This window comes from Mytilus californianus, unplaced genomic scaffold (genome assembly GCF_021869535.1).
Source record: "Mytilus californianus isolate M0D057914Y unplaced genomic scaffold, xbMytCali1.0.p SCAF_1, whole genome shotgun sequence".
In the NCBI taxonomy this organism is placed as follows: domain Eukaryota; kingdom Metazoa; phylum Mollusca; class Bivalvia; order Mytilida; family Mytilidae; genus Mytilus; species Mytilus californianus.
In genome coordinates, this window is record NW_026262581.1 from 114526005 (window position 1) to 114670183 (window position 144179).

The window sequence follows — 144179 nt, forward strand, 5'->3', positions numbered from 1 at the left end:
CCCCCTTTTACTTTTCGAAATATTGGATCTGTATCCGATTTCCTTATAAGATTATGCAATATTTAGCATTCAAATGCTTCCGCCAATACATGCATCAGTGTTTGTTTACAGATAATGCATTTTTTTCTAGGCAATTGACCAACCAATCCACTGAATGAGTTGCAATGCATGATGGACTACTATGATTTACAATTGTTTATAACTGCATGACATACAACACAATTTTTAACACATTGCCGAAAAAAGAATTCATCTTTATACCTTTTCTTCATTTGTGTTTACATTTATGGTAAAAAATAAAAATCGACATGTTTTACATTTAATATATTTTTCTATAATTTAATGATATTAGCTCTGCACATTTATTGTTATTTCAAGTGAAACTGTCGTGTTTGGTGATTAAAAGAATGTTTAAAACAAATTCCTTTTAAGTTTTGTTGAAAGAAAGTTTAATTTTATGTATCGAAATGTGAAACAAGTGATTATTTAAATCCCTTCTGGAGGGCCTCTGACAGACTGAGTGAGCGTAAAATCATTGTTATTGATAGACGATGACAAACAAGTTAAAGGTAAATGATTCGGTATTATTAAAAACATAATCATTACGGTTGTCCACACTGTTATGGGACTACCTCTAAACTCATCAGAGATACCAGGCTTCAATTATGTACGCCAGATGCGCGTTTCATCTACAAAAGACTAATCAGTAACTTATGCTTGAATAAAAAAAAATTAAAAAGCCAAATAAAGAACGAAGTTGAAGAACATTGAGGACCCAAAATTACGAAAGGTTTTGCCAAATTCAGCTAAGGTAATCTATTCTTGGGGTAGAAAATCCTTAGTACTTTGAAAAAAATTCCTCAAAGTTTTGCAAACAGTTAATTATGACCATTTCTATGATAATTAGTAGCACAAATGTGCTGACTCACATGCATTTGGCTCTGAAAAAAAGTTACCTATATATTTTAATATTAAAGAATATAGGTAATTTTTTTCAGAGACAAGTGGCTGTGTGCCTACCATGCTTACAACTCCTTGGTCTTCTTCCAACCGGAAGTAAAACCCTTGTCGAAGTGGGTGTCTGCTTGACTATTTTGGTAGTAATTTGCAGCCATATCTGGTCAGAATTGGGACGTTAAATCTGATGCCTCATGTGTTCAGGGTGTTACACTCTCTGCAGGTTAAGATTAGAACCCTTGCAACAACTCTTTTAGGGGACAGTAAGTGGCCCATTACAAGTTAAAGTTTCTGTACCTGTCCAATTTACCCTCATTTTCCAGTGGCATTCAAATTTACCGCCAGTCATCCCAGTCAACTCCTATTGCAGGACCTACCTGTTGTATTTAATGTTAATTTGTGCTAATCCAGAACCACCATGCAATATTTGCCACTGGACATAAAACACGCTTAAACTAGATACCCTAATATGATTGTGGCCAAGTTTGGTTAAATTTGGCCCAGTAGTTTCAGAGGAGAAGATTTTTGTAAAAGTTAACGGACGACGACGGACGCCAAGTGATGAGAAAAGCTCACTTGGCCCTTTGGGCCAGGTAAGCTAAAAAAGATATCACTTGTAAAAGTAATTCCTTGAACTTTATATCTGCTGTGTGTCCAAGTTACCCTAGACACTACCTATTACTGTAAAATAAGCATAAGTTATGCTACTAAATTGGAGGTAAGAAATTATGTATAGGTCCATTGACAATTGAAATTTAAGTGCAATTCAATTTTCTGCTTTTATCAGTTGTAAATAAATTTTGCCCATGTCAGATAATGAATTTCAAAAGATCATGAGCACATGAGGAGTTGTCTCTATTTGTTTTTCACAAAATGAATGATCAAAATATTCTTATTTTTTAATTTTAATACAAAACATTTATTACTAGTATGAATCAGAATAATATCTTATTCCGTTTATTTTGTTTCTTTTAGACTGTTTTCTAGATTTTTGGTGGTGTCATTTTCAACCAGTGGATAACAAAATGTCAGTTGTTTAACTTTCTTTGATTTCTGGAAAGCTTCTGGAATTTCCCTCCTAAATTCTTCTACACAATGTCTTGATAGCAAATCTGCTAGTTTATTGGATTCCCTTTGCTTGTGACAGGCTAAAAATTCTATGTTATATTTGTCCACTAATGATTGTAGAATTCTTGTTAACTTTGAATATTTAGAATATACTTTTCTGTTCACATATAATCCTCTGTTTACGATATCTACAGTTGACAGACAATCTGAATAACAGAGCACACGCTTATTGACAAATTTATGTTTCCATGTATAACAGGCTGTGACAAAGGCATACATTTCTGCAAACCTTGAACTGAAGGTTTTAACATGAAAAGACAAGTATTTAGACTGTACTTCCTGCGGCCAAAGTTCTGTAAACCATCGTACCTTATCTTCATGTCTTATCTTCAAGTATGCACCGAATCCATAAAATGAAGCATCTACATGAATTATACAATCTGCATCAAAATTCTCTAAACTCGGTACAAATTCATTAAACAAAACACTTTTCCTTAGACATCTCCTTTGTGGAAATTTTAAGTTATTTTTTCCATCAAGAAAGCAATAACACTGAAAAGAAAATTATCTCATATAACATGTATAAGAACTTCACCTTTTGAAATTAAAATTTTTATGTAATTGTTCCCATTCATTTATATTTCAAAGTTGACAAAGAGCAACCATGTTTAATCCTGCCACATTCTTGGTGTGCCTGTCCCAAGTCAGGAGCCTGTAGTTCAGTGGTTGTCATTGCTTCATGTCTGTCATATTTGTTATTGGTAAACTGTTTTGTTATAAATTAGGCTGTTAGTTTTCTTAATAGAATTGTTTCATATTTTCTAGTCTAGGCCTTTTATAGCTGACTATACGGTATGGGTTTTCTCATTGTTGAAGGCCGTACGGTTGCCTATAATTGCTTACATCCACTTCATTTGAACTTGGGTGGATAGTTGTCTCATTGGCAATCATACCGCATCTCCTTATTTTTATAAAGTAAAAGTAGCTATGACATCATTGAAAAGCCACTTCATAGCTTTTTAATGTTTAAATTTTGGTTGATTTTCACATGGTTTCAGACTTGTTTATAATTCTAAAATGAAACTCTTTTTTAACTTTGAAAACAAAAACATGTAATAATTTCAATATAACAATTGAAGTAGTGCAGGTGCTTGATGTAACAAATGCATTGCAACTTACTTCAATTGTATTTGAACAATACTGGAGATCAAAAAAAAAAAAATGTACATTTTTGTTGGAGTTCCTCATCATTAAATTAAATAAAATTCTAACAAGTAAGTCTCACTACGGCTCAGTATAAAGATATTGACAAATAGTATACCTTCCCCAACTTAAAATGTACATAGAGCATGACATGAAAAATGATTTCTTAATACTGATATTTTCCTCTTTTCAAAGTAAACATTTCTGCCATTTTTTATCCTTCAAGCCTCAGCAAATATTCATAATAAAACCAATATTACTAATGATACCAACATTGATTTTGTTTTTGAAAAATTAAAACATGATATTTTCTTGTTTGAATTGTTTCACATGTTTCATGTTTGGGTCTTTTATAGCTGACTGACTATACAGTATGGGTTTTACTCATTGTTGAAGGCCATACAGTTTCCTATAATTGCTTACATTCACTTTATTTGAACTCAGGCGGATAGTTGTTTCATTGGCAATCATACCACATCTCCTTATTTTCATATGGTTGAAATTTAATGTTTTATCTTTAAATCAACTATGTTACTGTTCAAACGAGCCTTCAAATAATTTGAAGTGATATCAACATACATACATTCACTAAACTAGATTGCACATGCTGAAATCCTTTGCAACTTGACTGATCATGATGAAATTCTATGTTTATATGTTTAAAGTCTTTAAGACTTTGGTCTTACTATAGCCATAGGTATCACATAAACTGAACATTTACCAGAATTGACCAATCATATTATAAAGATTCCTGTAATAGCCTTGTTTTTCATCTGATCAGAACAAAATGACACAATTATATAAAAGACCTTCAACATGCTTTTCCTGCCTGTTTGTTTCAAATTGGTTTTATTGTATTTTGAGGGGATTATGGACAGATGCAGAGTTAACACTATATGACAAATGGTTTCACATTTTTTCATGGCTTAGTATATGGTATGGGCTTTGCTGAAAGCTGTTGATCTCTTTGTATGATAATTTTCAATCTCAAGTGACTTGACGGAGTTTTTTCTCAGTCTAGAATAGTGAGAACATGATGACGTCACAAGTCAATGTCATTGATGTTGCCTAGGGAAATAGTGATAAACAAATTATCTATGGTGTCTCAGAAAAAGCTGTCGCCCTTTTAATGAGATTGTAGCTGAGAAAATCCCTCTCTTTTTCAAAACCACAAATAATCTATGTTGTTATAAATATGTTCACACTTTTATTGCTTGTTAAAATGTTGTACTAACATACCCAATGTGGGGCTTTAGTGAAAAAAAATGTCTTATGTTTTTATGTTTTTATAAGTTTTACCCATGCAACCTATTTTTTTTAGGTACCGGTAATTTAAAATTCCAAGTGGAATATTTTTTTTTCAACATGAACAATGCACATTTCTTTTAATGATGTAACCAACCTTTAGCTGCATGGCTGCTAATAATGCTGCTTCAAACTGACTGTTGTATGGAGAGGTTCCAGTGGCATTCACACATAATATCAGTGGCCATCGAATTTTTATTTCTGTCAACCAGCTGCTACTTCCATCCATTACAATTTGACTAGTACAATAATAAAAGTTTTTTTCTCGTCTGACCTGTGGTCCATCAATTTCTACATACATCTGTTCTATTAGCTCCCAGAGCCTCTCTGGAGTTACACACCCATTGTTATATATGAGACCTAAATACTGGAATACAGAACAGTACAAAAGTTATGAAGTTATATGGAAACACTGTTATGAAATAATATATTTAATTTAAAAAATGTCACTAGGAATTTTATCATAAAGTATTTTTGTTTTTTTGAAATTACAGCTACGTAAACTTAAAAGGGTACTTAAATTTCTTTCTACGTTAATTAGGTTTCTTTTTCAAATAAAATCATAAAACTTTTTTTATCTTTCATTCAAAATAATGCAAATTTCAACATTTAAAAAAATGTACCATTAACTCTGCATAGAAGCAGGATTTATAACAGGAGATCTATTTGTATGATAGTTGGATGATTGCAGGATAAAAAATGTGATAAATAATAAAATGCTCTGCTCGGCGCAGCTTGATACGACCGCAGAGGTCAAACCCTGAACAGTTGGGGCAAGTATGGACACAACATTCAAGCTTGATACAGCACTGAATTTGGATTGTGATTAAATATTTGACACAGCATAGGTTTCTGACACAGAATGAATGTGGTCTAAGAACTTAAAAATTTTTGATTTACCTATTCAAACCATATCATTATTATTTGCTTTTATATATAAATCAGAAATAACCAATTTAAAATGGAAAATTTTAAACAAAAAAAAGGGGGAAAAAAATCCCCCTCCCCAAATTTTTTAAACCCCCTTATGATTCATCACCCCCAAACTCAATCCCAGCCTTCCCTTTGTGATATGGAACCTTGTAGTACAATTTCATAAAGATCCATACACTTACACACAAGTTATTGTCTGGAAACTAGAAAAATGCTTGTTTTTTTACCCTTTTTGGCCCCTAATTCCTAAAATATTCAGGCAAATACCCCCAAAATCAATCCCAGCCTTCCATTTGTGGTATGGTACCTTGCAGTACAATTTCAGAGAGATCCATACACTTGAACACAAGTTATTCTCTGGAAACTAGAAAAATGCTTATTTTGGGCCCCTTATTCATAAACGTTTCGGCCAATTACACCCAAACTCAATTCCAGCTTTTCTTTGTGATATGGAACCTTGTAGTACAATTTCAGAAAGATCCATACACTCACACACAAGTTATTGTCATGAAACTAGAAATGCTTGTTTTTTGCCCCTTTTTTGGCCCCTAATTCCTAAAATTTTGAGGCAATTACCCCCAAAATCAATCCCAGCATTCCCTTTGTGATATGGAACCTTGTGCTACAATGCCAGAGAGATCCATACACTAACACATAAGTTATGTCTGGAAGTTACAAAAATGCTTATTTTTGGCCCCTAATTCCTTAACTGTTGCTACCATAACCCCCAAAAACAATCCCAACCTTCCTTTTGTGGTATTGAACCTTATGGTAAAATTTCATAGAGATCCATTAACTTTAACTAAAGTTAGAGTGCGAAAACCAATGTGTCTTCGGACGATGACAACGACGCCGGACGACGACGACGCCAATGTCATACCAATATACGCCAACATCATACCAATATACGACCACAAAATTTTTTTGCGGTCGTATAAAAATAATGACTGGATTAGTGAAATAAATCTACATGCACAAAGTAGGCACTGCAAGAATTTTTTCACTGTAGGTCGAGACATCCCAATAGACAAAATATTTTTGAAGCTAATGAATTATCAGTAAATATGCTAGTATATAAGCATAATAAGTAGACTTATCAATCAATCTGTCAATAAAATAAAATTTAAAATGATATGGATAAGTTTTTTTTTCAACTACAGCTTGTGGATGTAGTAGATGTTTCTTTATATATGACTACACTGTATACTAAAGTTTAGTCTTTGCAGAGTGGGTTACTGTGGTGGAATAAGTGGAAAGGACAAAATTCCACCTGATGTGCAGACTTATCATATGTAGCCTTTGTATGAGATCTATACCAGGATATATCAACCTCGTACAAAGGCGACAATTGTATTATTATTGTCAAGATGCCAAAAATGGAATTGAAAATATTTTATGTTATGAATCATTATGCATCACAAAGTATTGAGGTTTATAGATATTAATAAACTGCTTCACCGAGTGCAGCTGGATACGACCGCAGAGGTCCAACCCTGAACAGTTTGGGCAAAAATGGACACAATATTCAAGCTTGATACAGGTCTGAATTTGGATTGTAATTAAATATTTGACACATTATAGGTTTCTGACACAGAATAAATGTAGTAAAAAAACTAGAAATTGATTGTATGATTTGAATTTATATTCAATTGAAGATTTCTTGCTGTTGTGCAATACTATTGCACAACAGCAAGAAATCTTCAATTGAATATAAATTCAAATCATTGAATACAATGTGCTGTTGTGCAATACTTAGTAAATCTGTTTTCAGACTATATACAAAGAATTAGCAAAATAAATTGTGACCCCCAATTTTTATTTTGGAAAATTGACAATTTCTTAAATCTTGAGGGAACAAAAATTGACCCCCCCCCCCCTCCAAAAAAAATAATATTAGAAGAGAATTTTCTTTTGAGGAAAAAAAATGCACCCCCCACCCAAAAAAAAATTAATTTTGAAGAAATTTTCTTTTTGTAAAATGTGGTACAAATTAAGAGACATCCATACACTTAAACACAAGTTATTGTCTGAAAACTAGAAAAATGCTTGTTTTAGACCCTTTTTGGCCCCTAATTCCTGAACGGTTTGGGCAATTATTCCCAAAATGAATCCCAACCTTCTACTTGTGGTATTGAACCTTGTGGTACAATTTCAGAGCAATCAAATACTTATACACAAGTTATTGTCCTGAAACTAGAAAAATGCTTGTTTTGGCCCCTTTTTAGCCTCTTTTTGGTCCCTAATTCCTAAACGGCTGGGACCATCAACCCCAAAAACAATCCCAACCTTCCTTTTGTGGTATTGAACCTTTTGATTAAATTTCATAGAGATCCATACACTTAAACTAAAGAAATTGTCCAGAAACCAAATGTCTACGGACAGCGCTGATGACGATACCAATATACGACCGCATTTTGCAGTCATATAAAAATAATTGCAATATCACATTTCTATCTGCTGTTATCAGTTAATCTACCTTTGAAAATACAGATGAACATGTGACTCTTTCTGAACAAATCAAATTAGTTAGAATATACAAAACATATTCTAAACATGCTAACTCACCCAATACATTTCACAAGCTTCAAGGTATGCATTTTCCTTGGCTTTATCAAGGTCTGTGTGTACACCAACACAAGTAAATCTTAAAGGAAATGTTAATTGAAGACAAGCCTTCCACAATCTGCCATTGAACTTTGATGTACAGTGAAAAGATAGTGCTCCTACTCTACGTGATTCCTTCAATGGGTGATATAATCCCTCTATCAGTTTGACAGGCTCAGGAAATTTTATTTTGTAACTTTTCACTGAAATGAGAATTTTGTATGTTGATCATGTACATAATTTTCTTAAAAGTTTTTGTTAACACAATGATATATACAATGTATATGTTTTGTCCTTCAATTCATTGGCTCTTGTTCTCCAGTCTATACGCTCAACCACAGGCCAACCAGCCCAGGCTTGTAAAAATCCTGTTGGGCCGGTAAAAATCATCTCTTCAGGCCAATACAATCTAACCAAATTTTCAGCTTCAGGCCTGTTGATTCAAAAGTTTACCGTGAAGACTGGTTCTCTAGTTAGGGCTTGGGGCAAGGACCCCTTGTGGCTTATTTTATTTTCTGTATTCTAGATATTTTAAATGAACTTGATAAAAATATTTAGAATTATTTCAATTTATTTTCAGTTACTTAATGTGTTCTTGCTATTTTTAACACAATCTTCCTTTGTGGACAGTTAATGTATGCCACCTCTCTACTCTCAATATTACAGTCTTATTTTTAACATGGAAAGTAAGCTAAGAGTAGATGAACAACACATACAAACTACTCCCAATGTTAGATCGAGGTTATAAGCAGAAATAATTAAGACTTTTTTGTAATATAAGAACACAGATAAATGATTAACAACATACATGTATCTTCTTTAATTCATATCATTTTATAAATTTGCAAAACTTAATTCAAAATCAGAGAAAACCTCAAACAGTAAGTGTATAAAAAATGAGAGGCTAAAGATACCAAAGGGATATTCAAACTCATAAATCGAAAACAAACTGACAACGCCTTGGAAAAAAACACAAAAAAAAAACTAAAAGACAAACAACAGTACACAAAACACAACATAGAAAACTAAACAGTCAGAGATTTAACTCTATAGGGTTATCACAGAAAATAACTGGTGTGTGTTATTGCAGATACTTTCATGAGTTATCTACTCTTTATTCCTTAAATTTTCTATATCTGTAATAACATATGTTTGTTATTTGTAAAATAAATCAAAAATATTTTAATTTATAGTGAGCTCTAGGGAATCTTTAGAGACTTTGCAATTTTTAAATTAAATTAATACATTTTTGATTAATCATGGTAAATCAATGAGACAAGGCTTTTAAGGGATAAACTTAGCTGTAATAACAAGGCTTAGTTATTAAAGGAATGTAACTTATTATATGAAACACTTGGGAATTACTTGGAAGCTTGCGCAGAACCTCATTACATGCTCTGGTCATTATTTCTTACAATGAATTAAAATACATTGTAATTAAGCATGATGTATGTCTCAGCAAATGCTTTGGAGTGATATAGAGAAGCTGTGATAACACCCTTTAGTTATTACAGGCATATTTTTTCTGTAATAACATAGGTATACTATGTAAAATTGTCAAACTATGAACTGTTATATCTTTCTATAGTTAACTTCTTAAGTATACATAAAGACAATAGTAATATCAATAGAACTTGCATACATTTTAACTAAACTAATGATGTATATATATATTGTCCCTTTGAAACATGTAACATACATATGTTATCACAGTTCTTTGATTTTTCAGCCCACAATAACAAATGTATGTTATTTTTCTGTAATAACCCTATAGAGTTATATCCCTGACTGCTAAAGAATGAGCTACAAGAACCCCACCAAAAACTGGCGGTGATTTCAGGTGCTCTGGAAGGGTAAGCAGATCCTGCTCCACATGTGTATTACTTTCATGACTTTCCTTGACATCTTATTTGTAATATGCTTTTTAATAACAATTGCATGATACAACAAAACTTCCAAGTTCCAAAATAAAAAGACAATGCCAAAAGCTTTTTGTTTGTTTTGTGCCATGCATAGTCATGATAGTTGCCAACTTTTATCAATGAGAAATCGTGTAATGACTCATAAATCACGTCATTGGTTTTCTTCTTTAAATTGATTCACACCTTGTCATGCCAGGGCCTAATCAGTGCTCTAGGATATTTCACTTATTCAAACTTTCAAAGGAAAGAGAAAAAATTCACTTTCCCAGATTTTATTGAAAATACTTGGAAGGCAAAATCTTTATTGTAGCTGTCCAATATGGGGTGCAAAATAACTATCTTAAAATGCACTAATAATAATTCTCTTATAGTTGCGGGCTGTTTTCTTTTTATTGCATGAAGAGATATCTCTTGTATCACACTGCACGGAGTGTGATACGAAAAAGTGATATGAAAGTCAGCGTTAATTTGATTGGCCTATCCAGCATCATGAGACGATATTACAACAATTCCATTGGCTATTCGTTAGCTCATTGATGACTTTCAAAGGTTAAGACAATGTATATTTCATCCATGGCAATGGACATATTTGATTTCTTCAACATGTTCAATAATATACAAAACACTCACACTTTTCACCTGAAAATCTTCTTTTTGCCAAATTTTATTACACATGTTACATTCTGAAGTGTAAGAAAAGTTTTAAAATGTCCGATTTTAAAGTTTGAAACCAGAACAGGACATATGACGTCATACTTGTATGTGCAAAAGACTAGATCAACTATTCATGGAATTTTAAATTTAACACAACGAGAGTGTTGACCATAAGAGAAATAGGTTTAACAACTTGTGAGAATTGGATATCGCTTGCCGAAGGCTCGTTCATTATTATATTGAAATTAAATTACTCAAGTTGATATCACGCGATATCCAATTCTCGCTAAGTTTACTTCATTCCCGCCAAAATTATCTTCTTAGACATCTTCAGAGACTGTCAATATTAAGACTTTGACAATAAACCATTGACATTCTACACAAGATTTGCCTGTAGAAGACAGAAATGTCTCTTTTGCAGCATGAGGGATAACGCATGTGTGTACAATGTAAACCATAGACAGGTTTTGGATGAGTGGTCAGAATTAATTGATAATGGTTTTCCACTGGACTCAATTTACCTTGATTTTTCCAAGGCATTTGATACCGTGCCTCATCAGCGCTTATTTTTGAAACTTGAAAAACTTGGAATAAAGGGATGCATTTTGGATTGGATAAAAAGTTTTCTATCCAGGCGTAAGCAATGTGTTCGTATAAATAATACAACTTCAGCATGGTCAGATGTTGTGAGTGGTGTACCTCAGGGGAGTATTCTAGGACCAGTTCTTTTTTTAACATTTATAAATGACCTTCCTGATGTAGTAGAGGGCATAGTGAAAATTTTTGCCGATGATTGTAAAGTATATTCTAAAGTCTCGTCAGATAATGAGCGCTGTAAGTTACAGGAAAATTTGGACAGTTTATGTGAATGGTCAAATACGTGGAAATTGAAATTTAATGCTGCTAAATGAAAAGTATTACATATTAATCCTGACAATGATCAACAATATCGTTATACCATGTTGGATGATACAGAAAATTTTATTGTGTTATCTAAGGTGAATGAAGAAAAGGATCTTGGAGTAACTTCCGAGTCAAATTTAAAGTTTGAAAAACATATTAGTACTATTGTTAATAAAGCACAGAGAGTTACATCTCTTATTCATCATTCCTTTGACTACATGAATCAGGGTATGTTTCTTCCTCTTTATAAGTCAATTGTTCGTCCACTGTTGGAATATGCTACATGTGTTTGATCTCCGCACCTTAAAAAAGATATTCGTAAATAGGAATCTGTCCAAAGAAGGGCCACTAAACTCGTAAAGAATATAAATCATTTAAGTTATGAAGATAGATTACGCTCATTGAGATTGCCAACCTTGGAATATCGTAGGGATAGAAATGATATGATACAAGTATATAAAGCGTTGCATGGTATAGATGATATAAACTGGATGAGCTTATTTACTTTAGCACCATCTAATAATACTACATGTAGAGGTCACTCATTAAAACTCTTTAAGAAACAGTGTAAGACGACACATAGACTAAATACTTTTTCAATTAGAGTAGTGGATCAGTGGAATAACCTGTCAGATTAAACAGTGACGGCAAAGACTTTGAATAATTTTAAGTCAGTGTTAAATGGCGAAAATTGGAACCCGTATAAATTTATATGTTCATGTTAATTGTTAAGCTGCACACACCTAAATAAGTTCTATTTTTATTTATAAGTATAATATATATAAATATATTATTATGCGATTATTATGAGAGGAGAAATTGCATTACGACAATCCAAGATGAGGGGTCAGTAGAAGCCTTTGGCTTATTTTAAGGACCCGAAGATAAAGGTATAAAGGTATAAAGGTATGAAGATGTGCAGAACTAGAGGTAGACACTAAGACAGAGAACAATACATATATATATCACCAATATTCCTATTTTCTTACCAGTCTCGGCATCTGGTACACAATGTTTTGTAAGCAGTTTTGCTAAAAGTCTTTCTCGCTCTATCTTGTTGTTCTGTGAATGAATGTGGCATTGCCAAATTCGGTAGGTTTCAATTTTAGAAATCAACGAACGTAAATTTATAGTGCGAAATGCATCTATTTTAAACATATTGATCTAAACTATTTTTGCCACAGTCTATTATGACTTAATTCATGCATTATTTTATCCTTTTATCCGTTGTTATTCGTGGTTTGTTGGTTTGTGTAGAATATCATGTGCAGATGTTTTGAGGGGAATTAAAGTACGGGGAAAGACACGTTCAATAATGTGGCTATTATGTTAAAATGTGAACAACTCCGTAATGTAAGGAATAAGATACTTCTAGAAACAGTTGTTGTACTAGACAGTCTTGGAATCAAATTTAATGAACTTTTGGACAATGAAAAGTTGCAAATAATTCTGGACATCACACCGGTTGCAACATCAAGAAAACTCTCTCCAGCCAGTGTAGCAAAAGTAGAACGCCTAACTAGACCGCGGCTTGATATACCAGCTACATATAGCCCGTTATAAGATAGTATGCGGTTGATAATAATAAGGATAATGACTTTAAAAGGAAAAGCTAACCACTACCATAACAGAAGAAACAATATATTTGCCACAAAACTCATATATACTAGCAGAAGTCCATTACTAGTCGTCTGGTAGTGGACTTCTGATCATGTGACTAGTCAATTTACAGAGTGAAAAATAATGAACCTATTTTACCATATATACGTACTAGTGGTGACATTTTATTAAAGTGTGCGATCTTATATCGAAATTATCTTAAATTATATATAGCCAACAGAATTTTAAGCAATATATGGATTATATAAAGGACTTTTTAGAAGAACCGAATATAACTTTTAGACAATACTTTACTATATATCTTTTAAATCATGAGGAAGAGGCACTCATTCTTCTATCATCTTACCGTGGTACGAAACCAAATGATTTTATGGGATAATGTTATTGATATCTTACAAAAATGAGTTATACTTTTAAAGCATATCTAGCTACGTATACAAAACGGTTAGGGGAACCGAAACCAAATGTGTAACATGTGTATATATGACGTTACGCACGTTATTGCGTCAATACCGTGTAATCAACCAGTCCACACTAATAAACAGCTTTTCTATAAAATCATAACAGTGAAGTTATATAAATTTTTTATCCATAGACTAGACTAGTAAAAACTATTCCGAAAAAAACTACAAACTGTTTTATCATATTTTACAATAGTCTAAAATAAGGACAACATATTGACAAAACGTCCAAAATATGCGTGTCAGACGTAACAGACTATACGCATAATAACTTTAGCAGGGGTGTTTGTGTTCTTCAAAACAGTGTTATATCCGCGAAAATTCGAATGAATGATATGCTTTATATATAAAGTATTACAATATTACTGAATATGCGTTCCTGTAACGACCAACGCTATTTTTTGGCAAAAACAAAAAGTGTCCATTATGGTCAGATTTAGGAAAATGTTAAGTTATCAAAATTTATAGGTTTCAAAATGTAAGATTATATGAAATTTCGTTTGTGTAAATTATGCTCACAAAAGTACATATATAGACCATATCGAAATCGAATTTTTGCAGCACTCACACCACATATAAAAAGGCAACGGCTTCTGGCAAATGTCTTGCAAGATGTCCAATGTCGGATTTCGCCGCTTTTTACAAATAAACTGTCATTTGCGACGTTATTATTGAAAATTGAGATTTGTTGCATGCTAAATATTGCTTTTCCGTGATTGTACTTTAACTCTAGGAAACAGCTACATACTTTTTGATAATTTGCGTAGTCAAAACGACTTCGTTTTCAAAGAAATGAAATGTCTTGCAAGTTTGTCCACTGGACGATTTTCATACGTTTTGAACGTTGTAAATTCGGGACGCTATTTATGGTGGATCAATCTTCTTGATAGTCAGATACTATCAAAAAGACCACAAAGCATAAAAAAAAATCCGATGACTGGGGTTGTTCGTTTAGATGAGGTTCTTTAGTTGTGAAAAAATTGTGTATTACGAGAGGATAAAAAATAATCTTTTTCAAATTTTCAAATTTGAGGAGCGTAAAACTGCGATTTTTTTTATTTCTCTGCAATAAGATTCATATGTATAGAACTTGAAAGTAAAAATAAAATTGGACCTGAAGCGTGGCTATATACCTCTCCATATCATACAAGGCTTGTAAACATATGAGATGAATAGAATTAACCTTTTTTCTGACAATCGTTTTATCTCTTAATCTAATTGTTCCGTTATTAAAGAAAGTACAGTGAATTTTATTAGCAAGACCCGTTTAACTTGTAATTCCCGACAAACATTTTTTAATTAAATCAAAATATATATCTTCTTCCTTTTCGGATCAAAATGGGGAAACATTGCATTTTATTACGTTTTATGTCAATTGGTCTCTGGTAGAGAGTTGTCTCATTGGCACTCATCATACCGTATATATCTTCTTTTCATATAGACTTATGCATTACCCAAATACGATATATTTTGTTGTTTGTTGCGTACGTTACTTTCAGTGGGAAATATTTCATGCATATTCAGTACAACCAAACATTAAGAAGTATCAATAGTGATGTGCAAAACAGAAATTGCAAGCGAAATAAAAAAAATATCCCCAATATAATCATGATAATCATTAATCGCCGTAAAACGTAAAAAAAAATGACGTTACCATTTGAGACGCAAAATCGTGCGTAACGTCATATATAAAGAAAGAAAGGCATTTTATATTTTATAGTGACTGACTTTTAACCATCGTATGATAGGCACAGAAACATTTTAATTATAAAACAAAGGATTTTTAATATAAGTGTGTGTGGGTAGGATTTCACTGTATATATAGAGCACTGCAACATATTGGTGGAGGCATCACTGTACATAGAAATTGCGGATCACAAGTTCTACATACTAGCGTATGGTTCCTCTACAAAGGGGGTTAAAGATACAGAGGTAAGGTAAGGTAAGGTATCTGTATCTGTACATCTAGGCACACCACCTTAATTGGAGTAAAAGCTATTCTCACACCACTATATAGTCACTGAATTCCACCACCAGTATATTTATACTTCAAATAATATGTAGTGCACATTTCATATGAAATACTTATCTAAGTAGTGAGTGTTTCTCAGCTGGGACATACTATATTGACGTTAGTATAATAGTTCTCAGTATTTAAACAATTTTTAAAATAAAATTTACTTTTACAGTCTATGCGATCTAGAAACACTCAATGCGACCTGAGACATAATATATTGTTAGTATAATAGTCCCAGATGCGACCTATTTATATAACGACAGCATTGAAAAGAAACAGAAAAAGAAAAGATATTTGATATTTACCATATTACAACGAAGGAGATTAATTCAAACCTTAGAAAAAAATATTAAAGCAGGAAAGGCACCAGATGAAGACGGAATATCAGCTGAACACTATTAGTATGGGATATCTTCCGAAGCAAGATTCAACGGTCGTCTCTCCGAACTGTTCCGATGTTTTGCGTTTTGATTGTCGAGTTTATCATGGAGCTTCGGTTCTTACTTGGAAGTTGACTATGTTGAAGTTGAATGGATGAGTTAACTCCTTTTATAGTACATGTGTTAAATTTGGATGTCTCAATCTTTCTATAAATTGGGATTCTAACACCAATCCTAAAAAAGGAAAAATATCAGACAAACCTTGCTAGCTACAAGAATTACTGTAACAAAGACATTTTCCGAAATATACTGTAAAGTATAGAATTCAATTTTAGAGTTATTCAGTGGTTGTCGTTTGTTGATGTGGTTCATAAGTGTTTCTCTTTTCTCGTTTTTAACATAGATTAAACCGTTGGTTTTCCTGTTTGAATGGTTTTACACTAGTCATTTTCCGGGCCCTTTATAGCTTGCTGTTCGGTGTGAGCCAAGGCTCCGTGTTGAAGGCCGTACTTTGACCTATAAATGGTTTACTTTTACAAATTGTACTTGGATGGAGAGTTGTCTCATTGGCACTCATACCACATCTTCTTATATCTCTTTATACTGAGTGTCATTAACACCATTTGAAATTTTTTCTAAAAGATGATTTACAGATGGAGTATATATTCCTTGTGTGCAGCATTTCTAACATCAGAAGCAATTGAAGAAAGTAAGAAACTGAAGATATCAATGATCTTTTAATTATTCCCTCAAATTATGAAAAACTGAACCATGAAATCCTATTCCATTATATAAGCTGTACCATTATGGAATAACAGGGGAACTGTGGTTACGTCTAAGAAACCTATATAGAGACATGAGTATTAGGATAAAACATTTGTAAAATGGGAAGGACAATATACAGAAGAGGTTAGTGTACTTCAAGGAATACAATAAGACGCAAAATTATCAACTACCCTTTACAAATGTTACTACAACGTAATACTAGATAGTATTGTAAAAAGTGGCCTTGAAGCAAGTATTGCTGATATACAAGTCCCAGCACTTACATGTGCAGATGATTGCTGTCCTAGCAAATAGCATAGAAAATGCACAAATTATTCTGAATTAAGTACAGTACCACAAAAAAGGGACCTGGTGTAAATCAACCCAAAATAAATCAGAAGCTGTATACCGCAACGTCAAAGGCCTAAATGTAACAGAATTAACATAAAAACGAATGGAAAAGAATGACAGGAACTAAGATTAATGAATACTAGAACTGGAAAATTAAATGCCATAAAAAAAATGGTAAAAGATCAAATATCTATTTCAAGCCAAATGTACATTGAGGGGGGAGCCTCGTAAAAACAAGAAATAACTTAGCACAAGACAGGATGAACATGAACTGCAACACAAAACGCAGGAATCAAATGTGTACAAAAGAGATAATAAATGTTCGCGCGTAGAACTGCAATATCACCGGACAAGGATATAACTTACAAAAGCTATTAAGCTTGTCTCCAAGTATTGTGGGCGTCGACCAAATGGCTGATAGAACTACGAACAAACGATAAATGAGAGTTCAAGGTTTGTTTTATGTTGAATGCCTTACTGTGACTTGGAGACGAAGAACAGCATTAAAAGCACTATGACTTTGCTTTTGAGTTTTATTTGTGTGTACATATAATACAACATTCTTCTGGTACGTTTTGTGTCATTTTACAGCATTTTACAGCGTATCCTTGCTTTTCCATTAGAATGGATGACCCTTAATTAATTTTAACCAAGACACAGTCGTTTCGCTACTCTTATAGACTCTACTTCATCCAATGTGTTGTCTTCAAACAAGGGAGTCGACTACATAGAATTTCCACAGCGTATTATTTCATTACGATAAAAACCGACACTTACAAAGTCCTACATATATACAAGGAAGGCATGAACATTTCTATACTTTTTGGTACGGTATTCATAACATTGTGCCGATTCTTGATTATTTTATAGTATTACCGGATTATCAGTTATTTTTGGTCTACGTTTAGAAAATATATAATCTTTTATAGTCATTGTCTGTAGATGCAACATTTTGTAGGTAGGCATATGCGATATTTAGTACGAATCATTATGCACTAGTTAGAACATTTATATGAGTCGTGTTTCTGCCTTCTTTCTGCTAAGGTTTCACAGTAAGTTTCGAAATAAAAGGAATATTTTTCTTGAAAACTTTTAAGGTAAGAAATTCGCCACCACAGTTGTGCACTATTCTCGAGTGTGTTTTTGTTTTTGTCTGTTGTTAAGAGTGCATGAAGTTGAAGTGGATCCTCTCTTTCAAATCCGCGATTTCGACTGTTGGCGGAAGTCAGTCATACAATTAATGTGACTCTCTTTGAGTCTGGAATACATTTGGTCATTAACAAGGCTTTTAATTAAAGGAATAGTACTATCGATCTACCGTAATTTGTAATTTCAGAAATACGAATGTCGCTTTTTAAAACTCTTAGAAGTCAGGAATACGACTAGATTACTCTCTTAATGTCTAAGATGTTAGGGGTGCAACTGTCGCTTTCGCAACGTATGGGGCATCAGGAATACAGTGGTCGCCATCCAAGAAATACTGCTGTAACTATCGTGGGGACTAAGAATAAATACTGTTTATGAGTTCAGAAATAAGACTGACGCCTCTCTCTTGAGCATCTAGGGTCTATAAAAGAGGCGGAAGATATCGGTGGACATTCCAAAACTCATTTGTCGAAGAGAAACTGACAACAACCATGCAAAAAAAAAAAAGAAGAAAGACTGTACGTTCTTGTTTTAATAAGGTAAAGATCACGACTTACTTTCTTCCGGTCAAAACAAATCCAACATTTGATTTTAGTCACAACGCAAGTCTTAGAAACTACTGATTCTACTATATATAATTTGTTTAAATTTTTGATTCTTAAATGCATGTTTATTGAACAAATGTCGCCTGTAATTTGTTTACAAAAAGTTCACAAAATATATATTAATACACAGTATCTTGCTCAATGTTAAATATATTCCTTTAATACTATGGTGGCCTGCAGCTGTTTTCTGCTCTTTGGTGGGGTTGTTTTCTCTTTGACACATTCCCCATTTCCATTCTCAATTTTATTAAAAGTTATGTATAAACATTACCACATGTATTTGTTTGTACTTAAATACACGTGTTGAATAGATTTACTACTAAGTTAAATGAGTTTCATTGGTTGAATAAGAACTGACCATGATGTTTGAAAAAAATAAGAATTTGAATATATGTTAGTTTATTTGTGTTGTGTACGATATTTTGTTTTTGTAAGGACCAATGGTTGCCCTCTTCTGCCATACTGATATCGAGAACTACTTGAGTTGCGCGGTGTCGTAACTTCACATTGTGCTTGTTTGTAGGCCTTTAGGTCGTTTAATGCGCTCATCATATCTACGAACTTTTCTTCCATACTATTAGACATTTCAATGATAGTTTGTTTTAGTCTATGTCGATCTTCACTAGCTTTTCCCAATTCTATTTTCAAGAGTTCCATCTGTCCTGTCAAATAAGAGATTTGTTCAGACTTTTCTTTGCTCTCAACTTTTAATTCTTCACATTGTTGTTGCAATCGATCAATCTCCTCGCTACGCTCACAAAGTGCAATTTCAATTATTTTATTCATTTTATCCTTATCTTGAAGTTCTTCTTCGATACCTTCCATTCTAACTTGCAATTCTTCATATGATTTTAACTTTTCGTTCAATTCTGTGTTTTGCCTTTTATAGTTCTGAACTTCAATTTTCAGTTCTTGAATTTTCTTGTACTTTTCGTTCAGTTGTTCTCTAACAATTGATTGCTGAGTTTTCAATCTGTCATTTTCCAATTTCAGTTCTTCTAAAGTTTTCTCCTTGACATATTGTTCATAATGTGACTTCTCTTCTCCCTCTTCCTCAATCTAATAAGATAGAAACAATAATAGACATAGCGAAGAAAATATAACGTAACACTCTCAATAGTGAAATCCTGATTGAAATATTTGTCACTGAACGTTAAGCAAACAATAACCAATCAATCAATCCTTACAGAAGATAAGCGTACGGATATCTATGCGTATGCTAATTGTCAACCAAATGCTCAATTGACCTATTTGGGTGCAGATATATATAGGATAAGGACAACAAGGTTGCGACTAAAAAATTATCAACTAAAAGTTATTTATTTTTAACAGCAAAATGCATATTCCTTAAAAATTCATCTCTTTATATACTATGGTTAAGATTAAAGTTGATTGATTACATTAACGGTACCGTTTTTACTACACCTGATTAATGTCGCGTTATTAATGCTCGAGGCCATAATATTTTGAAAGTTCAAAACAAAATGCAAACGTTGAAGAACTGATTAAACCAAATAGGACCAAAATAAAGGAAAACCAGTACAAAGAATCACAACGATGCACGCAGGAGATACATTGCTAAATTTAAAATGATTTCGAAATTTTAATTACAGAGAATTAAAAAAAAAACAATATCCGTATTATCAAGTTTTATATTTCATCAATAAGAGCTGCATGCCGAAACACTCAGTCTTAATTATCATTTAGAAAAATGTAAAATATTCTAGGAAGCATTGATTAATAAAATATGTTGAAAAAGATATTGATATATAGAAAGTTTCTTCAAATTAGGCTGCTAAGGAATTCAAATGTATAGTTATTATACACTACATACCGAGTTGACCGTATACGTTTTTTCTCTGTTCATACCTTGAATGTCTTTTTTATCTAAAGGAAACAAGCAAATACAAATGAAACAAACAAAAGACAGAAAGAAAAAAATACAACCAAAAGCAGTCAGAAAGACAACCATACAATAAAAAAAAAATAAAGACGAAAAGACATCAATACTCATTAAAAAGTTACACAGGCGTAGTAAATAAACACGTCAATGTCAAGAAGTAAATCTGTACAATGCTCATATGCTGTTCGGATCTTGTAATTTGAAAAGCCAGAAAGCAATTGCTGTCAAATAAATAGATCCAAAAGGAAGTTAATTCTATTAGCCTTAGGTTTTTTCTTATAGTTTGAAAATAAGAATATCAAGTGAAAATTGATCAAGATGGTTGTTGCATACTTGTATGTATTTATATACTGTCTATATATTGTGAGCCACTGTCAAGTACATACGGTTAAAGCTGTGATTTCTATACTGTCTATATGTTGTGAGCCACTGTCAAGTACATACGGTTACAGCTGTGATTTCTATACTGTCTATATGTTGTGAGCCACTGTCAAGTACATACGGTTACAGCTGTGAATTCTTATACAATATTCTATGCATATTCATGCAGTTGAGCTCAAATATCTATGTAGAAAGTTAAACAAGAATTATATTATTAAAATGAAATTTTAATTGCTACCTTTAGGAAAATGTAATCCGATAATTTTGTCCACTACATGACTATTCCCTGTAGTTTTCAGTGCACTTAAAAAAGACTGATAAGCCTGCTTTCTGATTATCTTTTCAATCACCGAATGCAGCTGGTTTTCTAAAAGTTGATTTGCAAGAATCTGGGCTCGTTCATCCATTCCAATTATTCCATCCTCTATTAGTTTGTCTAAAATCTTCTCTATCTGTGTCGTGTTTTCTTTAATGAACGATAAACATCGTGTCAGCCTACGGGTTTCGTCAGACATAACAGAATTCCAATGGTGGCAGACAGGCCTACCGATTTCTTGAGTAACAAACCTAACCACAGAGCTTCTGGTTTATTTAGAATCTATTTTATAGTATAGAATACATAAATGCCAAATATCTTTTCATCTTTTAATGAACTTTTCAAACCTAATAAAAGACAGATACGCTAAAGGTGCCATGAAACTTCCAAATATGGCAGATACAGTTTTAATTAATTGCATGCCTTTAGCGAGTATGTTATGATATCAAGGACTGATAATATTCAATAATCAGGGTTATTATGAATACGTTATAGAAGGTATACAAATGTAATAGATATGCTAATTTTAAAGATTGTAATCACCATCAAAATAAGGAAACTTGATACCGATAGTTTAAAATCCATTCCCGTATTATTTGATATTTTATTTCGGTATACCTTTTTTTGTATAGATATAAACATGCACCGAATTTGGCAACGCTACAACTAATGCCCTGGTTACTCTACTACAATATATAATTATTCACATGGAAGCAAATAGGAAGAATTACACAAGGTTCGAACGACAATAAAACATCAATATAAATTAATAATATATTAATATTAGTCTTAGATACATGATTTTTTTAATTAGTTGTTATTGGCTTTGAACTAGCTGTCAGTAACTGCGAGTACTCTCAGATCTGTACTTAGTGTCCTTTTTGTTGTTAGGGATGAGGGATGGATAAATACCCTGCCACGTCTGTGTTTTTGTTTGATTGTTCTGCTTTGTATCGATCTTATGAGTTAAGCCTTTTTCAACTGATTCTTATAGTTTGTTTTTATGCTGTGCTGTTTCACCACTGTCCCAGGTTAGGGGGAGGGTTGAGCGCTCACAAACATGTTTAACCCCGTCACATTTTTTATGTGCCTGTCGCAAGTCGAGAGCCTGTAGTTCAGTGGTCGTCGTTGGTTCATGTCGGTCATATTTGTTTTTCGTAAATTGTTTTGTTATAAATTTGGCCGTTAGTTTTCTCAATTGAATTGTTTCATTTTTTTTTTATGCCGGGGCCTTTATAGCCGACTATAAAGTATGGGGTTTTCTCATTGTTGAAGGCCGTACGGTTGCCTATAATTGAATACATCCACTTCATTTGAACTTTGGTGAATAGTCATACCTCATCTCCTTATTTTTATATAAACTAAACCGAAAAAAACAAACAACCAAAGACTATGCATGCTGATCTTAGCATTAGTGAATCTTGAAGGCTGTATACTGACCTCTAGATTTGTTGGTGTTTTGTGTCGTTTGGTTGCTGTCTCGTAAACATATACCCTATAGGTTTTGCTCAAATCTTTATATAATATACGTATACTACAAGAAAATATGAAATTATTTGTACGAGCATTAGCCACAGGAAGAGAATCAAAACTCCCGGCTTTTTCCTCCTTCGTTGATAGTACAAATTAATTTTACGCCTGTGATATCAAAATCAATTAATCAGTTTAATGTTTAGTTTTATTATTTTTTCAGCCGTTGTCTGTTTTTCATAGAACCAAAATTATCTGTGATGACATTTGTCATTTTGATAAAACTGTTTACTCGATCACAATAGAAGCAACGTACTAGGAGGCGATTTTGATTCACTACAAATACTGCAATACTTTAATAGCTCAAATGTTTTGTAAGGTTAAATGACCGATTGAGGATACAACTATTTTTAAGGGTGTACTATATTGCATGACAAGGGCAAGTGTGTACATTGAACGAAAGTGACATATGCTTTTCGTAGTCCAGTTAAAAGTAATGAAAGGCCACTGATAATCTGAGCATCCAACTGTGTATTTAAGGGTCCATTATCTTGAATGTGTAACCAATTTCTTATGTCAGTGTCAAATACTAGTAATTCAAAAAAACAGAAAAGTTATAATTAAAGCAATCTGGGAAATGTAGTATTTTTTTTTAGAAACGCATTTGATTAAATCATTTTATCTTAATTTTAATAAATATATATCTTCAATAATAATAAAACTATTGGCTTTTTAGCTCACCTGACCCAAAGGGTCAAGTGAGCTTTCCTCATCACTTGGCGTCCGTCGTCCGTCGTCGTCGTCGTCCGTTAACTTTTACAAAAATCTTCTCTGAAACTACTGGGCCAAATAAAACCAAACTTGGCCTAAATCATCCTTAGGGTATCTAGTTTTAATAAAAAGTTTCCGATGACCCCCGCCCAACAACCAAGATGGCCGCCATGGCTAAAAATAGAACATGGGGGTAAAATGCAGTTTTTGGCTTATATCTCTGAAACTAAAGCATTTAGAGCAAATCTGTTAATGGGTAAAAATATTCATCGGGTCAAGATCTAACTGACATGAAATTTTCAGACGCATCAGACAATCCGTTGTTGGGTTGCTGCCTCTGAATTGGTAATTTTAAGGAAATTTTGCAGTTTTTGGTTATTATCTTGAATATTATAATAGATAGAAACAAACTGTAAACAAGAAAAATTGTTCAGCAAAGTAAGATCTACAAATAAGTCAAACACGACCAAAATTGTCAATTGACCCCATAAGGAGTTATTGCCCTTTAAAGTCAATCTTTCACAATTTTTCGTAAATTTTTGTAATCTTTTACAAAAATCTTCTCTGAAACTACTGGGTCAAATTAAACCAAACTTGGCCTAAATCATCTTTAGGGTATCTAGTTAAAAAAAGTATCCGATGAACCCGCCCATCAACCAAGATGGCAGCCATGGCTAAAAATAGAACCTGGGGGGGGGGGGGGGGGGGTGTAAAATGCAGTTTGGCTTATATCTCTGAAATTTAAACATTAAGAGCAAATCTGACATGGAGTGAAAATGTTCATCAGGTCAGGATCTACACTACACGAAATCCCGGATTTGAAGAGGTATGCAAATGTTATGTAAATGTATTCAGAGACCGACATTTACATATATTTACAAACCGCTGCATTTAGTTTATCTTGTCTTTACATGTAGTAAATATCAACATTTCTTGTGCTATACCCTCCTATGGGCGGTTATGAGAGACCGCGGTTTATAAAATATATTAACACCTAAGCAAACCATTTTAAAGTTTAGAATTTGCATATATTTATGACCATCTCAAAACTTTCGCAAACTTGTGAATTTGTATACCTCTGCAAATGGAAATCTTTGTCATGTATTTTTCTATGATGTAAATTTATCCGCAAATGTGTTTCTTTGTCTAGGTAGCAAAGCATCATCATTCAAATAATTTTATAGGGGTTATAAAGTGTAAGGTGCATCTACATTTGCCTGGTATGTAAACCAATTCAAAACGAGAACTTTATAGAGGGGTGTAAAGCATCATTTCCTTTAATCTGCAGAGACCTGTCAAATGTATTGTAAAGGAATATTTTTGTTAGTCTTTATAGTCGGCTGAAATGTATGTCAAATCATAACATATCAAAAGCCTTTGAACATATTCCTAAATGTATGGTTAATACATAGATTTGCAGACAATTTGTTTAATTAATAAATGTGGTCAAATGATAATATCAATGACATGTGTAAATATATTGGGCATATGTAACTTTGAATACATATGCAAAGAAATGATAAAGATATTTCAGACAGCTAGAAATGTATGTGTAAATATATTGGGCATATGTAACTTTGAGTATGTATGCAAAAACATTATAAAGAAAGATATTTAAGACAGCTAGAAATGTATGGTAAATAGTTATATTTGCTTTTAATTTGCTGATATATTTGAAAGGTGCAGATTATATGGACAAATATTGCCATAGCTTTTCCGGTCAAGCTATGATATGACAAATATAGCTGCTTTGGGATTTGTTTTGGCATATTGGTAATATCATGTATTATACATGTATTTTAATAATTTCGTTTTAATAAAAAAAAAATCGGGTCTACAAAATCGGTTATTGATCTCTTCTCTGTTTGATGTACTGCGTGAATTTCTTTACCCATCAAAATCTTCTATTCTCGGGAAGTTATGATGGTTCATTCGCATAGCATAAAACGAGCGTTTCCTTTGAGTATCTCTTTGAAACTTCTGGAATTGCACGAGTCATAATTCACTCTGTTTATAAAACATAGAATTTTTTTTTTTTAAAAGAGACATATACTACAATATGTATTATATGTTACTGCAGAGACATATATACTATATATATATATATGTCTCTGGTTACTGGTAGAAATAATACACATATACAAATTAAGCCTAAACAATACTAGATATGCGACCTCAGTATCAAATTTAAAATCGGTAGCATTCGGAAGGTTATCGAGCGATTTATCAAGTTTTTATAAAAAGTCAAGTTTCTGAAATAGTCTAGAAATATTCCTTCATCGGTAGATTAGTTGCCACATAATATTTGACACAAAACACATCTTGAGAGAATGTTTTTTTTTTAAAGAATCGGCTAGTTTGCACACATATTTAAACGTTAAATCTATTGACGAATATTTGTAATATTTGTTTTCCTTATCCATTAAGTCCAGTCACGAGATGTTGAACTCCGTGTGCTTCATGAAGCGTCCTCTGCAAAAACTTTCTTGTGTGTAGAAAGAAAGTTAAAATTTACAAAGAACCAGTGAGTCACGTGTCATAATTGACACACAATTTACCAATGAAATCAAACAAAATCGATAGATATTATCATTCCATCGACGAGATGTCGCCCATCCTCCGATCAACGGGGTTTATCAGCAGTTAAGTGTGACAATTATCACCTTTTACAGAACGATCTGGTCCGAAAAGATCAATAGAAGACCACCGCTAGTATCAATATCCATCAATATAATAAGGCACACACAATTATCATTTCTTTATGATTTATAAATTGTCTTAAAACAATGCTCCCGTTGTCATTTGATTGTGTTGTTTTTAAATACGCAAAACTAAAATAAGTCATCGCACTATCAGTCATTCGATATCTTATTTACCGCCTATTTTATCCTAACATTTTACAGCTTTCATAATTATGTACTTTGACAGGATTAATCGTTTTTTTTTTTCTATCATGATCAAATAAGTTGGGTTTTTTTTTTGGTTTTTTTTTTGCAATAATTGCATTTAACATATACTTTGCACACATTTCAATTGAAATAACATTGAAACAAGATTGAAGGTTATATAAGTCACAAAATTGATGTGACGAAGTAAATTTGTTTTAACATAATTCAAGAAGATTTGTAAACGACAAATACATATTACACTAATGTTGATAGGGGCTCGTATCATGGAAAAAAATATAAGACAATTGTACCCTGTACAACAAGACGAAGTCTAGACTTATAGTTTTAGCGGAAATGTATATGATTCGTGTTTGAATAATGGAATATCTTGCACTTCTTTCTTATACATATATTTTACGCAAAGTCTTAAAATAACTACATGTATCATTTGTCCTTTAACAGCCGAGTCTAAAACATGTATCATTGTACTTGCTTTCCACACAGGCGGAAAATAAGGAAAGAGGGGCAGCATACATAAACTACCGTTATTGTTAAATCGCACTGATAAGTGTTTAAAACTGTAAATATGTTGAAATATTAAAGAATATTTTCCAATAAAAAAATAAAACAAAAAAAGGTGACAAGCCCCTATGTCTATATATATATATATATATGTCTAGGCACATTTCTGATTTTACAATCTTTAACTCGCATCATGCTTATCGTGACGATTTGTTGAATCTGTTAATATCAATTCCTTTGGTCCCTGGCGGATAAAAGTATTCGTCCCATTGGCTATCATACGACATCTTTTATTTTACATACAATTCCTCCGTTCACGATGTTGTAATACCTATGCAGGTTGAACTTCAATTTAAAGGTTTATCTATTGAAGTTTAAGTTCTTTGGGTAGCGAACGTGACCTTAATAATTTAATTAATTTGTAATTAGTTAATTATGCAAGTTGCAAATCTTTAAGAATCTATCAATACAAATGCCTATATATTCGAATGACTATTCAAAATGTGAGGTTAGTTCATAAATTTATAGTCATTGTAAAAAATGCTTCAAAAATAAAAAATCACATGTGGCTAAACTGTAAAAAGAAATGTTAAAGTGAATTGCTTTTGGCAAGAGACGCACACTCATTCATGATTGTATCTACTAATCAATGCACATAAGTTATGGACTAGTACTGCACCCGTATTAACTAGCATTGGGGGTCGCAGGTCATAGTCCAGTTACTAGCAACAGTGATTTTTTTTTATTGTATTTTTTTGTGTTTGTTTTTTTTTTGTGTTGTTTTTTTTTATTTTGGGGGGGGGGATGGGGGGTGGGGGTAGGGGTGAACTCAGGTTCTAGTTTGTTATGACAACAGTTATGCGCTGGAAAAAACTGCAGTTGCTATTTTCATTAACTAAGATAAAGATTGGGGAACCCCTGACCACTCTTACAATTTTCTGTAAAGTTTTCAGTAAAAAAAGAATGTTGACATATCATATGCTATGAGAATTCAAAGACAATTCAAGTAGATCAAATAAAAATTTACCGAGCGTTCCGAGAAGGGTAAAGATTACTCTAAGGGTTGCAAGCGCAACATGGGTTTAAAGGCTGTCAATCCTTCTAAATTTTCTACTAGATACACTCTTAGCAGATGAGATTAATCTTTAGCACTAAGATTGTGCCAAAACTAATTTATGACAGACTGAGTGCTTCGTTTTTATCAACCAAGTTTCATTAACCATTTACACAAAAAATTAAATGTGAACGTTTACAACACAAAGACAAGAGCACAGAAATGAAAAATGCTACCCAAGACGTAAGAGTAGAGAGGAGACATGCAACAAAGCCAGCGGATGAATACCATGAACGAAATGGTCCACAAAAGTAAAAAGTAACCTAAGACTTGAACTATGTTAAATGAAAGTCATAAAATGAACTACCCAAATATATATCTTGTTCGTTGTAAATAATGATAATCAAACTTAATATGTACGTAACTTTTATTGTAAATCGTGACTTTTTTGTCATGTAATTTCCTGTCCGTTACTTTTTGTCCCTTATTCTTAAAATGCACTAGTAAACTTAACTGTGATTCATGAAATAACGAATAGATATCAATTTCATTTTTAATAATAAGTATAACTAGTTGACAATGTTTCCAACTATACAAAAGACTTTATGAGAGAAAATAATATATTTCAAATCTATTTGTTCCTATGAATTACGGTGCTTCTTTCTTTTAACAGTCATAGGATAAAAGAGGGTCTGGAAAAGGAGGGAGGTGGGTGTTCTTTCAATTCTTAATGTTATTTTTTTTACGCCATTTTATCTCTATTCTATATAAATTTTGCCCATTATTCTCTATTCTTTATATTCTGGATGCCCACTATTCTCTATTCTTAAATTTTGGCCTATTTTCTTTTCCATTCTTTATTTTTTTAGCCCATTATTCTCTATTCTGTAAACTCCATCCACACCCTCATAGAAGATGTCATTCTATTTATCTACGTCTTTTTTATTTGCACTAAATTATTATGATTTTATCTCTTTATGTTAATTTTTTTTTATTTCTTTTTTAAAAGTAGTGTCTTTTTATAACCTAGGTTTGGTTTTACACTAGTAATTTTTTGGGGCCCTTTATAGCTTGCTGTTCGGTGTGAGCCAATGCTCCGTGTTGAAGGCCGTACCTTGACCTATAATGGTTTACTTTTATAAATTGTAACTTGGATGGAGAGTTGTCTCATTGGCACTCATACCACATCTTCCTATATCTATTGTATGTTTAATTTTGCTCCAGATTTTTTTCATTTTCAATGCAGTGTCGTGTTCCCCTGCAAGTGGGCAATTTTTCTTCATAATCCAAAACTGTGTACTTATATATCAAGATAACACGATACCGAATGGCATATCTCCCGATTTCTAAAATTTTTGGCACACTTGTACTTTGAATCGAGTTACATCGGAATATGCAATAAAAAAAATGGGGGTCACCATTTTTTTTTTTTTTTGTAAATTTGATTAGAAAACGTCAATTTTGACGACAAATTTACATTGGGGAAATGCCTTGTTTTAACTTCTTTTTTTTTCAATAGATGGCTTTGTTGTTATATACGGAGAAAGACTAAAAACTAACATAATATCCAGGATTGTATACTGAATCCATGCATCTAAGATGCATGCTTTTTGTATTAGTTGTTATTAGCTTTCAACTAGCTGTCAGTAACTGCGAGTAATCTAAGATCTGTACTTAAAGTCTTTTGGTTGTTGGGATGTATAAGTACCCTTCCACGTCCACTCTGTTTTTGTTATATGTATTCAATTTGTATCCATCTGATGAGTTAAGCCTTTTTTAACTGATTTCTACAGTTTATTCTTATGTTGTACTGTTACACCACTGTCCCAGGTTAAACTGGTCCGCCATTCCATCTTAAGCTTCGCACCGTTAGTGTAGCGATAAGTGAACACAACAGGGGTCCAGTTTATGTCCCAGGTTAGGGGGAGGGTTTGCGCCTTTCTACGAGTTTAACCTCGCCACATTCTGTATGTTCCTGTCCCGAGTCAAGTAGCCTGTAATTCAGGTTGTTGCTATGTAACATATTTTTTTTTCGTTCATTATTTTGTACATAAATTAGGTCGTTAGTTTTCTCGTTTGAATTGTTTTACGTATGTCATTTGGTGGCCTTGTATAGCTGCTTATGCGGTATGGGCTTTGCTCATTGTTGAAGGCAGTACAGTGACCTATAGATGTAAATTTCAGTGTCATTTGGTCTCTTGTGGAGAGTTGTATCATTGGCAATCATACAACATCCTCTTATATTTTTTTTTGAATATAGAAACACATATGTCATCATCCTTGTTTTTTATATATACATTGCTTCAAAGTTGACCGATACGCTTAGAATTTGACAGAAAACGTGTGACGTTACAGAATAACGTAATTTGGTAAACAGTGATATTGAGGTACAATTTGAATTGATTGATTGGTGGTTGCTCAGCGTCAGTTGGCAAATATTTCATGCATTTACAGGACGATACAGTGCAATTTGAATTGTTGTGTCTGAAAAACACATTTGGTGCAGCAGTAAAGAAAGGTTAAACATTCTGTTAGTTGTGAAAATTAAAAAGAAAATCAACATCCTGATACAATACACAATCTAAATATAGCTAGGATACTCTGTATGATGTAAACGTGTGGGTTGTGTGCGAAGTTAGTCGGACAAACCTTGCAAACTGTATGCCAAATTTCACTCAAATACACCAAGTTCAACATTCTGTCGTTCGTGAAAAATTATTAAAGAAAAAATTATCCTGAGAATATATATGCACCCTCAATATAGCTAAAAAATAAATCGGCGCAATATATTTCAAAATGCCAAATTTAGCAACCTGTCATAAAAAAAAAAGAAAAAATTGACAAGATGCGAATCTTTAGTGTATGTACTAACACCAGGTACATCATTTAAAAGTTTAAGCTTAAAAACTGTACATAATCCTACGAAATCAGCCGTATAAACCTATACTAGTATACGAAGTGTGGGACGGACTGTCGAAAGGACACTGGTAAAACAATATGATCCCAGTATTTAGCCAAGGGAACACAATTTATATTAGCATATATAATGATGTTCTATTTTATAAATTATTATAAATCTTTTGGTGACAAAATATCTTTTTGTATAAGCAGTTCATAGTGGGATGGTAATTGGGAGATCTCAAATATAGCAAGCTATCATGTACGTCATTTGGTCTTTGATGAAAAGTTGTTTAATTGGCAATCATATCACATCTCCTTATGTCATAATGGTTTGAGTTTTTTCAAGACTAACAAATACGTACTAGGAGACTTAACTATGTTGCTGTTATAGCTTAAATCTGACTATTGTTGTGAACATGTGATGTTATAATTTGATAGATTTAATACTTACTATACTAAATATACTTATTAACTTTCATATTCAAGAGACCAACGAATCTTTACTAAAACTACTGTAACAGATTAGCAGTAAAAAGATACTTGTCCATCCTGCATTAGTCACGTGTTATCTATATGTCTTTGGTTTTGATTGTCGTTAATTGGCCGGTTGCTGTGTATATCCCACATTTCCATTTATGCAAATAAAGAAATAGCATCCCTTTTAATTTACATAAACACTTGTATACTTGTTAGATAAACTCCTTATAAGACTGTGAATAATCTCGGGCTTTTCCCGACGCCTATGTGACCTATATGCCCCCCCCCCCCCCCAACACACACAAAAAGGCACCTTTGCTAATCGTCTGTGAGTCGTTTTGTCTCCCCACTTTGTGAAAATGTGCGTTTTTTACCAGCTGTACCAGGCCTGTTCATCATTTCTAACTCAAAACACCAAAAACACACCCATCCCCGAAGACCAAAGTGCAAATGAATATGAATCTAAATTAAGTCAAAATGATTTTAAGATGTCGTTGGATGTTTGTCCCCCGCGCGATGCGTTGATGGGGACATAGAAATACCGGGTGTCTGTCCTTCCGTCCGGTCTTGTTAGCTCTCTAACGTATACAGTTCTTTCCAGATTTTTATAAAACTTATATATCAGGTATATATCACCCTTGTTGCTGACAAGTTTCAAAAATCAGTTGCGACACATTGCTTATTGCATTGAGTAAAAACAAAAAGCGACTCAAAGACAAACACCAGTCTACAAGTATACAACATAAACATGAGGATGTCAGAATGTCAGAATTTGACAGTAAACCGGATTTATTTTACATTTATGGCTTGCTATTTTTATTACCGGATTTCCAGTCCCGTTATTGATTTATTGTTGTACTGCGGACGAGCGGGCGGGCTACTCCAGTCGTTTCCGTGCGATGACTTATGAACCTTTCATCCAAAGGTTTTCAAATTTTAATATGTTGTCACTGATGACAAAATGGTAGAATTTGATATTGACGATTGACTTTACATCATTCAGCAACAACATGATTTTGATTTGAAATGAAATGCTAATCTTGATAAATGTTTTAAAAATTTTAAGCCTTCGATTGGAACAAATACATGTACTGGGAATTTTTTGTATATCATAATACCATTAAATAGGATAAAGTCAAGATCGGGAAACCAAAGGGCACCAAGATTTTTTATTGAAATTTTGAATTGGTTTAAATACTTGCATATATCATTAGAATAAAATTGATACAGGAGCAGGAAGATTATTGAAACTGATGTAGTTTTTTCATTTATGTTGGTCATTTTTATTCTTGTTAAAACACGAAATACAGAGATTATACCTGATTCAACAATTAAATTACTTGCTTTGCATCGAATCTATTATATCTGCTATGAGAAGCGGGGAAACGAGAATGGTTTTCATATACAAAAGATAATTGTTTAAAAACAGTTTTACTGTATATAATTTCAAAATATTTTTAGATACAATGTTACAGTAACTGTTCTTATTTGTTCTTTAATTTTCTAGCATGTAAACTTTTAAATTATTTGCGTTTTTCAAAGTATTAACACGTTTTCACGAATACAAACTGCATGTTTAATTACAGAATGATACCGATGTCTTTATCTGGCATATTCTTGGCTTGCGTAATTGGTATATTTGTATATTATCAATCTCTCTACAACGTCTGGATTTTATTATACACAATTAGCGTTATTAGATCAATTTTGGTAATTAACACATACGGTTTTCCTTTTAAGGTACCCTGTAGTGCGAAAAGATGAACCATTTCACAGTCAGGAAAATCCCTTCATTTACATACAAGTGACACATTTACCACATATTAAGGGATAGTTGATTCATGCTCTTTCTTTATTGTATTATTAGACATTTTCAATTGTAAACATAAACCTTTCTGATAAAATACATGTATGTGCATACTCGTGTATTTTCAAATTATAGGATCTAGCAAAACACACACCTTGGCTCAAGTTATATTGAAATAATTAATTTAATATATTCTCTTGTTTAAAATGAAAAAAGATCACAAATAAGCAGAAGCTAAATAACTTTTTCCCAAGTCCACACCAAGATTGGTAGACTTTGCTCATTGTTGAAGGCCGTACGGTGACCTATAGTTGTTAATTTCTGTGTCATTTGGCCTCTTGTGGAGAGTTGTCTCATTGGCAATCATACCACGTCTTCTTTTTTATAATTAAGCTTAGGTTGAGAAAACGTACCGTGTATATCGATTTGATCTTATTTATTCTAGTATAGACAGGTTTTTCCAATTATCTGCCTTAGTGTGTGACGCGACTCCTAGGCGTCGTTGTAGTACGATCGCCATTACAACCGTGAAAAAAAATGTAAACAAGATATACATCTATTTCCCAGACCGCATATAATTAACGTAACCACAAGAATGTGAAGCGTACTTGACCTCGGCAAATTTCAAAATAAATAATAAAGTAATTAGATAAGGAATGGACATTAAAATTAGAAGTGTATTGCAGGCCAGGTGTCGTGTCCTTAAAATATAACTCACGGTATTCAGTGATACGTTAGAACTGGGACATAATATTTACGAATACGAATCCCAAGTTACATTTCGATTTTAATCATTTGGTAATCATAATATTGATTATTATAACACATACATAAATAAAAATAAATTGTCTTGCGGGTCGAATGTGATATATCAGAAAAACCAGGTGCAATTTTATCAAACTCATAGAAATTTCTGTAGTCATGCAAACCTATAATGAGTCAGTCCTAAAATTCAACAATCCTCTAATCCGACGGTCCTAAATTCGACAGCCCGTTTTCTCCGGCGCGCGGTTACTTACATCTTCTGAAAAAAATATACCTATAGACATGTACCGTTTGATGATAAACTTTTTCACAGAAACGATTTTTTGGCTTGTGGTTCGACTCACGTATACTGCTCAAAATTGAGTGACGTTTTCGTATCACTTTTGTCTCCGCATGGATTGTGCTATATGCTATCAGTGCGTCGGGCCATATGTAGACTTAACTTTGCGATTTAATTGGGCCGAAGAAGTGTTGAACTTTCACGGCCCATTTTATCATATAGTTATTATATTACTAAGGTGTTCGATTCCAATTTCTTTTGCAGAAAAATTACTTGACATGAAACTACTAGTATGTATAGTATAACATCATGCTCCGGCCCGTGCTTAAAATAAATGAATGTCATTTAACCACAAAAGACGCAAACGTGTAAATTAAAAGCAATGATTAGAACTATGTTTTAAAAGCGTCATTTAGTTTTTTGCCAACTCCCCCTCCCCACCGCACCCCAAAACAGAGGTCTCGTATATTTTCATCCTGACTCTGTATTAAACTCCTTTATAAGTCCCCGATATATATAATACAGTGAAATACAGAATTACAGTATTACATTAGGGATGTATAATGGACCATCCGACTTAAGTGAATATATACTTTAAGCACACATATTCCTTCATATATGGACCATTAAGACGAGGGTTATAGAGAAATGCCCTTAACAGTAAGTTTTGCTGTGATTTGTCTATGGATGCAGCTGTTTGTAAAACCTTTAAGTTTTTCAGCAAGAACTGGCCCCCAGGAATACAATAGTTTACAAGCCTTAATTTTCGAAATACGAAAGCGCCGTCCCAAATAACCAAACATCAAACTAAGTGTTAACCTCATCAGTACGATCGAGCAACAGCTGATCTGCAATATCGTAGTTGAAAAATAAATTGTGTATTTATTCCACTAAAGTAAAGAAAACTTAGTTACATAAGACAATTATACAATAAGGCGTAACTGTCATTCATAATTATGTCTATATACGCTGACGTGGTTTCCTGATTTTATTCAATTTTGAACTCCTTACTCCTCTGTTAACAATATGTTTGTCTGAGTTAATGTTGTCGGAACGTCTGTCCATTTTGCAGCCTAAAGATAGTCGTCATGTATAAAAAAAAATCGTCTCTTCATACTTGTTTGATTTGCATCCAATTATAACTACATGCATGTATAGCCTCGGGTAGGTTTAATTGTTATTATTTAAAGAAATGTGCAGGAACGGATTTAGGGGTGCCCAGGCCATCTATGAAGCTTCATTCATGTTTAATTCAGACTTTTTACCGCTTCCACTACAAATTGTGTCTTGTTTGGGGACCCGCGGCCCCACTTTTCAAAATCTTGGATCCATCTGATGTGTAGATCTTCTATACAAACAGAGGGCAGATGCACTGTGGTCATCGGATAAATTTTCATAGATAATTTCGTTTGACGACGTATCAACATTTGTCTGACAGTGTAATTTTACTTTCATAAAAAGTTTTATTAAAAAAAAGGATTGTGTGCAGTCGGCACAACTTGTCACGATGATAGTTCACATATTTTATTTATTGATTTTTTTGCACATCTGAAATTTTCTAGAATTATTTGTGTTATTTGAATGTACAACTATTAACTGCACAAGAAATGCCTCCACCTTTTTTTATAACTTTCGGCAGTATCCATAGTGAAATAAATAAGAAAATGAAGGAAATACAAATGTAAACAGAAAATCGATAATGTTTTGATCAATACACGTGCGTTAGTTTTCACGGTTGTAATGGCGGATTGGTCACGTAAGAGGTCAATGGATGCGCCCATGTTTTCTAGGTCACTTATAGATAAACCCGTCTATAGAGTTCATTCCTGAATGACATCGTTGTTTTCATATTTTGAAGTACAAAAGTTAAAGCTGCTTACAATTTAGAACAGTGTTATTATAATAGTGCATTTCTTCCTACACCTGAGATTCATGTAGTATTTGCAACTGGACGTTTACACAAATCAATTCATCAACCCATTTATTATGTGTCTATAAGATGTAAAAAAAACATATCAGTTTACTGTTACAATTCATCGTCTTAGTTAAAGTTTCCGTTCTGATACAAGCATGTCGAATTGTAAACTCTGCTGTAAGGAAAGTTATGAACAGTTTAAAGCATCTGTGTTTTGTTATGCAAGCAAGATCTTAAAAAAAAAATCCCCATTACTGTTTTAAACATTTTCCATGGTTCTGGAGTAAAGTTTTGGAGATTTTCTTATTTATTCAAATAGAAAAAAAATATCATCGGTCCGACATTTAAAAAGCACCCTGCCATTTTTTAATATCATTAATTATATCTTCAATCAGTTCTGTTTTTAATCGGAAAGAACAATATCTACTTCAATTCAAACATTCGCTCGGTAAGACTCTCTGAAACCATCAATACTTGCGCTTTGCTGCAAAAATTACTATATAATATATGGATTTATTTTTTCCGTAAATGTGAAATAATCGACACATCTTACAGCATTTACTAGGGTCTGGATGGGGTCTTTCATATCTGTATTCTATGATAATTTAGGTCATATTTCTCTATTTTTTTATATTTTATGTCCATTGTCATGATTATTTTCTATTCTGTATATATTAGACCCTTTTTATCTAATTTTTTGGGAGTAAATTATTTTCTTTTTCTCTTCTTTTAGCTCTAATCACGACCCTCATTTACGTTTGTTGTGCATGCGAGATATAAACTGCAGTCTCGCAAAGCTATACCTATGTAAAGAAAACTTAACGGTATCAATGTTTCATATAATAACTATGAAGTAAATAAAATGCATTTCTTTACGTACATGAATACATCCGACAAATGTTTGCAAAAATAAGCAAATATTTGTCAGCATTTACTTTGATTGTAAATGTTTTATAAACCGCGGTCTCTCAAAACTTTGCAATCCTGTGTAAAGATATGTTGCAAATATCAATATTTAGCAAAATAACTATAATACTGGAAAGTATTAGTAAATTAAATACATTTCTTTACAAACATGAACGATATCGACAAACGTTTGCAAATATAACACAAACATTTGACAGCATTTACTTCGGCTGTAAATGTTTTATAAACCGCGGTCTCTCAAAACTTTGCATACGTCTGTAAAGATATGTTGCAAATATTGATATTTATCAAAATATTTATGATAATGAAAAGTATTAGTAAATAAAATACACTTCTTTACATACATAAACGATATCGACAAACGTTTCCAAATATAACACAAACATTTGACAGCATTTACATTGGTATAAGTATAAGTAAATAAAATACATTTCTTTACATGCATGAACGATATCAAGAAACGTTTGCAAATATAACACAAACATTTGACAGCATTTACATTGGTTGTAAATGTTTTATAAACCGCGGTCTCTCAAAACTGCCCACACCTCTGTAAAACAGTTATGCAAATTTTAAACTTTGCATACATCTCCTATCCTGGAAAGTGCATGCAAATCTAAGGCCTATGTTTACATATCTTTGGAATATGAATAAAGCTATGGAAATAAAATAATTATCTTTACCATATCTTTGAGGACGTCCTAAATAATGCCAAAGGAATAATACATTTACATATACATTAGTAGGTCCGTAAATATATCTGGCAGAAAAGTAGTTACACTTGTCAAACATTTACATGATTGCCCAAATTGTTGTAAATCTGCCTTTTCTATTGCAGTTTTCAACATTATAGCCGAAAACAAACACCTGCTGTCTTGATTCATTTATAGATCTATTAATTGATATTTTTGCCATTTAAAGTTTCTTTTTTTAGTTTTGAAAATAATAACCAACAACATTGCTATACCACAGCGAAATTTCCCCTGTGCTGTATAAATGAGAAATTAAATTGTGTGTCACAATGTGTCATTTTAGTACGATAGTCAAAATATGGTCAAAGTGCCATAACTCCCTTAAAAATTGTCAAATTAAAATGACGATACAATTGGTCAACTTCACATGATGGCAAACAATGCTAACAAGTATGACAGCTTTGTGTCAAATGTTCTCAGAGAAGTTGCGTTCACAAGGTTGCATTATTACAATAATACAAAAAATAATTAAAGTCCACTAACTCTCGTAAAAAATGTTGGATTAAATTCATCATCTGCCTGTCCAAAGCTATAGGAACCTGTAATCTAGTGGTTGTCACTCACTAGAGTAGGAGTGAGGGATGAACGAAATATCTAAATATACCATCTAAAAGTGGTGTTATTAGGGTTGGGCAAGCTATATCTGGTCTATGACTAAAACTCAAACGATTCACACTTTGTCATGTCTAGACAGTGGAGGAAGAAAACATAACAACAATGGTGGTGTAATATGGTCAACTTCACATGATGTCAAACAATATAACTACCAAGTATGACTGCTTTCTCCAAAACAGTCTCAAAGGAGTTATGTTTAGAAGGTCTTGTTGTTACAATACTACAATAAAATGCTCCGCTGGGGCGCAGCTTGATACGACCGCAGAGGTCGAACCCTGAACAGTTGGGGCAAGTATGGACACAACATTCAAGCTTGATACAGCACTGAATTTGGATTGTAATTAAATATTTGACACAGCATAGGTTTCTGACACAGAATGAATGTGGTCTAAGAACTTAAAAAATTTAAATTTTTTATTTTACCTATTCAAACCATATCATTATTATTTGCTTTTATATATAAATCAGAAATAACCAATTTAAAATAGAAAATTTTTAAAGAAATAAAAAGGAAAAAAAAAATCCCCCCCAAAATTTTTTGAACCCCCTTATGATTCATCACCCCCAAACTCAATCCCAGCCTTCCCTTTGTGGTATGGTACCTTGCAGTACAATTTCAGAGAGATTCATACACTTGAACACAAGTTATTGTCTGGAAACTAGAAAAATGCTTGTTTTTTGGCCCCTTTTTGGCCCCAAATTCCTAAACATTTAGGGCAATTACCCCTAAACTCAAACCCAGCTTTCCCTTTGTGATATGTTACCTTGCAGTACAATTTCATAAAGATCCATACACTTACACACAAGTTATTGTCCTTAAACTAGAAAAATGCTTGTTTTTTTGCCCTTTTATGGCCCCTAATTCCTAAAATTTAGAGGGAATTATCCCCAAAATCAATCCCATCCTTCCCTTTGCGGTATGGTACCTTGCAGTACAATTTCAGAGAGATCCATACACATGAACACAAGTTATTGTCTGGAAACTAGAAAAATGCTTATTTTTGGCCCCTTTTTGGCCCCTTTTTCCTAAACGTTTTGGGCAATTACCCCCAAACTCAATTCCAGTTTTCCCTTTGTGATATGGAACCTTGTAGTACAATTTCATAAAGATCCATACACTTACACACAAGTTATTGTCATGAAACTAGAAAAATGCTTGTTTTTTGCCCCTTTTTGGCCCCTAATTCCTAAAATTTGGAGGCAATTACCCCCAAAATCAATCCCAGCATTCCCTTTGTGATATGGAACCTTGTGCTACAATGCCAGAGAGATCCATACACTAACACACAAATTATGTCTGGAAGTTACAAAAATGATTATTTTTGGCCCCTTTTTGGCCCCTAATTCCTTAACTGTTAGTACCATAACCCCCAAAATCAATCCCCACCTTCTTTTTGTGGTATTAAACCTTATGGTAAAATTTCATAGAGATCCATTCACTTAAACTAAAGTTAGAGTGCGAAAACCAATGTGTCTTCGGACGACGACGACGACGCCGGACGACGACGACGACGACGACGCCAACGTCATACCAATATACGACCGCAAAATTGTTTTGCGGTCGTATAAAAATCGTCAATGTCTCATAATTGCCGTAAAAAAGGTGGTTCACAATACAATACGATCAACTGCACATAATGGCAAACATCAGTATCAAATATAAGAGCTTTCTATCAAATTGTCTCAGAGGAGATGATTCACAAGGTGTTGTTGTCATAATACTCTGAAAAATAGTTTTAAGATCCACAACGTCAGTAGGAATGATCAAAACAAAATGAGGGCACAATATGGTCAACTTTACATGATGGGGAAACAATAGTATTAAGTATGAGATATTCCTGTCAAATGGTCTCAGAAGAAAGTGTCATTGTCACAAAACTTAAACAAATAGTTTTAGTCCAATAACTCCCGTAAAATGTTAGGATCAAACTTACCATGAGAGCTTTCTTTCAAATGGTCTCAGAGGAGTTGCATCCACAAGGTTTAATTGTCACAATACTCCAAAAAATAGTCAAAGTCCCATAACTCTTGTGAAAATGGTCCGATCAAAATGATAGTATAACATAGTCATCTACACATGATGACAATTAATCCTACCAAGTAGAACAGATTTCTGTAAAAAAAATATCATAGGAGTTACGTTCACAAGATTTTATTTTCACAATACTAATAAAGAGTTGCGCCATGAGCGTATGATACGCCTGTCGCTTTTTCAAAGAATAATGTTCCATAACTCCTCAATGTCATATCAGAAATTTATCCAAAAAAATTAAAGGGAGGCTATTTTAATAGATATAAACCAGTCACCAAAGTTTAATGAAAACTGCTCAAAGAACTTTTGAGTTATTGTCCGAAAACTGGAACTTCCCCCTTTTTTATGAATAAAATCCTATAACTCGGAAACGTAGAATCTAAAATTTATAAAATTCAAAGGGGAGCTTACGTCAATAGATATAAACTATTCACCAAAGTTTCACGAAAACTGCTCAAAGCAATTTTTGAGTTATTGTCCGAAAACTAGGAAAAACCCATCTTTTTAATGAAAAAAAACCCATAACTCAGAAACGTAAAATCTAAAAAATTATAAAAAGCTCACGTCAATAGTTAGAAACAATTCACAAATGTTTCATGCAAATTGGTTAAAGTGTTTTCGAGTTATTGTCCGACATGTTGACAACGGACGGACAGAGGGACGGACGGACAACGGTATACCATAATACGTCCCTTAAACGGGTGTATAAAAAAATTCGTAAGGGTTCCGCGGAACCCAATGTCTCGCCTACTTTTGCTGTTAATCGCAGGTTCAACAAAAATGAGGAAACAAATTAATAAAAATATTCCTCTCTATACTATCTTTTGATTGTAGGTAGCTTCTGTCCAAGTTTGGTAAAAATCCAGGATATTTTATGAATCTAATAAATGTTTTAAAAACTTAAACTGCAGACTGTATGTAATGTTAACTGGAAGAAAAACTAAGTCCATTAATAAGTAAAATATGGAAAAATGGAACAAAATTTTAACCAAATTTCCTTCTAGATACTAGCTTTTAATCATAAACAAACTTCTGTCCAAGTTTGGTACACATCCAGGATAGTTTAAGAAAGTTATTAAAATTTCAAAAACTTTAACCACAGAGTGAATGTAATGTTTTCTGGCAGAAAAACTAAGTCCATTTATAAGTAAAATACGGAAAAAATGGAATTTTTATTTTACAAAATTTACTTTTGAATATTATCTTATGAGCATAAACAAGCTTCTGTCCAAGTTTGGTAGAAATCCAGGATAGTTTAAGAAAGTTATTAAAATTTCAAAAACTTTAACCACAGAGTGAATATTTGTGGACGCCGCCGACGACGACAACAACGACGACGACGACGACGGAATGTAGGATCGCTATGTCTCGCTTTTTCGACAAAAGTCGAAGGCTCGACAAAAATGGTCAAAGTCCAATAACTCCTTTTAAAATGGTCAAATCAAAAGGGCAGTACAATAAGGTCAATTACACAAAATTACCAGTTATCCTACAAATTATGAGAACTTAAAACTTAACATATTGTATACAGCTAACTATGGGTGCTTTTTGGTATAATGTTATGTTGGGCTGCAGTCTAATTGATATATACCCCAGATCTCAGTTCTCATACCTATGTTTGTAACTGTCAACCAAAATATATGTTTAGTTATTCTTAAGTTAAAAATCACTTAGGACAAATTACACACACTATTAAAATGATTGTAGAATCAAAAATCTCCTAAAGAACATTTGATGGGACAATATAACTCCTTGCTTTAATTCAAGACCTTTTCAATATGATACAAACTTGGTGGTGATAGCAGATCTTTGGTAGTCACCGTTAAAAGTGTTCACTATTCATCTATACTTTGAACCCCAAAGGTTGGCTAGATAGAATCAAATTCATAACAGTGTAGACGAGACCATTCGTTGGCGCGCTCAATTCTCCAATTGACTGGATCAGATCAAATAACCGTTTGTCTGTTACGCCTATTTAATACGTTGTTTTACAAGGGACATTTAAACGTACGGGGTCACCAAAGGTTTCTTAACGTCTGAAAACAATTAACTCGAGAAAAAAAATACTACAGGCGTATTGACTTGAATCTTTCTGCTAACCACTTTACTTGATGAAAACCCATGCTTGGTTGCAGAACCGTATTCCTGAATTCATGATTACGCACATACCATTCATTTGTTCTGAGAGTGCGTTTTATTTTAATTTAATTTAATTCATTTGTGTGTGGGGGGATTAGTTCGTTTCTTATGAACATACAGGAACAATATTTTTTAATCTCAGTATTATATTTCTTTTTATCTCTAATTCTAAATTGATATGAATTAGTTTTTTCACCTTTTTTTTCCTGGATGATTGAGGACCGCTTAAAAAAGTATGTATCCCTCCGAACATAAATACATTTAATCAGGACGGGCACACTATCATTCATTGGCACACTAACGTTCCCGCTAATATAATTGTTTGATTGCATAATAAGCAATATCTATTGACCAATCCATTGAATGAGTTGCAATGCATGATGGACTACTAAGTACTTTATCGAGAACACGCGTGTTTTTCAGTGATCACCTACAACTTACTTTTTCTTCTTTTGTCTACGTTTAATAAAGCATAAGTTGTATGCTCAGATTAAAATAACAAACGGAGAACTGATGAACTGTTACACCTGGTAATTTGTAGTTTATTAGACAAACAAAACCCTGTAAGTGTTACAACCTATGTTACAATTAATCTGTTTAGTAAGAGGCTTTTGTTTAATTATTCTACTACCAAGTTAGAATATAGCAAAGTGCTCTCGACCAATGAAATTGTAGGATTTGATGCCTCTTAATTGTGAAGAATGAAAGTAAATCATGTTCTTAGTAAGGGATTATCCTATTATGTGGGTTTATTTACAGTTCAAAACAAAGAGTTTCTATAAATGAGTTACAACTGCCCCAAGCACATTTATCAGATTGAAAGGATTTATCACACAGTGATTGAAACTGACTAACAGTTGAATTGTGAAACAAACAAAAAACTCAAAATAAGTTAAAGTTTACTGTGCAGTAAAATTGGTACCGTGAATATTATTATGAAAATATTAATAACTTCAAATTACTAAATAATTAAACAATATCAAAGCATTTGCAAAAAAAGAAAAAAAAAAGCTTTAAAATAAAAAAATACCTTAATATTCAACTTTCCAAAACTTTGATCACCATGCTTCCAGTTCTTCCATTTTCATTCCATCCCGTAAAAGTGTACATGAAGAAAACGTCCGTCAAAAATGTCCGCGTTCGTTTTTTTCCGACAATTTCCGTTATTGATTTCCCGATTTTTACTGCATCATCATAATGATACAACTACTGAACATATAGTTCATTGAACCGAGTATAATACTGATGCTTTTACTGAACATAATAAACAATCCACCGAATATAAAGAAACCGGGACCACAGAAGGAAATACATAATGTACTGCAAATAATATTGAATCTACTGAACATAATGTCGATGGTACTGAACATAATGAAAAATGCACTGAATATAACGTCAGAAGTACCGAACATAATTTAAATACCACTGCATATAATAATGAAACTACTGAACATAATAACCAAAGCACCGAACATAATGTCAAATCTACTGAACATAATGTCAAAACTACTGAACAGAATATGAAAACTACTGAACATAACATAAATACTACTGAACATAATCCATAAAGCACCGAACATATTAAACAATCAACATCAGAAGACAGTCATGGCGTTCCATATTTAAGAATCAGCTTTCAGTACCTGGGGGTACTTTAAGATCGGTACTCTGTGTCTTTCATCATAAAAATGTAATTTGTGTAGGGCTTAATTCAATATTGATTAGTTGAGCTATTTCCAACTGAATTTTACAGGGTTTTCTTTTCTTATATTGTGCTGTTACACCAGAGTGTTGAGCGCTGGTAAACGCGTTTTATCAGGCCAAATTCTATATAGGCTTTCCCAGATGCTTTCAATTGGTTGGTTACTTTCTGTCATTTTTGTGTTAATTTTACTTTTGTAAAAATGTTTATTTTCGTTTGAAAAGTTTACATTTTTAAAGTCAATGCCTTATACACTAGTATCTGATAATACGGTATGAGTATTTGCTTATTGTTGACGACAGCACGAGCCACTGTAGTCGTAATTCACACCATTTGGACTCTGTTTGATAGTTTGACCCCAGGAGTGTAAGGAATAAATCTACACGTCTAATAAAATGACTTTACTCGACATAACCGACCTAACTCAACGTACATCGTCCTATTGCATCGAAGCATGACGGAGGGGAGCATACACTGCATGCATTTTTTGCTCTTTGAACACGAATTTTTTGCTGATATAGACTTAATGTAAAAAATCAACCCCAATTACTTTTTTTAATCTTTAAATATTTTGTTATTAAATTTTTAATGATTTTATTGACAAAAATATTTTAATGGAATAAGTATGCTAGCAACTTGTAATCAAATACACCCATCATTTCTTGTCATTTCACTTGACCCATATTTCAGTTCTTCTCAACATATGAATTTTAAAAACTACCAAGTAAACATTTAGCATGAAAATATTAAAATAATGAAATCCGAAGCGAGAACATTATCTCTTTTTTTTTGTTTTTATAAGTTTAACGTTTAAAAAGTGGATTCCAACACACCAAAATGTAAAAGGTGTACGCGACTAACTTGGAAAAAAAAATTTTTTCTATAATTTAATTCAAGATAATTTGACGTGGGCAGAAATTCATATCATTGATACATTTATCAAAAAGTACTTTTTAGTCTTTAACTATAATAATGCATGGGACGAGGTTTTGATCATGTATGCCTAAACGTGCATTCGCAGATACAGGGATAGAGGGCGTACTCCCCCTTTCGATCGCCAAGTATTTTTGAACATCTCACATTTTCCACGTTTTAAAAATATACAAATGTTTAGTATAACATCGTCCAATATTTTTTCGCGTTGCTTCGCTCGGCAGTATAAATTCAATTATCGGGAACTACGCCCTCTTTCAAATATCTTGAATCCGGCTATAATCCCAAATTGTATAGCACCAAAAAAAAATTAAATGATTGTCGTTTGACTTTGATAAATACGTTTTAAAAACAACAATGTTTGAACATTAGACATCTCGCACGAGATTTAAAAGTTTGATACTACATACTGAATTGGACTTTTTCCTGGATTTAGAGCTCACTTAACACGGAAATGTGATACTGGCGTGTAATCAAATGGACACATATTCTTGTTTCTGATGTTTCTTTTAATATAAATATTCATTTATTTAGTTATATATAATCCCACTAACAAATAACCATGTATCTTTTACTGATAAATCATCATTACATTTTATAGAAACTACATATAATCTGCTATACGGTTATGAACACTAATGGTCCTACAGACACTCTGTACTTTTGACATGACACAAGGTCTTGCTTTTCTAGAGTGTTTATGTACTTTTTTACTTAATTTGTGATATGTACAAAAAAAGAAGATGTAATATGATTACCAATGAGACAACTCTTCACAAGAGACCAAATGACACAGAAATTAACAAATATAGGCCACCGTACGACCTTAAACAATGAGCAAAGCCCATACCGAATAGTCAGCTATAAGAGGCCACAAAATGACAAATGTAAAACAACAAAAACGATAAAACTAACGGCCTAATTAATGTACAAAAAAATGAACGAAAGCACAGCAACACATGATAACCACTGAATTACAGGCTCCTTACTTGGGACAGTCACCGCCATACATAATGTGGCGGAGTAAAACATGTTAACGGGCCCACTTACCTTGGACAGTGGTGTAACAGTACCGAAATAATTGATTAATATTCTAGACTGGATAATTATTCTGTATTTATGAGTTGTAGTTGTTTTTAAGATAGTGTTCAGTAGCTGTGAATACTCTAAGATACTAGTAATTGCTGTTTTTGTGCTTCGTTTTAGTCGGACGAGTCAATCCATTTCTTACTGTTTTAATTATGAGTAGACATGATCATTTGATAAACATACTTCTATGATCTCTATTGGCTTTAACTTGGACATTTATAAAAATTATGTAGCAAAGAGATGCATGCATAAAATAAGTTCTCGACATAAATTGGCTAAAATATCAGATAAGAATTTAGCCTCAAGCTATAAAACTTACAAGCTATAATAAATACGACGAAGATTTAGCATCAAGCTATAATACTTATGATGATGATAAAACTGATGTATGTCTTATATCCAGCGACAAATATTACATATATATTAAGGATGATGAAATGATAGCGATTCGCTGGATCGAATTGTCCAACAAAATAATTGAACCCGTAATCGAGGCTGGCCTGCTACCAGTCAATTCCATATTTAATAAAAACCTGTTTATATAGTTTATGTTTTAAGTGCATATATTATTATTCTAGCAACACTTGTTTTGATATCACTTTATGTTGCATAATTTGTTTGATTTTTCTCCTTGTTTCTTTGTATCAAAAAGCTTAGTTTTTATTGTAAAATGATGTTTCACAGCTTCCATTATCATTGTGACTTACTATTGTACTAATATCCAGTAGGCATGCAATTATTATTCTAAATAGTAAAAAATATTTTTTAACAAGTAAAGATTATCCCGTTTTGATCCAGACTTCCTTACCACTGGCATCTAAGATACATACACTGACAAAATATTGTACCCGCACTCATATTACAATCACCCTGTCTGTCCGTCCGCCAGTCTGTCCGTTCAACAAATATTTTCAATTTTCTCTTCAAAAGCATTAGTATGCTTAGCATGCATTCTTTTTTTTCGATTTATTCCTTACACTCCTGGGGTCAAACTATCAAACAGAGTCCAAATGGTGTGAATTACGACTACAGTGGCTCGAAAGTCAATACGATTTTGACGCTGATGTTAAATACCACTACAGGCTATTGTGGGGACCATCTCAAAAAGCCCAGGTAATCATTCATTATAGTTACCAGTATGGGTTTGTTTGATAATGCTGAGATGTTTTTATACAATTAAATAATAACAATTTACACCGAGGAGGATCCATCAAAACAACACGATCATTATTAATATTATCGTAAAATTGCCTTGGTTTATAGTAGTGATCGAATAATTCTAAGATCGTTGTTCCCCCATTTCTTACTATGTTGTTGAACGACTACAAGGAAAATCTGCAAAATGATCAAAATAAATGAATAAAAAAAACCACTCTAATCAAATCACATCCGAATCCGATTTTTTACTCCACGTCAATCTTTTTTCAAAATTTTCGTTTATTTGAAATTTATTTAAGATATACCTTTCGTAGCATTTATACGGGGTGGATTTTGCTCCTTTTTTTTGGGGGGGGGGGGCATACGGTGACCTATAAATGCAAACATTTGCGTCATTTGGTCTCTGGTAGATAGTTGTCTACTTTGGCAATCATACCACATCTCCTTAATTTAAATCATTTTCTAGATTAAAGAAATGTGTAGCTTAAAATTCTAATAAAAAAAACCTAGAAACTTGTGTACTTGACAATTAAAAAAAATAAAAGAATGAAACAAAAGCTATTTCAATTTGACAATCTTTATCTTTTTATTTAATCTAGAAAGGTCACTCTGGCAATTCAATGTAATGTTGAAAAGGGACAATACCTAATTCAAAAACAAAACAAAAAACGTTGAAATGTGTTAACTAATTATTCTTATTCACATTTTAACTGACATTTTCTTTCTATCAACTTTTGTCAGTTAGTTTTTCGGACAGAAGAGGTTATCGAATTAAGTTTTAAAAGATTACCACATTTAGGCATTATTCAAGCATGTTAAATTTACATTTCTACGAAACAGTCAAAATATATACCAAACCTCTAGCAGACTGTCCCTTTATCAAGAATCATTTATTCCATCTAGTATTAAACTGTGGAATTCGCTCGATTTAAGCATTAGAAATGAACTGTCTTTAAATATGTTTAAATTAAAAATTAAACAGAAATATTATAAAAACAAATCACCCCCTACATATTTCACTATTGGCGATAGATATTTAAATGTTTTGCACGCAAGATTAAGAAACAAATGCAGTGCCCTTAACATGGATCTGTATCACGCAAATATTAAACCTAACGCAATGTGTCAATGTGGTTATTTATATGAAAATGCTCAACATTATTTCCTTTCATGTAAAAATTATACAGCTCAAAGGAATATCTTATTTTTGGAACTTAGAAAAGAAAATATACCTACTGACTTGGAAACTTTAATGTACGGTAATGATATGTTTAATATTAATATAAACACGCTAATTTTTACAAAAGTGCAGAATTATATCAAAGACACCAATCGCTTTTCATAGTGTATAGACATTATGGTTAAATATATAACAATAATAATGTAATTACTTTTGTTGACTTCGAATGAAATTGTTCATTTTTTCCAAAGACATGGATCATCAATTTGATTTTATATATAAAATCCTATCAGTTGACAACAACAATTTAATTTAATTGCTTTAAAATAATAACTTACCTTTTGAGTGAATATTTATATTCCAAATCTAAAACAACCTACTAGGTCTATCATATAAATTTACGGTCAACTCGACTTTTAGAAATCGATGAGCCATGTCGTTTAAATTCTTGTTAATTTCATGTCTCCATATTAATATTGTTTATGATGTTATTATTATGTATTTTATTTTGTTCGGTTATTTATTATTTGTATGTAATGGAGAAGACGTTCTAAGTTGCAAAACTTGTGTCTAATCCTATTGTCAATGTTTTTGGACAATAAAATATGTTTAAACTAATTTACATTTCGGTGAAGGGTCGGAAGTATTTTTTTCTTGGTATCACGGCTTCCTCCACCAACAAAACAGAACATCACGATTAAATTGAAATATTGTTGAAAGTGGCGTTAAACTTTCATATGGAGAAGTTAATTTTATTATCCTTGGGTCAGAAGGATATTTTGAAAATGGAATATTCGTTTTCACCTCTTGCAAAGCCTGCTAAATTATATGTCGGGCAATTTTTTTCTCGATTTCCTTCATTTTGTTCTACCTAATATTCACTATACTCTCCGCTTTCTTAATTGGACGGTATATAGTGATGGTTGGATGCCAGGGTCAATCCGTCCGTTCTAGCTTCCTTCTGTCCATTCATTGCATTCCTACCCAGATATTAGTAGACAATACGAATCACATACGACTCGTGGAAAGTGGTTTTCTTGAACATTAAAACGATGCGCCAGCAAGACAACCTTACATATTCTACTCGTATTATTTAATGTATATATTTGGACTTGTGGCCGTATAATCCGCCATTCCCATTCTTGACACTTACATATATTTTTTTTAAGTTTTGTTTTGCACTCCCAAATAAACAAATACAAATGAATGTATGAAGATCTACGTAAGGCCAATGCACGTCTTATAAAACATTTGATTCGACGTTAACCGTTCGCTTCATATCAATCACACCACAAAGCTAAACTATACTACTCCAGGATACTTTTCAATGCAATTGCATTTTGAGAAAGTCCACACTTAAATCTTGTATCGGTATTGGTATTTAACATCAGCGCAGTATTTAAACCCCTTTCCTAACACGTCTATTGGAAATCTCTAATAGTAGATACGGGTGAGCGACACAGGCTCTTGAAAGCCTCTAGTTTATGAACCAAAGAATCTGCATAAAGTTATAAACACAAAATGTTTTTAATTTAGGATATACAGAAGAGTTTTTTTAAGTCAGACGATATCAAGGGGGTAAATGGAATATATTCGTGGCTATCTGTGACACAAATATTCTATAGTAACGGTCAACCAAAAAATGATTGTATCAGTAAACATTCTAACAATGACCTCAACGTAATCACTAACAACTCTTAGTTAAGTATCTTCTTGCATGGTAAGTAGCAATCCTCTATGAAGGAAATACTAATTGATATGAAACGCGAGCTATAAATATATACGTGCTATATGCAAATGCTGCTTGAATTTTGTAACTTAAAGTGGAGAGTCCACACTAGGAAAATTGAAGTCACGTCTTTTGTCATAAAGTTGAGCTCTCAACTCTAACTGCCAATTCTAGCTGTAATTCAAGATCTCACTGGATCTAATATATCCTTTATTTCAAATTGAAATGAAAACATGGGATCATAATTATGCAAAGTCACCATACTTTTTATTTTTTAAGAGAGGATATCATTTATAGAACTGAACGTTAGATTAAAGGATAGAGGAGGCTCTTATCATTATTATAAAGAAGCCCATGTATGAGGTTTGCTTTATATGAACCAAGGAACAAGCAGACGGAAAAAAACACAGTAAATCCCCATATAGCCGTGTTGTACGGAAAGTTTCTCAAACAATGAAGATTGGTATATGTAAAAAATGCATCATTTGTGGTGCACAACTTCAATAGGAATGCAAACGTTCTGTGAAGTTTCAAAGATCTAGTGGAGTTGCTTATACATGAAAGGGTCTTTCAGAGGACTATTTTCTCAATTATTGATTACATAAAGTAGGTACCCACCCACATGAACAAACATGATGTCTACAGAAAAATCTAGCATTTCGATTGGATCAGTTCCATTGATATGAATTTTCGAGGAACATTTTGCAGTAATAACATTCATTTCAATTGAAATTAAATATCAACTTTCGCTTAGAGTGAACTATTGAATTTAACTGTGTATTTATACATTTTGTACAACAAAGCGAATACTCCTCATATAGATTGGCTCTGCCGGTTGTAGTTTGTGTAAACTGCTTGACATGGACATCTGACTGAGAAAATACGCATTTCACACCGTCAAATAGACGCTCTTCAGCAAGAGAGCTATATTTGGGTGCAGAGTGTCCATGATCTGCTAATTCATGCCACACAGTTAGCCGGACTCCTTTCAGTAAGAGTTGAAGTAACAGTTCACTTACTCGTACAAAAAGCAAACCAGTAATAAACAATATCTAAAAGTACATACCGACAACTAAAAACAAAACAAAACAACTATTTCAAACGTAATGTACATAGGAACAAATTTGTCGGTTTTGCTGGAAAACGAATGGCTTGGCTTAAACTTGAAGAGATATAGTTTAGATTGTACAGGTTGTTTTCACATTTGTAAATCTAGTCTTTCATACATAATCATTCTTTGCGTTTATTTATAAGTGTAGTTTGTTTAAGGTTTTGAATCAGAATGCCAAATTCTCACAACAGTAGAGTTTTATATGGAATTTTGTGGCGTCACAAATATTTATTCTGAGTAATTTGCAAAATCGTAACAAATTGTATATGACTGCTGTGCAGTCTGCACATTTCACACTCCAGACCCTTACGTATTCTGTGTAAATAAATACTAATAATTAACAAATTCAGACTTCTTTCCAATTTGATTCCAACATTATTTTCATTGTTGTCGGCATTTGTCCAGTCCCATTTTAGGCTGTTGAGATCATTCAAACGCGCGTTATACCGATTGATTTGTAAAAAGTAATGACCTTTTTCTACTTTTTCAAGCACACTCAGTGTTACCTTTAACCAGTTCCCTTCAATTACTAGATTATTTGTGTAGATATATAGAGTATACAGTTGTTGCATACGTTATCTTTAAATAAGTTAAGTAATACATGTACTTGACCTCTCATCAGTGTTCTCAAATAATTCAACATTTTTGTGTTTATATTTTGTATCATTACTTTTTTTCATGAAAATTGATTGTTTCAATTATTTTTCTGCATATGTAGCTACCTCGGCCAAGGTAAAATATTTCGCACCCCTCATTTTAATGAAGATTATGTTTGGGGGTTTAATACAGTAAGAAAATTTGTTTTGAATGGAAACTGTTAAGGCCAAAATATTGTCTTACTGGTCATTTTTGCTTAAACAAGTTTCTGTCTATTCATTACAGTTTCAAGATGATAAGCAAAAAGGAAAAAAAAGTGGGCAACATGATTCAGGGATACTTTTCCTTTAAGAAGTCAGTTGAAGATTTCGGTATTTTAACTTATTTGAAGATCTTATGTTACTGATCATTTTTGCTGTTCAAAGTTTCAGTTTATCTAATATATATTATAGTTTTTAAGATATTAGGTAAAAACACTAAAATATGTTTAAAAAACGGCTCGAGTCAACAGACAAGTTTAGCCACGTTGAATCTATTTTTAGATCTAACTTTTGTTATTACAGTTTTTGTCTATCTATTATATATAGTTTCTGCAAATAACACAAAAAGTACATGTGTGTCATTTTAAACCCTTAAAGAGGTCGACAGACAATTTCTGCCATATTTTCTTATTTGTTTATTATTTTGCTTACCATTTTTGTTTCTATTTGCAGTTTTTCTCTACCGATTTGTATGGGTAAAAATCATCATTCAAGGGCAAAAACTCCTACAAATCTTGCCCTGCTGTTCATTTTTGCAATTAACCGTTTCTTTCTATCAACTATGGTTTCTGCAAAAACACAAAAATGGTTTAAAAAAAGTCATTTCCATGCTAGAGTTTTCAATATAATATCCAAAATAGCAAAACATTAGTAAAAATTTATACCAAAAAAAAAAAAATGGTAGCTAATAGAAAAATACGTGAAAATAAAAAAAAAGGCTAGTGTTGGTATTGAATGAGACTAGCAAAAACGTACACCAATTTTGAAGCGCCAAACATTTTGTTTAAAGATGTGCACCTCTGATGAGCCAAAAATTTGGAATTAAACTTTTTTCTTAACCTGAATTTTGGGTTTATATGACTTTTTTTTGCTACAGCCATTTGAAAGTATCCCATTTTTAATGATTTTCCCATTTTTCATCTATTTTTACCCATTTTTGGTCTATTATCATGAAAAAAATCACAGTTCCACAATTTTTTCATACTTTCACTAAAGATGAAGTGGACCAATCAGAATAAATTTAACTTAAAAAACTATAGGTTGGTGTTAATATTGGAAAGTTTTGTAAAATTTTGTTGCTTTTTCGTTTCAAATTGAGAATGATGTAAATTTAGAAAATATGAGATTTTTCTCTTCTTTTTTTTTAGAACAAAATGCATATTATTTCAACTTCTTTGTTATAAATGATTGAAAATTACATATCTCAGAATTTTGAAAAGAAAAAAATTGACATGGGATGTACATATTTTTGGTAAAATCATTTCTTTGTACTATTAGGGGACGACCATTTGATATTCTGGGGGGGGCCAGGAGGATTTGTTTTTGATCGGTTATTTATTTTTGTAAACTAAGAGGACAGATTATCTATTTTCTGCACTGTTGAAGCAAGATTTTTCATTTTCATTAAAGCAAGGGACTGATTATTTATTTTCACAACTATATTTATAATTTTTGAAAACATACAATTTTTAAATTCATTTTTTATTATAAATAATACATGAATAGTCCAATCATTATGTACCATTTAATCAGAATTAATCATCATCATCTGTAGAAATGAATCTTCTGAATTCCCAACTGCATAAACATGTATTGCATACATACAAGATATTAAAGTTTGGCTGTAATTAGTGTCTTTTAAAAGTATTGCAAATCAATTATGCCGAGCGGAGCGAGGCTAAAAAAAATTTGAAGGGTTTTGGAGCCGCTGAAGGCCCCAAGTTGCTATAGAACTAATGATGCAAAATGTGTTTCCCATACCCTTTCTTAATCTGAAAATGAAAGTTCTGTTTTAATCATTTTTTGACAATATTTTGGTCTCAAAGCAACATGTATAGATTCAGTGTAAGACTTAAGTTTTTAGGAACAACATCAAAAGACAAAGATAAAGCAAAATTTAATTCACATAGTTAAGTATGTGGCTGCTGTTTTTTTTTAAACTCTTGATCAAGTTTATAACAAAATTACTAAATTACAAAAGGAATGCAACACTAACAGAATACAGAAGGGCAATCAATGAACAAAAGACAAATAAATAAGAAACATTGATCCCCAAAAGACAGGAGCTACGTCTGAGGGAGAACAGAACTTGCTTCTTGCAAGACACTTGCCGTGAAAGCAATTTGATATGAAGACAAGCTTTTGGTTTTGAAATTTCCTACATGAGGCATTTGCCTGAATGTAGTTACTGCCATATGTAATAAAAGTGAGTTAAGTGTTCCTGAGACAATATACCTCAAGTTAAATGAAACCCATTTTTCAGACATTTCAAGTATTTTAAATAAAATTTATACTTTTATTATTCAAAGATTTGGGAAGTGATTCCCTTTTTTTTTTGAAAAAAAAATTGAATTTTATGAAGAATCTGGTGCAATCTCATGCTCTCAAATAGACCTGCCGAGTTATTTATTTTTAATACATTGCAAGTCAGGTTATTTATTTTCAAACTACCACAGAACAAACCATTTATTTTTGTGATTATCAAGGCTGAGTTATTTATTTTCAAAATCCTCCTGCCCCCCCCCCCCCCCCCAGAATATCAAATGGTCGTCCCCTTACCCATTTTCTCAACATTTTGGCTGATGAGTTTTAAAATGTGAAAATGTTATTACTCAAAAACTACTTATTGCAAGTACACAATTTTTTCACAGAGTTTAGTTTGATTGTAATATGTTTTAAAATCATTAACATTTTCCACTTGTATCACATGTTTGGGAAATAATTCCCGAACGAGATTTCAACGATATTGAAACATCAGAAGAATACATCCTTAAATACACTTAAAATTTTGAAATAACAATCGACCGCCACTGTTAATTTTAAACCACAGATATAACGATGAAAACGGCTAGGTTAAAATATAGCAACAAGCAAATGTTCTAAAAATAGCATTTACCTGTTAAAATATTTTACAATATTTGTGTAGATGTTTTGAGAGTTCTTGCTTTTGACTATCATGTTACGGTTTTTAAACCAGAAAAGTATTGCTGTGTTATGACCGAATAGCCTATTATATGTTCTAATTTCTAATACAACGAAGTCTTATTTTGTAAAACACAAATCATTACTGACACACATCATCATGGCCGATTATAAACTGTACTATTTTCCTATTCGTGGTAGAGCTGAACTGACTCGAATTATGTTTGTCGCTGCTGGAATTAAGTTTGACGACATACGTGTCCCAAGATCTGATTGGCCAGAGAAGAAAAAGAGTAAGTAGATTTGTATTTTGATTTACAATGTACAGATTCTGGGATATGGGACGGAATACAAAATGATGGAGAAAATATAAGAAGGGGAATCAAAAACCACAATTTGAAATCAGATACATTGTACATAAACCCGTGGCAAATTTTTAAAAAGACCAACACCTTCACAATCTACATATAAAACTAAATGCAATGCCACGTTAAAGAACCCTTGCACCATCTTGTTGAAGGGTTCGCCATAAAGAGGCGATCAATCAATAATTTTAACATTGTTAAACTCATTAAGTCAAAATTCTTTTTAAGGCTATAATTAATACGAGGCCATTTGAAATTGGAATGTTCAGTTGATTTCATCTCCTCGATTGCTACCATGTCTTGGTGGTATTTCGAACCATAAGCGGAAGAAGAGCTAGAGTCTAGAAATGTACAAGAAAATGTGAGAGGCTAGCAAATCTTTATTTCATCTAAAACCGTGTAACATGCATTCTCTTTTTATTCTTCAATATTGCCCTTGCTGAATTCTTTCACTGTTTATATTTTAAAGTTACTTCAACATAGATTTTACAATTTCTATAAAAAGCATTCAAAATATCAGTTGCTACAACAATTATGCGAAATATACACATGAACAAAATGTACCCTCTTTCACACTTAAGGTGAATTACTTACATCTGCCACCAACTGCTGTCGCCACTCTCCCTAGATATTAAATATTTTACGAAAATTACAGAAAAAATAATAAATATACACATTGTGTAAAATTCAAGCCATTACACCTTCGGAAAAAATAATGTGTAATCCTTTATTTTATATTGTGGTTGATATTCCCGACATTACCAAAACATGACTGATACTATCACAATATATAGGAACAATAAACGAGTCCTGTAAAGAACCGGCTGTTCCCGGACTTAAGGACACTGACGAGTCTTTTTCGAGTGACCATTCTTGGCATAAGCCACATCTAGTCAATATTTTATTGTTTAGTTTCCGCTTCTTTTTTTTCTTTCTGTATTTGATTTTGAAATATATTTATTATTCAGCCTTTCCTAATGGGAAGTTGCCAATGCTAGACTACAAAGGACAGTATCTTACACAAAGCCTGGCCATTGCACGGTTTATTGCAAAAACTTGTGGTAAGTTACACAGCATTTACCTTTTCTGAATTCGCAATAGTGAAGCAATGTTTAACCTCTCAAACTCGCATTTTAATTTAACTTCTTATCAGTAAAAGTAAGGAGCTTAGGTTATAAATGTTCGCATAAAACAACAACAATACCACAAAACTACCGGAAGTGAATCGTTACCGAACTAAATGTCACAAATAACCAAAGCGTACAAATTACGACCTTAGTTTGAAACTTGTCAGAAGGCGAAAAAAAGAAGAGAGAACTGACGAATACTTATTTTCAATCTGATTAAAATTCAGATCTATCTTAACTCACTTGCTCTCACATGAGCATACGAAATCAGAGATCTATATATCTTAACTAGATTGACAGGAAATAATCTATGCTTAAGAATGGCTCAAAACAGTAATTGAGATAATAACGGCAAATGTTTATTATTATCGGAATGCAAGTTATAACCTTTCGGAAGCAAATTAATTCACTGCAGATGTCTGTCCTTCGATGAAATGTTTTACGTAAACGTGTTAAGTTTGCAATAAAAAGCTTTAGTTACATTAAATTGTTTTAACTCTAAAATATTCCAATTCTACTACGTTTTATTATTTCTCCTTTTTATACGACCGCAAAAAAATTTTGCGGTCGTATATTGGTATGACGTTGGCGTCGTCGTCGTCAGAAGATACATTGGTTTTCGCACTATAACTTTAGTTTAAGTGTATGGATCTTTCTGAAATTGTACTACAAGGTTCCATATCACAAAGGGAAAGCTGGAATTGAGTTTGGGGGTAATTGTCCAAAACATTTAGGAATAAGGGGCTAAAAAGGGGCTAAAAATAAGCATTTTTCTAGTTTCCAGACAATAACTTGTGATCAAGTGTATGGATCTCTCTGAAATTGTACTGCAAGGTACCATACCACAAAGGGAAAGCTGGGATTCATTTTGGGGGTGATTGCCTCAATATATTAGGAATTAGGGGCCTAAAAGGGGCAAAAAACAAGCATTTTTCTAGTTTCAGGACAATAACTTGTGTGTAAGTGTATGGATCTTTATGAAATTGTACTACAAGGTTCCATATCACAAAGGAAAAGCTGGGTTTGAGTTTGGGGGTAATTGCCCTAAACGTTTAGGAATTTGGGCCAAAAAGGGGCCAAAAAAACAAGCATTTTTACAGTTTCCAGACAATAACTTGTTCTCAAGTGTATGGATCTCTTTGAATTTGTACTGCAGGGTACCATATCACAAAGGGAAGGCTGGGATTGAGTTTGGGGTGATGAATCATAAGGGGGTTCAAAAAATTGGGGGGGGGGTCCTTTTTTTTCCTTTTTTTTCTTTAAAATTTTCCGTTTTAAGTTGGTTATTTTTGATTTATACATAAAAGCAAATAATAATGATATGGTTCGATTTCATCAAAAATTGAAATATTGGGGTTCTTTGATATGGTGAATTTAACCGTGTATTTAGATTCTTAATTTTTGGTCCCGTTTTCAAATTGGTCTACATTGAGGTCCAAAGGGTCCAAAAAAAAACTTAGTTTGATTTTAACAAAAATTGAATTCTTGGGGTTCTTTGATATGCTGAATCTAACCGTGTATGTATTTAGATTTTGGATATTGGACCATAATAGGTAAATTAAATTTTTTCAAGTTCTTAGACCACACTCATTCTGTGTCAGAAACCTATGCTGTGTCAAATATTTAATCACAATCCAAATTCAGAGCTGTATCAAGCTTGAATGTTGTGTCCATACTTGCCCCAACTGTTCAGGGTTTGACCTCTGCGGTCGTATCAAACTGTGCCCAGTGGAGCATTTTGTTTGATACTGTGAGTGCAATAAATATAGTAGTAATCGAATGTGTCTCTTTAAAAGGCAGACTAAGAGTACATGCATAAGAAGTTTTTTAGGACCATACGTTTGGTAAATGGGATAGTATATTATTAATTAACTATAATAGTACTAAAAATTGTCACAGTGTGTTGGATTTGTTAGACCAGTTTCATTTGTACATGGCTCTGATATTTGATTTATAACTATATCCTTTTACTTTAGGATTAGCGGGTAAATCTGACTGGGATCAGGCCCAGGTGGACCAGATTGTTTATACCGTTAATGACTTGTCAGAAGAATATTACAGATATAATCTTGAGAAAGATTCTTCTAAAAAGGTAAGCTATACATTATATTCTTTTACACATCGCCCTTGTCTTTAGAAAAAAAAACACCAGGTACAAGGAAAGAGAATAAAGTGAAGTACATGTTTAGGATGAAGACCGTCAACTTTTCTGGCAATTGGTTCAGGTAGTCATTAAATTTCATTGCTCACAAGACTAATCGTTATGATGGATTAACATCAAATCTATATATCTTCATTCTACCTACCAAAAAAACGCAGTTGTCTGATTTCAGCATCATCGCTAGCCAAGGTACGACCCTTGGCTACCAAAGATGGAATTCAGCTGCTTTCAGTAATTGCAAGTACACTAAAATATGTAATTTTCGTCCTCTATATATTGTTTTAAAAGTTGTCAAATTCATTAGACGGCCATAGAAAAAAGAAGCATACGCAGGATTATAAAAAAGTAATTGGATACCATTAGAAAAGAAATTTTCTTATAAATTTATATATAATTGACCCCTTTCCTTGATTATTATAATTGTTCTACAAATCAAATGTTCACGAGCATTGAATTGTAATTCTGTATGAACTTACTAAATTTGTCAAAAAGGTGACTTATAGGTCCAATGGACCGGGTGCAACATTGACTATACAAACTTTGTAATTGTGTTATATTTATTGATACATGTTTACAATTATTGTGTTGTTCTTTAATCCAGGCGTTGGTTTTCTCGTTTGTTACACCACTGTTCCATTTTGGGACGGGATTTACTATAATAAACTAATTACTTACTTACTTACTATAATTGATAAGTTGGAACTAAATCGATTTTTTTTATTAAAGAGGAAAGAAAAAAGTAGAAGCAATCATCACGTTAAAAACAAAATAGAAAAGACAGAAAGTCAAACAACAATCCACCAAACATAACACAGAAGAACTTAAGATTGATCAACATTTATCTAACAAAAACACTCAACAAAACACAACACAGAAAAACTAAAGATTGATCAACATTTATCTAGCAAAAAACACTCAACAAAACACAACACAGAAAACTAAAGATTGTTCATCATTTTTTCAACAAAAACACTCAACAAAACACAAAACAGAAAACTAAAGATCATCCAACACTAAACGAACAAACAACACTCAACAAAGCACAACACAGAAAACTAAAGATTGATCAACATTTATCTAGCAAATAACACTCAACAAAACACAACACAGAAAACTTAAGATTGATCAACATTTATCTAGCAAAAAACACTCAACAAAACACAACACAGAAAACTAAAGATCAACAAACACTAACCCAACATACATCACTCAACAAAGCACAACACAGAAAACTAAAGATTGATCAACATTCATCTAGCAATTTACAATCCACAGACCACAGCATAGAAAACAAACTAAAGATCAACCAACGCTAACCCAACAAACAACACTCAACAAAACACAACACAGAAAACAAACTAAAGATCAACAAACACTAACCCAACACAGAAAACTAAAGATCATCCAACACTAAACGAACAAACAACAATCCACAAAACACAACACAGAAAACTAAAGATCAACCACACAACAATCCGCAAAACACAACACAGAAAAATAAAGATCAAACAACATTAATCGGAGAAACAAAATCCACCAAACACAACACAGAAAACAAACTAAAGATCAACAAACACTAACCCAACACACACCACTCAACAAAACACAACTCAGAAAAATAAAGATCAAACAAGACTAATCCGACAAACAACAATCCACAAAACAGAAAACTATAGATCAACCAACACTAACCCAACAAACAACAATCTACAAAACACAACACAGAAAACTAAAGATTGATCAACACTAACCCAACAAACAACAATCCCACAAATACAACACAGAAAACAAAAGATTGATCAACACTAACCAAACAAACAACAATCCCACAAATACAACACAGAAAACAAAAGATTGATCAACACTAACCAAACAAACAAAAATCCACAAACACAACACAGAAAACTAAAGATTGATCAACACTAACCCAATAAACAACAATCCCACAAATACAACACAGAAAACTAAAGATTGATCAACACTAACCCAACAAACAACAATCCACAAACACAACACAGAAAACTAAAGATTGATCAACACTAACCCAACAAACATCAATCCCAAAAATACAACACAGAAAACTAAAGATTGATCAACACTTACCCAACAAATAACGAGATGACATCCAACGTTTTTGATTAGATACCTTTCTGATATTTTTTTTTGTCGTAAACGCAAATACATATGCATCTACTAGTTTATATGGATCGTATCTAAAATTAAGGGCTCGATAAACAACATTACTGTAAAATCCCGTTTGTATTTAGATTTCAGCCAAACTTCCAAACCATTGTTTTGTATCAAATACCGAATTTAGTACAGAATTTAAGTAATTTGTGGTAACTGAATCACCGACTTAATTTTTTACCAGTTATAATACATAGATTACGTTCACTGAAATGTTTTTAATTGTAGGAAGAAAAGATTCGGAAATTGTTGTATGAATATGTGCCTGATAAGTTTGCAACTTTTGAGGGATGGTTAAAACAGAATAAAGGTGGAGATGGCTTCTTCGTTGGTTCTACGGTAAGTAGTAATTGAAGTCAGAAGTAATTTTTCTCCTTTTTTCGATGGGATGTGTAACTTCTGTTTTCATATTTAGGATGAAAGGCTCTATTATCAACTATGAAACTTGCGTCTTAAAAAAGTTCAAATTATACTTTCCACAGATTAAATTGATTAATTGATTGATTGATTGATGTTTAACGCCACTTTCAACAATATTGTTCTATTTCATGGTTGTCAGTTTTTATTGGTGGATGAAGCCGGAGTGCCCGGAGATAACCCCCGACCATCGGTAGGAAAACTGACAATCCTAGTCAATTAAGATCAGAGTCGAGTGCACCTGCCCCGTGCGATATTCGAACTCACAACCTCAGTGCTGACAGGCTAGTGATACAGTAGTTCGACTACTTAGACCACTCGGCCACCGAGCCCACCGCCCCCTCTCCCACAGATTAAAGACTTATGATTGAACATGTAGATACAAAACTGATAACAAAGGATACATATACCTGTACGTGTTTCTGGGGGTAATATTTTATTTAAACAAATATAAAACCTTTATTTCAGCTAACAATGGCCGATGTAGCCGTATACGAAGGTTTGACCAGCGTTTTGCAAAAGGACACAAATTTATTGGACACGTTTCCCAAATTGTTAGCTCATCGACAGAGAATAGCAGGTTATCCTAGAATCAAAGAATACTTAGCGAAACGGGAATGCACCGAAGTTTAGAAATATGGACTTAAGTCTGTATTTGTGGCTCGTGCATATTACATATATACAGATACATTGGGTATATATTTATTGAAATGTAGTCTCATTCATATTTATAAAATACACTTTCTTTTATTTTCATTACATACTTATAATCATGTTATGACTGGTCGTCGAGGTTTATGAGCCTTCCCTCAACTTCTCTCAATGTATATTGTAACAATAAAATATGAACTTGTATCATTCTTAAGTCCTATAATGTCTTTCCATGCGATCAATGTATGTAGAATTTAGCATACATAAATAAGTTTTAAATCATTATATACAGGCAGAAGACAATCAAACAACATTTCAATATATATCTTGCAGGTGTATAATATTTACTGCATGGATCACACTGTGTTTTTCATAATTGGCGTTAAACTATGAACCTCAACATCATAGCATTGATTAAAATGATACTGTACAATTTTTTTCGAATCGAAAAAAAAACCAATTAAATTTTCTCAAATAAGAGCGCCTTGTCGCAAGTTTCCTTTTTTCATTTACACTTTTTTATGAGTTGATAGATAAACGAACATAAAAGGTTTTGAACCATTTTCCCGAATTCTTTCGTACACACGAATCAGCAGAAACTGTAAACTTTTTTAAAGTTGATTTGTTAACAAGCAAAGGTACAGATAGCTCTAAATGGAAGACATGTCAATTTTATTTCATGGGCGTTAAAAGACGAAAGTTTCAATAATGATGTGATGAGCTCAATCCATACATTTTATCCAGTGAATGATTTTGGAACATCATAGTCTAGTGTTTCCCCTCCGTCTTCTGTAAATGTTGTTGGTACATCATAGTCTGGTGCATCTTCATCTTCGTCATCAACACGTTCTAACGTCCTTTTCTTTATTGACTTTGGTGGCTGAGGCCTATCGTAAGTTTCAATAGTTTCTTCGACACCGTTCATATCATTATCTATTTGCATGTTTGCTTTCTCCTTTTTAGCAGTTTTGTTTTCCATTGGCGGCTTCATTTTTTCCTTCGGAGGATCAATTTTCTTGTCTTTTAGATTTTCATAATCTATATCTGTATCTGCGTCCGAATCAGTTCTCTTTTTAAGATGAGTTGCGTTTTCATATTCATGATTTTCAATGGACAGATATCCATCCGCTCTTGAAATTCGTACATTGATATCTTGCTTTTCTTTGATATCCTGAGAGTAAACAGGGTTTTCGAAAGAACGTCTTGTTCCCTCGGCAATCGTAGGAACAGCTTCTTCAATTTTTATTGGATTATCTTTCTTTTTTGGACAACATCTAAATTATAGAATAGAGATCAAGAATTATTTTAAATTGGTACTATAAATTAGATATAAAAAAATAAAAGTGAAGTCAAATACCCCGTTTGTTGATTAGTAGGACTAATCTTTAAAAAGGACATCATATTTGGTTGGTAAAGCTTGGAGATGGTCACTTTATACAGTATTATACCACATTATTTAAGATCCCCATCATCGTTCATGGATAAACACTTGTCCTATCTTTTGACAAATGGCTACAAACTCCCTTATATTTGTATTTATTTATTGCACCAATAGAACATCTTTAAAATTCAGTAGATTCATCTGTTGTTTGTTGACTTGGTTGGTAGATATAGTGTATATTCAAAGCTATGAAACTCATGACATGTGTGTAACTAAGTAACCAAAAGATTTAGATGTTCGTTATTCAAATGAGACGGACTTACGATATACGTGCTTTTTAAGGAGAATAACAAGCTAGAATTATCTTTTAACTTCACGTTACGCTATATGAATGATGTCCTCTCATTAATTAATTCAAAGTATGGTGAGTTTAGTGAACGCATCTATTCCACTGAACATGAAATAAAGGAAAACACAAATAAAGATAATAGGTCAGCTTCATATCTTGACTGACATATAGAAATTCACTGAGAGCTAAGTCTTAAGACAAAAGAGACAACATTCAATTTTTATAGTGAACTTTCCATTTTTATGTAGCAGCATTCTAGCCAGTATCACCTACATAAAGAGATATATCTCACAATTGATGATTTTCAAGGGCTTGCGTTTTCGTCGAAAGGGGCTTGATGCTTTCAAGGAATGTGCAAATTGTAAAGGTAAAGTTTAACTGACGTCAACATGATTTGGTTTACAGTTCCTGGATATTTGTGAAAGATGACCCAGATATGTTCTATTTATCTCGTTTTAAAAGACATTACCAGATTTTGTCTTGGCATGAACAACACGGAGAGTGCGACCATTGAAGCAGGAACTTTTGAATTTCCAGTGCATTTGAGTTGGTTACTTGTTTTTAAAGGGGATATTGTTGCTCATGCTTCATTTTATTGTTATGTTTTGTGATTTCATTGTTTGTACTGTTTCTATGTTTTAGGTCTTGTCTATTTTTTGTCCAAAACTTTTCAATTTTTAAGAAATAAGAAATATATTTCGCTCGCACATATCTGCAAATTTTATTGTTTCACATAAAATCCGATTTTAAACAAATTGAATTGATTTGAACTTGCTGATTACTCTTTCGTTCATGTTGAGCACTTTGTGGATAGTTATATTAGCTATTTCGTGTGTTAGTTGTGAAAAGATGTTAACTTTCTAACAGAACTAAACGTATTCAATATGACAAATTAACTCACCGTCTGACTATAGCTTGGTATACTGATGAAACTACTACAACTATAACTGCAACAGCAAACAATGCAGCACCAACAAATATACCTGCCTTTCTTGCTGTGAAAAATTGTTCATAGTCTGTAAACTCACCGGTCCTCCCTTCGAAAATAGTAATTTAGATTTTAATGAAGAAATATACGTTTTTCGTTTGCTCATTCTGATGTTCATTTGAACAAATACATTACTATTTGCAATAATAATATAAAAAAAACTTTATTTATAGAGAGAACATCAGTTAGTACACTACTTATCTCCATTAAAGGACTTTGAATATCTAATAAATACAACTAATCATGCAAGATTATGTAGATTAAGTGTTATGTATCATCATGGGAATACTGTTAGTACTTCCATGGTATCATAAACATGTTCCGTAACCATATCAATCATGGTATCTACCTCCTTGATTATATATATAGGACATAAGGACACATATATGGACTTTTAGAGTATAGATACGTTTCTGTGATAGTTCTTTCATTGTTCTTACTTGTAGTATATGAATCTTAAAATTAGATATTTTGTTCTAAAAACAAGAAATGATGATATGTTTGTTCGAACAATTCTATTGTTTTATCTTTTTCAACACATTAAGAGATATAATGCTTAATTTTAAGAAGGCTAAATGGACGACGATACGATTGAGTCAGAAATAAAATATCATGGTCAAGCAAATGTTTCAATGTACGTGATCACCACAGTGGTGATCACAGGCAAATAAAATAGCAATCGTGCCTTTCGGTTCGCAAATGCACAGGTACTCAATATTGATAATAATATTTCTGAAGTAGACAATGTTTAACCAAAAGAAGCACCTGGTCTCACACTCATTTTGAAGTTCTTACAATTTTGAATCTTTTCACTCCCAAGAATATCCTCTTGTATTTGGTCTAGCAAATGTAAGTGCAACCTGAATATGTTACTCTTTGTCAACATTTTGAAATGTTACTTGCAAAACTATAAAAAAACTGTGCATCTTCTACAGTGTCAATGTGATAAACAGTATGTTGGTGAGTAAGAACAGCCATTTACGTAGGCGTCAAACTGTCCCGAAATCGATACCAGATGGTCATACGAATATGAAATTTTGAATTTCGTGCGAAGTTGACCCTGGATTTGGAAAACAGCCAGTCAACAGCCGAAGCAAGCCTACAGAAGGTCACACGATGGCAACCGAACCACAAACACGAAGGACAAAATAAACACGAGTTCAACAGGAAAATTAACCTTCGCTAGGTCTTTCGACAATTTTTTGGCATGCCGCTACCGCTCACGAAGTTGCTTCCGGAGCCTGAGAAACTAGGAAACTCAACTGACGGTCATATGGTGGCCTTAAGATGCCGCCATTAATGGCCCGATGTTTTTACGATCAGATCCGAATTTGAGTATTTCCTTTATCGTATGTCCATCTTGTGTCAATTTCGCGACAGTGCGACGTAAACATTAACAAACGTGTCAACGGTCATTGTCGTGACTATAAGTATAAGCCAGACATTCAATTCGGTCGACATTTGATATCCCCGTACCACATTAAATTTGGCTGTGTCATACACGGCAGCAACTTCATGAGCGGTAGCAAAAACTTTGGCATGCCTAGCGAAGGTTAATTTCCTGTTGAATTCGTGTGTTTATTTTGCCCTTCGTGTGTGTAGTTCGGTGCCATCGTGTGACCTTCTGTAGTCATCGTACTTGCTTCGGCTGTTGACTGGCAGTTTACCAAATTCGGGGTAATCTTCCCAAGAAATTCAAAATTTCATATTCGTATGACCATCTGGTGCCATTTTCGGGACAGTGTGATGCCTAAATAAGGCAGATCTCAATCGACTGACTATTACCTTCACGGACCACAACAATGATTGGTTTAGGGAGGAGAGAATCACATGGGAAATATTTTGGATAAGAATTTACAAAAACATCTGGATGTGTTGGTTTCATTTGGGATACATTCGCAGCCTCGTCCATTTGTAAAACCTTTAATTTGCGAGAACTTTCAACCTCGTGAATTAAGCGTTGTTCTGTTTTTGATTTGTATTACGGTCAAGATCTTTTTAAGGAAAATTAGCATAGATCTATAAGATTTATAAGATGATACTGATGAAGGATATCTGTTAGCCAAAAATATTTTTTGTTTTTTGAATTTATTTACTTTTTACTTATTTAATTTGATGTTGTACATTTTTTAAAGGTATATGGTAGTTAACATTTTGTATGTTTACAAGGAAGTTATCCGTTAAAGGTTAGCTTTGACGAGGAAGTTACTTTATCCCATGCATGAAAACTTTGTTGCATCAAATTATCTCAAATCCGGGATGATATAATTTATATTTATATATTTTTTCATGTGATGAGATTAAATCGGTTGTAAAGTGCTATGTTATATTGATTGCTATATACGAGGGTAAAATGATTAAAAGTGTTAAATGACACTACAGTAAAGACATTAAGATGCGTTTAAAAAAAAAAGAATTATAATCTCTACCGAACGTTTTCTTTAAACTAGCCCTTAAGAAATACTTAATATATATTTTATGTTTCAGACACCACTATAATGACATGGTCCGTTTTGTATCAATGCATGAATAGCCGACTTTCCTAAGCTTTTGCTCTGACCATTCCTGATATCAGTTATTATGAAAGTGCTAAAATCAGCGTCAATTTACAAGCAAACAAAACATACAACTGAAAATAGTTATTTAAAACGTTTTTCACGTTTGACTATGTTGACCGTTTCCGTAATCCTAACGTATACTTAGCAAGGGCAATCCAGGATTTTTGAAAGGTGGCGTAATTCCAGAAAACCCATTCTTTTTGGACGATTTTATGCTAAAAATTAATATATTTCCAATCAAAGGGGGTGTACGCCCCCCTCCTCCAAGAATTTGCCACTGCTTTGGGACTTCTAAGCTTTGACTTAAATGGGTGGGCAAAACTCGCGATACAAAAGTCAGATAATTTATTTTTGGAACGTGATAGTAAAAATAACCGGGTTCTTATCTAAGTAAGTTACCGTAGTGTCCTTTGAAACTTTGAAAGCAATCTATATGTTTTCAATGTTTTACGAATCTAGTGATGTCATAGGGTTAGATAAGAGTCAATTACCAATCCGCTAATGCGTAATACCTAATCTCTTGATATAACTAGTCTTATCAACATAATGTATAAAAGTAACACGACGGGTGTCACAGGTGGAGTAAGATTTGCTAACCCTTCCGAAGCCCAGAGATTACCCCTGGTTTTTGGTGGGGTTCATGTTGCTCATTTTTTAGTTTTTTCTATGTGTGTGTTTTGTGTACTGTTTTTTGTCTTTTTGCCGTTTTCCGTCTTTTGTCATGGCATTTTCATTTTGTTATCGACTTATGAATTTGAATATTCATACGGAATGTTTTCCACTCTTTAAATATCGAACGAAAAGAAAAAAAAACGAGAAAAAACAACAAAGGTCCCCCTTTTTTTAATTCTTTATAACCGGGATCTTATCTAAGTAAATTGTAATGTTTATCTTACAAAGCAATCTACATAGGCCTATATATATATTTCAAAATCACACGAAAAGGAAAAAATAAAAGTAATTTTTAAAAAACCAAAGCACTCCCTTTTTCAACGGTTTGCCTATACCAAGTCAGGAATATGACAGTTATTTTTCATTCGTTTGATGTGTTTGAGCTTTTTATTTTGCCATTATCATTATGATAAAAGACTTTCCGTATTTGATTTTCCTTGGAGTTCGGTATTTTTGATATTTTACTTTTTAAATGGTATCACCAGCTCTGTAGACAGTGCTTCGGTACTGACATGATTTATAACGTAACTTTCTTAAATTGTCCCTTTATAAATTAAGAAATTATTTAGAAGTCAAGGTTCCAACTCCCTTAGCTAAAATTGACCTTATATGGATTTGGTTATTGTGTTATGTCCCTTTGGGTTATATAGCCCTTTACGTGTATCGGAACTTATACATTATTGACTTTCATATTTTTTCTATTTTCGTGCTGCAAGTATTGCCTTGTTTTGAAGTAGTCCATCGGACTTAGCTGTATGTACACGAAGAAGAACTAACAATGAATAAAAGAAGATGTACACGAAAGTCAATTAACCAACAACTAATAACACTAGCTTACCAAGATAGAAATCTTATAATGTTTGTTATTATCAGAAAAATAAAGAAAGATGGAGAAGGGTCTCAGTTTCTGATTATACCAAGGTACTAGCTAAAATTGAGAATGGAAATGGGAAATGTGTCAAAGAGACAAAGGCCACAAACACAGCGAGAAAATCCGCGGGCTTCAGCTTGTCCCAAAATAAAAATGTGTACTAGTTCAGTGAAATAGCGGTATGAATAAATATTATATGTTTACATTCAAACCCGATTATAACATACATTGCCCTTTCAGAAAGGATAACATGTACAGGTCTGAAAATATTCAAATTCTTAACATGCAAAATATAAAAATCAATGTGAATGACATTGGGTAGATGATGGATAAACTTCTCATTGGGCAGCAAACCAAAGACCAAACACATAGTTATATAGAAAACATCTAAAGGCCTTCAACAATAAACAAGTGGCTGCACACTATGTCAGGTATGTCAAGAACTAAATTACCCAGAATCTAGAAAAGTGGAAAATAAATTGGAAAGTAACTAGTAACAATAAATAAAAATAGAATTAGTATATGTCAATAGTTATCAACACTGTTTTCAATATATGATGGAAAAAAATAACAACAAAATCCATTAAGATATAACTAAAGACATCACGGTTCCTACAGTGGACAGGCATATGAACACATAGTGGAGCTACATTAGTTATGTTTTAGTATATTCAACCCTCCCCTGTTAATCTCTGAACAACGAAAGGTCTACAGAAAACGAAATAATTAAATCAGGTAGGATAACTCAATACTATCGGTGGCGGTACAATAGAATAAACTGTTAACACAGAGATATGTCTCGTTCACCTTTTTGTAATTTTGATAATGCAAATGTTGAAATTAGAATAGCAATACTTTAACATGTAAGTTGTGCAAATATTCGTAGTCGATGAACCATGACTGAAGGTACATGGCTAAACAATCTCCATGGAATGAGATGTGCCAATGCTATTACAACTGCATACCAAATACCATTGACTTATTATAAGTCGTTCCCTTTAAACAAACCTAAACACAAACATTAACTTGTTAACTATAAAAAAGTTTCAAAGTCAATGAACCATGATCAGGGGTGGGGCTATATAATCTCAATGGAAACGATACTTGCAAATGCCAATGAATTTGCATACCAAATATCATTGACTTAACATTAGCAGTTCATCTTAAACTGATCTAATCACAAACTAATACATGTAAACTAAGCAAAAGTTTCAAAGTAAATAGACCATGACTGAGGGGGTGGGGCCAAATATTCTCCATGGAAATGAGATGTGCTAATGCTTATACAACTGAACACTAATTAACATTGGACTACCACTAATGGTTCCCCTTGAACTGACCTAATCACAAACTAATACATGTTAACTTAGCAAAATTTTCAAAGTCTATAGACCATGACTAAGGGGGCGGAGCCAAATAATCTGCATGGAAATGAGATATGCCAATGCTTATACAACTGCATACAAAATATCATTGACCTACCACTAGTGGTTCCCCATAAATTGACCTAATCACAAACTAATACATGTAAACTATGAAAAGTTTCAAAGTAAATAGACGTTGACTGAGGGGGTGGGGCCAAATAATCTCTATGGTAATGAGATGTACCAATGCTAATACAACAGCATACCAAATATCATTGACCTACCACTAGTGGTTCACCATGAACTAGACCTAATCACAAACTAATACATTGTTGTTGCCGCCGCCGCCGGAAACAGCATACCTATGTCTCGGTTTTTGACTCCGTCAAGGCGAGACAAAAATGGCTGAATGAAAAACAGTACTATGTTAAAATACGGAGAAGTGCCAACCATAAATCATATCAAGTCGAATAACAACAGACATCACAATGGTCCAAAACATAATGAAACGACAAATATCATTCAAAACCAAAACACCGAAAACAGAATATTACACTGTTTTTATACTGTGACAGTTACTGAAAGCCAGCACATAGTATTTTAAACATTCTACGTCTGAAATAAGCTAAGGCGTTCTATTTTTACAAAAAGAAAGTAAAAATTCCCATATTCATTTTTTTGTATGTAAAACTTATAAAAAATATGTGAATATGAAATATAAACAACTATTCAGATGTGTTGACTCACTCTATCTTTGTTTCATTTTCAAATGCCGCGTGATATTTATTAAAAAAATATATCATATATGATAATGCATAATAAATGATACATAATACATAAAGTATTGACTAGCTTTTAAAAACTTTTATAATGAAAAAGCATTATTCATGTACGGCCTTATGGCGAACTAGCACAAATGCCATGAATTATCCAATATAGATATTTAAGCAAACAAACATTTTCTTACCCATCATTTAACCTTTACCATCCGCATCACTTTATGTAATTGAGTATAACAATCATGTATATCCGGATGACGGTATTTATACCCCAACAACGGAAACTTTTACACTTCAAATCAGTATCAACAGTGTAACACTTCACTTCACAAATATACACGACATATCCTGTAACTTGTTATATGTGTAGATGCTGGACATCTTTTTGTGTCAAAAGAGTTTATTCGTTTCAATTGTTTGCATCGTTGTTCCTTTTTTTAATTGATAAGAACAGTTTGAATAGATATTTCCTTGTACAGAGTACTGAGACAACGTCTGCACTGTAAATCTAAGTGTTAATAAATAGAACACTGCTTGAACGCTTTTTTTGTAACACTTTTTGAACGTGTAATGGTGTTCAAAATGTTTACACTAGTGTTCATCAATTGAATGTGTGGTGTTCAGTTTTTAATGCCTTTGTGTTTCATTTTTGAACACTTGATGTTAGAGTTCTTAACACTTAGTGTTCAACGATTTAACGTGTCCGAATGTTCAATATCTTAATACGTCGACGCGTTCAACAGCCATGTAACACTTTTTGAACACATAGAACATGTTTAAAGCCAAAGTGTTAAGATTCAGAACACCAGACGTTAACTTTCAGAACAGTTGACATGTGGAACATGTTCTATTTTCAAGCGTACATAATTTTCCATAAGTACTCAAACTTAAATAAACTGTCATAAAAACTATATTCAATCAGGCAAAATATAACAATAAAACATATTTTAACAAGTAATTCTTTATGTAATCAAATGAGCATATTATATGTAAGAAAAGTACACCAGATACCTTATGATATCACAAGTAACAGTCAGTGAAATCACATACATAATGTTTTTAAACTGACTTAAATATATATCACAAATAATGATTTTCCCCTACATGACTAGATAGTTGCAACATCATTTGTATCCTAACCAAAAAAGCATGTCAATGTGATAATTAGATAGTTTATGATAAGGTATTTGTCACAATGAAAGTTTAAAAGTTTGCAAATTCCAACAGTTCTTGTACGATCACATACAATGTACGCTCCACTTTTCAGTGCATCTTCACTTAAAGCTATCAACTGGCTGGCATTTTATGTGTTGTTATCAACTTCCAATGTCAAAATCCTCCTCAACAAGGATTGTCTATGAGCCTATATATCCTGCAAAATAAAATTAAAAATTAATAGAAGAGAGTATTTCATAAAGCATCAAATTATGCAATGCTTGTTATGCTTTAATGTCGATATATACTAGTGTACATATTGATATTCTATAGCAATGAAATGCAAGTTTTGACATTATAAATTACAAAAGTCGATTTCTTGACCTAAGGTGAACAGATAGAAATGATACACCCACATAAGCTATTAATATACATATATTGTCATACCTTTTTTCGACATCTTTCTTTTTTCCACCACTTTATAGCATGTAGAAATGACCTTTTTGGGATTATTGGCTACCGGTTCCTAATTCAAACATTTTAATCTAACGATTCCTGCAAATAAAAAAAACAAATGCATTTTCTAAGTCAAAAATGGTGTTCCAAATGTTTGCACTAGTGTTCATCAATTGAATGTGTGGTGTTCGGTTTTTAATGCCTTTGTGTTTCATTTTTGAACCCTTGATGTTAGAGTTCTTAACACTTAGTGTTCATCAATTGAATGTGTGGTGTTCAGTTTTTAATGCCTTTGTGTTTCATTTTTTAACACTTGATGTTAGAGTTCTTAACACTTAGTGTTCAGCTAATGTATGTGGATGTCGAAAATCATCATTTATTCTGTATAACAGACAGACTGTTTATTCATCAGTTTAGGAAATCATCAGAAAAAAAGCTGACAGTTATTTACGTTTATATCTAAAGCCCGTTTTTTAATTCGTCTTTTATGTTGAATATTGAAAATTTTGATATAACAGTTATGAATATTTGACAAATATATATCTGGCATGAGAAAATAACAAGGAAGCCATCGAACTACCTATGGAGATTATTCTAACTTGTTACTTACTTCTTTCGTGTTCATATGGGATAGAAGTCCCTTCTCCAGTTCTCTTTCTTATGTGTATCCATTCTTCGTTGAACCGCCTAAATCGCCAGCCGATATCTGTTTCCTGTATTTGGTATCCTGGTATATTTTTTTTAACACGAGGTGTTCAAAATTTCGAGCGATTTGAACACTGATTGAACATGTAATGTTAATAAAATGAACGGATCATGAAATAAGATAAACATCGACATATTTTTATTACGATATTATCATAACAGGCCTCATTGATATGCATATAATTATGTCCCTTATAGGTAAAACTAGTATATATAAATAAATAATAAAATAAATTCATAAACTATACATATATGCCAGCTTGGAAGTTTAATATTTCACAATTACTAAAATATTAGCCAAAAATTCACAAGATCATCATCCTGCGTATACATTCATATTTTTTAAAGAATTTCTTTTTGAATTTGCCAATTGGAAGGATAGAAAATCGGACAAAAGACTATCTTCTTTTTTAGATCAGAATTTGAACACCGGTGTTCACTGCGTCTGCACACACATGTTAATATTTTTAACACAAACGTTAAAACTTTGAACACGTCTCTAAGCATGAACATATGACGTTAAAATATTGAACATTCGGTGTACGAATTTTGAACGCGTCCGGACGCGTCAGGCGTCAGGTATATTTACAGTGTGGACGTTGGTGGATAAATGCACAGACGTCATGCAGTGATGCAGTAGTGGAAGGGAAAGCGAGAGATTAACGGAAATGATTGTTATCAGAAACTTCCTTTAAGCGGATACAGGTTTATCTTAAATGGAGAGGATAAGGGACACCAGAAAGTTTAGGGATTTTTGTTATGTAAAAAAAGGTTGTAAAATGCAATTCATAAGTAACTTCTGTTGCGAAAAGGGCCGTCATGATAAATAAGAATAATCTAACTTACAATAGGAATCGTTATTGTAAATGGATCTCACACCATCCCACCCTACATCTTTATTTTCCCTTGCAAAATTGTTTGATGACTAGACCTTTAATTAGACTAACCACTGACTTTGCTATGGCTTACGACTTTAAGGTTGGGCTATTTTTGTTCTTGTAATTATTCTGTCATTTAAATTGAAAGTCCGACAATCAGAGAAAACGATTTTTTTAGAGCAAATAGTAGAAAAAACAAAGAATATGGGGTATCCATCCATGACACAAAATCAGTACATGCAATGCGAAAAAACACACAAACAGCGAAGGTACAGCGTTATCAATTCAAGATATGAAGTAAGTTACTAATGACAACTAATATGGTAAGAATGAGCAGTCTGATAAACAGGACGGCATGTTTTCAAATGGGCAAGATCACCTGCAGTTCTAATGAATTCAAAAGTTTGATTTACCAGCATTTAGGAAGACACAAACACAATATTAATGTTATAAATATCCAACCAATGGAAAACGTCCAAAATAAAACTAGGATATTGACATAAACAATTTGTAGATAGTTTGAAAATTTGTGAACTGTCTTGGATTAAATAGCTACAGACAGCATATTGTTCAAAATCGATAGTTAAAAACTTTCAGAAAAAGGAACAACATATCGTCCCCCATCTAAAATAGAACAGCGTAGTCAGGTCATTAAAGACGGTCTTTCATCATATTGTAAAAATTTGTGTTAACGGGAGAAATATGATAAAAAAAATCTCTTAATTCTTATTTGTACAAATAAGTGAATATTTGGGGTATTCGCATATTTAATTTGAAAACAATTAGAACTTAATAAAAGAGTTATTAATACGCCAATTTTTATTAAACTAGAACAAACTTCTCTTACATTTCGGTTTAGATTTTGCTCATTATTGAGGGCCGTACGGTGACACATAAGTGCTAACTTTAACGTCATTTTTATCTCTGGTGGAAAGTTGTCTCATTTTCGGACGCATGAAATTATTAAACGTGTTGTTTTCAATTTTTGCAATACTACCACGTCTTCTTATCTCTACATTAAGTACACACAAGGCGGTGTGTGTTCGGACTGGCCGACAAAGCAGCCAACAATGTGATGGCGGTATGACGTAAATACTGTAGTAACACGGAAGTTTATAAGAATGAATAACTTAATGTAAATTGAGTGGTAAGGTTCTGAAAAGTGAGTCCACACGGAAGAAAGGCCTATTATTGTTTTTATAACAAATGAAATATTTTATCCTATTTACTAGTTTTAGCAGGTACGTTGTTAAGCGACAATCTCTCACAAATTTTGCTCGTTGTTGAAGGTCGTACGGTGACCTATGTTTGATAACATCTAGACCGTCTTTGGTTTCTGGTGATAGTTGTCTCATTTGCAATCATACTAAATCTCCTTATTTTTATATTTTTTTCTTTACAAAATTTTGGTCATGAGAAACTAAGAAGATAAGCTGAACACTTTCGAGTTTGATTGAATAATTGTTTGTTTTTATCTTATTTACAAGAATGTTGACGGTCGTTTAGGAGACTGTCTAAAATTGTGGCAGACATGTATAAGTACCAGTGTTTCCTAAGCGAAATGTGTAAGAACATATATCTTTATGGACTGGAGCTGTCAGCTTTATTGAAGTAGTTATGACATTAGGCATATGTTCTCAGAAAACTATCAGTTTCCTCAGAGTTGGAGAGTAGATATGGAAACCACAGCTGAATAATTCAGTTTATACAAACAAATCTATGAACCTCTACGTATTTAGCAGTTTCTGAAACATCTGAATAATGTCCATTGTTATGTCCGATTCATTCACTACGAACTGCTTTAGAGTGACCTAATTTTTATATCTTAAATTCTACAATTTCAAAGTAACATGGAGATCTGGTTTTCTCTGTTTGTTGATGTATTGTATCATTATGGTGTTAATAATAAAACCAAATTATCTGCTAAAGTAGATAGAACACGCAATAGTTCTAAAGAATATTCATATGCAACTTTTCTAGGCTGTACACAATGTCCCTTTAGCTGGTTGTCGAGAACGCTTTCCATATTAAATACAATACTGTTTAGTCCATTTATGGTAATATCATTTTGGCGTGGCTCGGTACTTATACATCCCGCCATTGTGTTATTGTGCTATGTTCATTTTTTTGTAGTCTTGTCTTTCATTTTTGCTTATGTGCTTTGTCTATATATCATTTTGTTTTTCTTTGTTGACATATAAGTCAAAATTTAGAACATGACATTGACCTTTGACCTTGACCTCAAATTTATTTTTATGAACCCAGGATCTCAAATACACGTACCTTAGGTCTGTATTACTTACCATTCATGTGATACATTGACATATCACTTATGTCAAATTCAAAAGGGGAAATAACTTTCATATGGAGTCTACGAATTGATTCGGTTAAAATTTGACAAATCATCCTGAGGATATAACGAGCAATTTAGTAAAATAAATTTGTCGCTTTCTTTTACGGTTACGGAGGAGATCTCACCACAAAGAAAACAGTGTTTGGGGAGATAACTCTTACAATAAAAAGTCTTCGACTAAACAGGACCAGTCTCAAAAGCGCAATAACTGTTCGATATCATATGCAAAAAATCTAAGCGACATCTTGCGAAACCACAAAAGAAGTTTTAAAATTTGGCGGAAGAAGAAAACAAATAATCAGAACAAATGCAATAGGTCTTTCCACAAAATAGTGGAAAGACCTAATAAATAAAAATAAAATAATATAAGTGTATGTATGTGTTTCATACCTAATATGTTTTATTACAAGGAAAAATATAGTACAAATAAGTTATTGAGCTATCGAAAAAATCTGTTTGAAGATTGAATATATCGAAACACACACTCAAACAGCTCTAAATATTAGTATCATTAGACAAATCGTCACTACTTTATATTAAAATTTTGCTTAGATAGTTGGGACATAGATCCCGCAACATTGCTATATTTATATCTGGACAAATCAAATTCTTAATACCAAGTAGAAGAGTAATCCGGTAGTTCATGTAATGGACGCAATGAATTAAATAGTGCTCAGTGCTTTCAATACGGTTACCTGGGCAGAAATCGCAAAACCTATTTAATGTAAGATTATATTTGTAAAAGTGGTCATTAAGGGCACTAAGCCCTAAGCGTAATCTAGTATAAATCTTTTTCTCATAACCATGCCCTCGTGAATATATTTTTTTACTACACAAATTGAGATTCTTCTTTAACAACCTTTTGAAACTCGCCAAAGAAGTTGCTGAAATTAGTTCAGCTGATAAGCTATTACAGTCTCTAATTGTAGCTAGAAGAAAAGAATTATAGTATGCTACTGTTCTTGACCTGATAGGTATCAAGTTGTCATGTCGTCTTAAGTTATAGTTTTCGGTGTTATGATGGAATAATGGATGAAAATTACAGAGATAATCTGGGACAAGATGATTTTTAATGTTGTACAGGTATTGTAAGTCTATGAACTTTACGGCATGTTTTAAGAAGCTCAAGGCCAACCTCTTTCAATAAAGTGACATGTTTTGTGACCCTGATTGCCCCAGTAGATAGAATGCAGGCACGTCTCTGTACATGAGCGCTCAACCCGGCCTCCCATAACCTGGGACAGTAGTGTTACAGCACAACATAAAAACAAACTATAAAAATCAGTTGAGAAGGGCTTAACTCATCAGGTCGATACAAAGCAGAAAAACATCTAACAATAAAAGGAAGAATATGTCTGAGGACACGAATGCCCCCGCTCAAGTTTATCAATTTTCCAAGTTAAAAAGGGGCATTACTCTAGAACGGTAAATGACTCGTTGCCCAAATTCGGACTCTGTCTGCGTTTTTGTAGTTTTAAGCATTGTGTATGAGCTTCATAAAATTTGTGTGAGGCAAAGTTAAGTTAGAGTGCGGAAACGAAAAAAAATACAGTTTTCCAAGTTACAAAGGGCATGACTCTAGAATGGTAAGTGACTCGCTTTCCAAATTCAAACTCCGTATGATGGAGCCAAAGGAACATCGCCGTCTAAAAAGGGAAAATTAACAATAGGGAATGAAAAATCGTCTCTTTTGTCGTCAATTTTAGTATGGAGTTTCCGTTTAAAAAATAAGATGTCTAAATCTAGAAAAGGACAACTACTGCTGTTTATGTTAGATTCATTTAAAGTAAGTTCCTTTGGGTAAATTTCGGTAGTATATTTAGAGAACTCTGGATTATTTAACGAAAAAATATCATCAAGATAACGGTAGGTATTGTTGAATGTATCAACCAAATGTAACTTTACTGAGTTTGGTCATAAACTGAGATTCATAGCAATACAGGAATAAATCTGCTATTAAAGGGGCGTAGTTAGTGCCCATATGAATACCTACTACCTGTCGATACATTTTATCGCCGAAACGTACATATATGTTGTCCAGGAGAAAATTTAAAGCTTCAATCATATCTTCACATTTCCAGTAAGTGTATCTCGCATACTTTCCTTTTTCGTTACAGAAAAAGGCTTTAAACGAGTTACAGCAAATAAATTTGCAATGAGATTTTTCAAAAGACCATTTAATCTAATATGAAAACTTTTTCTTGATAAGATTGTGTGGAAGTGTAGTGTAGAGAGTAGAAAAATTATAACTGTCAACAGAATTGAAAGGTCCATCAAAAGCACGTAATTTATCTAAAACCTCTAATGAATTTTTAACACTCCAAAAATAATCAATACCATTATTTTCATAAGCTTTATTACAAAACTTAACAAGATCTTTGATATTAGTAAGGGAGGTAGTTAGAAGCACTGACAGATTAGTAGTAGAACACATACAAGATGCGGAGATGAAACGGAATTTAAATGGTTGTTTGTGTAATTTAGGTAACCAGTACATAGTCGGGAGTTTCAAATGTTCGGAAGAGGCTTTAAGCTGGGTAGTGGCAGTGATATGCTTGTTTACAAGTTGACTCTCTGTGGAGCGTACGGACCTGAATTTAGACGAATTGATAATTTCATTTTGGAGAACTTCCGTGTAGTATATGCACCACACCACCACTACATTATTGGCTTCTTTGTCTGCCGATACGAACACAAACCGCTTTGCGAGTACTTCGAGTTTATTTTTTATTCTAGAAATGGGTATATCATGGACCCTACTATTAATTTCAAAATTGTTTTCAAAATTAGATATACGAATATCAACAGTATTCATAATTTTATTCAAATAACTGTCTAGATATTTTTTATATATAAAAAAGAAGATGTGGTATGATTGACAATGAGACAACTCTCCACAAGAGACCAAATGACACAAAAATTAACAACTATAGGTCACCGTACGGTCTTCAACAATGAGCAAATCCATACCGCACAGTCAGCTATAAAAGGCCCCGAAATGACAATGTAAAACAATTCAAACGAGAAAACTAACGGCCTAATTTATGTACAAAAAATGAACGAAAAACAAATATGTAACACATAAACAAACGACAACCACTGAATTACAGGCTCCTGACTTGGGACAGGCATATACATACAGAATGTGGCGGGGTTAAACATGTTAGCGGGATCCCAACCCTCCCCTAACCTGGGACAGTGATGTAACAGTAAAACATAAGAACGAACTATAAAAATCAGTTGAAAGAGGCTTAACTCATCAGATGGATAAAAGTACAAATACTACAAATACAAGTGGACGTGGCCGGGTACTTGTACATCCAAACAACAAAAAGACACTAAGTACAGATCTGAGAGTACTTGCAGTTACTGACAGCTAGTTCAAAGCCACTAACAACTAATAAAAAAAATCATGCATCTAAGACTAAATTATCAATCCGTACACATCCAACATCCAATGGATTTAGTGTAAAGAGGTCATAAACAGTTAGAGAAAAACATGACCTTGTGCAATGCCAAGATACAGGTATCGACAGATTGCAGATCCATGAATGTGTATATGTATATAACAATAAGATTTAGTTTGCTTTCATTTACTGATAACAAAATCAATATCAGTACCAATAAAAACAATATTTAATGATCTAATTACAGTGTTGAATTGGTAACCTTTTAGAATAAGTTTATTCAAAGGATCGATAAGTTTACCAGGATCGTTTCTAAATTTCCGGGCACGGTAAACAATATTGCCGTAAAAAAATTAGTAAAGGTTTTAAGTAATTTGTGGTAACGAAATCCCTGGCTTACTAATTTACCAGTAATACAAAGATTACTTTCGTTAAAATCAAAAACGTCACAACAGACACGGGCATAGCGAACGAGTTGTGAAATATAAACACCGTAAGATGGTGCCAAAGGAACATCACCATCCAAAAAGGGAAAATTAACAATAGGGAACGAAAAATCGTCCCTTTTGTCATAAATTTTAGTGTGGAGTTTCCCGTGTAAAACCGAAATATCTAAATCTAGGAAAGGACAGTTGTTACCGTTTTAATTTGATTTATTTAAAGTAAGTTCCTTTGGGTAAATTTCGGCAGTATATTGAGAAAATTCTTGATTATTTAACGAAAAAATATCATCTAGATAACGGTAAGTGTTGTTGAATTTATCAATTAAATGCAATTTAGACGGGTTTTTACTGAGTTTGGTCCTTAACTGTGATTCATAACAGTACAAAAACAAGTCTGCTATTAAAGGGGCGCAATTAGTGCCCATAGGAATGCCTACAACCTGTCGATAAACTTTGCTGCCGAAACGTACATAAATATTATCAAGGAGAAAATTTACAGCTTCAATGATCTCATCACACCTCCAGTAAGTATATCTAGCATATTTACCTTTCTCATTAGAGAAGAAGGCTTTAAATGAGTTGCAGCAAATATATTTGCATTCAGATTTACCAAACGACCATTTAATTAAACAGTCAAATTTTTGTTTGATAAGATTGTGTGGAAGTGTAGTGTAAAGAGTAGAAAAGTCAAAACTGTCAACAGAATCAAAAGGACCATCAAAAGCACGTAATTTATCGAAAACATCCAAAGAATTTTTTACACTCCAAAAATAGTTAATTCCACTATTTTCATATATTTTATTACAATAGTTTATGATAAGCTTTTTGATAGTAGTTAAGGAACTTGTTAAAAGCACTGAAAGACTGTTTCGGTCGGAAGTATGACAAATAATATAAAGAATCATAACGGATGTCCATTTCTGTTATATTTAGTCATCCAAATTTACAGGGTCACATTCCTTGAGACGATATAAAGGAGGATAAAAACCAAGACAAGTAGAAACTACTCTTCCGTGTAAAAGGGAACCCCTTAGGTGTCATTTTAATGCCTTTTTGGACGACCTATGTTTGCAATAAACTTTTAATAAAAAGTCATATCAAAAAAGAATTCGTTCGTCAAATTTGCGAGAGTTTCATATGAATTACAAAACAAAAAATACAGTGTTTTGATTTTTTTCTAAAGGCTCGACAACCATGAAAGGCAAAAAAAAATAAATAGTAGATATCATTATGAAGCTGATACCTTATTCTAGAACTTGAACTCTTTCTTATGTTTCTGGTATAATTTCTGAATTTTCTACGATTTTCCAGAACTTCAGTTTAGCATTTTATTATTCTGTCAAAACGTGTCTTTCAATCTGGCAGTGTAGTACGAATTTTCAAAATGTTGAAAAGTAGAAAAGAACAAATTTAGTGTCAAAATGAGATATCATTTTAAAGAAGGAATATTTTGCTACAATTTGGTGTAAATAACGAATGTTAAATGTTATTGGTATACTGTAAATGATTTTCTTTCGAAGCATGCTGAACATTTTAAGTAGTGCATTTAAAAAAACCACCCACAGGTTATAATCTGGTAAAGGATAAATAACTACTTGAACTAGACATGTAAATGAAATACAATTCAAAAGCTTAACCTTTTTTCTATAACATCGTGTTGATTTTATGAAAATGGTTATAAAAATAAATTTTCTATGATTTTTCAAAAAAACGTGTTTATAGTTTACATTGACGCCATTTTGTTCAGTTAAGTTCCATACCGACGAAGTACAGACAAAATATATGAATATAATAGATTTTCCCTTTGGAATTCATGGTTTTATTTTAAACACGATTTATCTATTTTTTTTTATTTTAAATACTTTTTTTAGAACTTAATCATTATTTCATATTTTTTCATTACCTTTGTTTCGGATGAAACTCATGTGTCTATTTCATCCCATCATATTTCATACCTTCATGAAATATCAAGATGAAAACAAAGAAAAGCGTTTTTCATAAGAGACTTTGCATGTGGTTGAATAGTTTTTTTTTTTTTTTTTTTGTGTACTTTATTTATTTTAATATTTATTCAAGATTAACATATCACCAAATATACTCATTTCGGACTGGACAGTTTAAGGTGTAATACCACCAAATCATGTGACATCCGGTTTCTCACGAGAAAGGGTAGAAAAAATAATCCCTTGAATTTGACAGTTGAAGGAAGTTAACCCTGCATTTCATTGTAGAAAAAAAACTGTGACATATATCTTGGGTGTTTCAAAGCACCATTCTTTTTTTATTTGGTGTTTCTATGAAATATTTTGGAAACTTGAGGTTACATGGTTACTAAAGCTTGTAAACCGGGAAAAGGGGTGAAAATTTAATTGTTAACTTCCAGTGATTGTTATTATCTTATATACGATGTAAGAAGATGTGGTATGAGTGCCAATGAGACAACTCTCCATCCAAGTCACAATTTGTAAAAGTAAACCATTATAGGTCAAAGTACGGCCTTCAACACGGAGCCTTGGCTCACATGAACAGCAAGCTATAAAGGGCCCCAAAAATGACTAGTGTAAAACCATTCAAACAGGAAAACCAACGGTCTAATCTATATAAAAACGAGAAACACTTATGAACCTCATCAACAAACGACAACCACTGTACAACAGGTTCCTGACTTAGGACAGGTGCAAACAAATGCAGCGGGTTTAAACGTTTTAACAGGCGCCAACCTTCACCCTAACCCGAAACAATAGTGTAACATCACAACATAGAAAGACACACTATAAAATATCAATTGAAATGGCTTAACTCAATCAAAAGACATATTAACAAAAACAAGTGAACATACACTGAACGAATAAAATTGATCTATAACACAATGTAAATACAAAATTAATAAAAAAGGGGGAGATGTAAAACAATATCAGAACGACAACCATAACCTTGGACAAAATGCCGCCAAATAAAATAACGTACACAGGTAAATAAAAATAATTTTGTTGTAAGGTATACATGGAGTACGGAAATATTTTTTATAAATGTTGTTCATAGTACGAGAACAGAAGTGAAAATTTATCGTCATACCAAACACTTATCAAATGTGGTATGTATTAAAATAGTGAGACGAGTTGCAATGAAATGTTATTTGAATTTTTGTCTGTAATACTGGACACAATAAAACTTTACTCATGCCAAATATTTCCTTATTTGAAATAAAGATAAATTCTGCACAATTTTTTGAAAAGTGACAATTTAACAAACACTAATAGGGGAAAATCAATGGTGGTATTACTCCTAAAGTACCAATAATTTACAACAAAGTCCGACAACTGGTGTCCGATTAAATGACCAAGTTCGATAACTGAGGCAAAACAAGTAATTAGCCAGTTAGAGCTACGGGATGTAATTAACGCATCGCCCGAAACAGAGATACATTATATGATTCCTTGAAGTCGGTCGCGTTTCCATTCTTTCTAAATATACAATTCCTTGGTCTGACGCAAGAATAGATCTAGAGAATAGCAAATTTACTTAAACAAAAATCCAGATGTTCATATAAACCGGGAATTTACAGGGAAAAATATAAGATAAGAATTACGCCGTAAATCTATGATGGTCTAATAAATGTGGTTCCCGCGGTGCATTAAATCAATGTTGAAAGAATTAACGATTGAGTGGCTTGATACAAGCAATATACAAGTTTCACATAAGCGACTCATCAACCTTGGTCTTGAAATCATATGCGCGTTTTAGTTTAAATCCCGCGATAATTTACGATATCATACGTGACAGGGGGCTATCCGATTTACATAATATTTGGCAACACAATAATAAATCAACCGAACCGATAATACACACCACTCTCTCTTGGTGTGTGCCGGAGGCAGATTGACAGATGATACCAGTACACAGTATTTTTGTCACATCAAACATAGCTATTTGAGAAGCTGTCACTGACATCATAGATATAATAGCTATTATATCTGTTGCAATTGTATAAAAACAAATGTAAGTGTTACTGTAGTATGACTTGGACGAATTATTACTATTATCTAAGGTTTTAATAATCGTTTATTTTATATATCCAAATAAATAGTATGACAGTTTAAACAGAATACGAATATTCGAAATCTTACTGAGAAAAATTCAGAATAACATAAATTTAAGATAAGAAGATGTGGTATGATTGCAAACAAGACAACTATCCACCAGAGACTAAATGACATAAACCATTTCAGGTCACCATACGGCCCTCAATGGGCAAAATCCGTACCGAATGGTAACCTATAAAAGGTCCTGACACAAAACAATTCCAACAAGAAAATAAGTCTTTTTGTTGACGTAAAAAGTTTAAAACAGTTGTATTTATAAATGAAATTGTTTTAAATAAAATTATAAATCATGCAGTTGCTATCATTTGCTTAGCTACAGTGCTGTATATCAGTTGCTATCATTTGCTTAGCTACAGTACTGTATATCAGTTGCTATCATTTGCTTAGCTACAGTGCTGTATATCAGTTGCTATCATTTGCTTAGCTACAATGCTGTATATCAGTTGCTATCATTTGCTTAGCTACAGTGTTGTATATCAGTTGCTATCATTTGCTTAGCTACAGTACTGTATATCAGTTGCTATCATTTGCTTAGCTACTGTGCTGTATATCAGTTGCTATCATTTGCTTAGCTACAGTGCTGTATATCAGTTGCTATCATTTGCTTAGCTACAGTGCTGTATATCAGTTGCTATCATTTGCTTAGCTACAGTGCTGTATATCAGTTGCTATCATTTGCTTAGCTACAGTACTGTATATCAGTTGCTATCATTTGCTTAGCTACAGTGCTGTATATCAGTTGCTATCATTTGCTTAGCTACAGTACTGTATATCAGTTGCTATCATTGGCTTAGCTACAGTGCTGTATATCAGTTGCTATCATTTGCTTAGCTACAGTACTGTATATCAGTTGCTATCATTTGCTTAGCTACAATGCTGTATATCAGTTGCTATCATTTGCTTAGCTACAGTGTTGTATATCAGTTGCTATCATTTGATTAGCTACAGTACTGTTTATCAGTTGCTATCATTTGCTTAGCTACTGTGCTGTATATCAGTTGCTATCATTTGCTTAGCTACAATGCTGTATATCAGTTGCTATCATTTGCTTAGCTACAGTGCTGTATATCAGTTGCTATCATTTGCTTAGCTACAGTGCTGTATATCAGTTGCTATCATTTGCTTAGCTACAGTACTGTATATCAGTTGCTATCATTTGCTTAGCTACAGTGCTGTATATCAGTTGCTATCATTTGCTTAGCTACAGTGATGTATATCAGTTGCTATCATTGGCTTAGCTACAGTGCTGTATATCAGTTGCTACCATTGGCTTAGCTACAGTACTGTATATCCAGTGGCGTAGCTAGGCGGAAGTTCGGAAGTCAAGGCTTCAATATCGTTTTGTCAAAAACAAAAAATCATAAAAAAAAAAAAAAATAAAAACGAGCTAGAGGTATGAGAGAGAGGGAGAAGACTCCGAGTGAGAGAAAGTGAAGGGGAAAATAAATTGGCACTTGTTCTCTCGTGTACTATATGCACTCTATAGACCTTTTTCAAGTTTAATATATATATATATATATTATATGTTACAGTAAAAATTGATATTCAGTAGATATTTCTTAGTTAGTACGAATCTTTCTACTGATTTTTACATCGCGATGACCTTGAGGTCACTCCGATGTATTGCTATCGCCTAGATTTCCATTATGTAAATTAGTTTTGGGTTTGTAACCGATCTATTAACATGATAAATATGCGCACATAAACGAGTGCAAAATAACATTCCTTGTCATTTGATATAAATACATCTCTTCAATGAATACTGATAAAAATATTTTTGTTTACAACATAAATTAATAATGTGAAAATGTTTTGTAGTTAGATATATATATATATATATATATAAGTAAAAAATCATTGATAATATCAATGCACACGTACCGAAAAATTGTGTTAAAGCATGCGGAAGAATATCTCAAAGAACGTTTTGCGACAGGACCGGTAACTCTGTAATTGTTTTTGCGGGAAAATATGAATGCCTACTCGTATCCAATCTTAGAAAAATCGAATTTTTACAGAAAAGTGTCCACCATGCACTTGCATTGCACTATTATTAGAACAGTAGAATAGAATGATATACAAACGGATGCAAATCATATATATATGTAACTGTTATTTTAATATAATATATAACAACAAATCAGTGTATACTGATTTGTATCACTACAATATAATAGTTATTACGGTGAAGTTGAATTTCCTGTCATTTATTCATCATACTCGCACGCACTTGTCTAGAAAAAAATATATATCTGTACATTAACCTCAGTTTCAGGTAAAGAGATATGTTGTTTTTTTTCTGAGACAAGTGCTTTTGACCATCCTCAAGAACTTGTGGTCATCCGATGTTCAGTACTTCAGTACTTTGATTTGGGTTGTTATCATATATTACAAACATAATATGGCAAAATACATAAACTTTCGTGAAATTCTTTTATTCATATTAACATTTGCTAATGTTTTGTTTGTGGTTTTTGTTTTTTGATACGAAAACAATTTTGGTTTGACAACTTAAAGGGTGTTGGAGGAAACAAGTTTTGCGTAAATTAACAAGATTGTCGTCTAAATATTGATTTTTTTTTTAAATTATTCAAAATTTGATATGTTTTTTTGTTAAATTTTGAATGAAATGACTTCAAATGAATTATCTTTTATCTTATAGACAATATTTAAAATATTTCCAATAAAATTTTGGTTTTGGTTAAGAATGTCATAATAATTACTCGAAATTTGTCAAAATTGAAGTGTTTAACCATATACAGGTATCAATAATTTGATCAAATGTTCTGAAATACATGTACACTAAAGTGTTGTTAAAGCCTCAAAGAACCTCATATGAACTTATGATACTGTGAATTTGAGTAAAGATTTGAGGACTTTTAGCAAATACTCTGACAGATAAATTCCTAGGTATTTGACTTATCTTTTTGATTCAGACAAGTTTGATTACATAATTTTATTTCATTATAAAGAAAAACAATATATTTCTTTATTGTGTCTATTTTAGTAATGATCTAGTACTATTCAGGATCTTCCTAATACAAATCTATATATCCCAATTACTACAAGTAGTTAGACTATCATTTGATCCGATCTGTTCTGGTTTTTAATTAGTGTAAATCAGAATTCCAATTTCTACTAGTATAGATATTGGAATTCTGATTTGTAGTAAGAGGATTCTGGACCCAACAGAATTCCAATTTGTTCTGTATAGCATATGTATTTATTTCTAGTTCGACGTCTTAATCAAAGTGCATTTAAAGGTTCAATTCAGTTTAAAATGTAACTGGTGTTTAAAGGGTTTGGGACATAGAACGATATTTACTTCTATAAGTATTCTTAACAGCAAAATATATACAGCAATAAATGTCGTTCTTTGACTACAATCATGAAAATGTGATAAAAATGGATAATATCGAAAGAATTGTTACACAACTTCAAAGCACACTTATGTAGAGAAGATATTCCAGATGCTTTAATTTACAAAACTCCGCTTGCGTTTATCTTTTGAAACAAAAAAGTTAAGTATATCTTTCCAAATGATAGAAATGTCCAAGAAACCGAAATTTCCAGTAAATGTCTAAAATTTCTACCCCATTTATTTCTAAAAGTAGCACATGAAGATATAATTTTTATTACATATTTGAATTGACGAGGTGAAAAATAGCTTGTATGCAAACTTTCGTCTAAAAATCACTGTGGGGTCAAAACTTTATCATATGCCTTTAACGGGATGTATGAATACACAGTACCGAATTCTTTATGGAAAAGCCTGTCATCCAACTAGGATATTATGCTCGCCGTGACACTTGTTTCAAACCCACCACTTTCATTTGTAAATTGTTTGTATTAAGGCAGAATATGCGTTAATTCTTCCAACGATTATTTATGGCATGCGGGATCCACATTTATTAGACCATCATAGATTTACAAAGTAATAATTGTTTTATATTTTCCCATGAAAGTTAGCGGTTTGTATGGACATCGAAATTTTTAGTTAAGTAAATTTGTTATTCTCTATTCCTTAAAAGTATTCCAATTTTCCGACATTATCTCTCTTTGTACAATACTCGAATTATATCATTGCGTCAGACCTCCAAACATCTACATGACATTATATGGCATAAACTATAAAGTTTTCACTTTATTAAATAAAATATATCTGCTAGACTGATCACGAACAGGGTATACAACAGGGTACACTTACGATCAAATTATTTGTCTTTTAAAGATTTTGTCACCAAATTATTCCTATTTATCCTAACGGCGACTGAATAATTTATTTACTTTGTACATTCGTTGCAATGACTATAACAAGGCTTGAAATGTTGTTTGTGTTTGGTGGGCAAAGTCTTCCAAACCTCCTTCTTACTTTCTAATGATCAAATGATAGTCCCATAAAATTTGATTACTCATTTTCAAGAGCATTTTATGAAAAGGGAAAAGTACCGATAAGATCTCATCAAGTATAGTTTGCAGTAAAAATGAACGTTTTTTTTGGTTGAGATTTGATGGCTTACCAGGTGTGATACTAGATGAAATTAGTAACAAATGAGTTGTCAAGTTTTGTTTTGTTATTATTTGCATCAAAATATAAATAAGTCGACAATGGAAAAATTCAGATAGGCCTGGAGGGAATACTATGACTATATAGAATTGAAGATAAGTTCCCTCTCCCCAGCCTCCCCATTCCCAATCTTTCAAAGCCCTTGTTTCATTCCTTAAAAAAATGTGTTGAATTATGAAAATTTTGAATGTTCTGGATTTTTTTTAACCATGCCGTAACGCTGTAATTTTTTTCTCTGTAATTCTATAACCATGAATTGTACAGTATTTATGTGTAAAGTATACGGAAGCCCAGAGGGGACCTACAAATAAATAATATTATATCGTTATCTCAATATATATATCGTTATTTCGATATAATTAAATCGTTATCTCGATATATTTATCTCGTTATCTCGATATTTATATCGTTATATCGATATATTTATTTCGTTATCTCGATATAATTATATCGTTATCTCCATATATTAATTTCGTTATCTCATTATATATATATATATATATATATATATATATATATATATATATATATCGTTATTTCGATATAATTAAATCGTTATCTCGATATATTTATCTCGTTATCTCGATATTTATATCGTTATATCGATATATTTATTTCGTTATCTCGATATAATTATATCGTTATCTCCATATATTTATTTCGTTATCTCGATATAATTATATCGTTATCTCGATATTTATATCGTTATTTCGATATTTATATCGTTATATCGATATAATTATATCGTTATCTCCATATATTTATTTCTTTATCTCTTTATAATTATATCGTTATCTCGATATAATTAAATCTTTATCTCGATATATAGTTAAGGTGGGTGGGGTTATTGCACCTTTTTTGCAAATTACTCAAAAACTTATACATATATCAAAATTTAGCAGAGGGTAAAATTGAATAGTACATAATGATCTGTATCTGCCAAATTTTAAGTTTAGGTTGATCGGTAAACTTATTAAAGAGCTATGGGCCTTTATTTGCAATTTTTTCAAATCTTCATATTAGTTTTGACAATATCTTGAAAGTCGTAAAAGCTAGAGCCTTTTTTAGTTTTTCATCAATATTCCAAAGTATTTCCTGTTTACAGAAATGTCATTTATCCAGGAGCAATAGAAAGCTATCAAAGTCCACTTCAATCTTTATTTAGCATTGAGTTTAAGAAATACATAGTTCCCTATGCATAATGATAAGCGCATACAATATCAAAAACATATAAAAGCATGATAATTATATAAAGGCTTTCATTGGTAGTAGATATGGAAATATAGAAAGTAATTGTGAAAATTTAGGAGAAATGTATGTCTTACTCTAAAAGAAGTATATAAATATATGCAGTGTTGTATATGTATATTTATTATATACTTAGTAGTAAATACAGATAAATTGTATGTGTAATACAATCATTGGCAAGCGTGCTGTATCAGCCACCCGTGATGATATCGATATCAGCACGGTTGCAAAGGCTTTATCACACCTTTAATTTATATGACGTCACGTCATCGATTGCAGTCACTGTTGCAAAGGCTTAATCAAACCCCTAATCTGTATGACGTCATGTCAAACCTCTAATCTGTATGACGTCATTTCAACCCCCCTTATCTGTATGACGTCATGTCACATTAAACACATCTACGTGAGGTATATGTATATAATAAAGTGTATATGATATGGCTTTTTCAATATCACACACCATATCAACCCTCAACCAATATAATCCCTCGAGCAGAGCTCTTGGGATTATATTGCTGTCTCGGGTTGATACGGATGTGATATTGAAAAAGCCATATGATGTTCTCTATATATTCTAAAATACGTCTAAACATCAGCCCAACAATGTTAGGTCTGTAAATTTGTTTCGCAAATTTTTTGTTCTTCCTTCGCCGGGATTCGAGCTCCTAATATATCGTGGCACCAAATCGCCTTGCACTTTGCCCGACGCGCTAGACCACTCGACCACCTAGGCTCTAAAATAATAAAGCTTTCGGTGGCCGGATGTTACTTTTCCTCGTCGTATATTTTAAAATATATATACATATACAACACTTCATATATTTATATGCTTCTTTTAGAGTAAGAAATACATTTCGCCTAAATTTTCAAAATTATACTGTTTCTTATTTGTTTTTATCGATCAAATCAAATCCATTCAATTCAAATTTTAGATTAAAAGCTAGAGCCTTAGTTTAAATTGGAAATCGTTCAGATCATTAAGAGCTACAATAAAGTCTTGTGGGCAAAACTTTCAGATTTTGCTTCTCTTAAAATACCAAAATTTGCAGATTTCGCATATTTTTGCTTATTTATTGAAAACTATAGGCCCCAGGTTTGCTTGAACATTTTTTTCTTTTTTATAATATACACAAGGTCAGTAACTCGATAAATCAAGAATATGGTCTTCGTTTTCCCGTTGTATTTTATTTATGTATAATTAAATTGAGAATGGAAATGGGGAATGTGTCAAAGAGACAACAACCCGACCAAAGAGCAGAAAACAACTGAAAGCCACCAACGTGTCTTCAATACAGCGAGAAAATCCCGCACCCGGAGGAGTGCTTCAGCTGGCCCCTAAACAAAAATGTATACTAGTTCAGTGATATTGGACGTCAAACTAAACTCCGAAATGTATAATAGAAACTTAAATTAAAAATCATACAAGACTAGCAAAGGCCAGAGGCTCCTGTATTGGGACAGGCGCAAAAATGTGGCGGGGTTAAAGGATGTTTTGTGGATTCTCAATCCCCCCCCCTATACCTTTAGTCAATGTAGAAAAAACAAACACACAGCAATACGCACAGTAAAACACAGTTTAAAAGAAGTCCGAGTCCGATGTCCGAATAGGTAACAAAAGAAACTAAATAAAATGACAATGATACATAAACTAACAAAAGAATACTAGCAGTTACTGACATGCAAGCTCCAGACCTCAATTAAATTGTCTGAATCAACATCTTAAAATTTTTAAAGGTATATTCCATTTTCTTTAAAACGAGCCATAAACCGACATTTTACATGTAATAATAAAAAAGTTATGCTATGAAACATCTCATAATTTGCACCTATTTACCGAGGTCGAATAACTATCGGTCAGCACCGGCTAACATCACTGGGGGATTAATCGAACATTCTTCATTTCGCGCGCTTCAGATGGATGACAAACCTTGAAAGACATTAAACAGGCTTATTTTTTTTGCGCTGGCAGTTTGATCCGCTTGCTTGATATGTCAATATCTGTTTACATTGATTGATGTTTGCTTAACGTCCAGTCGCAAATATTTCATGCATAATCGGAACGAAAAGAAGAAAGCGACAGACCAGGAAAGCCGATCGAATTGCCGGTGCAAAAATGTAATGTTGTTAAAGTTTTGTATCAATCTGTAGCTGACGCGAAAATGCGTAGAACTGCCGATTTTCAATATAGGTCCCAGACACGCTTGAAATAGTATATATATCTGTAATATACAAGAGGTCGGACAACTATCGGGGAGTGTTTGCTAAATCACTGGAGGATCAATTGACAGTTACAGTAACTCCTAACGACAAAACCATTATATTTATATTTTCCTGTGTACATTTTTTTTATTACAATAACGCCAATTTGTCCCAGGAAAGAGTTGTCTTATTAATTCTCTTACTACATCTCATTTATTACGATCTTGTGTATATTAAAGATATATATATACTAGTTCAAGCTAGCCTAAGACATTTAAAACTTAATGTTTAATAAAGGTTAAAATGGACTTTGTTAGCTTTCTATTGCCCCTGTATAGATGGCATTTTTGTAAACCGGGAACCTTAATCTGTAACCTGGACGACTTAGGTAAGCGTAAACAGGAAATATTTTGGAATAATAATAATAAAAAAAGGCTCTAGCTTTTAAAAATATTGTCAAAATTATAAAAAAAAATGAGAAAAAATGCAAATAAAGGGCCATAGCTCTGAAACGAATTTTCCGATCAACCTAAACTTAAATTTCGACAAAGGCAGATCATAATGTATTGATCAATTTTACTCTCTGCTAAATTTTGATATCTGTAGAAGTTTTTGAGTTATTTGAAAAAAGGTGCCATAACCCCACCTTAACTATATAATGATATCGAGATAACGACATAATTATATCGAGAAAATGATATAATTATATCGAGATAACGAAATAAATATATCGATATAACGATATAAATATCGAGATAACGAGATAACGATTTAATTATATCGAAATAACGATATATATATTGAGATAACGAAATAAATATATGGATATAACGATATAACGATATAAATATAGAGATAACGATTTAATTATATCGAAATAACGATATATATATTGAGATAACGATATAATATTATATTTTTGTAGGTCCCCTCTGGGCTTCCGTAAAAGTACTATAACTGACCTAATGCTCGGTATCTTGTCCTTTCAAAATGACAAGTCGGCCAGTGTACGGATAGAAAATGATAAATGGAGAAAGACGATTTTTCTTCTGACGTTTTCGTTACAAGAAACAGATAAGACAATTGTGTAACTTGCTTTTTCTCGTATGTTCTAAATTCACTCTATAGCCCTTATTTTCAAGTTTAAAATGAAATAAACTTAGATAACTATATGTATATTGCTTTTTTGTTCGACGTACATTTAAAGGACCATTTCAGTTTAAAAATGAATCCTGTATTTGTCTACAAGTTATGTAGGTACAGGCAAGTATTCTTAAGAGCAAATAGTTTAATGATAACTAGGGGCCGTTTAAAGTTGCAGTGAGGAGAGAGTTTTTTTGTTTTTTTGTTTTTTGTTTTTTTTTGCTCCGTGTTGAAGGCCTCACTGTGACTTTGAGATGAAGACCAGCAATACAAGCGCTGTTCCTTTTGTGTGTTTTTTTTTGCTGTGCATGTACTGATTTTGTGACATAGATGGATACCCCATATCCTTTGTTTTTCTATTATAATATTCACATTGATGGAATAAAAGTATGTAGTAGATAAGTTATGATTATGAATTTAAGGAGTATCACACTAAGAAAAGAAAGAACAGTTTGAATTCGCATTTATTTATGGCGTTACATTCTTTAATTTCACCAAAACATTACAATTTTACAATAAATTGATGAAACTTCTACCTACTGTCCTTGATATAATAACTAAAAGTCATGTAAAGTATAACATACATGTAAAGTATATTATAATAACATACATGTAAAGTATAACATACATGTAAAGTATAACATACATGTAAAGTCATTTTTTTGTTGTTGAGATTTGATGGCTTACTGTGTGTGATACTAAATGAAATCAATATAGTTAATGAGTTTGCAATCTTATATTTTATCAAAAATATAATTAAATCGACAATAAACAAAATCTGAATGAAGACTGGAGGGAAAGTCCTATGATTTGATATTAGCGAAAATAATCTTTCTCTAGGCCCCCTCCCCAATCTTTCAAAACTTTTGTTTCATTGCATAAAAAACCTGTATTCAATTGTCCAAATTTGAATGTTCCGGGTTTTTCTAACCATGCCCTATTGCTGTCCGGAATTATATTTTAGCCATAAATTGTTCAGTATTTATGTGAAAAGTACTCTATGTGTCCTAATGACCGGCAAGTTGTCCTTTCACAAGGACAGGTCGGTCAGTGTACGAACAGAAAATAATAAATGGAGAAAGACAGTTTTATTTCTTATGAAGAATTCGTTACAAGAGACTTACTTTTTTTATGTATCATATCCACTCTATAGGCATTCTTTTCAAGTTTAGAAAGAAAAAAAATTAAATATATATATGTATATAATATATTATGTATCATATATTGCTTTCTTGTTCGATGTCTTAATGTGGATCCCTACAGATATAGCATTTTTTTCCAACGTTGAATTTGCATACATATACTATGCAATGGCCTCTATAAAAATTTGAGTTGAAAAAATCATGTTAATAGATTCGTTTCCATGGTAACGATCACCAAAGTTGGTGCACCACATGTATGAATAAATGCATACCTGAAGTAAAAAATCTGGATTTTTTTCAAGCCTTTGAAAGTATTTTGAAAGGTTTGTTCTTCATTTATCACAAAAATAATGATTAAAATGTAAATAAAACACAAATAATGGTAGTTTTATACATATTTATTAAATCCCGCTCCAGTCTCGTTGACATTGCTGCACACAAAAAACACAGATTTTTTTCTTAAATTTCCAAATAATTGGTTCATTGATTTTTTTTTTTAATTTCACATCTGAGAGTCAAAACAATAAGCTTTAGAATAATAAAAATAAATATATGGGTCACCAGACTATTTTTGGGTCTAAAAACATTTTTGTTACCCCTGCCAACAGAGTAATCAACAGCAATTCTTTGTATATCAATCAAAACTTGTGTACAAAATGTGGCACATGTTGCCATATCTTTTGTTAAACCTACACACATCAACATAGTTTCACATTGATACCCAGAGGGGTTGAAGACAATTGAACAATATAATAGTGCTTTATATCCGTGTGTCCCAGTATATATACTTCAGATAGCATGGTAAATTAAAATCTACCAATATAAGTCAAAGAAAACATTTAACTTATCAGACATAAATAGTTACGACTCAAATCAGGATCAGATTCTAATCCAATGGTAAACTAAAATCTACCAATTTCAGTAAAAGAAAACATTTAACTGATCAGACATAAATCGTTACGTTGGTTCCGTTTACTCCAAAGCACTCATGCTGACGTTTGCAAAAAAAGGATTTTATAGCATCCCTAAAATGTCTGTTTCTATATCCTATAATAACAGCCGTGACTGAAGAGTTCAGAGACACCGGGACATACAGTAGTTGCGTGAGTATCCATCTATACGCTTCACTCAAATCAGGATCGGATTCTAATCCAAAAACTACTAATAATGGAATCCAACATATAGCTGAAATTCCAGATAACAGGAAAACAGTCACAAAAGCTTTTCCTTTTTGTCTTCTACGCGTTTTCGTGTGTTTATTTTGAATATTCTTAAGAAGTGTTTTTATTCTAGCTGCTTGTGAAAGTGCCGTCTTGAAAACAACAGAGTTAATCACAATAATGGATGCTATTATCAGCACACCAATAACTTGCTCTGCGATACTGAATTCGAAAGGAAAAACGTCAACAACACAAAGATGATAATGCTCCCATTTGTTTTTGAAATTGAATGGTAAAACTATGTAAATGATGCCAATAATGTATGCTAAGATGCTACTTATAACTACGTGGCGATTTCGAATTCGACTGTAGATTAACGGATGAACAATACAGAGGTATCTCTCTAAAGCAAGACAAAGAAGCACAAGTAAGGACGTTAATATTCCACCAAATATCAACATGAAAAGGCTCATACACACGAATTTCATATGAAATATATTTCCAGGATTTAACGTGTACGTTGAAAAAAATGCTATTCCAGTAGCAATGGTCAAATTGGTAAACGCAAGGTTGATAACTAATACATCATGTTTTGTCCTGAGACATGAGAACTTCAAAAATACAACAATGATACTCAGGTTTGATATCCAGGAGAATACGGTCGAAACTGTCAAGAAAGATGCGATCACGGTTTCGTATGTCATCAGCGATTCATCGTTAAATGTTACATTTGTTGAATTTTTCACGTCACTGAAGTTCCAATCACTATTGTTTGAAAATTCCATCTTTTAAAAATTTCATTAATTCCTTGAATCAAATACGTTTTGTGCCAGTATGGCTGTATACTAACATACTTTTCTGCATTATACTATGAAGAAAGTGACACCAGCTTGAACAAAGATCACGAAGGTATCTTATACATTTAGTAATATCTAATAGTTTTATCAAATTTCTGTTCGATGTAATCCTAAATTCCCAGATGTTGTTTTACTTACTGTGCACGTGTTGTATTGTTTAATTATATCGTTATACTATTTCATCTGAATCTAATAGGATTAGGATTATAATGTGAATCACAACAGTGAATAAAATTCAAATCCACACACCTCGGTTACCTCTCTGTTTCTGTTAATTGTATTTTTTATTTCGTTTATCAGATCGTGCATTTAGAGTTTAAACTTCTAATAATAGTCCTTCAAAATCTACCATTATTGATGTTTTCTTATACTACAATATCGAACAACCCGAAACATAACTTTCTATACGGTTTTAGATGATATATTTAAAAGTGTCTAATTGTTTAATTAAGAATTATCAAACGTTCGTGTAAAATGAAAGGCAATGGTCTCTCTATATTCCAACACAAAGATATACATTAACAGTATAACCTGTCTCCACAGGAAATTTTGTTCTTATTGACACTGTAGATCGAGACACGTATATACAACTATGATCGATTAAATGGTTTCAAGCTTACACTCTATGAATCCAAGTTGAGAGAACTTTTATAATTTTATCTTCCCACAATTTTCAGTCATACAGCAAGAGGTCTTTTGAAGGAACTTTAGTATTCGGAAAATAACGTTTTCAAGTAAATTTTCAAACTGATCGTACACTCCGCTGAACCGTATAGCTTGTTAACCTCATTTTTACGTAAATAATAATACGGTGTATAACTGTATTACTTAAAATATATACTGAATGTCATATCTTTTGACAAGCTATTAATTTTTTCTAATTAATATAAAAAAACTAGATTATATATATATTATTAAGTGCCTAGAAAATCAACATAACAATGTTAGAGTAGATCTGATTCTTTACCTCCTCCCCGACCGGGGCTGGAACCTGTAGTAATTCACTTCTAACTTCTACAACAAAACTGACTAGCACTGCGCAGACGCCTTATCCCCCCTTTAACTGTAGCTGATAAAAAAATCAGCTTTCGTTTTGGGAGGTGTTACTTTCTCGTAGGTATTAAACAAGGACGACTAATCACAATACACGAAGTATTTTTAAGTGTACAGGAATGAACATCTATTCTTCTGTTCAGTATAACTAAACACTATATATATATTATCCTTTTTATCAAAGCAGTATAGAAGAATATACAATGGAGTAAATTAGTCTTGAATATATATTCTTGATGAGTTTTGTATAACTTTACAGTAGTATATCTTTGGTCCCTTAATAGAATGGTTTAATTATCATATTTCCTATCAAATCCGAGCCAAATCATTCTCAACAGAATATGTAATTATGAATGCATGAAGATAGTTTACCTTCTGTCAAGCATTTGAAATGAAGCGGGATTAACTAGCCCTTCAATATCGTCACCCTCCTCCTTTTGATATCGAGGTACACAAACAAAAATACAATAAAAGTGAGTGTAACACTTAAATTTTAAATACTGGTTGAACAGAAAACAAACACACAAGTACAAGTACAAGACAGAACAGACGTTTGAACATACATATGCTTAAATCCTTCGAGAATTGACAAAAGGACGAATGTCAAATATGGTTTCAAATGTCTCTGTCTTCTACTTTTTCTTCATCTTCTCTTCATTTGTTGTATCATTGCATTCAATACAAGCCTGAATAACAGTTTCAAATCAAACAGAAACTATATATATATGTTTTATAGATCATTGAGCGAATCATTCTGACTTACGACAATTCTAAAATATACCATCAATCACAAAAATAGAAAGATTTTATCTGTATATCATTTAATGTTTTATATACTCGAAGCACGATTGGAATCGATAAAATGTAAAACAGAGCTATTTATTCCTCAAATAATCAATTTATGAAGTTTAAATCAATTATAACAGATATTACCTACACATTGTAAATTACGCTGTCCTGTAACCTTGATCTGCATGCATTTAAGCTATATATTTGGAAATCTCGATTTATCAGTATTAAATTGTTTATATATAACGGTAAAATAGCATGCACAACACAGAGTAGGAGCCGATTGAAAATCCATTTTGTCAAAATAATTCCGGGGTGTTCATTTCTTGGATAATTTTTTTAGATATCAAATGTTATCTTCAGATATACTTCATCTCTTATTTAGAACAGCGGTATACTACTGTTGCCTTTATTTATAGATTCTAAAAGGGGATTTGAGGTAAACGTCAATACAGCAACCAAACAAAAAAGAATAAACATATAGTTTAACTAGTAAACATGTAGAGATCAGCACAGATTGACATAGATCATAAATTGAATATAAAGAAAAAACCTTTTCCGTTCTACTATATAAATATTAAAAAAAAAATAAGAAATACGGACACATATTTGATCCCAACACACAATTATAAAAGACAAAAAAAAACTTGAAAACATCATCAACCACTGACTGGAATTTGTCAAAAGCTGATCTGTGATTCTTGGGTACTAATAAAAAAATGTAAAAAATATTTATTTAATCACGACAACAATCAGATATTGTTCATGAAGCGTCTTGATTCAACCGTTTCCAATCGAATTTGTCACTATTTTCCCGTTCTCAGTCCGATTCTGACCCGATTCGTATCTGTCGCATGTTAAAAAACGACCGAATCGGGAGCCATAATCGGCTATGTGTGAACGCCGCATTTCGACAGACACGTACGTAAACACATGCAAAAATAATTGTTACCCCTAAAACAACAACAAAAAATAAGGGGAAAGATTAAATAACAAATTATAGTAAAACTATGTTCTATGTCTAAAATTAAATTAAATCTAAAACATAACTGCGTATAGCTGTATATAGCTACGAAAATTATCGGTGCTACATTCTGTAGATACTTATATATTTTGGCATTGCAAAATATCCTGCTTTTCTGTTTATAACGCCTTTACACTAAATCAATTGGATGTGTATTGATTGATTTTTTAGCCTTGGATACATAGTTGCTATTGGCTTTGAACTAGCTTTCAGGAATTGCGAGTACTCTCAGATCGATACTTTGTATCTTAAGTCTTTTTGTTAGTTGTATTTTGTGTACTTTGTGTCGATCTGATGACTGAGTGAATGAAGCCTTTTCAACTGATATCTATAATTTGTTGTTACATTGTGGTGTAACACCATTGTCCCAGGTTAATTATGGTGTACATCATATTTGTTTTTTTGTTTATGTTTATTGTTTTGTACATAAATTAGGTCGGTAGTTTTCTCGTTTGAATTGTTTTACATTTGCCCTGTCAGGGTCTTTTATATCTTGATATGCGGTACGGTTATTATTGTTGAAGGTCGTACGTTGACCTACAGTTGCTAACTTGTACCTACGTCATTTGGTCTCTGATGGAAAGTCGTCTCATAGACAAACATACCACATCTTCTTATTTTTATCATAAACTTCAAAACAACAAGTAAATGGCATGACGTAATGATTAAAGGAAAAAGCTGTTGTGAAGCGCTGTCCTCGTCCCTAATATGTATGGAATGTGTAGGTAATTGACCACACTGTTTTATTGTGCTCTTTATTAAATTAGACAAAAATTGTCATTAACAAAGAGAAAAACTGTTTTTAACAATAGTCAATCTTGTGTTAAGGTTAAGGTTAAAATACAATTGTATATAAAAAGCTGTTTTCGCCTTTGTTAAGTGACATTTTTAACATGATGTTATTTATTATACCAATCTAAGTATAGGAGAGTATAATGACCCTTTTTTTACGGTGACAAAACTTACATTAACGCAAAAAAAGTACAAACATTAAAAGTCCGTGAAATAATAATACCTGTTGTATTGTTACCTGGTGAAATTTGAGAAAGGAAAACATGTTTGATCCTATTCTTCCAGTTTTAGTTAATGTCATTACTTTTTACCACAGTATTGTTTAAAATTGTAATTGGTTATTTTGCAGAAATCTTATTTCTAACGGATAGCAATGTTATTTACAAAGCAATTGCTCATCTTAACAAGCCGAACTTAAACTTTGAATTCTTGGTACATTGACAGGACAAATTGCAAGCATTACTTACTGGGTTTTTTTTATTACTGAAAGATAATCGTGGTACTTTGATGATTGTTTACTTGTGCTTGCTCTTTTTAAATTTTACCGGATTATAGAGTTAAGTGCTTTTCTTGAACTGATTTTTATTGTACGTTCTTCTATTTAGCGTTTGTTATTCCAATAAATGAGATTATTAAAAGCGAAAGGTTGAGAACTAAGAGAAACAGAGTATGTGTCTATAACAAGTCAGGAAGCTCATCAATGAATGACATCATTTTCTATTTAAGTTGTTTTTTGTTGTTCTTTTGGGGATTTTTTGTTGATGTCAGCTCTTTGATAGTATCTATTGAAGGTAGTTGCTACTTTTTTAAACTCGGGACGGTTTAGAGCAATACATACATATTTTGTACATAAATACTATTGTTGAAAACAGTATAGGCCTATTTACCTCTGGAAATCTTGTTTTTTTTTTATTCGGGGGAGGGGGGTTATGTTGTTATCTTGCACCGTTTACGTACAATACTGTTTGTTTCCCTTTTCGTACTTGTACTTTCGGTTTTTCGTTACTTCTTTGCGTGCTCTGTTCTTTCTCTTATCGACTGAAATTCGTATCAAACATTCATGTTGCTCAGTCTTTAGTTTTTTATGTTGTGTTTTGTGTACTATTGTTTGTCTGTTTGTCTTTTTCTTTTTTAGCCATGGCGTTGTCAGTTTGTTTTCGACTTGTGAGTTTGAATGTCCCTCTGGTATTTTTCGCCTCTCTTCATGTTGTTTCTGCATTATGAGTTCATTTGCATCCAGAATTATCGTATCATGATCAGTTGCAACGGTTGGAAAACCCCGAGTTTATGTTTTGTTTGCCATCGTCAAAAGAAGACACAATTTTGAAAATCAGACTGTTTCCATTAGATAATTCATATGGGAATCTAATTGCATTGTGTTCAGTATTATGGCTGACCTGTATGAAGGATTGCATCAAAATATAATTATAAAACAGACTTGATAATTAGTTTCTACCATATGATTTTAATTTGTTTTTTAGCTTTTGAACTTAATAAAGTAGTAATGGCAATAATGCGTTGGATAGATGTTTAAAGTATTTTTAAAGAAAGCCTAAGGAATACAATAAAGTAAATGCTTCGATATTAAGCCAAAATACTAATAGTCTTATTTAATCAGAACTCGTAGGACTACATTACTTCGTTTATACACATGTAAATAGAAAGTATAGAAGAATAATTGCATAATAAGTTCATGTATATAACGACCAAGCTTTCTTTTCCTTCAACCATTTCGATTACACAATCTGAAATAGTTTGGAACAATATAAAGTTATCTTTGATCACAGACGAGATACATGAACGCTTTCCCGATGGCTTCAGTTGCACCAAAGGACGATTTATTATCGATTATAGTTGCAAATATAGGTTATTTACCAATTTTAAATAAATTAGCATAGCCCACGTATTAATAGATAAGCATGGGAGTTAAAACAGTTTTCAAACACTGTGTCTGCTGTAAATAAATTTAGATATCGTTAAAAACAATTAAAAGGTTTCTGCTCCCTCATTAAAAGTTGACCTTATATTGATTTGGGTACTGTTTTAGGTCCCTTTTTTTGTCAAATAGCTTTTCATGTATGTCGGTACACGTATACCTTGCCTTTCTAATTTTTGGCTTTTAGCGTTCCTGATGAAGGTAAATCCAGAAAAGCCGCTTCGGACGCATACAATTTATAAAATTTTATTCTTAATTTTTTATGGCGCTGGGTCGACACCGCTGCTGTGGCCCAACAGTGCCGGAGGGTATCATCTGCTTAGTAGTCAGTGCTTCGATTCTGACATAACTTATAACATACCTTTCTTAAATTGTTCGTTAATAAATTTATGAATATAAAGAAACTATTCATATCAGGCAAAGTTGAGCTTACATGTACATTGAATTGACTATTATGTTATGTCCCTTTTTGGGGTTTATATAGCTCTTCACGTGTTTCGGTACTTATGTATCCTTCGCTTTCAAATATTTGACTCTTTGCGTTCCTGAAGGTAAATCTAGAAAAATGCCTCAGAGGCATTACATTTCCAAAGTGTTGTTTTCATTTTTTTTTGTAGCGTTGGACATTTTTTGCCCTAACATTTGTGGTTAATTATAAAAATCCCAAAGAAAATATGTTTTTATTAACGTATAACTGCTTATCATGATCAAAACGATCACATGGCGCTCATGCTGTCGTCTACGAAAGCAGGCGTTTCCAGTATCTCTGAAATGCCTGTTTCTAAATAAATCATGACAAGTTGAAAGACACTTGGATGTATTATAACCATAAATATAATAGTTTGGTAGAGTTTGGTAGCTTACATTCAGGGTTCTTTTTGTATACACTTTGCTACGAATTGAAGTATCGAGGGAATTTAGTCTGTGTCCGTCTGTCAGTCCGTTAGTCATTTTCGTTCGTTTCCGCATGCTTAAAATCAGATTGCTGAATCTGAATCGTTGAACTTTTTATCAATTTCCTTCTTTCTTATGATATACCGTCATATGGCAAATGTTTATGATCGTCAGGAACTAGAAGCACGGTCTCCCAAAAAAAGTATAACGATACCAAGGCAGCAATCAAATTTATGAGTCGAAGAAGGTAACTACAACATAGTAAAAAGAGAAAAGAAAAGGCAAACAACATTTCACAAATCACTACATGACAAAACGAACTACTAAGCAACACGAATCGCACCAAAAACGGGAGATGAAATCAAGTGCTCCGGAAGGTTAAACAATTACTGCTCGGCTATGTATATTACTTACACCCGTCCTGTTGCTCATCACATGGAAAATGTTTGATTGGACAATGCGAAGTGGTAACAAAGAAGTTTAATAAAGCACTTTATGACAAAGGATAAGTGATGAGAAAACCTCACAGTCGCCCTGATAGAAAGGAACGTCTGCATCATTCAAATTTTACAGAAAAACATATATGGGTACATACCGTTCCCAAAATATTTCTTTATTAATTTTACCTAACTTTTTATTTACAATAAGATATAAAAAAATCAGAAACAACAGTGTAAGAATTCTTCACACGATAGTGCGTCAAGGCAGCAATCAAATTTATGAGTCGAAGAAGGTAACAACAACATACTAGTAGTAAAAAGAGAAAAGAAAAGGCAAACAACATTTCACAAATCACTACATGACAAAACGAACTACTAAGCAACACGAATCGCACCAAAAACGGGAGATGAAATCAAGTGCTCCGGAAGTTTAAACAATTGCTGTTCGGCTATGTATATTAAATTACACCCGTCCTGTTGCTCATCACATGGAAAATGTTTGATTGGACAATGCGAAGTGGTAACAAAGAAGTTTAATAAAACACTTTATGACAAAGGATAAGTGATGAGAAAACCTCACAGTCGCCCTAATAGAAAGGAACGTCTGCATCATTCAAATTTTACAGAAAAAACATATATGGGTACATACCGTTCCCAAAGTATTTCTTTATTAATTTTACCTAACTTTTTATTTACAAAAAAAATATAAAAAAATCAGAAACAACAGTGTAAGAATTCTTCACACGATAGTGCGTCAAATTTGTAACAAACCGAAACAAACATTTCTTTTTATACATTTAAGATAAATAACAAAACTAATCGTGTTGTTTGTAACCACATAAAGGAATTCATAATATTTCAAGGTAACATGTTAGGTAATAGAAAGTATGTTATATAGAAAAACATTAGTACGTGTAAACTCTCTTAATCCGGGGTCACACATTCACAATTTTTACAGCCGAATTTGTCCCGATTATCCCGTTCTCTATCTGATTCTAATTCGATTTGTATCTTTCGCATGGCTCTACGAGTTCATAATCGGTTAAAGTTATATGCATATTTAGAATATGTAAGATCTGCAGATTTACGTTAGTAAATGTTTGTTCTTTCATTAGCGGGATTTTGAATCCTTGCTTCTGTGGCGACAACACCACCTGCAATGTGTCAAGCGCCATAGACCACTCGGCCATCTAGCTATAGGCTACATAAAAATATTGCCTTTCCTAGTAGGCTTTATCTAGGGTTGTATTAAGTACATGATGTATTGTGGCAAGTAGATGGTGTACCTTGCAGATCAGCTGATTTTGTCTATCGTTCTAATATTTTGCAGACATTTATTCATATCCGACAATTAGAATTTATTGCAGTTGTTTACACTTAAAAATGAAAAGAATGAAGATATGAATACTACGTAAAACATATACAAGTTTACAAATTATGTTACAGGCAATCGTACCACATCTCCTAAATGTAACGCAAATTTGCAGATCTAACATTGTTGGGCTAGATTTGAGACGAAGTATATACGAATTATAGTCTTCGCCCTGTATAACCACAGGTTATCCAATGGAGAACATTTGTTCTTAAAGTTGTCACATATTTAGACGTATATAATAAAATCAAAATTTGATGTGACGGCATGGTAAGCAATTTTTTTTCCCCTCAGATGTGACGAAATGACGGCATGATAAGTAAAATTATCATCCTTTAAGACAGACAAAAACAGCTGATCTAAAAGGTATACCATCTACTTGCCACTATACATCATGTACTGTGTTACAACTCTAGACAAAGCCGACGAGGAAAGGCATTACTCGACTAACAAAAGCTATATTTAGTCGAGTGGTCTAAGGCGCTGGTTTTGCCACGATGTCTCAGATGCAGGGATTCGAATCCCGCTGAGGGAAGAACAAAAATTTGCGTTGTAACGCAAATTTGTAGATCTAATATTGTAGGGCTAAACTTGAGACAATGGATAACGACAGAGTAAAGTTGTCACATATTTAGACGTATATATAAACATATAACTATATATAAGTGAATGTTATAAAAATAAATTAAATAAGAATGGATATTAGTGGTGGACATGAAACAGCTACCTCATGAATAAGCGGCGTCAACAGAAATTCACCGATATTCAAAACTTGTCAATCCATTCTAAAAACATGAACTAGAAAACACATGATATCAAAGGAACAGTGCTTCTTGTAGGTCTTTATTTATCATAAATATATTATGGTAAAATACAAACTTGACTGTACCTGTTACTAAACATGGGATTATGCTTGTAAAATAAATGTCTCGTGTCATTTTTGCTGACAAGCAGATTATTCAAGATTATATATAAACAAGGTACAGTTAAATACTGGTTTACAGCAGTTGTGGTATATGTAACTATGTGAGATCATCGAGAGTCCAATATTTGAGGATTAAATGTTTATTCATTTTTCTTTTTATCTTTTTGATAACGAATAAAAGAAATCTGCATTAGAAAGTAGAAGTTTGGGCGGTGTTACTGGCGTTGAGGACAAGAAACGAAAATAACTGAAATTGTTTTTTTCATCGACATTAAACTCTACGTTTCAAAATATGAAGTGCCATTTGAACGATTTAAAAAATATTATTAAGAACGATGCATAACAGAACATCATTTTTTCTAATGAGTGTTTAGAAGAAACGTATATTTCCAAATATCTTATAAATCGAACAAAATATTTCCAGAATTCAAATTGTTAACTTAAGTTTTGTATGAAACCACACGAAACTATATTCGCTGCCACTTTCGAAACTTAATTCATTTTTCAAAATGTGTTTCGAAACCACTGTTACAAACTTACAGCTACCATCTCATATATTGCTTATCACAGACTTTTCAAATAGGTTTGCATTGGATAAGATGAAGCAGTGAAATGATCATTTATAAAACTAACCGCTGAGAACAAATGCTTTAATGCAATCAATCCAGGCAATGTCCTTCATAAAAAACAGTCAACTCTAAAATACCTCCACGCTGAATGACCAATCTGTTCCAATAATTTACTTGTTCCAATACCGAACCTGCTTGCAACATATATACAAATACGTGGTTGGTGCCGAAAACATAACCCCAAATAATATATATATATTTGACTTGGAAACCCACTATATATTCACACGACACCTACTACAGAGGAAATCCCCAACAGATCTTAGGCTAGCTGTATGTTCCCTTTTGAAATTTAAACCAGACATGAAGAAATAGATCTTCCTTCATTCTACTGGATATAAAAAAGTATTTATACAAACAATGTTATGTAGATGGGTCTTACAAAGTCTTAACGAGACCAAATAATTAAAATCTATTTAATCAGTTATCAAAACAAGGCTTCAGAGTAAGTGTGAACTACCTACTCTAGGGACGGTGTTAATCAGATGTGGATACTAAAATATTCCAAAGATCTGAGTAAATACAAGTCGATCTCCTCGTGCAATAGTATCAAAACATTTGACTTTTCTACCCTTTAAACTAAAAATAATTACTTCAAACTTAAAGACAGATTGAACGAACTGAATAGTTCATCTTTGTTTTATATAAACAAAAAAGATTGGCCAAAACAATTACAAATATGTTGTTCAGGAAGAGCCAAACCATACTTTCTAAAATAAAACCACTCTGATTCACACAAACGATGCACTGAAAAATCAAGATGCTTGGTTTTAAACAGACAGTCGGCATTCTCATGGGAACCAACTGTGCTTCTCTTCTTGTCGACTTTTTCTTTATTAATATGAGGCAGACTTCATACAGGACCTTCCCGAACACAATAAAAGAAGGTGCATTATCCTATAACATCCAGCTCCGCTATATGATGTCTTCTCAATGAACATCTGTTTACTGACTATGTTGATCTCATCTATCTGATTGAACTTGATATAAATGATACTGCAGATACAGTTAGTTTAGTCTCTTTATAATCGCTTACATCTAGAAATTGACCACGAGGATAAATTGCGAACTAAACTTAACGACGTAAGAATTGATTTCAATTTTCCTTTTGTAATCTTTCGTTTCTATGTAGATACATTTAAGCAGCGCCTGCATATGAAGTATACGACTCCCATCTAATACGATATTCCAGGGCATGCGTTTCCTATTTTGATTTCCTTGATAGAGGGTTGCTGCGTACACGAAAGCTATTGCATGAAGTTTCCAAAAGGTAAAGTGAAGTTATGCCTTCAAACGTTTTATGGACGCTATCATGATTTGTTTGACCGTTATGTAGTTTCTGTGTCACAAATGACAATAAGTATGTTCCACTTGTTGAAGCCAATATTCAGTCATTTTTTCCTCGACTGTGGTTTTGCCGAATGCAACTTACCATCTACTTTTTACTTGCAATTAGGAACACGACGATTGCCACAAGTGAAGCAGGAACTGTTCGTCTCTCACTCGCGTATGAGTTCATCCCCGGTTTTAGTGAGATTCGTGTTGCTTATCTCAAGTTTTCTCTATAATATTTTGTGGATTTTTGTTTGCCTTTTCGTTGATTGTCCTTTTTGGCCATGGTGTTGTATGTTTTTTTCTGGACTTGTTATTTTTTTTAATTGCTACTTAATATCTTCGATCTCTATTTGATATAGATTTTACCAACATGTTAAATACCATCCTGCACATTGCTGTTGCACAATTATATATATTTGCACCCAAGACAGATTCAGTTTTAATGACATTGCATAAATTTGTGTCCTGTCTGTAGACACTTGTTGCAGACTTTTTTTGTGATTTTATGTATATTTTTATATTGGCCCTTATTTCCATGAAGCACTGTTACGTTATATTTGCCTATAAGAGTTGTCCTGGGTAAGGGTTTATTGACCGAATCACACATTACAATTATGTCCCCTGTTTGGCAGTTTGTAAACATTGCGTTCTCTGTATAGTTTATTGATAACACATCCTTAGTATTTTAAGGTATGTTTAATTTATCCTTCATCACCTGAACAGGGTACACTTTTCATCCATACTTTTTAAGTAATTTGAGTTTAAATTAACTAGAATTCTAAGGTTTCGTATATACATCAACTTGTTCTCTCTTATAACAAGCCCAAATATTACCATTTTTTCTCTGTCTGTATCGATGTCGATGAAAATTCTCAACAGACCTTTTTTTCTGTGTAGCCCTTTTATGTTGCTTCCTTAACATACATTGGCATCGATTGTTTTATACAGTTTAACATGTGTTTGGAATTGATCATCATTGGCTTTTGTGTTTCTCAATATGATTTTTTAAGCATTGTCCACTGCTATCTTGTTAGCATTGTTGACGTCGGACAACATGCTTTGGGGTTAATTCTGATATTTGGGATATCTAATACTAAATGAATAGAGTTGAAAAAATTGGGTGTCGCGTTTTCTTCTTTCACATAAAATCCACGAATATTGTTTTATACCACAAAGGGGTAATGATCAGCGTAGTTTATTATGCGTCCATTTCAAGATCTTTTGGGGGGTATTTGGGGGTTAAAATCGGAAAAAAGCCAGTTCGGATCGACCGTCCTTCACGACGTTGGGCTCTGAAATTTACGTGCCGTCATCATTTCCGTCATTGCACATCTGCCCGGCAAAATTAAATTTTATTTCGTAGCAGATACGGTAAATATTGACCTTACACTGAAACACTTTGTGATACACATTCCCTTGACGCTCTCAGCAATTTAACAACATATTTTTACACGTCAAGAGCTTTTCCTTCCGGGGAACTTCAGTTTTCGGTTAAAAATGGGTACCGAAGTGCGGCTGGAATGTGACCCACCCCCATTCATATATATTAATGCATAAAATTTTCAGCCCACTCATAAATGGGGTAGTTCTGAGCACGGAAACACCAGAAATCAGGTGCGGATCCAGGATTTAATGTTAGGGGAGGGGGTGCAAAAAATATTGTTCTGCGGAACGGAACATGTTGCGAAATATTTTTGGGTAAATTAGCAAACATTTACGTGCTGTCATCATTTCCGCTTTGTCTGCAAGTATTATGGTCTGCTCAGCAAAAAGTATACCCTAAAGGGTGGGGGGATTACTTCGTTAATATCGCCTTACACCAAAACTATACATCTTCAATTATGAACCAAAGTATATTTCGCGGGTATTTTCTAGTCATTATAGATAAATATTATATTCTACTATGGATATTATCCATAAAGTTATCTAAATAGCATTTAAACTATGTAGTCTTTAGGGAAGCAACCAAGAATCGAAGGCCTATTCTATCCTTAATAGGTTTAGACAATCGTATATATTACTAGACCACACCCGCGACATTGCGGGTCCGTGACTGAATTAAAGTACCTACGTCTTATTTTTAGCCTGGATTTTTAGTTTTCGTATTGTCATCTGATAAAGTCATGTTGCTTCCTTAACATACTATTGGTATCGTATTGAATTCGACCCGGAACTTGTCAATTATTGGTATTATTAATAATGTGGAAAACAAAAGGGCCTGAAATGGAGTAATTTTTAATCAGCACTATTGTCCTATATTAGTTATATACAACGTTGAATTCTTTGAATCGTCGTTTTTACGGCTGATGGCTAAGGAATTGGACTTCGTTATTTTAGTACTACAGATGTATAATGTTGACTGCTGTTTTTCTTCGTGTCGATTTTCTCTTTATTCCATGGTGTTTTCTTTGACATGATTTATGATTGCCCCATTAATATCTTCTCCTTGTTTGTATAAAATGTATCACCGTTATTTTGTTTCAAGATGTTATATACCACTCATGCACATTTCTTCTACGTACTTACATAAATCTGCAAGGAAAGCAAATTTCACACGTACATTTTGTTATACATAAAATCTAAAGCATTTAATGGATTAATTGTGTCCTTAAAATGCACATAGTTAATAGATCAACTTATCACCTCACCTGCTTCTGTGTGACGAACAGTAAGATGATTTGTCGCCTGAGTAATTGTCTGACGTAAATTAAATAAAATGGGTGAAAAAGGTTGATTAATTATAGTATTTTTATGCATGGAGCTTAAATTACAACACTTCAATATTCTAACTTTATCATTTTGAAGCTATTCTAAAATAGCGCTATATCTGTTCATAAAATTCTATGTATTATCATGTCTAGTAGATAGTAATATAGAAGTTATAATACAGGATAATGATCACCTCCGTTTACCTTAAAAATCGGCAATCATGATGTAACAATATTTGTACCTTTTCTTTTCATCAAGTTAAAATTATTGTATTACTTAAAATGGTCTTCTAAAGTATCTTAGATTATAAGAACCTCAATGTGGACAATACAAAATCGTTTCTTTGGAAATGAACTATGTGTCGAATTATGTAATTCAAGGTGGAATTAATCTTCAAATCAAGTAAGCAAAAATAAAGTAATATTTAGTCTGACTTATCTTCAAAAAAGGGAATCGTAGATACAAATTCCGAAGAACCTCACTGATTTAAACAACAACAACATCGAAGATGACGGCATCAAATGTTGGACATATAGATGGACACACTATTTGTTATATTTGTTGGATTGATATCTAAACATAATGTCATTATTCCAATGTATGCTGATTATGTGCGCCTAGTATGCGCGCCTAGTGGCAGACTTCTTTTTTGTACTCATATGAAGCAAAATTCTTATAGAACCTTCTAAAAGAAACGACATCTTGCTAAGTTCGTCAATTTAACTTTCAAATATAATGATGATAGACTGTTGCTCATTTACCCACATGTCAGTGAGTCCTTGCATATCATATATCTAAGTGAACTTGAGTTAAGGGTAATACCGGAACTTGAATGTCTGTACCATTTTTTATCCTTTTTCTCGATATTGACACAGGAAGACGACTTTAAATTAAAATTTATAACAAGCGTGATTGTTTCAACTTTTAATTAATTTCTCAGCAGTAACATACCCTTTGCCTCATCATATATGCTCCCTACACAAAAACTTCTCAACAGATACATAAGGAAGAAAACCTAAAATAGACTCTAAATAAGTATTATAGCCACCATAACGTATTGGTTGTCCGATACGATGTGTCTGTGTCTCAACTCACAAGCGATAAGTTTTAGGTCCTAGAATTGTCGTCTGATCTGTAAATTTCCTGATGAAACTGAATCTTGAAAAGGGCTTCCGATGTATTAAATCTTTTACGCGTTAATTTAATTGTTCGCATGGCAGATAACGCATGCATAGAAGGAGACGCTTACCATATTGACACACGCTTTCTCGCTCCGTTTGATGGTCATACGATTATCTTAGTCTTTGTTTTATACTTTGATTTGTATTTTTTTAGAAACATAAACAATACAATATGAATAAATTACTAGTATTTACTTCAAGTTTATTACAATTAATATAGCATCTCATAAATCGAGGGAAATAAGTTCGGTACAATTTTGAACCAAAGTGGCCTTTAAGTTATCTGTATTCAAAAATTATTTAATTTGCAGAATTGAATGGCGAATATATGTTTTCAATAAAACTTTTTTCGTTAAACTTTTCATTTGGCGAGATATTTAGTTTCATGGAGAAATAATACAAAATGTCAGCCTCAAGATTTGAAACTGAAAATTTAACTGTCTCGTGTGGATGAATATGTTTTACACTAGGTGTAGTGGTAGGTTCTATGATAGTCCGATGCCAATGCAAACTTGATAGACGAAAATGGCGGTTTGGAAATCGTTCCAACTCACATATGGTGCTTTTACCCCCATCAACAATTTGATATCGTCCAATCGAAAGGTCACGCTTAAAACAGATATAAAACATTTAAGCAGTAAACATTTCATTTTACACTGAAAGCGTTTGCAATCTGTCAGTTCTGAGTTAACTTATTTCACAAAGGAAGTTGTGACCTAGACTTTTTTTTAATTTCAGTAAATAGATTTATTATCGATAAAGTTTGCAATAAAATGTGTTATTTACATCGTGCTAGTGCTGAAGTACTGACTATAGGGCAAATGAAATATCCAGGCACTGGTAGTACACCATCACATTGGAATATCCTCAGTATAGCGACACTAAGCACGAAACCTCTTACAGTTGTTGTATCACAAGACTTAAATCTACAGTATCAAAATGGCTCGCGTAGTTAATTGTTTATCTGTTTTCAACTTATTCATAAATCCTATCAAAAATTATTGCAAAATAAATTTAGTAAGACGCACTGTACAAATTTTTCTTCTTGAAGCCCTGTCTTTACACGAACAAATCTACGTATACAGAATTACGCAACAACTGACATAAACACTTATGACTGTCAGATGCTGATTTGGGTATTTGACAGTGTACATGAAATGCAACTCATAGTTGTATTTCACATAGGTTGTTTGCCTTCTGATATCTGTAGGACGTCGTTTTCGAAATAGAAGCAATTATATAATTCAAGATATAATTTCTTTTCAGCAGAGCTTATATTCATTGTTGAAATTACAACTTAATTTTAATGTTGAAATAGACATACTTAACTATGTTTCGTCTGATGATGTAATAGATGATGGTGCCAATGCTAGCAGTATAATGAAATTATGGTTTTTGAAAAAATTGTGAGAAAAACATAAACGTATAAGATTAAACAATATGTAAGAAATCTGAAACAGCAATCAGTTCTAATTTACAAAATTACATGATGAATTTCAGATAAAAACTGATATTGAGTTTGCTGATACGTACCATGTTGTTATTATACAAATAGATCGGATAATATACAGGTATACCAAAGTTATCTCATTTCTGAACAAATACTATTTTGTTATGGTTAGTGTATGATGCGTAAATTATAGTTTTACTTATCGCTTAACTGTTGTTGTATCCGTGGTGTATACATTTATATAGGAGTTGGTTTAAGTAGGTCTTAGGCCGATAAGTTTGTCTGAAGAGAGACTCATACACTTGTTTGCTCTATGCTTGATCAACTATTTTATGTTTATGCATCAGCTAAGACGTCAAAATATCACACAAAACACGGTTAAAAAATCGAAAATACCAGGGGCTATCAAAATTCACATTTCGACAAAGAACCGGTTCTACAAAGACAAAACAAAATTAATCAGAAACAGCAGTTTAAAAAAAGATAAACCAATTACTTTAGATTGAAGTTCATTGAACAACACACATTCTTTCAAAAATCGGGAGTTATTTCGGGTGCCTCAGTAAATATTTTCTGCTCTACTAGGAGTAACCCCTATTTTGCCTATCACAAGAAAAACCCGGTGATAAGTTGCATTTGGTGCCAATCCATAACGGGTAAATGGACGGGATTGAGGATAGGACATAGAACGTATACATATCAGTAGTCATGTGTTCCACAGATTGTCCGTAGTGGTTACTTTATTCATAATGACGTCCGTTAAACTTCTTTTGATGGCATGACTTCAATTTTAATAAGAAAAACCCTTGTTACAATACCTGTTTGTAAGCAGCAACCCTCTTTCGAGATATCCTAAGAGAAAATGCAAGCCCTTAGAAGAAAAGGGTAAAAGATACCAAAGGGTTAATAGAAAACCATTATTTGAAAGATCGACAGCATTATGGTCAAACAGTATTTGTGCCGCTAGTTACTACCGTTGTGTTGCTCATTGGAAATAGAAATCTGGTGATGAGCAGTCGCATACAGAAGGTAAGGAGGAGATTTTTAGTAGTATATATATTTGCAACCATCTGTTATTCCATAATGGTCAATACCAAATCATTATGACGCTTGAAACATTTTCGATGGTTAATGGTTCAATAGTTTCTGGTAAGATGTAGCTCTTTATCAAGGAAATAATGATAGGGAAACCAAGACTCTTGAATATCTTTTTAACTGAGGAATATGTGCTTTTATGCAGGTGTTGCAGGAATTTTGCTGCATTAAAATGGAAGTTCATAATGAGAAAATTCAAAAATTCAATGTTTAATCATCAACTATTGACAATTCAACAATGGCATTTTATTCCGTAAAACCATACATCAAGTGTTTTTTAGCATCAGGCAGTAAAAAATAATCAAGTTTTGTGTGTCGTCATGTCGTTGCCAAATTATTCAAACTCTAATTGATGTGATGTGACAAATAGGTACAAAATTGGCAATCTTTGGATACCAAACACAAGTAAATAAGTAAATTAACAAAAATACAGAACTCCAAGGGAAATTCAAAACGAAAAGACCCTTATCAAATGGCAAAATCAAATGCTCAAACAAATCAAACGAATGGAAAACAACTGCCATATTCCTGACTTGGTACAGGCATTTCCTTTTCTAGACAATGGTAGATTAAACCTGGTTTTATAGCACTAAAACTCCCCTCTGCGATTGGAACGAACGTGACAGTATTTGTACATCCCACCTACCCAAATGGGCTCGACTTACAAGAGTAGCAGTAAAATTAATATTTCATACAGAATGCACACCAGTAATTTATTCACAATATACACAATATAAACCACTGTCTGTTCATCTACTCGTTCTGCTACGAAAAATTGTGTCAATTACGCTGATATGATATTATCTGAAGTCACAGGTGTATAGATATCATGCAAATGTTTTATGATGTGATTTAATCAAATAGTGACATTGACCAAATGTGGATTATGAAAAAATTAGAAAATTACATTAAGGTGGTACATAACACTACAGGGAGATAACTCTTTAAAAATCAACAGAACGTTTTAATCACGTTCTATTGTTAAGGAAATATTAAGCTTCTCAGTGATCAAAATTAGTGTTTGTCAAACTGCTATATATCCAATGAAATTTTTCCGATAAAGCGTGTGGTTCAAAGGGTCAAAGTAGATATTTTGTCAAAATTTTATGAAAATTAAACGAGCCAAATTAATTTTAGTCAAGGTGTTTGGTACCACATAAAGTGGAAAACGAGGATTTGTTTTACACTCAACGTTTTCTCCGCGGTTACAAAGCTCGTTGTCAAAATCAACATTATTTTGAATCAGTAGTCCACAACTTCCACAATAAAGTACATTAAGGTAGATGGGGTGTCTAAATTATAATCCATAGAATTTTTTAATAATTTGCCAAAATGTAGTTTATATCATGCTTTTTAAAACAAATAATAAAAAGAATGGGTCACGGGGCTTATTTTCACGCTACAGGTTGTGCAAAATTGACAGATTTTGTATAGATTATGCATGGAAAACCCAATTTTTTGCCATAAAACGAAAACTACACCATAGAATTTTGAGATAAAATATGAGAAGATAGCTCTAATAGTATGCTTTCAGATAAGAAAAAGAAAAAATGGGGTCACCGGACCCGTTTTCTTGCTACATAATAAAATAGGTAAATTCCTAACACATTCTATTGTAAAAGTAACTTTATCTGAATTATCTGCCCTTACATTTGAGTTGCCTCCCCTTATGTGGCAAAGTTGGAAAAAATAGAATCAAACAAAAGTATTCCGTTTTTTGGTAAAATACAACCATAAATAGGATAAAATATGTCATTTTCTATATTAAAATTAAAATTCTTACACATGAATTACCTACTACTCTCAAAATTTGCACCTATTATTAAAGATCTAGACCGATTGTTTTCTGGTATTTCAAAATCCAAGATGGAAGAAGACACCCTATCTACCTTAATTACTCTTTGATGTTGATATAATAGTGTCCTAAAACTATGATAATGTCATTTCATAAATTACATTGTTTCAAGACAGGCGAGAGATACCAGAGGGACATTTAAACTCATAAGTCGAAAATAAACTGACAACGCCATGGCTAAAAAAGAAAAAGACCGACAGACAAACAATAGTACACAAAACACAACATAGAAAACTAAAGACTGAGCAACACAAACCCCGCCAAAAACTGGGGGTGATCTCAGGTGCCCCGGAAGGGTAAGCAGATCCTGTTCTACATGTGGCACTTGATGTGTTGCTCATGTTAGTACAAACCCGGTAATAAGTCTAATTCAGTAGGTCACATTCGGGAAAAGGGGATGGGATTGTAGTGACGACATTAAGAACATATCCGCTATCATCTGTGAAACGGATATTCCATAACGGTCAACCAACTCATAATGGTGTCCGTAAAACTTACGAAGGGATGACTTCAACTTCACCACTTGGAACTCTTGGTTAAATAGCCTCCTTGTGAGCAGCAAACCTCTATCAAGAAAATCATGGTATGAAATACAAACCCTTGAATATCGTATCAACTGGGAGATATATACTCCGTATGCAGGCACTGCTGGAATGTTGCTACATAGAAATGGAAAGTTCACAATTGGGAAACTGAAATCATCTCTTTTGTCGTAAAGTTTTGTTTTCAACCGACTCATTGTCAATTTCTAGATGTAAGTCAAGATATGAGGCAGACTTAGCTGTATCTGTTGTATCCTGTATCTCAAGTTCGATGGGATAGATGCGTTCAACATAGTCACCAAATTTTGATGTTTAGTGAGGGAACATCATTTATATAGCGGAAAGTAAAGTTAAAGGATACTGCTTACTCCTTTTCTTTCTTGCTAAGAAATTCCTGTGTGAAGTCAGCCTCGTGTAAATAAAGGAACAAGTCGGCAAGAAGAGGAGCACAGTTTGTTCCCATGGAAATGCCGATTGTTTGTTGAAAAACACGTCCTCCAAACGTAACAAATATGTTGTTCATCAAGAAAGTAAGCATCTTGATAATGTCAAATTCAGAGAATTTTTTGTTTTGAATCATAATGATTTTTTACAAAGTAGGATGTATCCCTCCCCAAGACAAGATACTTGTATCTACTTTGGCCATTCTTTTTTATGAAACAAAGGAGGACCAAATGAAGTTTTGATTCTTGAAAACTATGTGGTTTTAGATATGCTGAAATTAAAATCAAAACTTTGCTTTTCGAATTACAAGTATTAACTCGATTGTACACTGTATAACAATTTTCTTAGTCTCAAGTAAACCACAACTTTTAGATATAAATCAGAATTAAGATAAAATCATGCCTTAAACGTAATGTTAACCTTTTGCAAATCACTTTTGTTGCTATTTTCTTCCGTTCTCGATCATTCTAAAGCTTATGTATAATGGATACGTGCAGTGTTTTAAATGATTTACATGGAATGCCACTATAGTTGAAAGTCACAAATGATGGGCAATAAAGGCAACAGTAGTATACCGCTGTTCAAAAGTCATAAACCGATTAAGAGAAAACAAATCCGGGTAACAAACTAAAACCGAGGGAAACACATCAACTATAAGAGGAAAAACAACGGAACAACAGAAACACTTAACTGCAACAAAAACAAACGCCAACATACATAGAAACGGACTATTTGATAACAACTGTCATATTCCTGACTTGGTACAGGACATTTTTTAAAAGAAAAAAGATGGGTTGAACCTGGTTTTATAGCTAGCCAAACCTCCCGCTTATATGGCAATGTTAACAAATTTATTTGCTAAAATGACAACACTACGTGACAGGAATACAGTACAAACAAACGCAAGAACACTCAGCACAGAGAAATATACCATGAAATAATTAACATATTTCATTTGATTGCTCGGGTCGGTGTACCATGTAATAATGTATTATAGTTTTAACAAAGGAGTAATTTGGGATAAGAAATGTCTAAATTAATAAGTTTTACATTGCATTTAAAAAATCCATTAAAAGTGTAATATATGTTTAGAAATCATCGCTCGTAGTTTGAAGTTTTCACAACTTTTCGTTCTTGTCATGAAAAGATATTTAAGTTGTATCTATATTGTTTGCCTCAGAAAATCAAATATCGGACAATAAAAATATATTCAATCTCACAATCTGAGACCGAATGGCTCATTTTCTAGCAGTTTTTATCTTTTGTTAGATTTATACTTTAAATAGTATTAATAAGACAGATTAAAATTTGAGGTGTTTGATATTAATATCTTAAATCATTCATCTTCAAAACAAGATTTCAGATGAAAATTGGAAATATCCGAAAATAATGATATATATTTAAGAAAGAAAAAAAAAACAACAAAAAAAACTACACATCTTAGAGTGAAATTGAAAATCAAACTGAATATATTATAGTCAAATTGACCTCTAAAATTCGTTACACACAAAACAAGTACATCACTCAAAATGTCAGAAAAAAAGCCCGCCTCAGACAAACATTTTATCCAGAGGCGGATTTAGGGGACAGGGGCTTAGGGCCCCCCTTATGGATCTTTTTTAATGATATATGCATAGTCTTTTTACAAGTATCACTCCAAACGTTGGCTTTACTGCTAAAAGTCGAGCCCATTTTGGGTGTGTGGGATGTACAAATACAGTCACGTTCGTTTCAATTGGAGAGGGGATTTATAGTGCAAAGTGGGTAATTTTCTCGTGTGTTTCATTTTCGTTAATTTTGACTAATTAAAGACAAAAAGCAAAATCAATTTTCTCGCATACATTTGAATTTTAAAAGGAAAATTAAATCTGGGGAAGGGGCTCGAAAAATTTAGAACACCTAGAAATCGCTTTTCAACTCAGCGAAAATACTTAAAACAAGTCAATGTAATAAAAAGATCTACAAAAACTACTCTGAGGGATGTCCATTTGACTGTATGGTTGTATAGTCAGGAATATAGCAGTTGTTTTCCATTCGTTAGATGCGTTTGAGCTTTTGATTTTGCCATTATATAAAGGACTTTCCGTTTTGAATTTCCCTTGGAGTTTGGTATTTTTGTTATTTTACTTTTTAGCCTACTGTCCGGTCAGATTAAATGTATATATAGACTATCATATTGAATGAGCAAACATTCTAATTACAATTCTTTCTAGTTGTCTTTCGTTAGATCGTACGGATTCCACAATCATTGGACATTCGTTATCCCTTTTGAAACAATATTTTCATAGAAATATGACAGTGTCGTTATTATTGTTCAAGATTAAAAAAAAATGATATTATTATCGTTCTATGAAAAGGGATTCACCGTAATGGTATGATAAGGGATGGTAAGGCGTAGTCAGATGTATAGTACATTAGGATCATTCACTAACCATTCTTACTAAAAGATTAAGGTGAGTAGGAGTGAAAATGAATTTACAACATGTGTGATAAAATATGTTATCTCCTGTGAATTCATTTACGGAATAGATTTCTTTCAATATTATATTATATATCCAGTGTTCAATAACATTTTGAATCGCATGTTTTTTCGACATTTAGAGATTATATTTTCGATAAAACTGAGACTGCTACATCATTAAATACACTAAAACAAGATTTCCTTTAGTAAATGTAATTACAGGAATTTCCGTCTATTCAATTAAACTATAAATCAAACTGATTTTATATTCATCGAAATCATGCAATGCGTTATAGTCAAACTTTGAGGTAAAATGCAATTGAAATATAAAAAGATATAAATCACCCCTTAACACAAGTTTGAGTAGATGATCATTTTCCTTGGAAATGATTAACAGAACTATTATCTGCTAGAAACCTGAATATTTATATTGCAAGACATCAACATATACAGTTTAAAAATATGTTTAACCTTTGAATTTCTTAATTACAACTCGTACACTGTCGCAACAGATGTCAATTTTGTATGAACTTTAAATATTCTTCTACATTTGAAAAATTGAATTTTGTCTTGTCATTACTTCGTTTGTTTCATAGATGAATACTTCCCTCCAACAGATAAAGAGAGTGCAACATTCTACAAATTTACTTAACTATCAAAGAAAGATCTAATTTGCTGACCTAAGCTGGCTGCTAGATGTTGATCACATCTATCTCAATGAGCTGTAAATAAGAATACAGCTACATTTTGCAGATCTTTTTCGCCACTTTAAGATACTCGGTTTTGGAATCGTACGGACTTCAGTTTTCACATTTTGAAATTTCTAGATTCCAGCAAAACCTACTAGTTAATAAGGTATTTTAGAGCTTGTGTTTCCTGATAGAAGATTACCACTTTCAATAAGAAACTTATGAATTCATACATTTTAATAGCCCCTTTATATTTTTTTTAATTAATTTTCACTTATAACGGCCCTGGTTAAATAATGAGAATTAACATTCAGTTTAACAAACAGGGTGTACATTTTCATTTTTATTATTAATATTGATTTTATTATAGTGTCACATATTTGATCAATCATGCATAAAAAAAATGCACAAATTCATATCAACATAAAGACAAATATCAAGTCTTTAATACACATTTTTAAACAAAAAACAACTTTACACAGTTTAAAACAAATGCTAGTAACATATAAATAATTGTATGTAAAATTCATATATAATTTAATATAAAAGAACAAATTTTTGGGGGAAAGTACCATTGAAGATCATTGAAACATTGTTTTTTTGTTTGTAAAATTTCCGCATTTATGAAATAAGTTTAATAATGTCACGAGAGCTCGCCATACTATCTGCCCTGAAAAGCCCCTGTATCCTACTTCGATTCCCATCGCACCACGTCCTCCATCCATGCTGCTAGCAGTCCTCTACAAGCTGTGGGTTTGTTACCATTTTCTTTTAGTTTGTCTCATCCATCTTATGTTCCAATGGTACTGCCAATTCCTGCAAGACTTCTTACCTAGTTCCATGTGACAGAGCACAGCATCTGGTCTAAGTGGTGTCGCTGTTATTTCTGCTAGGGAACTGATGCGTTGTTGAACGTCTGCAGTTTTCTGCCAGTCTATTTCTGTTATAGATCCCAAGACCTTATGTTGTCTTTCCTCTCTCCAGCCTTCATGACAACAAAAAGTGATGTACTTCTTGACCTTTGTCCCCTTCCTACTGATGATATCCAACTTAGCAACTATACTTCAGTAAATTATCATGCCAACATGTGCATAAACCATCTTTAAGAACTACTGGAAATAGTGACATGTTGAAAGGTTGCTGGTTTGGGTTTTTTTGTACATGAGATGCACGTTGGATCTTCTATAAAACCCATATATAAAGGTATGATGGGTTAGGTAGTACATCATACACTGATATTAGTAGAAAACAAACATACACTAAATATCCCTTCAAATCAAACCCTTGCTCCTACTTCCTTGTCGATGTAATCAACTGCTTTGCTGTTTCATATTTACTTTAGATAAGTTAATTGACTGTCAATATCTAGCATATCAAAAAGTTTATATAATTGTTTTTGTTTTTAAAGATAAATCGTATATAGTGATACATAGTGCACTTCTTCATTATATGTATTTTACTTTCAATGGCGCTGTTTCAACAAATCCGACTTTGTCTTTCATTAGATGGGATTTGCGGTCGTACAAACTGACCTGTCTCGATGGCCAATGAGGCGAACCTACTACGGAACGGGGTAACATATCTTTATAGGGACAAAGAGCGCAGTGACAACGTATTGGAAACGTAGTGGAGTCGTGGTTCAATCGTAGTAGACTCGTATTGAGATCGTAACGCGATCGGGAATGTCTTGGTAGAAGAATACAGAGATCATGTAAGTCGTAGTAAGTTCTTATTAGACATAGTAAGAGCGCGACAAGATCGTAACTAGAACGTGTTACTATCTATGCGGAATAGTAGCAGGATCTTATCAGGATCATAGTAAGGTCGTGGTATGAACGTGAAAACTATGAAATATTGAATATTCAAGTCGGCCATACCGCGATCTCACCGCGATCTTATTTTTTATAGATCGTAGTGTGATCTTCATGGTCTTAGTTTTAGTGTGACGGGGCTTTAACTGGTGTTTCACAAGATTTTCTGTTTCTACTGCAAATTTATATAGCTTAAATATGCGAAGTTCATTACCATTAGGACTGTTCCTGACTTTTTATACATAAATTCCTCATCGTCTAAAACATTCAAACGCTCTCGTATTGTTCTCATTACCGTTATTGTCATAATGTAAGTGCCATTGTCTATGGTCGTCACATTGTTCTTTTGCAACATGTTTTGTACTTGGAAGTGGCATCCAGTATGTCAATCTGCGGCCCAGGCTGATATCTTAAAAGAGAGACGATCTCAGATCTAACAGTTCGACACATTAGAAGGATACACGCTGTACGTTGTTTATACGTTGTACAATCCGGTAATCTCCTCTGACGGCGGTTTTCAATTTGTGTAGTATACAGACTGACAGGACTGTTTAGCCGCTCCGTTCTGAATCGAAATAGTAAGAGTAATCGCACTAACTTACTTTCTATATAACGTGCCGAGCGCTCTACTAGCAGACCTCGAGAGATCTTTTACTACTTTGCTATTCGTCAAATGTTCATCGAACCACAAACCTAAGTATCTTTATGAATAAGCGTACTCACTCTTAATGTTTGAACAATGAAATGCGAAGTCAGAGTGATGTACATATATATTTCGGAAATGTAATAATAACAATTTACTTGCAGTAGGACTTGTATGAATTTTCCATTCATGACACCACTCCAAAGCAAATCTAACATCTAACAGTGTAATGTCCTCTGCATAGAAGTGTATACTTAGAAAAGTTTTGTTCATTGCTAATACGTTCGGTAAGGGCATTGACAAGCACGGCAAATAAGACTGGGGATAGTACTGAACAGTAATGTTTAATACCACAGTCCACCTTAACCCATGGGGGTATATCTGTCATTGAAACGAACTGTGCATTTGATATTATGGAGATTATGTCGGACAAAAAAATACTTCAAATTTTCCTGTGCGAAATGACACTCAACATTACGTTCCTACTTGGAATAGTCAGGTACATGAAAAATGGCTGGGTTTTATATGTTTATAAGCGCAAAACTCTCCCTTACACGGATCAGTGCTATAACAGTACCATATAAGAACAAAATTGTACGTATATTTTAAATTGGCATGCAGTGGTCGTATTTGGAAGACTCCGTCAAATGATAACAAACTCAGTGGATGGCAGCAGGCATATATTCTTTCAAGGTAAAAGTACAAACTTCTAAAATTCAGCTGTCTCTTTTCATTGTCTTCTTATATCTTTAAGATCTTTTCACAATTATTTTAGAAACCATAATTTCATTAAGTTGTGAACAATTAAGTTACCAGCCGAAGATGCGATTCTAAGCGTCAGTATTTATCTTAATACAATTTTACTTGTCAATGATCATTGCAGCATGATATATTTCTGTAAATATGTAATTACTTCTGTTCAGGAGACGAATTCCTACTGATGTCATCAACCGAACATTCCATATGAAGTACAATCACGAAGTGCATTTCTTTGCTAGAATACACATAAACATTTTTGTCACAAAACTTCTAACATTCTTTTTTAAAATTCTTCTTTAAAGTTTTGCAATTCGTAGATTTGCTCTTGTGCATAACGATGTCACACAAAACCCCAGTCTTGCATAACGGTGTCATACAAAACCCCATTCGTTGCTTTGTGAATTCGTATAAGTTCCGTAATTAACCAATTTAGTTACTTTTGACTAATAGATCAGAATGTGTTAGCGCTTTCAGAATTATTTTGTTTCATACGAAAAAAAAATATTTAGCTGATTTTTCTTTTGTTTGAATATAAAAACACAGGAACGCTTTTACAGGCTCATATCTCTTTCCGGTTATTGTTGTTAAAATAAATGTAAATATATTCAGTAAATGTATTCCACGGAAATACAAACTAAAATGGTAATTAGGAGAAAGAACCATTAACTTTTAGTACCTTAGGCATATAATAATTGTATTTATTATACTTCATGTCAAAATGCCAGATTTTGATTGGTTAATACGAGAGAGACAATTTACTCTATCCCATGGCAAATACTCTATTACCCTTCACGGAGACTCTTGCTCAAGTGTGCGCTTTAATAAATACGGATGATTGTTATGTACAAGACGACATAGTTTATTACTTTGAATTTGAAATTTAATAGACAGTAATAACAGAACATTCAGTATAATAAATAAAATAACACATATCTGAGAGGGTGATAGAGCAGATTGTTACCCCTCGAAAAGAAATTGTCAACCTTGGTTTCGCCTCAGTTGACAATGTTTTCTCGGGGTAGCAATCTGCCATATCACACTCTCAGCTATGTGTTATTTATATAGTATTCAGAAATTAGAATTTAGACAGGGAGGATGGATTGCCTTTGCACGTATAATTGGTCTCTCATGACATTTTAAACAAAAAAGGTTACTTGCATGTGCTTACAAATATTTTATATATATTTAACTTTCAAAACTTTCCATCTCGGACGTACCAGATTATTCGAGACCACGTGTCGTGTGCATCAGTATGATACGTTTATGGTCTACAAAGTTACGATCCCAAAGACAATTTCATACACCATTTGCACATTTCGGTCATTTAATACCTATTAGGGGTGCTCAAAACAAAATATTTGTGGAAAAAAATCAGAATAAATTATTCCATTTATTCACTGTATGCTTAGACTCGTTTTTTATTAAGACCGATTTTAGAAATGTGGAGACAGATATATTTTTTTAAGTATTATTTTAGTCTTATGAAATTATAGTGTGTTTCAAACATTTCATCAGTATTTAAATGATCTAGTGTTGCTATAAAATGAAGAACTAACATATAATTTTCTATGTCTGTTCATTCCTTTTAACATGTTGAGACCAATCACCCAAATGAGATATACGTTTACTGTGCAAAAAAATAAGATTTTTGCACTGTAAAATTTCATCCCATACTGGCTATAATACTCCACATGGGTTATTATTGTCCATCTCGGTTATTGGTCCCAACGTGTTTTATACATTTGAAAGAAAGAAAAATAATTGTAGTTTACTTCATGACAAGAATTCAAAATCTAAAAAATATTTTTAAAAAAATGAATAACATAATATTACAGAAAAAAAATAACTTGTATAAAATGTTTCACAGAAACTGTCTAACGGGATGACCGAAAAATCCTTTGCAGACAAAAATATAATTTGATAGCTACATATGTATTTGGAAATAAAACACAATATACACAAATATGATTACAATAATGATAGAGTCGAAATAACTTGACATTAACAGACGGATCAAAGAATAAGAAATTTGATGAAGTAAATAGAATGACAGATAATAAGTCCTTTTTCGCAAAAAAAAAAAAAAAAACATGACAGCAATAGATGTATAAAAAGATTAATGAAATGATTTGGAACTGGCTACTGAAGCATCTGTAGATCATGAGACATGATACAGAATGTATTCACTATTACATCAAAATAAACCCAACACCAAAAGACGAAAATCACTTAGTCCTTCCCATCAATCTGTATATTATCGATGATAACAATAATATCTGCATTAATTATCAATCATTCTTTGTCTATTCCGAGGAATAATGGAATATCATTTAAGAGCTTAAGGGTTAATTCATAAAAATGTGCAAATTGTATTGTTTTCATTTCTCTTGTGTCTACATAGACAGGTCTGTTTATTTCTGGAGACTATAATAATACATATAACATCCTCTTCTGATTGAATATCCTAACGATGGGTGAATACATCTCTAGTTAATTTAATATATTGAAAAGCTTCTCGGAACTTTTATCCAAGAGACATTAAATTGTGAAAAATGCGATGTTCCGCGGATGTCAATAAAAATATAGACACGTAATTACTTGACATACCAAAATATCAAGAAAATTTGTAGTAGCAAGAAACAAATTTTTGCTTAAAAAGAATTCACTAAATAAACATATCATAGTTTGGAAGGCATATTTTGTTCGACAGTCTTAAAAGCTAGCTATAGCTAGCAATATAACTAAAATTTGCACATGACAAAAATTGTGTGTTTCCGATGAAAATAATAAGACAAGTCTCTACCAGAGACCAAATGTCATAGAAGTTAACAACTATAGGTCACCGTACGGCCTTCAACGATGAGCAAAATCCACACCGCATAGTAAGCTAAATAAGGTCCCGAAATGACAATTGTAAAACAATTCTAATGTAAAAATAAACTAACAACCTGATTTATGTACAAATCAATAAACAAAAACAAAAATATGATACACAGCAAGAAACGACCACTGAATTTGGGACTGACAGATACAGAATGTGGCGGGGTTAAACATGTATGATGGCTCAAAACCCTCCCCCATAACATTGGACATTGATGCTGTAGTTTCTCATTGACAACATATTTATTTAAATTTTGAGGTCTTATTTTCCAGCAGGTTGTCGGCATTCTTAAGGGAGCCAACTGTGCACATCTCCTGGCCGACATTTTCTTATATTTATTTGAGTTCCGTCAGACACTTGTATAGAAAAACAAGAAGATCAAGGAAGCTAGATCATTTTCAGTAGGGTCCTGAGGTGCAATTCGAACGCATGAGGCTTCTACAGAGTTGTTTCCGTATTGTTTACCCTTGTGTTTATATTTTACTGAATTTGTACTTTTTAAAAAAATATATATACTAAATACAGTATGTACTATCAACTACAAAAAAAATTTGTCTGCGTTGTTGTCAATTTACTATCACCTACAAGAACTTTTTTGTTGACGTCTTTGTCAAATTTATTTGTATGTTTGTTTGAATTTTTTAGTCAATTGTGTTGTATGCCTGTGATGTATGTTTACACAGTTATGGCTACTGGGTTCTTATTATTGTCACATTAACCTATTATATGTATTTGGGTTTGTCATTTTTTATGGACTTTCCCTTTTTGTACTAACCTTGGAGTTCGGTATTTTTGTTATACTTTTTTAAAACTGTTTTGGTATATATACATCATTTGTGATCTATCTGTCTGTTAGGCTGTCTGTCTCGTGGTTGATTAAAGTGATAATTGTAGGTTTTGTCAGTCAGTTTTTACAAGCTATTTTTTTTCGTGTTAACTACCAGCTCTTTTATACATTTATGTGGTTTAAGCAAAGTCTTCTAATCTAGATGTTTGGTCTGTTCAATCAGGAAGAAAATTTAACAAAGAAATAGTTGTCTGGGAATTAAAAACAAATTTAATTATAAAATCATTCATCATCTACTTAATCTGGCAGAAAAAAAACGAGTTCATCATTTCTATTTTATAGTCATGATTTAACCTCAAAGATTTTCTGATTCGATTGAAGATGACGTGATTGAATTGTTTAAGTAATCGGAATGCGTGTTAAAACACGTTTTTTTTCCGAATTTTGCATAGTAGGTCAATGTCTACCGTCTAGAAGTACATTTTTTATGTTCAAACGGCATAAAATGTGCCCTTAGGTATTTTCATTTCATCACGAATAGAAAAATACATGTCAAGGTCAGTAATGTAGATTTTTTTTTTAATATGAAAAATACTTCTAATCATTAATGTGTGATCTGTTTCTTAGTGTGTTTTGAAAATTAACAATTCAACGATTCGGTCTAACTTGGAATCTTCCGCCTGAGCATTATACCACTGATCTAAAATTTAGGCTATATGAGTACTCCGCAGATTACAAGCCGCTACTTTAAATTTGTCTTTCGCTTTTATCGTTTTTAAACCAGTTCGATTTCTCTGGTTCCCCTTTTTATAAATCATAAATGTTTGTTATGTTTCTTTTACTATTTCGAAGATTACCACTACACTGTTTGGGTCAAACTTAACAAATGAGTAATATGAGTACCCAACTACCGCAGCTTGACGCCGATTTTTCAAGGTCGAAAAAGAGATAAATAGACTTGTGAAATCAGTGAATTTTTATAATTTCGTCATCATGCTACTACCAGAACTGTAAGTTCAACATTATTATCACGTCTGCCATCAAATCAAAAATAGATGATTACATTTGTTAAATTCCTGTTTGAATGTTAATTAAGTTCTGAAGTGGTTTATCTGCAATTAGATACATGGTAATTTACAAGAAATTCACTTCAATTGTAAAGGCCATTTAGATTAAAGAAGAAATATATACACAATCCACAGAAATATCTTAACCTAAGATTCCGAAGTAATGTTGTGATTTTCATGTAAAAGAGTAAAAATTTAATCATATCTGGGCCTTTTATTGCTGACTATACGATATGAATTTTGCTCATTGTTAAAGGCCGTACGGTGGAATACTGCTGCTTACATGCTCGTCATTTGGACAGTTGTCTCATTGGCAATCACGCCACATCTCCTTATTTTAAATAAACTGTATATGGAATCTCCTTTATTTATTTCATTGGGACAGAAATGGTCAACACAGTCACCAAACTTGGCATTATAATTCGTGAGATCACATCATAGCTGAACATGGAGTCAAATAGTAATGCTTGTATCTTTTATTTTTTCATTAGAAGCCCCTGTATGACGTTAACGTTGTCTCATACAAATAACATGGCAATATGTAAGAGTTATCATTATTCTTTTTAAATCCGATATTTTTAGGTTCTTACACAATATTGAAGATATCTGTAATGAGTTTGATAATTTCCCCTTTTCAAACGTAAGGGTAAGAAAATGACCTAGAGCGTCTCACACTAATCGAAAATACGATTGATCCTGGCTATTTATTCATATCATACTAAACATGACCTCCCCTGCTACTATGTCGCATGCCCCTAAGTCATAGAAAACAGGTAAGTGCGAGATTGCATCAAGTTATGTCTTCCACAGGTAAAACATATTTACCACTGTCTTTTTTTTTAAATTTTTCTAATGAAATATGGTTAACATGTGTATCTAAATGAAAAATTGTATGGTCTTTGATGATCTTTGTTGAACCTATTCACGGTTTTTCATAATGACACATTGCTTGACATAATGTGTAGACACTCGTTGAAGCCGTATGCTGACCTCTAAATGTCTTTCGACTGTTTGGTGTCGTTCTGTTCAACGTTGCTATCTTATTGACTTGTTTTTCACCTATCCTCTACTACTCAATGGCATTTCAAAAAGATAAAAGACCTAGTGGCTTCAACATCAATAGATGTCCCATTAGAGCAAATATAGTAAATATTTTGTTAATGGTCATAAGATATGTCGAGAAACCGAAACGTTGACGTTTGATGCCCGGATGGCATTTTTCCATAATGTAGGCCAAGTTCGTCTTCGTCGCAACTTAGCTTAAAATTAATAAATCTAACTATTATATTTTTCTATTAAGCTTGATTTATAATTTTTGTAGTCAATTTTCAAACGTTCGTCAAATTTCTTAAAAAGTTCAATAACTTCACTTTTAACCAATATTTCTTAAAACCGCTGACTAAGGGACAACATCAAAAGTTCAATGTAGGATAAAAAACTTAATTCACATAGTTTTTTCACTGACCCCCCCCCCCCCTCCCCCTCCCCCACCCCCCTCTTAACTTAATTTGGGAAAAATTGATTGACCAATATGGATATATGTAAAATCGATTTTGGATAAAAAAAACTTGCAGCAATTTTAACCCCCCCCCCCCCCCCCCCCCAAACTATTTGATTTAGGTTTTTTATCCTACATTGATCTTTTGATGTCGTCCCTAACTGGTTTGGATCATTCCTGATGAAGGTTAACCCAGAAAAGCGCTTCGGACGCATGAAATTATACAGTGTCATTTTCATTTGTTATAGCACTAGTTCTATACCGCTGCTGGTGGACTATCAGTTTAAATTTCCTTTTATAAGTTTTAAAATTATTAAGAAACTAAGGTGTAAATTCCCTCAGGTAAAGTTGACCTTAGATGGATTTTGCTATTAGTTTATTGATATAATTGTTTAAGGTATGGCGGGACTATGATATTCGTTCTTCCTGTATTAATCGTTCAGGTCGTCGCCGCACTACAGTTACCATAGACTAAAAGGTGTTTGACCACTCTGCTCATAAATATTAGAAAATTGATGTCTCGATGAAAAGAAATTCGAAAGACAGAATTTCCAGAGATTGCAATATAAACTGTGTGTTTTTTTTTTTATTTACATGACATTTAAGTGAGCATCTATACGCGTATGACTTGGGCGATTATTTCTAGGTCCATTTTGGTCATGCAGCTCCATTACGTTTTGAGGTATTCATACATTGCTGGTGTTAACATGTTCAGGTTCAGTGAGCGTTCCTGGTGAAATTAAATCCAGAAAAGCGCTTCGGACGCGCGAAATTAATAAAATGTTATTTTCATTTAGATATAATTACTCTGCTTGCTTGATTTTCAAGCTACTTCAATATTTACATCTTCAATATTGACATCCAGTTTAACATTTTGTAGTTGCGTACAAATCTATGAAGATTAAAAAATGTTTGTCCATTTACGTACCTTTTAACAGGTTAACTTACGTTTGTCCAACGTATCTTTGATTAAGTATAACAAGGTCATATAACTTTCTCAATCTCTGTATGACCCTTCATCAAAAGTATGCTAATATTTGTGTTACAAAAAGAAAAAAATCTTATGCTCTGTACAAAGAATGACATTATTTGTGAATGTAACTATAAAGGGATGAAGTGTTTAATTGTTAACCAGAAATAATTTGTTACAATGTTATTACGTTGTCTCTATCTGCCAAAACTTATTACGTAATTTCCATTTGTAATTGCTTAAATTTGTATTATACTTGAAAAAAAAATGGTCGAATGCATCGGGTAAATGAAGTAAATAGGACTTTCCATGTATTTGTTTGGACTAATATGACATTCAAGTAGCAATTAGTTTGTTTACAGAAGTACAAATAAGTACAAATTGTCTACAATTGTTATCTGCTGGGATACTCTGTCTAGGGAACGTCGGTGTAGCCATTTGCATACTAGGATCATTATCAGTTCATTTGAAACATTACTTTGAAAGGCAGTCTACAACATGAACGTTAATATTAATCATAAAGAATGATAAACGGATCCACTAATCATTGTGATTTATCAAAAATAATTCCGGTGCTGAACTTAAAGGATCTCTATAGGACATTTACGTCAATAAGACAATGCGAAGCGTTTCAAATATTTCATACTTTACTGTACATCAAATACATATAAGGAAAACAGAAAAACAATATTTTTGTGTTCAACAAATGTAGGGCAAGAAAATGATTATTCTATTAAGCTGTCATGCCTCATTAACATGTCATTAATTGTTATTCTTTTTTCATATGGACTCAATGGTGGGATATTTGTTTCTTCCTTGCTGATTCTTCAAGTATTCATTTTGCGCAGAGAAATGTGTTAAATTTCAAGTCCTTTTCTATTATTAACAGACATTTTCAAAAGGATTTTATATGTACTAGTAATCATAACATTTAACCGTTACAACATTAGTGAAAGAAAAGGTAAAGATGAAACTCCTAAGTAGTGCCAACAATACCACTCTACCCGAACTGTACAATGACACAGATTTGAAAAGCGTTATTGTTTATGAAGCAGCAATAGCTACAGTATTGACGATTTGTGTTATTTCATCGTGTTTATTCAACATAATAATTATAATTGTGTTTATGAGGTTCAAATGCCTGAGGACAAAACATGATATGCTTGTCATTAACCTTGCATTTACAAATTTAATAATAACTGTGGGAATTTCGTTTTATTCTACTTATACAATACAACCAGGCGATATTTTTCACATGAAAATCGTGTGTATGAGCTTGTTTATATGTATCTTTGGAGGAATACTTACATCCCTATTGGTGCTTCTACTTTTGAGTCTTGAGCGATTTTTGTGCATCGTCTACCCTCACTTTCATGGCCGGATCCGAGTTCGCCATGTAATATTGTGCAGCATCCTCGCATACCTGGTAGGTTTGTCATATACCATTATACCATTCATATTAAAAAATAACTGGGACCGTTACCATCTTTGTGTTTTGGATGTGTTTCCCTTTGAATTCAGTATTGCAGAACAGGTTTGTGGCATTGTAATTATTACGACAATTGTAACAATTAATGTTATTGTTTACAAAACAGCTCTTTCTCAAGCCGCAAAAATAAATGTTCTACTTAAAAACGTCCAGCATAGGCACACAAGAAGCCGTAAATTAAGACAAAAGGGGAAAGCTTTTGTGACTGTCTTTCTGTTGTCGGGTATATCAGCTGTATGTTGGATCCCTTTATTGGTAGTTTTCGCCTTAGAATCTAACCCCAATTTACCTGAGGATTTCAGATGGATATTCACCCAGTTACTGTACGTTCCGGTAGCGTTGAATTCGTCTGTAACTGCTATTATTATTGGACATAGAAACAGACATTTCAGAGATGCTATAAAATCTATGTATTGCAGAAAACAACACGAATGTATTCACAACAGTACCATCTGATCTCTAGTTATTCGACCATAGAAGTGTAATCGGATTTTCGACTATGTATTCAAAAATATATAAAATAATAAAACTGACGTTGTGCTGTTATAAACAAGAAAAGAAACAAGGAGTCAACGTTAATGAAACAGAACAAAAAAAATAATAAAAAAAAAAATAACCAAAATATACATCTACACCAAATGACCTTCAGTAATGGACAAGCATCCATACCGAATGACAAGTTCTCAGTAACTAGTTAATACTGTAAAACGTTATAACTTTCTCTGTTAGACCAATCTGACTGTTCAATTGGTACCTTTTGTTTTTATACTATAAAACGTTGTAACACTCTATGTTAGACCGATCTGACTGTTCAATTGGTATCCTTTTGTTTTTATACTATACTTTGTAACTCTCTCCTGTTAGACCAATCTGACTGTTCAATTGATATCCATTTGTTTTTATACTGTAAAACGTTGTAACTCTCTCCGTTAGACAGATCTGATTGTGTAATTTATATCTTTTGTTTTTATACAGTATTGTAAAACGTTGCAACTCTCTCCTTTAGACAAATCTGACTGTTCAATTTATATCTTTTGTTTTTATACTGTAAAACGTTGTAACTCTCCGTTTGACAGATCTGACTGTGCAGTTTATATCTTTTGTTTTTATGCTGTAAAGCGTTGTAACTCTCTCCGTTAAACAGATCTGACTGCGCAGTTTATATCTTTTGTTTTTATACTGGAAAACGTGGTAACTCTCTCCGTTAGACAGATCTGACTGTGCAGTTGATATCTTTTACTTTTATACTATAAAACTTTGTAACTCTCTCCATTAGACTGACTGTTCAATTGATATCCTTTTCGGTTTCATACATAAAACTTTTGCACAATAGAACGGTGAAACTCTCACCGTTAGACCGACCTTACCTGGCTTGCGGTAAGCAACAAAAGTGTTTAGATTTTTAAATAGAACAAGGGAAAATGTCAGAGGAAAATGCTATAGTGTCTTCCTTGAATGCCAACATTTTATATGTTATCTATTCCTTGAATGCCAACAAAAATATTTCAATGGATGTATATATAATAACAATAGTTGTATTTATAAGTATTTAACTGTTAAAAATAATTAGTGAACTTGATAAAACTGCAAAATTTTATCACTTTTTGATTAAACAAAATAGTAGATATTAGGGTTAAGATTATTATGAATTTTAAAGAAATAAAGAAAATGAAAACATTTTATTACTTTTTAATAAAACAAAATGATATTTTGAGAATGGAAATATTTATTAACGTAAGACATTTTAGTTAAATACAATTATTTCAAACTAAAAAAGGATATTAGAGTTTTTTTAATATGAACTATATGAAAATTTCAGTTGAACAAGTAATTAAACTTTACAAATCATCAGAACTAATTAAGTAAATTTGATAACTTCCAAGCTGGAAACTTTACAAGAAAATCCAAAAAATAGGGAAACAAGAATTCCGATGAGTTGCGAACATAATAAACACATAAACATTATTATTTTATGAATCACTTACAATAAAAAAATAAAGGTCGTAGCAATATTACCAAAAAAAATATCCGGAACAAACTGAACAAAATAAAAACATAGTAATCTAACACGTGATACAAAGTTTCAAGAAATTCCATCAAGTAATATGAATTACAAACATGAATTAGATTTAGGTACCTGTAATTTACCTATCTGTTTAATTAGTATGATTGTTTTGATAAGCATGCACTTTTGTTTTGAAATGTACTTGCACCTATTCTTCGAACGCCAACATTGTTTTACAGGTAAATTGTCGGTAGATCAAAGGATGTTGGTATTCAAGGAATAAACAAATGCTATACTGGCATGAATCTATTTAGGGAATTTTAGCATGGATTGAAATGGCCCATAAAATCTGAAAATATTATTCCTTTTTTGCTCCTGTTTATGATGCAACATATATCATTTTAACAATGGCATACGGTTTGTTGCAGGTCCTAATAAGAGGGGGTGGTTCTAAAATTGTTAAGTACAGACAACACTGTCTTTCAGATTGTTCAGCATCTTTTAATGTTTTTGAATTTGATTTGCTACAGAAACATATACACAAGCACGCCATAGTGACTTTCAATGCCCAATCTCCAAGAAAAAAAAGAGATACCGAGGACAGGCCTACATCAATGAGACAGCAATCAAAAGACCAAATAAAATTTAAAAAAAAGGCAAGCAGAGGTCATCAAACAGTAGGCAAGTAGAGGTCATTAAACAGTATACAAAATTCCATATAGTTTGTAGTCCCGAGTCTAGACAAGTGTAAAGTCAAGACTACTGAAATTGTCCCTGCATATCAAATACAAGAACAGAAAAAATACATTTAAAAGTTAAGACTACTGAAATGGTCCCTGCACATCAAATACAAGAACAGAAAAAAATACATTTAAAAGTCAAAACAGTCACTACTGAAATTGTTTCTGCACATCAAATACAAGAACAGAAATAATACATTCAAACAAAGACAACTGCTCATCTGGTTCCTGTCTTAACACAGGAACAGTAAAGTAATTCTGTCAATACTTAGACCTCCCCCATTTATCGGTCATTGTAATACTACTATCAAATTGTTACTGAGAAGAACAAGCTTTTTTGCACGTGGGAAGAATGAATGGTAATAATCGACGCTCTATTTCCGACTTGAAAGAAATTAGGTATGTAAGAGGTGTTCTTCATCACAATTGTTCACGTATATGTTTCATTTAGAGCAGGTTATGCCTTGTTGGATTTCAGTAAACTTGGTACATTTGTACCAATAGACATTTGCGGAAACTGTCATACACCTACGATTAGGATTACAATTACACTTTCAAGTAGCATTTAAATCTTGGGTCGTCTCAAAGCGTAAATATGAACGTTCGTTTCAAAACAAGTTCTTACTCCTATGATGTTTTTCTATTGTTGAACAACAGAGATTTTAAGAAATATATGAAATAATATGTACACATTAACTATTGTACATCGTGTTCATGTACGAAGTATGATAGAATGAATACACATCATTTAATAAGTTTTTTACATGAGACGCGCAAAAAACGTATTGTCGTTGGCTAGGTTGGGACAATTAGAAATAATCTCAACAAGACTTAGTGCGAAGGAAAGACGACCAACTAAGGAGCATGTTGACAATATTAATGTTATGTCAAGACATATAGTTTCCATATTTTTTTTAAGAAAATGGGAAGAAACAGAGGTTGGATGCTTTTAAAATAACTATTTACTTTCATGGCATTATACTTGATGGTCGGTATATTTTAATTATCTTTTATTATTTCAAGATAGGGAAAACACTTATGTCCACGTTTTTGGTATAAAAAAAACCCCAAAAATATACGAAAAAAACATCATCGTTATCAATGAACATCTTTGTATCGAATATATAATTCAAACTATTCGTCAGATTCTGTTGAAATGCAAAATAAGAGTACTCAAATAGTTGGAATTTTACTATCGATCTTCTCAAATTAAGAAAAACCAATACCTGCGTCGAACTTTGACGAATTTTTTTCCCTGTGCAATGAGGCTTGTAAAATTTCAAACTATCGGAAACAGGAAGTGACTATACGGCAGATGTACAAATAGCATACACGGTGCAGCTCACTAGTTATTAAGCTGTAGATCAAATATAAATCATTCCTTTCTATAGAGGTCAGGAAAACTTTATGCACGGTCTTTCGAACGGAGCCGAGTGGTTACTAGACGTGCTTTCGCCTTCAGCGGGTTCTGAGTTGTTGTTTTTGTGCGCAATTTGTATAGAGATCTTGGGAGTCATTTGATTATAGAGGGTTTTTTTCACGGTGTCTATAATTATTTCTCTCCCATAAACATGGGTGGATCTGGTCTGATCGAAGTATGAGCAGTTACTATTGATCCGAGACCGGTACAATTGTACTCTAGAGTGCACTTATGACGGTTATACAAAGTTTATCCGCAAAATCATTTCATTGATTAAAACGGATAAAAGGTCCAAATGTATATCAGGCGAGAAAAAATTGTTAAAACTATCTAAAACGGTTAAGGAGCAGTTTCGGATACAAAATGTATCGTGAAAACGAAGGACATTGATATCTCAAAAGCATTGATAATTATATTGTGTTACTTGCTTATCGCATATTCCCTGATTTTCAAGTGCACGGTTTGTAGAGTACCTTCTGAACGAATTTATGCTCATTTTGCTATACTAAAATTAAGTAAGACACACTTTTGGAACTATATTAAAAAGATTATAAACATTATACAAGATAGCCTGGGATCCTGGCCAACTGCTTGACAGTAGACTATCGACGAAGTATTAGATTGGGTCAGGATGCCAGGCTATATACAAGACAACAGATTGTTCGAAAAACCCCAGGATATGTAGATGAAGTCTAAAAAATCACACTTAGACTTATTACACACAATAAGGTCAAGCTTGAACACACCATTAGAAAATAAAAAAAATACAAAGCTATGGGGATTTTTTGTGACATAACCAATACAGCGATTCAAATCTTTTGGGACCATTTGCGCTGCATTAGTTTGTCGTCGAAACCTTTTATTTGCATCATATGGTTTAATAAGTATCTCTATTGTTGCTTTTTTTTAAATTTTGAGATGACCCCTTGATTTTCGTCAACTGTAATCGTAAATGTCTAATAGAAACAGAATTGTCACACATTTATTTGTTTGTTGACATGTTTTTGTTGTGGAGTGTCCTAATGTTCTGATCATGTAAACTCGTGTATTATTTTTGTCATGAAATTAACTATTATATAATATAGTTCAACCAAATTAATGTTTTATTGTGCATGTTCACATTAAGGAAAAAAACGAAGACAAAATTATGACAAAATAAAGCACTTGATTTAGACAATTCTGCGTCTTTCAACTCAAAGTTTGTTAACATCCAACCACAAATGCCCTCAAAATATTTTTTTAAATGTGTTTTTATATGAAATATTTAGCAAAATAATGTAGATGGCAAATACTTATTGCATAACACTGTACAATATTCTCTTGCAAGATTAAAACGACCTTTTTGTAATACTGAGGTCTGGCTTTTTAGTTTTGACATTATAAAAGTTTCTATGTGAGGGAAGATTTTTACGAGTCGACGAAAAGGTGAATTAATAAGCAACAAGTGTAAAAACGTTAATTCAACAAATGCAACAGTATAATCTATATTTTCAAAAAATAATCAATTAACTTTACAGTCAGCTCTTTTGTCCAAAAAGATGAACATTTATAAAGTTAATCTATTAGTGTACAAAATAATTGGTCAATGTTTCAAAATCCAAATTATCTTCTGGTCACTTCCATTATCAATGAATGTCGTTCACGAATGAAAGCAACTTACTAGATGAATAAAAAAATCTTCTGAAAAGACGACGTCAAAAGAATCTGGCAAAGTCGACGTCAAAATTTAATGACACATTGACAATGTCATAACTTTACTGTATATTTTATTAATCTGGCATGAAGATGTTTAAGCATTTTTCTGAAAGATTTGTGCTGCTTTTCATACGGATTTCGCAATTATAGAGCACATGCAAAAACCATCTATTGCGTAATTTTCTGTCTATATGATTACATTTGCGTGGTATTACGCTTGCGTACAATGTTTCTCGATCAAAAATATATGTCAAAACCGTAAGCAATTTTGCAAGTTTATGAAACAAAAATTAATTTGCTCTTTCTTTTGACATTTAATTCTTGGTGTACATCCGAAATGTATGAGAGATGATTTATCATGCACTTAAAACACAATGTTATTATTTTGTAATCTTTCGTTTTACAAGCAAATTAATGCCTTAAACATGTATATTTCTTCCCCAAGCTTAGCCAATGCAAATGGTTTTACGAACTACTTTTCGGTTGACGTATTTATGATGGAATTTTGAAAGTTCTGTATACGGACCAATCGTGTCGTAATAATACTCATCATTACTGATTTCTTTTGACATTGCATCTGCATGTAGCTGCATATAATAAAATGATTTAGGTATTTTTAGTTTGTATCTTCAAACATTTAGTGTGCATGACTTGATCTCATTATTTTTCCTGCACTGTCTGACAGTATCATTGCTCTTCCATCATGTACACTATTAGGCTTGAGGTGGAAGGAAACAATGCCTTTATTACTACAATAGATAATTACGTGAATTTCACTTTCCCATATGGTTGGTACTGTAGAGTGCATGTAGTTAATATATTTTAAATGTCAATTAGGGGACCTGCCTTGATTTCATGTGAACATAAAATTACCAGAAGACCATCGTTTTGTTAATAGACGGGGGTTTGGAAAAATATTTTTACCAAAATTTTTCTACATTCGTCATGAAACTGTTCCGTAACATATAAGGGACGTCCTATTGGAATGCGAGGGGAACATGAAATACGATGTCTATTGGGTATTTCTCAAAACTAGGGTGTCTTTTAATTTTACAAGACGATTTACGTTTAATAACAACTTCTTATTTACTGTAAATATTTAAATATCTGGTTCGTTTTAAATTTATAAATTCGTTTTTTCTACAAACGAACAGATAACAACATGCACGTGGAAATGTAGATTCACATTTCTCAGCTATGTTGTCATAATTCAAGGATTGCAGTTATTGGTAATGCATTTATAGATATAGAGATTTATTGAGACAGTATGGTTTCAGCTGCAGAATTTTAATTAAAGGGGGTGTTTCGAAATTAAGAATTTTACGGTAATAATATTTATAGTGCTAACAAGTTTAGAAATTGTCCATCAAATCTTTCTCATTAGTTAGACAGTTAGGCTTGTTGATAACGGTTATAACTTATTGCTGTTCAATCACTACGTCTGGTATTTTATGGATAAACATCAATTCGCTAAATTGTATTTTGAGGCAATACTTTATTGTTTCGTTTTTTCTTTTATTTTTTACATTGATATTCTATAAACTGTGTTCTTGGCATTGCATAAAAATTTGTCTTTCTGTACTACTTGATGACGATTCTCTATGTAATCTGTGAAATACAGCAAGCGATATTATTTTGTACGGCGGCATAATTTCAACAGATTTCTATTTTTTAGCTTGCTTTCAGTAACTTCCCGCATTGATTGATATGGTATAATATTGTTTGTACTTATTTGAATCTATTATACAATTATTTGTTTCGTTAAGTCCTTTCTTGTACTGGTCTTTATTGTGTATCCCTTTGTGTACCGTTTGTTTATCCCACTGTCAAGATTAAAAGGGCAAGGATCGAAATCTTAAAAAACTAGTTTAACCGTACATTTTGTAATGGTGTGCCTGTCCAAAGTCGGGAATCTCGCAAGTGGTTGTTTTATGCCATGTCTTTATGTTTATTTTGTTTGTTATTTTGAGAATTTCGTGTTGCTTGCAGATCTTTAATTGTTTATGTTTAATTTATTTAAACCTTTTTGTGTACTCGGGGTGATTTAGCGTTTGACATATTGACTCCAATCTATAATTGATGTATGTTGTCTGCTTCAATGTTTTGGTTTTGCTATATTGCGTCTTTGGGTCTCTGTCTCATTGACGCATACCCCACATCTCATTTTATTCATTTATTGTTTTCGTATTTTTGCTTAAATAGGGAACCACACACGAAGTTAGTTCATATAAATTCCATAAAAGTCAATGTGAACGAGGTATTAAATTAACCATATGTAAATTTAATGTGAGAGTGGTTAAAACTTAAAAGGGCATGTTCATTGCTGAAATTTAGTTTTAAAATACTGTAAAAATACCTTCCACTGCACCGGTTTATTCCCGATTGTCCAACTTTTAAAAATTTTAGAGTTCTGATTGTCCCACATGAAAAGTTCTGATTGTCCCACATTATTTTATTATGTAAAATGTTCTTAAATAAACAAGATGGTTGTTGTTTGTTTTACTAAATAAACAAGAATTAAAATATGATTTTTTAAATCATCACATTAAAACACTTTTGATGAAATAATATAAAATTTCTGAGTTATAAAATATTATGTTACTCTTATTTGTAAAACATATATCAGTATTGTAATTTTAATTACATTTTTTTATTAAAAGTTTTTTAAATAAATTTAAAAATAATACATGCAATGATTCTAAATGCTCCTGCGGTTCTCCTGTTGAAGATGCCATCCATTACTTTCTAGAATGCCAATTATATTATAACCAAAGAATATCTCTGGTTAATGATCTTTTACATATGAACATACACATTGATATTGAAACGCTATTGATTGGAAAAGATGCATATAATTACGAAACTAACTTTAAAATTTTTGATAAAGTTCGTTATTTCATTAAACAGTCAAAAAGATTTTAACGTTCTAAGTCAGCAGCTTTCTTTTTTCTCTCTGTCCTATTTGCTTTTTTTGTTGCCAAGCCAATGTGTGACTCCTTCCTTTATATATGTCGCCATACTATGTATGTGTTTGCTGTCATAATATATGTGTATTGTATATGTAAGGAGAGGACTTAATATAAGTTGTAATAACTTGTGTCCAATCCTATTGCTTGATTAATACAATAAAATATTATTAAATTAAAATTAAATTAAAACGTCAGATTAACCTGACCCCAACAACTTTCTTCATTGATTACGAAGCTGCTGTTCAGAATTCTGCCAGAGCATCCTTTCCAGGAAAAAACTTATACGGTCGGCAGCAGTTCTTTCTCTGGTACCACCTAAATTCGGACTCAACAGCAAATATCACTTCGTTAACGGATAACGTTACAACATACTGGGTTGAAAGCAACAGGCAGCTATGGAACCATTACCAAACCGAAGGACCAAGGACGACAAACCACCTCGATGGATGGCACAGTAGCTTGAAAAGATGATCTACGTACCACACCCAAACATAGTATAAAAGCTACTGAACTATCCTAAAGAAGGACAGGCAGCAGACGAAATAACTACCAGTCAGTACCAAGATTGGGGAGTAGGACCAACATATAGAACAAAATACAAACAAGTCAACCAATGCCTATACAGGAACTCAGACCATCTTCAGAATAGCGAAGTTATTGGAAGTATTTTTTGAAAATACAGTATTAATATAGATACATGTATTGTAGAAGCATTTGTACATTCTTTAGTTTCGTATTATTTGATTGCTATTTTTTATAAAACCCTGCACCTCCTTTTCACGTTTGTTTTGGCTGGTTACGGACAACAGCCAATCGGATTGTCCTATTTGAATCTTGCTTTGTCTGGGATATATTTATCTACCAATCAGCTTTGATTTTTCAAATTTCCCGGTTTAACCTAATCCAATAAATTCAATCAAATTTATCTTGCACAGTATGCATCCCAGCATCTCGCAACATTCAAAAATTTTGCAAGCAGCAAGCAAGTTGTATGTCAAATCGATCAAGCATAATCGTATTTCTTTATTTTTGATTGCCGATTAGTAAGGCATTTTACAGACAATTGTTACACAAACGTTAAGCTAAACTTAGACCCCATCTCATTTATATGTTTTATGCGTTGTTGTTTGCATTGTATCCAGACTAAAACATTCTTTGTCGCATTTTGGTATCAATCCGGACCAATATCCTGGGCATAGTTTTCGCAGAGGGGTGCCTCTTTTGCCCTGGAATGTGGCAGTCCTACGGAGTTAATACAGTCTCAGGGAGACTGGAAAAGTGATGCTTACAAACGCTATATCGACCCTTCCCTTGACCATAGGCACATGGTTATGGATACTTTTGCAAAGCGTATTCAGGAAAAACTTTGATTATTTTTATATCTGTAATTTTTTGTTTTGTACATGTATATATAATATCATTATGTGTGTTCTTTTTAATGTTGCTTATAATAATAACTTAAAATAGCATTTATACGGGTCTTGCCATGCACGGAAGTTTTATTATTACTATTCTGCAAATCTGAAATGCTGCATGTATGGTTGAAATGGACACCTACAATGTACATATTAAGTTGTGACTTTCATATCTACTGAATTCATGGATTCTTGTGTTGGACTTATATGTACTTGTGTTGGGACCGTTTATACAGACTGTGATTTTGTATGGTACAGATCAGACTACTTCAAATAAAATTTATTATACATGTACTCTTGTGTGTTATTGAGCATTGTTTTATTTGGTTTTTACCTATTTATAATTTGGTTTTTTGCTTTCATTTTTTGAATCCAATTTTAGGTTATTTTTCTCCTACCCCTACTACAGGTTTGGGATACTTTAGTTGGAGAACCACAGTTTGACTTACACTTTCAGTTATTCATGTTTTAAAATTTTGTTTATCATGCATATACATTTGTACATGTATTGTATATTTCTTGCCTTATTTGAAATTTTAACTATGCTTAATAAACTGTGGTTAGTTTTTCCCAAACCTGTCTTTGTTTACATTTATATATTATTTCACCATTACTTTGTTCTGCTTGGCCACTGTATCCATGCCGGTTACCGGTGTGGTGTATCCAACCTTGATGTATAAGTTTAAGATACATCAAGTGTTGGCAGGGAGGCAAAGAAGAAGTAATGCTGTGTCCTGGCATTGATATATGCTCCTTTACATTGCATCTTATGATATCTACATATGTCATCGGGTGCTGCGTGGCCTAGGGTGGATGCCTGTATAAGGGGGGGGGGGGGGGGGGGGGGTCTCTTAATGTATCCTAAGATTAATGTGTTTCAGTATGCTGACATTGTTTCTGACTTATTTGTTACATTTTGACAAAGCTTGTTGCAATTATATGATGTGTTGTGATGTTTAAGTTATGAATCATGTGTGCTTTATTGTTTTACCTTATGCATTGTGCGTGCTTAATAGTATCTGCTCTCCGTGTCATGTGTCATGTGTTTGCTTTAATGAATCAATTTGTTTATTGTGTGTAATTAACTGTATTTAGCTGTTTATTATGTGTGCTTAAGTGAAACTCTTTTTATTATATATCAATGTAGAATTGAGAAGTGCTTGATATGTGCTATTTTATGACGAAATATATATTATAGTCTGTGTTTGATGATATTTTGTTGGTAATATATGCAAAAAA

At 32.7% G+C, this 144179-nt stretch overlaps 6 protein-coding genes and 1 long non-coding RNA gene across 7 annotated transcripts; 2 read left to right on the forward strand and 5 right to left on the reverse strand.

Moving 5' to 3' along the window:
* Positions 1-1563: 1563 nt before the first annotated feature.
* On the reverse strand, positions 1564-12854 carry LOC127731207 (uncharacterized). The gene is made up of 4 exons (XM_052240165.1): positions 12539-12854; positions 8032-8273; positions 4631-4900; positions 1564-2577 (listed from the first exon to the last, which is right to left on the reverse strand). The coding sequence occupies exons 1-4, from the start codon at positions 12705-12707 to the stop codon at positions 1915-1917; spliced, it is 1344 nt and encodes a 447-aa protein (XP_052096125.1). The 5' UTR covers positions 12708-12854; the 3' UTR covers positions 1564-1914.
* Positions 12855-19123: 6269 nt separating this feature from the next.
* On the reverse strand, positions 19124-21869 carry LOC127731240 (ankyrin repeat domain-containing protein 18B-like). The gene is made up of 3 exons (XM_052240253.1): positions 21417-21869; positions 20729-20781; positions 19124-19953 (listed from the first exon to the last, which is right to left on the reverse strand). The coding sequence occupies exons 1-3, from the start codon at positions 21691-21693 to the stop codon at positions 19294-19296; spliced, it is 990 nt and encodes a 329-aa protein (XP_052096213.1). The 5' UTR covers positions 21694-21869; the 3' UTR covers positions 19124-19293.
* A 33576-nt stretch (positions 21870-55445) lies between these two features.
* On the forward strand, positions 55446-62602 carry LOC127731331 (glutathione S-transferase-like). The gene is made up of 5 exons (XM_052240319.1): positions 55446-55783; positions 56824-56916; positions 58959-59074; positions 61559-61669; positions 62216-62602. The coding sequence occupies exons 1-5, from the start codon at positions 55651-55653 to the stop codon at positions 62378-62380; spliced, it is 618 nt and encodes a 205-aa protein (XP_052096279.1). The 5' UTR covers positions 55446-55650; the 3' UTR covers positions 62381-62602.
* On the reverse strand, positions 62434-71663 carry LOC127731260 (uncharacterized). The gene is made up of 3 exons (XM_052240296.1): positions 71549-71663; positions 65030-65165; positions 62434-63672 (listed from the first exon to the last, which is right to left on the reverse strand). Exons 1-3 carry the CDS (start codon positions 71553-71555, stop codon positions 63135-63137), a joined length of 681 nt encoding a protein of 226 aa, XP_052096256.1. The 5' UTR covers positions 71556-71663; the 3' UTR covers positions 62434-63134.
* Positions 71664-72278: 615 nt separating this feature from the next.
* On the reverse strand, positions 72279-73847 carry LOC127731428 (uncharacterized). Its single transcript, XR_007995620.1, has 3 exons — positions 73582-73847; positions 72963-73070; positions 72279-72732 (listed from the first exon to the last, which is right to left on the reverse strand). It is a non-coding gene; the product is annotated as an uncharacterized LOC127731428 (long non-coding RNA).
* A 21696-nt stretch (positions 73848-95543) lies between these two features.
* Positions 95544-97062, reverse strand: LOC127731256 (melatonin receptor type 1B-B-like). Its single transcript, XM_052240283.1, has one exon. The coding sequence runs from the start codon at positions 97021-97023 to the stop codon at positions 96103-96105; it is 921 nt and encodes a 306-aa protein (XP_052096243.1). The 5' UTR covers positions 97024-97062; the 3' UTR covers positions 95544-96102.
* Positions 97063-131567: 34505 nt separating this feature from the next.
* Positions 131568-133229, forward strand: LOC127731243 (melatonin receptor type 1B-B-like). The gene has a single exon (XM_052240266.1). The coding sequence runs from the start codon at positions 132175-132177 to the stop codon at positions 133150-133152; it is 978 nt and encodes a 325-aa protein (XP_052096226.1). The 5' UTR covers positions 131568-132174; the 3' UTR covers positions 133153-133229.
* Positions 133230-144179: the final 10950 nt, after the last annotated feature.

Coding starts and splice junctions, on each gene's coding strand:
- LOC127731207 (XM_052240165.1), bottom strand. CDS start 12,707: ATGTTTAAAATAGATGCATTTCGCACTATAAATTTACGTTCGTTGATT. Junction 8,274..12,538: donor TGTACCAGATGCCGAGACTG/GTAAGAAAATAG, acceptor TTCTCATTTCAG/TGAAAAGTTACAAAATAAAA. Junction 4,901..8,031: donor AAGCTTGTGAAATGTATTGG/GTGAGTTAGCAT, acceptor TCTGTATTCCAG/TATTTAGGTCTCATATATAA.
- LOC127731260 (XM_052240296.1), bottom strand. Junction 63,673..65,029: donor TACCAAGCTATAGTCAGACG/GTGAGTTAATTT, acceptor TCTATAATTTAG/ATGTTGTCCAAAAAAGAAAG.
- LOC127731243 (XM_052240266.1), top strand. CDS start 132,175: ATGAAACTCCTAAGTAGTGCCAACAATACCACTCTACCCGAACTGTAC.
- LOC127731256 (XM_052240283.1), bottom strand. CDS start 97,023: ATGACATACGAAACCGTGATCGCATCTTTCTTGACAGTTTCGACCGTA.
- LOC127731331 (XM_052240319.1), top strand. CDS start 55,651: ATGGCCGATTATAAACTGTACTATTTTCCTATTCGTGGTAGAGCTGAA. Junction 59,075..61,558: donor AGAAAGATTCTTCTAAAAAG/GTAAGCTATACA, acceptor TTTTAATTGTAG/GAAGAAAAGATTCGGAAATT. Junction 61,670..62,215: donor GCTTCTTCGTTGGTTCTACG/GTAAGTAGTAAT, acceptor CCTTTATTTCAG/CTAACAATGGCCGATGTAGC.
- LOC127731240 (XM_052240253.1), bottom strand. CDS start 21,693: ATGTCTGACGAAACCCGTAGGCTGACACGATGTTTATCGTTCATTAAA. Junction 20,782..21,416: donor CGGATTACATTTTCCTAAAG/GTAGCAATTAAA, acceptor TGTTTCCTTTAG/ATAAAAAAGACATTCAAGGT. Junction 19,954..20,728: donor AAACGTATACGGTCAACTCG/GTATGTAGTGTA, acceptor CTATCTTATTAG/ATTGAGGAAGAGGGAGAAGA.